Source organism: Eptesicus fuscus, chromosome 9, assembly GCF_027574615.1.
Source record: "Eptesicus fuscus isolate TK198812 chromosome 9, DD_ASM_mEF_20220401, whole genome shotgun sequence".
Lineage (NCBI taxonomy): Eukaryota > Metazoa > Chordata > Mammalia > Chiroptera > Vespertilionidae > Eptesicus > Eptesicus fuscus.
In genome coordinates this window covers 19,233,166-19,373,111 of record NC_072481.1, presented here as the reverse complement: position 1 = coordinate 19,373,111, position 139,946 = coordinate 19,233,166, and the positions used below count along the sequence as shown (strand labels likewise).

The window sequence follows — 139,946 nt, the reverse complement described above, 5'->3', positions numbered from 1 at the left end:
GACAGAAAGTAGAAGGGGGCTTTCAGGGCCTGGGGAGAACGGGGCATGGGGAGTTATTAAAAACAAACATACACACTCACAACCTGCCGGTGTGACTCAGTGGTTAGAGTGTCATTCCCCAAACTGAAGGGTCTCGGGTTCAATTCTCGGTCAACAGCACATCCCTGGGTTGCAGGTTTGATTCCTGGCCAGGTTGGGGTGGGTGCAGAAGGCAACCAATCAATGTGTCTCTCTCACATGGATATTTCTCTCTCTCTCTCTCTCTCTCTCTCTCTCTCTCTCTCTCTCTCTCTTTCTCCCTCTCTCCCCCCTCCTTCCCTCCCTTCCACTCTCTCTAAAAAATCAGTGTAAAGCCCAGCTGGTTTGCCTCAGCAGATAGAGCATCGGCCTGCAGACTGAAGGGTCCCGGGTTCAATTCTGGCCAAGGGCACATGCCCAGGTTGCATGCTCAATCCTCAGTAGGGGTGTGCAGGAGGCAGCCAATCAATGACTATCTCTCATCATAGATGTTTCAAGCTCTCTCTCCCACTCCCTTCCTTTCTGAAATTATACATATATATTTAAACCAATGTAAAAATATCCTCAGGCTTAACAACAACAAAGAAAGTTCAGATGATACATTAATAATGAAGAAAATAAAATCATTTATAATTCAATTTTGTTTATATCCTTTTAGACGTTTTTATACGCACAGTGGTAGGAGGAATTTCCAATATTAACAAAAGTTGACAGGACAGTCCAAGCAGAGAGAGCGACGTGGGCAAAGGCACCCATCTGTGCCAATTCCTTATGGGCAGAAGCAGGAGGCCCTGGGAAATGTGGCTGCACTGACCTCGGCTGAACCCCTAAGATGTGGGGGAAGCGGGGCGTAGGGGCAATGCCTGGTCTCAGGAAGGAGGAGGTGCGGGGAGTCAGGGGAAAAGCTTTATTAGTACCCTCAGAGGGGCCTCTCCCAGGTCAAGGTAGAGGTCAGAGAGGTTAGGCCAGGAAGTTAAGGGAAGCCAATGGGACAGCTTGGCTCAGGGGCCAGGCCACCGAGGTTGGTGACCTTAATGACACCAATCAAAGTGCCTTTGCCACCCCTGGGCCAGATCGCAGGGCCTCTGACTCAGGGTCAGCACTTCCGGTGCTCCCCTCCAGCCCACCATTGCCCCCACCACCACCACCACCAGGAAGCTGGATGGTCATCTCGGTGCCAGGACCAAGGAGAGGTTAGAAGAGGCCACAGCAGCGGGCGCCCCAGCTCCCGGCAGGGACAGAGAGATAATGACCTCTTGGGGTTTATGGGAATATGGCTTGGCCCTGCCCAGCTCAAGGGAAGAGGCCCAGGTGAATGCAAGCCCTCCTCGAGTTTGTTCGTTTTGTTTTGGGGATGGTTTAAAAAAGATTTTTACTTGATTTCTCTAGAGAGAAGAAGGGAGAGGGGGAGAGAAAACATCGACATGAGAATGAAACATTGATCCACCACCCCCTGCCCCCCCACCCCCACTAGGGATGAGCCCCCAAACTTGGGCATGTGCCCTGACGGCGATCAGGGGTCAAACCCGCAACCTTTCAGTGCATGGGATGGCACCCAACCAACTGAGCCACAGAGAACAAGGCCGGAGTTTGTTGTTGTTTTTTAATATATTTTATTGATTTTTAGAGAGGAAGGGAGAGGGAGAGAAAGATAGAAACATCAATGATGAGAGAGAATCATCGATTGGCCGCCTCCTGCACGCCCCCCTGCTGGGGATCGAGCCCACAACCCAGGCATGTGCCCCTGGCTGGAACTGAACCCGGGACCCCTCAGTCCGCAGGCCGACGCTCTATCCATTGAGCCAAACCAGCTAGGGCTAGGCCGGAGTTTTATATTGCCGATCTGGTGCCTCTACTCCCTCGCTCACCTCCTACCGCTCTCCCCGCTTCATTCCCACGCTCCTCCCCACAGCAGCGTTCTCTTTAGTCCTTGGTAAATCGAGTCCATTCTTGTCTCGGGGCCTTGCTGCTCTCTCTGCCTGCAGTGCTCCTCCCAGATCTAGGCATGGCCCCTTCTCCCTGGGCGTGTCTCGGCCCCACACCACCTCCTCATGCAGGAAACGCTGTGTCCTCAGCCGGACGCGGCGCCAGCGCTTCTCGACCCCATGACCCTGTTTAATTTTCAGACTCTCCGGGTCAGAATCCAGCCCCTATTATCTACTAGCTTGGGCAAGTCACTGAACCTTTCTGTGCCTCCATTTCCCCGCCTATAAAATGGGGGTAATAGCGGCATGTCATTACGTTGTTGCCAGATGTGAATGAAATGACACAGGACCTGGCACAGAGTAGAGCTCCATAAATGGCAGCCATTATGACCACCCCCACCGGCCCCCTCCAACTCCCCTTGAGAGACACAAGGGGCTGTGTCTGCCTGCTTACAGCGGCAGCCTCAGGCCTAGAACCGTGCTTGGGACACAAAAGGCATTCCAGAAATACGTGTTGATGTAACTGACCTGTGTGTGTCTCTCCTGGTATTTTGACCTTTTCCTTCTCTCCCCCCTCCCAATACAAGCAGGTGGCCTGTAGGCAGATTAAAGACCTCCCCAGGCTGGAGGGGGAAGAGGGATGGAGCAAGCGATGACGGCCCTGTGGATGGCAGCCAGAGCCCAGAGAGGGAACTTCCAGAATGACCCCAAACCACAGTGTGACCCCCAACTCAGCAGAACGATGTTGTGTCCTCCAGTATAACCCAATAGCAGAGAGAGATGGCCAATTCCGGCTGAAGAAGAATGTTCTATCTGTTACACCCGTGAGCCGTGGCCTGGAGAGCATACGGTGCTTTTGCTCACTGCGTGAACCTGGTCTGAGGTTGAGTAGCTTCCTGGAGCCCACCTCGTCTAACCCCAGTCCCACCCTCTTCTCCACACAAACAAAGCAGGTCAGCAGAGAGCACAGAAATGTCTCCTAAACCACAAAGACCTGTGCTGGTGGCAGGGGCAGCAGGGAAGGTGGCGGCCCCTGGACAGAGCAGGGGTGAGGCCAGGGTGGCTCAGCACTGGTGGGTGTCCCAGGGAGAGGTGAGATGCCATGCTGGACAGGGGTGTGGCTCAGCACAGCCTAACCCAAGAGGGCCTTCGCTGAGGGCTGTAGATCCTGAAGCGATGGAGAAGCCACGCTCTCAGGCCACATTCAGCCACCTAGGGACTGCACCTACTGACTGGTGCCTGGAGGCTTGGATCAAGTGCCAGCTCTGTCTCTGGCTCTCAGGGTGACCTGGACAGGTCCCTCTCTTCCCAGCGTCTGGGGTTTTCCCCGTCTGGCCCAAGTACAGATAAACCAAGGCTGGAGGCTCAGTGAGCTGACCACGCTCCTATGTGGGCTCTGCTGTGCCCTCTGGTGGACAAAGTGGTGCATTCCTCCATCAGCTCTGAGATGGAGGACCTACAGAATTGACCCTGACCCTGAGAGCACTGAGGAGGCACCCACAAGAATTTGATAGAGTCATTGCTTCTCATTTCCAGGCCCCAATAGGAAGGGGGAGGTCCTGAGGAGATGTGAGTTTGCCAGAATTCTCTGACCCCTCGCTCGCTGAGTCTGTGCTCATCTCCCTCTCCCCAGGCCTGTTTCCTTGTTTCTAATAAGGGCATTGATAGGATGAGTCCTGATCTTGGAGGCATAAAGCTTGGTTTCCAACCTATTCGTGAGCTGTGTGAGCTTAGGCAAGTCCCTGCCCTTCTCTCATCATCGATGTTTCTATCCCTCTCTCCCTCTCCCATCCTGTCTCTGAAATAATATGAGAGAGAATCATTGATCGGCTGTCTCCTGCACCACCCCCTCACCCCCTACTGGGGATGGAGCCCACAACCCGGGCACATGCCCTGACCGGGAATTGAACCGTGACTTCCTGGTTCGTGGGTCGATGCTCAATCACTGAGCCACACTGGCCGGGCGGCACTGCATTTTTTTAAATTTAACAATTTTTCTCCGTCACATTGACTTAGGCAAAAATATTGATATTAGTGAAAATTCTGCCTCTCTCTGGAAAAGAGGGCAAGCAAGTTGTAACGTGGATGGAAGAATCTAGCAAACAAGAAGGGCTGCTGCTCTGGGTGCCTGGGGTGAAAACAGGCAGCTACTGACCGTGGTGAGTGAGGTGAGTCTCAGACACAGAGTGAGGCCAAGGGTCAGGATGTCTCCTGAGCACTTAACAATACTAAACAACAATCTCACTGGACGAATTGATGTGGACAAATAAATATGGTCATGCCCATCAGCCATGTGGATGTGTCCTGCCCTTGAATTCGATAGAGTCATTGCTTCTGGTTTCTTCCTCTGCTCCCAGGCACAAACCAGCTCAAATGTTCCCAGAGCAAATGGCTTCCCCATAGTCTCTCTGGTCGTGGGGACTCTTGTTGACAATGTCCCATGGACGCTTTCAGGCGGGGACAAGTCCAGCAGTGCACCAAAGCTAGCTCACGCCAGCTCGCAAAAGCCAATTGCTAAAAGTTCAGATATTTTGCACACAAGTTATTGAATAATCATTATTAAATTAAATTGCATAGCCCTGGCCAGGTGGCTCAGTTGGTTGGAGTGTCATCCTATAAACCAAAAGGTGGGCAGTTTCGATTCCCAGTGAAAGCAAATACCGAGGTTGCAGGTTCAATCCCCAGTCAGGGTGTGTACAGGGGGCAACTGATTGATGTTTCTCTCTCTTTCTCTCCCTTGAATCAATAAAAATCTATCCTCGGGTGAGAATTTTTAGAAAATTAAATTGCATAAATTGACAATTAAATGAATTATATCAAAATAAAGATAATACTCAAAACTCCTCATCTCCTAGAGATTTTACTACATTTTACTATTTCCTATTCCTTTGAGTTCATCTGTACAGTGAGGCTTGGACATAGGCCGTGCTTCTGCACATATCTTCCCAACTCTGTGTTCAGAACTTGATTTGTTGTTTTGTTGACTTTCTAAACTAAAAAGAAAGCGATGGACAAAATGGTCATAGTGCAGACTAAACTCAAATGCTGAAGCTCAAAGAGCTTTTAGTTTAATGAATGTATTTATAGGAGAGTGAGAAATTGTGTAACAGTACATTATGGATCAGATTTAATGACAATAAATGTTTTGGGAAAGAGTTAGTAGACTGGAATGTGACTCCATTTCAAAGTTTGGTTGAATTACAACTACAAGTTAACTTCAGATACAAGAATTTGGCAAAAATTGCTGAAACTGGTTTGGCTCAGTGGATAGAGCGTCGGCCTGCAGACTGAAAGGTCCCAGGTTCAATTCCAGTCAAGGGCATGTACCTTGGTTGTGGGCACATCCCCAGGAGGGGGTGTGCAGGAGGCAGCTGGTCGATGTTTCTCTCTCATCAATGTTTCTAACTCTCTATCCCCTCTCTCTTCCTCTCTGTAAAAAATCAATAAAATATTTTAATCAAAACAGAATTTGGCAAAAATTAACAAAAGTGATCTGTGATCTGTGAGAACCAATTGGTTATATGGGATTTACAATCAAGAAGTCATACATTGTGCTGTTACTTGTAAATTGTGTGCTACACATCCTCTCGTCAGTAAAATTTATAATAAACATATGCACATATACATTTGGATCTCTGAAGAATCAGTTACCAAACATCTGTCAGCCCACCACCGGACAAATCCAAGTTTAATTAAGTCCTCTTCAAAGCAAATTTTTTCTTTGCGAAGCCCTCTCCACTACGCGAAGTATGCTCCGGCAGAGTGACCGATGGCCGTATACGTCCACGGGGGACACTCCCAGGACGCAGCTCTGTGCTTTGGGATATGTCACTTTCAACAATGACAATAAAACCAAAACACTCTGGGGCTTTGCAGCTCTTTCCTTTGACGTTTTTCAACGTAAGTGCCTTAAATAAGGCCATCGGGCCGTGAGAAGCAGCAATTTCTCAGGCCAATGGAAACAAATTCAGGACTCGTCCTAAGGATGAATGTTTGGGAGAAGAGCCATCATGGCCCTCACCGGGAGCACGCACGGCTCCCCTGTCCCTCCCCACATGTCATTTTGTTGCTATTTCATTCTTCTCTCCGCTCCCTGCTTCTTCCTTTGCACAAACAGCGGCGACAGTGAAGGCAGCTGCTTTCCAGTCATCAAGTTCACCTCGCCTTAGCGCCGGTCCCCAGACAAGGGTCTGATTGGCCCGCTTGGGTCAGGTAGGCATTCCTGGACCAATCAGTCACCGCCGGGGGCTGGAGGGGCGGGGCCACAGAATACAGACAGAATCTCCGGGGCCACATCCAGTGCGAAGGGGCAACGCTGGGAGCACCGCGGGCAGGAGCTGGGCAGGCGACCCCCAGGTCTATGACGTTCAAGGCCAGCAGGAGGCCAGCTGGACGCCCGGGACTCATTGTCGGGCAGGTTTCCTGCATTCCCGCCGATGAAAACGTCCTCGGTGCAGGACGCGCAGAGGGGGGAGAGGAGGGGGACCCCCCGCCGGCTGGGCTCCCGCCGTGCACCACCATCTGCACAGGCGTCCTCCCCTGGCCCCAGGGATTAGGGCTGGTCAGTCTCCTCCTTCCCGGACCAGGCTATTCCCTGCACCTCCCATCGCGACTTTCTCTGAGGAAAAGCTGAAACAGGGGGTCAGGAGTCCTGGTTCTGATCCCGGCTCTGTCCTCAACCCATTCTGGGATATTGGACAGCCAATTGCTCCTCTTTCTCCCCCCTCCACACCCCACCCCCAACCCCCGAGGTCGTGAAAATTTTAAAATTCAGTAAAATGGGTTTTTTAGGTAATTAATTTCATGAGAAAAACGTTGTTTCCGCCCGGTTTCGAACCGGGGACCTTTCGCGTGTGAGGCGAACGTGATAACCACTACACTACGGAAACGCGGCGGCGGGAGGCCGGGGAGATGCCACTCCTCCCCTTCCAGCCCGGCGCACTGGCGTCTGCCTGGTGGCTCCTCTCGGGTCTCGGTTTCCCCGTCCGTAAACCAAAACAGCAAAACAGTTGGATGTTATGACCCCTCAGCTCCCTTCAGGGCTTGTATCCTACCTGACAGTTTCCCCCTTGCCGGCCCTGAGCCAGCGCCAGTCCCTATTCCAGTCTCTGATTCCAAGCGCAGGCACTGACTCCTGGATCTGGGAGCATCTTGTCCCCGATGGGGAAAGTGTGGTCCCGAGAAGGGACAACACACCCCAGCGTGGCGGTAGAGCCCGGGCTCCAACAAAACCTTCCCGCCAACCCCGCCCTCCCCCAGCCCCCACCGTCACTGCCTCTGAGCGGCCAGAGCTCAGGCTCCCCTCCCCTCCCCCATCTTTCCTCCAGGACAGATGAGAGTTTGCGGATATCATTGCATTCACCCCTCACAGCACAGATGAGGAAACTGAGACTCAGATCGCATAGCCAGGTGGCGCCAGGAGCCTCCTGACTCCAAATCTCAGCGTCCCCCTCATTTCTCCTCTCCTCATCCTCCTACTCCAAGCTCTGCTAAGCACCCAGCGGCCCTGGAATCTGAGGCCCTCGGTGGGACCACTGTGTCTTCATGGGCAATGGACGGTACCAGCTCCCAGGAATAGAAGGGCAACTGCCGAGGGACTCTGCCTGCCCTTTGCCAGAGCTGCTTGGACACACATTTCCCCCCCCACCCACCCAGCCCTTTCCCTCCATCCTCCCTCGCCCACACCTCACGGCCCCCAGGCTCAGAAAGAGCAGGCAAGTGGGGGGAAAGTCTGCCAGATCTGTGGAGGCCGGAGGTCCATTCAGGCCCCAGGACCACACCCAGTAGGGTCCAGGCCCGGCTTCCACTAGTGTAGCTCCCCTCTTATTTGTTCCATCTTCTGGATGTTCACTGAAGAACTTGTTTGACGACAGGATTCTCTGGTGTAAAAATAGTTCTCAAACCACAACACCCCCTCCAGATACTTAGATGAGGAGACCGCTCTGGAGGGCAAGTGGTTCGTGCCCGGTGACGGAGCCAGGCAATGAGGGAGGCTTGCCTGGGGCCCGGTCTCCTGCGGCCCAAACGTACTGCCTTTTCCCCAAAGCTGCCTCTCGGATTCTCCCCGAAGCAGGGCCTGGGGGTTGGGGGGGCTTCATGCAGGCTCGGGCAGGGGCTCACTCTGGGTTCAACCAACAAACTCTGTCAGCCAACCTGGGGGCTATGCCATGCCCTGGGAAGGGGACAGAGCGGTGAATAAGGCACAGCCCTGCCCTGAGCCTTTTTCCGGAAGTTGCTATATCTCCCCCCACACCCCCCACACCCCCCCACACACACACTACTCCCCCCAACCCTAGTCCTCTGGGTTCTTCTCCTCTCCTTCCCACCTTAGCTCTCTCATCTCACCCCGTTCCAAAGCCAGGAGCCTGGGGAAAGGCCAGATGAAGGAAAAGATAGTGCCTGGAGCCTGGCTGGCGTGGCTCAGTGGTTGAGTGTCTGTCACGGTTTGATTCCTGGTCAGGGCACATGCCTGGGTTGTGGACTTGAGACCCAGTGTGGGACATGCAGGAGGCAGCTGATCAGTGATTCTCTCTCATCATTGATGTTTCTATCTCTCCCTCTCCCTTCCTCTCTGAAATCTATAAATATATATATATCTGAAATCAATAAAAATATATATTTAAGAGAGAGAAATGACCGGCCGGTGTTGCTCAGTGGTTGAGCATTGACCCATGAACCAGGAGATCAGGGTTCAATTCCCAGTGGGAGCACATGCTCAGGTTGCAGGCTCTGTCCCCAGTGTGGGGTGTGCAGGAGGCAGCCGATCTCTCATCATTGATGTTTCTATCTCCCTCTCCCTCTGAAATCAATAAAAATATATTTAAAAAGAGAGAGAGCCCTAGCCTTAGCCGGTTTGGCCCGGGTTCGATGCCAGTCAAGGGCACTGGTCGGAGTGCGTGCAAGAGGCAACAAATTGATGTGAGACACACGTCTCTCTCTCTCTCCTGCTCCCTTCCACTCTTTCTAAAAATCTATGGGGCCGGGCAAGTGGCTTAGCTGGACAGAACTGCGATGCTCTCTCTTCCCAGGAGGGGGCGCGCTGTCACCTGCGGTGACCCATCCCTTCCGCGCGCTCAGCCCTGCATTGCAACCCAATTCCAGAACCAGGACTAACATCTACTAGTATTCTTTGTAGTCACGTGGCAGAAGGCTGGATAAATGAACCCCAGCTTCCAAATAGGAAGACCCGTGTTCAGAGACGGGCAGTAGTGGCTGGAGACCTGCAGTCACACACCAGCCAGACTGAGCCTGGCTTCAAGTGCTCTTGACTCAAAACTAACCTCCCCCACTCTGGTCCAGGGAGACCTGCTGTCCTGTGAGAAGAAGGGGCTACAGGCTGGGCTGCCTCTGAAACTGCTAGGCCCAGGGGTGTCTTTTCTTGGGTCACTTATTCTTGAATTCCCTCCAAAACCGACCACTCTTTTCCTGGGCCCCCATATCCTGCTCCCAGCATCCTTTGCGTTGTTTTAAGGAATGAGGGCTAAATAGTCCTGGCTGTCCTAGCCATACACCAGCCCTCCTATGGGCACCTCAGCTCTGCCAGGGACTCGGGGAGCAACCATCCCCAGGACACCCCCTTCTCTCAGAAACTAAAGGCAGCCCTGGATCTCATCTGTGCCAGGCTGTACCCTAAGACTTGGTGTGTTAGCTCACTGTACCCTGAGATGAGGCCACTGAGGCCCAGAGAGGGTAAGTGATCTGCCCACACAGCAGGTAAGTTCGAGGGCAGGACTTACACTCAGGAAATCTGACTTCAGAGACAGGTTTTAACCACTGTATTCTGTTCGGGTTGCCGAAGGAGGAACCCATGAGGCCAAAAGTGGTAAGGGATTATAAAATTATTAGATCATCTGGAGACCAGAGGGGCTGAGCCCCAAAATGGCGCCAGCACCCAGGGGCGGGGAGTCAGAGATTTAAAGGACTCCAGGCAGGCTTTTTCTGGGCGGAGAATTCTCTGGGCGGGTCTGGATCCTGGGAAGGTCCAGAGGGGAAGGACAGTGGTCTGAGCAAGTGGATTGTGGTCTAAGCAAGTGGAATGTGGTCTAAGCGAAAGGGAATGTCCGTTGTGAAGTGGTCTAGAGGTCAGTTCCCAGGGGAGGGGGTATCGATTCAATTATTTGATCAAACCTGACATGTTCTTCCATTATCTCCTTCTAGAGCCTAGAATCCAGATTCACGGGCAGTCCAGAATAATGGCCATGTTTCTCAATCTCACTTGCAGCTAGACGTGGCCATGGGCCTAATTTCTGGTCAAGAGAGAGATGTGTGCAGCTGCCAGGTCACGGCTTTATTTAGGACAGGTGTGCCCCGCCCCATTCCGCTTCCTGCTGGCTGCGGGCACAGGTGAGCCGACTGGGACAGCGGTCACAGCCTCCTCACCAGTCTCCAGTCCAGCCTCCTCGCAACAGCCAGAGAACTCTTACCACAGTTCGGGTGAGACCATGTTGCCTGCCCCGAGCCCTCCGTGACTCCACACTGCCTGCAGAAGATGGGCAAGGCCTTTTCCTGTCTGATCTTAAACTATCTTCCCAGTCTCATCGCTTGCCACTCTTATCCTCTGCCCTCATCACCGACCAATCATCGGGAAAATCCCTCCTTCCTTAACCACCCTTCCTTCCTCTGCCTTCCCAATTCCTCGTCCCACACCTGGCAGACTCCTAAGTATCCTTCAAGACCCAGCCCATGGAGGTAGCTTCCATGTGAGGTCTTTCCTGGCCCTCCTGGCAGACCGAGCAGCTCCCTCTGGTCTTCCATGGTCTGTGTACAGCCCTCTGGGAGAGTGACGGCCTTTCTGTGTTGTCACGGTCCGTAGCTGCATCCGCCTCTGGGCCACCAAGTCTGGGTCATCTGTTGGTTGTCAGGTACCCTGCCAGGTACCAAGCCAGTGGCAGTCAAGCTCAGTGAGTGATAGAAGGAGAATGTGTGTGTGTGTTCATGTGCCTGTGCATGCATGTTTCCTGAGTTGGCTGGAGGTCCAGGCCAAGGAGACAGGGAGGACATCTAGAAATAGCCTCATCCCCGGGCCCTAGTCCAGGCTTGCTGCCCAGATGAACTGACCCTGAGGGAGGGAGGGAGGGAGGAGCCCAGGATGGGCGGGCAGAGACCAAGAGGTGTGGCTCAAGCAGGCTGTGACCCTGCTGCCCTCTGGGGTCTGCTAGCCAAGGCAGATGGGCCCTGCCTGACTGCTGGCGGGCGGCCCTGGCACTCACACCCCAGTGACCTCAGTGAGCAGTGAGTATTTCAGGCCGGGGCTGAACGTCACCTGCTCTGTTGGCCGCACAGCTTATAGGGCAAAGGGGAGGCTGCCCGTCTACCCACCGAGGAGGGGCAGGGGCATTGGAAAAGTTTATTCCCTTCCCATTCTGGCCCCACCTCACCCTCTTCCCCATTTGGACATTGTCTCCCTGAACCACCAAATGGCGAAGGTCTAGAGACCACCTGGCCTGACCCCCTGCCGTGGAGCTGGGAACACGGAAAGGAAGAGACTGGGTCAAGGTCGGGTCAAGGCGAAGACTGTCACAGGCAAAGGCGATGTGAAACAGTGGTAAGCCTTACAAGAGCTAGAGCCAGTCTTCCTGCTCTCAACCCTGGCTCTCATCTATAAATTGGGGGTCGGGAGGACAGTACTTACCTCACTGTTATTATCAGGGGTATAGGAGTTACAGACAGAGAGCTGGTAAGTGCCGTATCGGTGTCAGCTATCATTCTCTGTACTACACTTTGCAGCATAAAACACTTCTCAACGCCTGCAACCCCCTTTGTCCCTTCTGACAACCCTAAGAGGTGGACATCACTACCCCCTGCACACGAGGAGGAAACAGGCATACAGAGGCTGACAGGCCAAGTTCACACAGCTGGTGTCTCAACTGCCCTGCCCGGGTCTCTCCCCCTCCTCCTCGTCCTTGCCACTAACTCATCCCATGGAGAGGGGGCCGGAGAGCCAGCCCTTGGGTCCTGATGCCGCCCTGAGCTCTTCTTACCCCACAGTGATGATCCCGCTGCAGGGAGGACACCTTTACCCATCCTCCGTCATCCCCTCAGGAGGCTGATCCCGTCCTTCTTATCCTTGGTCTTCCCACCTCCCACCCCTAGAGGGGGAAATCTCTCATCAGAGGCTCCAGTCCTGGTGGCGCCCTCAGCCTGCCCCGTCCTCCCTGCAGATAGCTCCGTCCTAGTGTCTCTGCTTACTACAGAGCCCAGGGAGGCTTCTCCTCACAGCTCCCACCCCCTAAGACAGCTCAAGCCGCGCAAACAGCTTTGGCTCTGTACCTGCTTCCTGGAACACACCTGGCCCCGGACTCCTGAGGCCAAGTTCACTCCCTGCCAGGCCCCCTGCCGTGGCTTGCCAACTCTCCTCACACAGTGGTCACCGGTGCACACCAGCCAGCCTCAGCTGGCCTCCTGGAAATGCCTGAATCTTTCCAGGATCTTGAGCAGGCTGCTCCTGAATGAAGTGCACTCTGGGGAGTGACACTGAACCATTGGAGCTAATTATACTTAACCTCGTAGTATTTGTATTCTTGCACAGGCAACATTTCCCTTTGATAGAGCAGTCGTTGGGGAATGAGCCAGGGGCGGCCCCAAGTCTGGGATATGGTTTGATTACTTCCTGGAAACAGCCCTATCCCCAGAGAGAGCTACCACTGAGAACTCGTTGGGAGGGTCTAGCAGGGGGAGCACAGCTACTCCTATGCCCTTGACCACAGAGTGGTCCTCTCCTCTAGCGGGAAAGGTCATCCTCTTCGCACATGGACAGGGAGGAAGGGGACACCCAGATCACCCTCACATTCTGAGAGCTACCAGTGAGATTCAGGCTACACCAATGTGCCCAGAAAGGCAGTTCTCGCCTGGGACTGGGGTAAGATAGTAAGAAACTAGAAAAATTCCTTGGCAAGTGGAATGGGGAAACAGATACCCGACAGCCGAACAAACGAACCGAACAATTTACAGCCAGAGACAGAAGTCATGAGGGCGGAAAGCCCCGGGTGCCTAGCGAGGGCCAGACCTCGCCCCCAGGGTGGCCTTTCCTCCCCTGGCTTATCACTGATCTTGTGGTCGGGCCCTTCCCTGACCTTTCCTCCCTAGAGATAACATCTACGTCTCATTTGTCTTTCAGCTCCAGGCCCAGAAAGCAGCAAAACTAGTCAGGCAAAGCCAAGACCAGCTGCAGTAACCAGTGGCCTCCTGCCCTGGCCAAACAGTGGAGACCATGACCCTTAGAAGTCTCTTAAACTCCCAGATTTAAAAAGCCCTCAAAACGAAGAATCCAAGTACAGCTCCCCGGAAACACTGAAAGGAAGCGACTGAGTCATTTCCGTTCCCCTCTGCTCTTTTCCTCTCCCCCTCATCTTCCCCCACATGCGTGTGTCCTAAACTCTAAGGGATCCCAAGAGATTTGCAACCAGGGGGGCAATGGGCAGTGGCAGCTCGTCCTGGGTTAACCTCCAGCACCTGTCCCCAAGGCCCCTTCTTCTCTGGCTCTCAGTGAGCGGACAGCAGCCCTGCCTACCTTCTCTCCTGTTGCTGCTTCTGTCGTAAGCCCGCCCTCGTTTCACTGTCCCATCTGGAATAAACGTACTCTCCAAATCGCCCGGACTCAGGTTGTGAAATCTTTCTTGCACGATGTCGAGAACCCACGCGCTACCGGCCCGGCCTGAGGCAGACCGGTGGGGCCGGGTCCCCTTTCCGGTAACAGGACTGCTTGGGGCCTCACTACACAACGGAAATGGCCCGGTCTCGTGGCCCACGGGGATGGAGTGAAAAAGAGGACACGAGACGGGATACTTTGGCAGGAGGAAAGCTGAGAATGGCAGCAGAATTCTCAAACGGAGAGAACACTGCTTTCTTTGCTCTGGAGAGACTGCTGCTCCACAGATCCGTGCCAGGCCCTGTACCAAGCCCTGTGGACACAGCACAGGGCACGTGGACCCGGACCTGGTGTCATAGGAAAGAGACTCGGAAACAAAAGGAGCCCCAGAAAGCAGGGTCAGTGCTATGATAAGGAAGGTGGGGCTTCCCGAAGGAAGGGACAGTTACTAAGCTGAAAGCTAACAAGGGACCAGGAGTTCACGGGAGTAGAGGCTAGGGAGGAAGACTATTCTAGGCACACGGCAAGTGAGAAACACGGCGCCCCTTCGAGGTACGGAAAGGGCGGCGTGACTGCAGTGTGGAGCGTTAGAGAGGTGGGCAGGGGTCAGAGCCAGAGGGCCACGGGGCACGGGATGGCGTTGTTGTGCTGAGGGCCATGAGCAGCCAGAGAGGGAGGCTGAGAAGGGAAACAATTAATCTTTGTACATCACTCCCAGGCTTATGCTGCCTTATCTTCCCAGAGTCCTTGGGCGGCCAGCTGGGTGCCTTACAGATAAAGAAATTGAGACCCGGAGAGACTGTGACGCCCAAAGACACAGCTGGTGTGTAAGTAACAGAGGCAGGATTGGAACCCAAGTGAGTCTCACTCCAGAGGCCCTGAGCTAGAGAGGCGGCTGGATTCCCTCATTCATTCATTCATTCATTCATTCAACATTCATTCATGCCTGGTACTCTCCTTGGAGCAGGATTTCAGTAGTAAACTAGACCAATGAAATAGATCACACAAGGACAAAGAATATGGGCTTTATTCTGTAAGCAACAGGCAGGATGGCTGGTTTCCGAGGGCAGAGGTGCCAGCCCTCCCCTCTGAGCCGCACCCCCTCTTCCCGGGGTAGGCAGAGCCATTGTTTCTCTTTCAGGGAGCGCTCCGCCTCAGGCAACAGCTTCTGGGAAGCAAACAGGTGTTGAGTACACCTCCATCCTTGCCACCTTCTGTCCTCTCAGACCACAGTATCCAGAACTCCTGAGGAACAAGGAAGTGGATTCCTAGTGGCCGAAGGAACACTCCATTCCACCCGCGGTGGCTGCCGTCCCTTTGCCTTGTGAGCCCAGGGAGGTGTGACGGAAAAGCGGTTCTCTGAAAAGTAACCTCCCAAGGAGATCTGATCATAAATTCCAAACTGGGCAGGTCATGTGGGTCATCATGTCCCAAGCCTATCACTTTAGTAAGAGGCTTATCTTTGCCTTAAGCAAGCCCTGCACGTTGCTGCAATGCATTTGGTGAATGCCTCTTTGAAATGCCCCCTTTGGGCCCTCATTCTAATGCAGCGGGCCGCCAACCGGTGGCCCAAAGGGCTGGCGACCGTTGTTCTAACACATGACCACGCTCTCAGCCCCCTCCTTCTAAAGCATGACAACTCTCAAGAAAGCACACAAGCCCTGACCGGTTTGGCTCAGTGGATAGAGCGTTGGCCTGCGGACTGAAGGGTCCCAGGTTCGATTCCGGTCAAGGGCATGTACCTTGGTTGCGGGCACATCCTCAGTGGGGGGGTGTGCAGGAGGCAGCTGATTGATGTTTCTCTCTCATCAATGTTTCTGACTCTCTATCCCTCTCCCTTCCTCTCTGTAAAAAATCAATAAAATATATATTAAAAAAATAAATAAATAAAAATAAAAAATAAGAAAGAAAGCACACAATCTTAACCATTTTGTAATCCCAGCCCCACCTGGCTTTCTCCTACCTTCACGTAATCTTCCTTATGCCCCCTCCTTAATTTCAAAGGCACAAAAGAAACGGCAAACTTAGTCTTGGAAACTTTTATCCCAGTGCGTTGAAACCTTGCTTCCAGGCATATCTCCTATTTAGCTCAAATAAACTTTATACAAATTCTCTCCAGGTTTGGATGTTTAAAAAAAGAAGGGGAAAGCGACTTGCTTGGGTCTCTAGCTATAGTGCTTCTGACGACACCACGAACCGAGGGAGGTTTTGGAGGGTGTGGAGAAACCTGAGGAATCCGAGGCAGGCAGAGACAGAGCCCCGCCACCCTCACCAGCCAAAAAGAACAATTCCCAGTTTCAGGTACGTGGGGAGGGGTGCGGTGCGGGCGGTCAGCATTCACAGACGTAGGCCCTAAAGGGGCAAAGGGAGTCTCCATGTCCCTGGGTCAGTGGAGCCTCCAACTCTGCTTCTTTGGCATCTACTTCTGGCATCTCTCCCTGTGCCAACAGTAAATCCCCCAGTGGAGGGAACAGCTGAAGATGCTGAGTAGGCCTCCCTCTCCCCCCTCCCTGTGGCCCCATGGATCACCCGGTGCTGCCGGCCCATCTCATTGGCTCTCTCCTGGTAACTCATCTCCTTTTCTATCTTCCCAGCCTGTGGTTGCCAGGGAAACAGAGAACAGTGATATCACCATAGGGCAAGGGCTGGGGAGATGCTGCTCGTGGCAGCGATTGGTTCTGCTGCTTGCCAGATGTTATATCCACATTGGACCTTCCAAGGGCAAGAAAGAGGGGTGGGAAATGGGACAGGGCTCATATTTCCTCCCCTTGCCCCTCTCTGCAACATTGTAGTGAGCTTAGCAGGGCAAGGAGGATGCAGTAATCAGAGGGATGAGGAGAAAACTGTGCATACTTAGAAAGAAATATGAGAACCAGGCAGACAGGAGATAGGGTGCGGATTAGGAGTCAACTTTGGTGACTCGGGTCTGAGCATGCTGGGAGATGGGGGCAGGGCAGCGAGACTAGTGGGTCTCAGGTGTGTCGAGAGTTCCTCAAAGCACCATGCTATTCCACGTAGGCAGGGTCCAAAAGGACTTTCTGGCAGTATCCCCCTCAACCCGTCCTAAATATCTCTATCACTCCTTCCTCACAACTGCAGCAGTTTCCAATCCTGTCTCAGAAGAAAGAAAATTGAGGATTAGAGAAGCAAAGCTATTTGCCTTGGGCGGCCCAGCAGGTGAGGGGCAGTGCTGTGACCAGGTCTTAGGACTCCTGTACTGTCCATGGATATAATAATAATAATAATAATAATAACAACAACAATAACAACAACAACAACAACAGCAGCAGCAGCAGGAGTGAAGATAAGTTATTAAGTCTACCATGCTCAGCATTTTAAATGCATTCTCTCATTTGATCCCCAAACACCTCTAAGGGGTAAGTACTGTCATTACCTCCATTTTCAAGATCCAATGGAGACTACGTGAACAGCTACATAGCTGGAACCCAATGCAATCTCTCTGCCGCCCCAGATCTCCAGCACTGCCTTAAAAAGCCCTTGTAGGGAGACAGCTCTGGTCCCTGGGTCTCCAGCCACTCAGTCCTTGAGAGAGGAGGCCCTGTGTCTAAAGGCTGTGACCTTGAGTTAGAAATCCTCCCACTCCCCTCCTCCCCGGGCACCTGCTCCAGCAGTGAGGTCACCAGGGCTCCAAGCCCAGCCCTGAGGCCTGTCCCTGCAGCTTTGGCAGAAATAGGCCCCTCAGCCTTCTGGCAAGTGGATCTATCCAAAAGAACCGAGACCCTGGGGGAGAGAGGGCTCTTCCTCCCTGGCCTCCTTCCCAGACCGTCAGGGAAACGGGGGGGGGGGGGGGGGGGGGTAGGGGCAGATGTCTCCACTTCCACATGGAGAAACAGAGGCCCAGCAAGGGGCGTCGGCCACACTGGAAATGTGTGGCAGAGCTGCCAGGGGCCCAGGGCTACTGGGCCTACAGTCCTGCATGTCCCCCTGGGTGGTCCTCTGCTGGCTGTTCAGCTGGGCACCAACGTGTAACCGGACAACCAAGGGGTCTGGGCTGCCTGTCACTACTTGAGCCAATTCAGCAGAGACAGGGTTGAATCATACACATATGAGCGTTTATTCCAGTACTGCTGGCACTATGGGAGAGCAGCAGGCCATCCGCAGAAATCTGCTCTGCCTCTCCCCATAAGCCAGCTGCTTATATTGGGTAAAAGGACAAAGGTTACGTGGGAAAGTAGGAATCACAGGTATGGGAACGTAGGCACGGGATAATCATTACAGGTTACAAGTCATGTGGGCTGGAGGCGGGCGGGGGGAGGGGGTCGCACAGGGAGGGCACTAGAGACCAGATTACAGGCAATAGGGGCTGGGGGTCGCAAAGAGTGGGTGCCTCTGGGACTAGATTGTTTCAGCCAGGAGGTTGTAAATCTTTCCATAATGATAGGCAGTTCTCGGGACAGGAGGATGGACTGCATTCGATGTTAGCTCCCATGTCCCAGGGTGTGTAGCTCTCAGCAGGGTGAGAATATGCTTTCTCTAATCAGAAGAGAACAATCACAGTTACAGAGCATGATGAATATTTCTTATCATTGTAGCTGGTCCCCAATATTCTATTTCTGCGCCTAACAAATGCAGAGCTTCCTGTCAGGAACTTGCTTCTCCTCACTTCCTCTGGGAAGTCTCCCCTGAGCCACTAGATCAGGCCAGGCCTCCCGTTAAAGCCACCACGATAGTTCTGCGTCTGCCCACCCAAAGGGGAGTTATGTGAGTGTGTCTTATTCATGGTTGTCTCTCCAGAGCCTAGCCCAGGGCCTGGCACAAAGTAGATGCTTTAATAACTGAAATGAATGGCTCCTCTAAGCTTTGGTTTGCTCATCGGTAAAACAGGGATAATAATAACACCTACATCATGGACTGCTTTAAAAGTTCAATAAGACCCTCAGCATGCAGCACACATCAATACAACGCGGATCTTATTTTTTAAAGCATATTTTTATTGATTTCAGAGAGAAAGGGAAATAGAAACATCCGTGAGAGAATCATTGATGGGTTGCCTCCTGCACGCCCCCTACTGGGGATTGAGCCACAATCCAGGCAAGTTCCCCGACGGGGAACAAACCGGGACCTCCTGGTTCATAGGTAGATGCTCACCCACTGAGCTACGCCAGCCGGGCAGGTTATTATTATTATTAACAGTGCTTTATGAACTGCAAAGTGTCCACCATGCAGCAGTCTCCTTACAGGAGGTGGACAAAGATTAGAGAAAGGGCAGCACGTGAGGGACAGAATTTCCGAAGGAGGCTGAGGGGGGAGAACAGCAGCAAATGCCCAGAGCTGTGCGTAGAGGTCAGAAAGACCTGGAGCGCTGGCTGGGCGTTTGGGGAGCTGGACTGCTGGGCGGAAAGGCGCGCGCACAGCAGACATTCCTCCGGGAGGGGCGAGCACGTGTGGGGCGGGCATGGCGGCAGGGTCACGCTTTCGCCGGCGCAGTCGGCGGGCACAGGGGCGGCTTAGCCACTGAAGGTGCCCTGGTTCCTCTCCCTGCCACCAGGCAGTGGGGCGTGGTCGGAGAGGCGGACTCCGGGGCCAGCTAGACCAGGCTTGCACTTACTTAGGGTCTAATTCACCCTTCATTTCCTGCGACCTTGGCAGGTCCCCTGTCTCCGCACCTGTAAAAAGCGAGGACCGAGATGCCTGCGCCGAGAAGAGTCAGCCAGAGCTTTCCCGACGTGGGCATCAGCCCAAGGGCGAGTTTCCTTTCTCCTCTCATCTCTCATCTCTGCCCAGACTCCAAGCTAGGGAGGGATGGGGATGAAAGACGTCTGGGGCGTGCGCCCCAGCCCGCGGGCACCGCGCCCCCACTTGCTTCCGTCTCGGATTCCAAAGATGTGGGGGCCAGCGAAGAAAGCCGGTCCTGTCAGCTCGCAGCTCCGGGCAGGGATCGGAGGCCAGGCACCCGCGCTGACGCAGGCTAGCCTGGCACCGCTGGCTGCCCACTTCGCTCCGCGCGCTGGGGGATGGGCGGCCAGCCCCTGGAGGGTGAGCGCCAGCCTGGGCTTCCTATTTCGGGAGCGGGATGGGGGTGGGGGTGGGCCACGCCTCGTCACGTGACGCAGGGGTTATTTAAAGCGGCAGCGCGGGCTGGGAGCCGGGGTCCCGGAGTCCTTCCACGCCTGCCTTGTCGTTTCTTCGTTATCAGCCTAGCCCAGCCTCACCATGGCGGACGCCTTCGCAGGCACCTGGAAGCTAGTGGACAGCAAGAATTTCGATGACTACATGAAGTCAATCGGTGAGCAGGGCTCGGGATGCTGGGCTGGGGAGGGTCTGGCCGCGTGCCCAACCGGCGCAGCGCTCCCGCCCTGGCTGGTACCCTGCTAGCCTGCTGCATCCGTCCTGATCAAGGTTGGGGGGGTAAGGGGACCCGGAAAAGGTGGCAACGTGGGCTAGGGCCTGTTGGGAAGGGGCTTTCATGGTCTGAACCTGGCGGATTCCCACGTGGGGAGGCTCAAGGAAGCAGATGTGCCGGTGATGTGGGGGTTGAGGGGTGCTTTTCGGGAAGAGGGGTATATGTTCTGGAGGGTTTGGGTAAAAAGGTGGGAGGCTAGCTAGGGGAAGAAAAGAACAGGAGCACGGGTGGTTTAGGAATTGGAAACTGCGAACACAGGAAGGGAATGGTGCCGGCAGCGAGTGTACTATGGCCTACAGAAGCAGGGGATTCCCAGGAGGAGGGAGATGGAAGAGTGGGTAACCCCAGCAATGGGATATGAGGAGGTGAGCTAGGAACCCAGTTAGCAACAACCCCTAGGAGGATGCCCTTTCTCACCAGCCAGTCTCTGACCTTGCCTGCAGTGGTGTGTAACCAGGCTGATTTTGATTTAATCAGGGTCTGAGCCTAGTGGTGAGATGGGCCAAGAGGCCCCAGCATCAGTGACAACCCAAGGCCTAGCCACTCAGTGGGGAGGGGTCCAGGGGAGAAAGCCGTTGGACTTCCAGGGTGCAGCAAGGCCAAGACCTGTTAACCATGGGGCAGGAGGGGTGCATGAGGGGAGTGGTCTTTGCTCTAGGCAGGTGTGGTGTTGGGATGCAGAAGGGTAAAAATTCAAAGAATCTTACAGGTGAGGTCCTTGGAGATTCTCATACCTTGCTTAGTTCAACAGACAGGGAAACTGAGACCCAGAGAAAGTAGAAACTTGTAAAAATTCCACAGCAGAGCAGAAAACCTAGATTTATAGATCTGCAACCCCGATCAGTTCCCATACGGGCCCTGTGGGCGCGCGAGTGGTTGGAAATGCTTATCTAATGATTGACCTCAGCCCTTCCTGAAATCCCCAGCTATGAGGTTATCCTAGATCTATCTCCAGGCTGGGGCCAGGAAAACCGGAATGTTGATCATGGTCAAGCTACGTTCCATGCCTTCCTCCCAGGGAAGGCGGGCTGGATTTCGGTAGATACCCAAAGGGGAAAGATCCACTCCAGGCACCTCTCACCTCTGTTCCTAACCTTTTCCTGAAATAGGGACCACAAGTATTGGCTCTTGAGGCCTACCTGTTGCGGACTGTGCCCACTGACTCCTGAGCTGTTGGGGAAGTTGGAATGCCCAGGGTTTGTTCCGCCTCCCACAGCAGATTCCAACTGAAGACCTGGTCCCTGAAGTGGGCGGCAACATCCTTCCCACCGTTGCTCCCTTATTTTGCCCCAGCTTGGGCTAGGGGCTGAGAGTCCACCCCGTCTCCTTTTCTTGTTATACTGGTAGGAAGGCTGAGACCATTGGGGGAGAAAAGCCCCTCCTCAGCTCTCAGTAAATGCTTCAGCTTCATTTCTAAGCAGAGCCCACCTCGTCCCAAGTCTCCCAAATGGTCAGCCAGGTGTCATTCTCAGTTTCTCCTGGTTTAGTTCCTCCTTCCCTCTCCAGAGGATTCCTTCCTCAAACACTCCGCTCCTCCAGGTAGGTCTTAGGCAAACAGAGCTCCCTGTGCAGTGATAAGGCCCAGCTCTCTGCTGCCCAGTGGAACTGGCCTGACTCACTCTGACAGCAGGGGGTGAGGCCAAAGTCCCTCACCGGCCAGGCTGGGTGGGCCAGCTGCAAGAAGCTACAGAGGTAGCTGTGCCCATTGTTTTAGACCCAGGGTTCTCAGGGGGCAAAGGTAGTACCAGTGATCACAGACACACATCACAGGAGGCAGAATGGCCCAGGAATAGCAAATAGTTTTGGAGCCTAGATCAAATCTCGGTCAAGTCAAATAAGTAATAAAACACCGCTCAGGGATGTTATGAGCATTTACAGTACAATAACCCATGGAGGGCATGGGATAGGTTCCTAGCTGCCAACAAGCTCTATGTAACCAGGCACATTTGGGGACTTTAAAGGACAGATCACAGGATCACACCTTAGACTTTGCCTAAGGGCTCTTTGTTCTACTCTCTTGCAGGACATTTAGGGCTTTGCCAGCACCCAGGGAAGCTATGTTTAGGTCAGGAGGGGGTCTCCGTCGGGCCTCAGACCAGGAGCCAGAAGACCTGGATCCAAGTCCTGACTGCACTACCACTTTAGGCCTCTCCTAAATCTGTACAATGACCGACAAACCCTTCTGCCTACTTCCTAGATCTGGGATAAGAGACTTTGAAAATGTCTTGTTGCTATATATGGGGGATAAAAGCACCAGTGCGTCTCAAGGTAGAAACTTCCAAAGGTGGAACACTCTTATCCCAAAGCCTTGGGAGGAAAAGTCCCCATTTCTTCCTTATGGGCACCTGTGGCTTGAAAGCTGCTCAGGTGCCCTGCCAGGGAGCCCCGTGCTCCAGCCCGAGGCACTATAGCTGAGCAGGTAAGTGAGCTCTGCAGTCAAACAGTTCAGATTTGTGACCCTGGGCTTCTGTTTTTGCATCTGTGAAGTGGAGATAATAAATCAACCCTTCAGGAAGACTGGAAGGATTGAATGAGGTAACACATATACAGTTCTTACCACACAGAAAGCACTTAATAACTTATTCCAATCTCAGCTCTGCCACCAAATTGCTGTGTAATGCCTGTCCCTTAAGTTCTCATCTGTCTAATGGGATCAACAGTGTCTCTTCACCACATAAGAATGAATGATTTTTTTTAAAAACCATACAAAGTCTTGGAAGGTCCTCATCCTCTTCTTCCCTCTTTCCCACATCCAGCCTGAGTTGTTCATTGACTTCCTTGTACCCCGCCTCTCTCCTCCAGCTTATACTTATAACCTTCCTTCCGCCCTCAGGTGTGGGTTTTGCTACCAGGCAGGTGGCCAATATGACCAAGCCTACCACAATCATCGAAATAAATGGGGACACGATCACCATAAAAACACAAAGCACCTTCAAGAACTCAGAGATCAGCTTCAAGCTGGGGGTGGAGTTTGACGAGACAACGGCAGATGACAGGAAGGTCAAGGTGAGTCAAGGAAGGGGGCATGGCGAATGCAAGACATTGAGACCCTGAAGGAGAATGAGCTGATAGTCTTGGAGGCTATTATTGCAGTGGGGGATTGAAATAAACAACAGCCTTAAAGCCTCTGCTGGAATGTTCCAGTGCTAAATGCATTAGTCCTGTTCTGTTTTCCTCCAGTTTGGGGACGCATCCACCAGCTGCCTCTGGGAGTAGGCAGCAGAGCCAGTTCTGACCTCAGTGTCTACTGCTCCAGCTGGGTGACCTTGTGAATGACATGCAATAACTCTGGGTTTCTTTCCTCTTCCAAGATGGGGGAGTGGTGTCGCCATGGCTGTTACCTCAAGTGCTTTAGGAATGATGCCCAGAAGTTAGGGCCCTCTGAGTTAGCAGGTCATCCTGGCCTCCAGCAAGGGGGGAAGCTGGGGACAAGGAGTGAGATCCACTCAGATGCTTCCTCTTCCCAACGTCCACCTGCAGGGCTTGGCCAATGACCCTGAAGAAGTGTTTCCAATGCTGCCAGTCCACAGGCAGGACAAGCTATGATCTGGACAGGGCATTGTCCTGGATGTGTTTGTAGTATCTTCTGACCAAGCCTTAGTCCACGTCCTCAGGGCTGCCACCCTGCAGTGGCTCTTTCTTGGCAGCTTGCCTCAGGCCTCCCCTGGGCTAGGCCTGGGAGAGAGGACTAAGGGCCTTTGACCTCTACAGATTCATCACACAGCCCTCAGCCGTTTTCCCTTCCTCACAGCTGCCCCCGGGAAGGACTGGTCTCTTCCCTGTGGAGGAAGCTGGAGCTCAGCCCAGAATTGCAGGGGATGCTGACAGCAGAATTGTGATGGTGCCCAAAGATGCAGCCTATCTGGGAAGTGGCTGCCCCTACCACATGCCTGTACTTCCTTGAACTAGCCCACCTGGAGGGGCAAGAACCCCAACTAAAGACAACAGTAGTTCCCTGGGATGCCTGGCTAAAAATAATTTGCTGAGTGGGCAAAAACTAAGGGAACTGGGAATGAGGATGTATCAGCAGCACCCGCCCTCCCAGCCCCAAACATATGTACACAACCTTCTCAGATTCTTCTACTGAACTCTGCTCAGTCAGGGTCCCTTAGCCTGGCCAAATCCACCCCACCCCCGCCCCCCAATTCTAGAGGAGAATGCGAGAGCTGCCAAGCGAGAACCAGCTGATGCAGGCTGGTAGTACCCGGAAGACTAAGTGGGCATTTGGCCAGGGCTGTGGAACTCTACAAGGGCACCCGGTCCCAGGCCCTGGCAGTTGCTGCCCACTTGTCAGCTGAAGGGGTCACATGATGTGGACCAAGAAGAGGGGTGGGAATACAGAGCAGGAGCCCGGTTTTCTAATACCCCCAAGACGTTACGTGTGATCACTAGGCTGGAGTCTCCGGACTCTCCTCACCAGTCTTTCCCAGGGATGTAGGTTGGTACATGACCCCTATCTTAGGGGCACTGGGGCTGTGGCATCACCTAGAATACAAGATAAATGCCCGTCTGAACGCTGGTGGCACTTTTCAGAGCCAGGCTGTCTGGCTCCGCCACATTGCCTGCCTTTCTACTTGTCCAGCACCCAAAGGCCCCTTCCCAGCCAGGCAGTACTGGAGCAGAGGCTGGAGGTGAGCTGGATATCCTGCAGGGCTAGGCTGGAGGTGGGCTGCCTGAGCTCTGGGCCTGGCACCACCATTAGTTTGGGCCAGAGGCTGAGTCCTCTGTGGCCCAGTGAGCAGACCCCATGCTGTCCCTCAATCCTGACTCAGATTACAAATCAGGCCTCTACCCTGTTTCCACAGTCCACCGTGACGCTGGATGGAGGCAAACTTGTCCATGTGCAGAAATGGGACGGGCAAGAAACAAAACTTGTGCGGGAGCTCGTGGATGGAAAACTCATCCTGGTAAGATGGAAAACTTTGGAGCCTTTCCCAGTGGTTACCACTGCTGCCCCTTCAGCCAAGCATGTCGTAAAAAGCCAAGGTCTCCCCCTGGCAGCACTGGAAGCGGGGACGATGGAGGGTGGAGAACATGTTGGGGTGATACTGGGTGGGAATTTTCTGTGTAGTGCTTTGGACTCACATCTCAGGCCTAGGTTCAAATCTCAACTTACAGGTTCTATGACTTTGGACAAATCACCTTCAAGTCCAACTGCAACAATAGCAACACTAACCCTGGAGGGCTGCTGGGAAGTCTGAATAAGACAGTGGACACAGAGTACAAAGCGTCACTGATATGGGAGGGAGACAGCAGATGCTCCACAGCCTGTTTCCTGTGTTGCTGCCTTGCCTCACCCCAGAGAGGTAGAAAGCAGGGCCAGATCTGACCCCAAGTCGCTAAGAAAGGCTCCCACCTTCCATCATAGCATTCCCTCTCCTCCATAGGACTGTGCTGCCACATGTAAAGCCTTTGAGCAATAACAGGCTGGTGACCTGTCTGTTCAGGGACAAACCTGGGGGCCTCACTTGGAGAATGTAGACTTGAATGAACACCCTCAGACCTGGGGACAGAGATAGCAGCCAGCCTTGGTCTCCATCTCCTAATTCCATAGGGCCTCAGGTTTCACTCTGCACTTCATGGCAGATCTTCGTGGGTCAGTGCATTCCTGCACTCACAGAGCAGGGTCCTTGCAGAGTTAAGAATGAGGTGCCTACCTCTGGCAGAGATGCAATATGCAGGACCAAATATACCCTGGGCAATCAGCTACGGTGAGACCATGGGCCTGGCTCTACGATGCCAGGCTGGATGGTGGTGGTTTAGGACTCTGGCCCTGGGATTACCCAAGTTAGGGGAGGAAAGGAAGTTGGTGGCCTAGCACAGTCCTTCCCTAAGAGTCTCTGGATATTTGTATTCACCTGTTGTGTAGATACAACATGCTAGGCGCCATCTTAGGCATTAAGGATGAAGGGAGAAGAATGGTACAAGGGAAAGAGAAACACTCTAGATCTTGACCAACTTACTTCCTCTCTCAAAACTCATTTTCCCAAATCTCTAAAAGAGAGATTACATGCGTAACTTAAAAACCTGGTGTAAGTATTAGAAAAAATATGTATGTCAAGTGCTCGGCATATAGTAGGCAGTCAATAAATGATTATTAGGATGAAGGCAGAGGGCTCTCCCCATCAGAATGGAGTGCTTCCAATATGTTTATTCCCTCACCCCTGCCCCAATCGGACTCTCTCTTTCCTTCCAGACGCTCACCCACGGCAATGTAGTGTGTACGCGCACTTACGAGAAAGAGGCATGACCTGCCCACTGCTTCACTGACTGCTCCTCTGCCAACTGGCTAGCCCTGGACTCAGCACCAGATCGCCTCGTCTTTTCCTCTGGCGTTTTGTATAAATCCACCTTGGGGGGGAATTCTTCTGGGGTCAGGTGCACCATCCTGGATACAGTTCCAGCTCCCACTGTGTTTTGTTTTTTTAACTGCATCCAAAGAGTGCTCTCAGGTCAATAAAGCAGAGCCAAGGCCACCAGTTGCCTTTGCCTTTGGTGACATGACTCCCTGAGCCTGTTTCCCTGTGTCTGAGAGTGGGCAGAAACACCTGCCTGAAGGTCACTCAGGAAGAAGCACTGGATGACACTGAAATGGACAGTCTCGGGGACAGCAGTAGCTGACCGCCTTACACATACAATAATACAACAGCTGTACCTACACCTTGCCTTTACTTCCTCTCCATGGCCAAATGAGCTAGTCCAACCTGGACTAATCAGTGGCAGGGCTTCCCCAAGCTTGGCTACTGGACTATCACCTTGGGCCCACCTGCACCAAATGCCCTTGGGTCTGGACAGGTGCCCTTCTCTGTGCAATGCTGTGGTCTCTTTTTCCAGAATGCAGGCTCAGGACAACGGATCCAGGCTTGTGCCATTGTGGTGGGAAGAGATGCCCATTAGCCAAGATGACTGCTGAGCTCCCACTAATGCCCAGACCATTACTCCCAGTTGTAAATTTTCAGTGGTTCTCTGATCAGCTCAGAGGGAAGAGGTCATCTGATTACAGAAGAGAGGGCTTATTAGTGATAAGAAGGCCGTGACCTGCCAGTATATCTGGCTCTGAACCTCAGCAGACCTTTCTCCACAGTCTAAGGTTACATATTAAATGTTCTTCTGTCAACTTGTAGACTCAGTGACTTCTAAGTCTGGAAGTTACCTGGGAAGAGGTATAATGGCAATAAGAACTTTTAGTAAGTTTAAAACCAAACACACTTCCATTTAGTGCCAGGCATTTAAGCAGGAACCTGAAGTGGAATCCATTGACTCATAGTATTAAACACAAGTAAAACAATGATCTTAGCTCGAGCTGTCTGGTTTGGTGGTCTGGCAGAATGTCACACACAAGCTTAGTCACTACAATGGTTTCTGGCTGTCACTTCTAGCATAGCAGAATCATGTTAGGGGGAATGGAAAGAGTGAGCACCACTTCTTATGTTCTCCCTCAGAATGCCCGTCTCCATCCATCCGCCCCTGTGTTGGATACAGCAGAAATCACCCACCAATCAGCCCAGGGGGAACCAACAGGGAGGGGCCAGGCACTATTCTCCAACTACAGCCTGAGCAGTAACTGGCTCTAGCCTGGACTCCTCTACAGGAATCAAGCTCTGGCAGTGGCAGCTGGAGAGGGTAAAAGGACCTCCTGCTGAATGAAGGAAATTGGGTGAATGGATGGGTGAGCTGCAGGGGTCACTTGCAAATGGACCAGGAGTGACAAGGAAACAACTCATTCAGGCAGATGCTTTTGACATCTGGCTCCCTGCAGCATGAGAGGAAGCCATCTCCCAGTGGGAGAGTCATGGGGTGGGAGGCCATATCCTCACTACTGAGTCTAGGAACCAGGGCTGCAAGGGACAAGGCTCCTGGATCCCTCTTCTCTCAGCCACCCCCTCTACTCTGCACTCTCACTCCTTGTGCTTCTTCTTGTGCTTCTTCTTCTTCTTTTTCTTCTTTGACGCCTTGCTGTCCTTTGATGTGTGCCTTGCCCTCTTGCCTGTATCACTCTCAGAGTCTGAGCTGTCAGAGTCAGATGACTTTTTGTCTCTATGTTTCTTTTTCTTCTTTTCCTAAAAAGAAAATTTAAAAATTCAACATTGTGTATGTACTAGTATATTTGCTTTTAAAAATCTTGACTTGTGATTAGTAGAGGACCACTTAATATGCAAAACATTAATTAAAAAGAATAATTTATATCTTCAAGTATTAACAAGAAAAAATGCCCAAAGCAAGTAAAAGGATCAAGTCCTACTACAGTATGTATTCTAGATTCCAGTGTGTTTCACATATACCATACAATGTGTATACATATATTTACATGTACCTGTATATATTTAAAATACACAGAAAACAGTGGAAGGCACATAAAGTGGTAACAAGTATTACCTCGGGAATGTATTTTGGTCTTTCACTTTTTACTTCAAATAATTCTGTCCAATTTGATTTTTTTTAAACAAGCATTTATTACTTTCATTTGTAAAAGCACAGATATTAAAGCTGAAAGGAGTCCTTAGAGATCACCTAGTCTACCTAGAGACAATGCCTCACATGGCCAAGGTCACAGGATAAGAGAGTGATAGATTTAGGACTCCTGACTCCCAGTCTGGTTTCTATTAGCTCCTGCTGCCAGGGTAAATAACTGCCATCAATTATTAAGGCTCTACCTGCTGTCCTTGAATATTTATCATCTCTAACCTTCATAATAATCTTACAAGATTTTATTGACAAAGAAAAACATAAGGAAGAACTTCCTCAAAACTACCCACTACACCCTGCTGCTGGAGTAACAGTGCAAACTCATACAAAATATGGGAGGCAGGTTCCCAGGCTCGTGGGGTACGCTGGGCAGTTTTTAAGCTTTGCATAAACCTTCTTGAATTGTAAATGTTTATATTGCCTTAGTAAGGTTTCTAAGGAGAGATTATGGGAAAAGAAACAGTGGAAGAGCATGAAGCTCTGCTCCTATAGGCTTTCAACTAGCATCCTGAAAGCTGTGAGTTTGCCTGAGTGATGCACCACATCTTAGGAGCTGGCAGTGGGAAATGAGAGAGAGAGAGAGAGAGAGAGAGAGAGAGAGAGAGAGAGAGAGAGAGAGAACACCAAACCAGGTATTAGACACAGACTTGAGCTCTGGCTTTGCCACTTACTATTCTATTCTATAACCTTGGGCACATTATTTCACCTTTACCAAGTTTCCTCAAATGTAAACAGGTTAGAAAAAAAAAAAAAAAGCGAGAGAGAGGTCACATGGCTGTGGTTAAGATTTAATGAGATAGTATCTGTGGCTGCAGAAGTTGAAAGCCACTTGCCCCAGATCCCACAGGCAGGGTTGGGATCTGCATGTAAATCACTGGACTGGAAATCTGAATTTTCCTCTGTAGCATACAGTCCCTCTTCCTATATAGTGCTGGAGGCCTCATGGTATGATGATCACTTACTAGCTATATGACTTGAAACAAGAGATTTTTTTGAACCTTAGTTTTCTTTTTAGTAAATTGCAAGTGATAAATATTTACTTCAAAGGATGCTGTGAGTATTACACAAGACAAATTCTAACTATAGTGCCTGATACATGGTAGCCACTCATGGGGTAGCTAGAAGTATTGTATTCTCTCATTTCAGAGAACTCCCAGAATGTTCTGACAGTCTGGCTATGTATCTATGGCAGATAAGCCAAAGTTTTGAGAGATTAAACAAAAAAATTTTTTGGAGTCTCCAATAGAGTAGAGAGAGGGGAAGCTTCCTAGGCCCACATTACCAAGCTATAGGAACCATGGCTGGGAGGAGCTGAGAGTTGGCAAATCAAAGGTTTGGCTTGTGGTACTGCACTGTCCTGGGTGGCAAGATCATGGAAGCCCATCACAGACTATATGGGCTTAGGAGTCTCACCAGGCTCTGCCCCTTAGGTAAGGCAGGCTCCTGGGGAAGTAAATAAGCAAATGCAGAATCTGGCACCCATTCCCCCAAAGCCTGGCCCAACCTGGAAAAATAAATGAGGAGGAGAGTAATAATATTTCCTTACAGCCAGGAGCACTAGTTTATCAAGCTCTCTGCATCCCCTATCTTTTTTAAAAACATATTTTTATTGATTTCAGAGAAGAAGGGAGAGGGAGAGAGAGATAGAAACATAAATGATGAGAGAGAATCACTGATCGGCTATCTCCTGCACACCCCACACTGGGGATCGAGCCCGCGACCAGGGCATGTGCCCTGACCAGGAATTGAACCGTGACTTCCTGGCCACTGAGCCACACCATCCAGGCCTTTTTTTTTTTTTTAATTGCCATCTGAGGATATGTTTTCATTGATTCTGGAAAGAGAGGAAGGAAGGGAGGGAAGGAGGGTGGGAGGGTGGGGGTGGGAGGGAGAGGGAGAGGGAGAGGGAGAGGGAGAGGGAGAGGGAGAGGGAGAGGGAGAGGGAGGGGGAGGGGGAAGGAGAGGGAGAGGGAGAGGGAGAGGGAGAGGGGGAGGGAGAGGGAGAGGGAGAGGGAGAGGGAGAGGGAGAGGGAGAGAGGGAGAGAGCGAGAGAGCGAGAGAGCGAGAGAGCGAGAGAGCGAGAGAGCGAGAGAGCGAGAGAGCGAGAGAGCGAGAGAGCGAGAGAGAGAGAGGGAGGGAGGGAGGGAGGGAGGGAGGGAGGGAGGGAGGGAGGGAGAAGGAGAGAAAGATCAATGTATGAGAGATACATCCATCAGATGCGCCGACCGGGGACAGAACTCGAAACATTTCTGTTGTACAGGACAACACTCCAACCAACTGCATCCCTCACCCTTTTTTAAAAAAATATATTTTTGCTCTGGCTGGTTTGGCTCAGTAGATAGAGCGTCGGCCTGCGGACTGAAAGGTCCTGGGATCGATTTTGGTCAAGGGCACATGCCTGGGTTGCGGGCTCAATCCCCAGTAGGGGACGTGCAGGAGGCAGCCGATCAATGATTCTCACTCATCACTGATGTTTCTCTCTCTCCCTCTCTCTTCCTCTCTGAAATCAATAAAAATAAATAAATAAATATTTTTATTGATTTCAGAGAGAGGAAGGGAGAGTTAGAAACATAGATGGGCTGCTTCCTGCATGCTCATAGGGAACTGAGCCCACAACCTGGGCATATGCCCTGACCAGGAATTGAACCGGCGACCTCTTGGTGCATGGGTCAATGCACTACCATTGAGCAACACAGGTTGGGCTGCATCCCTTATCTTATAATAACAATCTGGTAAGATCAAAGTTCAGGAATTATTAGTCCCATTTTAGAAATGAGAAAACTGCAAAGCAGAGAAGTACAATGAGTTGACCCACACTATAGTGATGAGAATGTGGTACTTTCTTACTCAGAGTTTGGCATTATTTCCACTTTAATCTCTTTCAAAGATGCAGGCTCAGAAGAAACAATGAGAAAAACAAATCATTTGAGAACCCTGGCATGCTAGGACATGTACACTACTTAACAAGGAGGAATAACAGACCTCAATCTTGATGCAAAATGTCTTTTGCAACCCAAGCAAAGAAAATCTAGTACTCCAGCAGATGGCATCATTTTCATTGTGTGTCTAACCTTGAGCTAGAGAAGAAAAATCACTTCAGAAGTTGTAGTTCAAAAGGAAAGTTGGGAGTTAGGGTAGAAGATGGACAGCCACCAAAAGTGAAACTAACTTTTGGTTCCTCAACTGCATTCCTGGGGAAGTGGAGAAGACAAAGGGTAAAGAAATGACCCAGGGGTGTGAGCCCTTGACAAACAGGCCAGGAGGGACATGGGAAAGAAGCCACTGCTCAAATCTGCTCTCTAGGAAAATCACACATCCCGTGCCACATCAGCCAGCCCACCCATTTCTCTCCAGTTCTGAAACAGTATAGCAGCAACCCAGTGTAAGAGGAAAACCAAAGCAAAAACGGAAATGGGAATAACTGTGAAAGGGGAATAACAGCAGCTAACATTTACTGAATACTTACTTTTCTAGACGCTGAGCTAGGCAATTTCCACACATTCTTTATCTAAGCTTCACAGCAAATCTATTAAGTGGGCACAATTATCCCTATATTTTTAGCCAAGACTTGTAACTTCAGAGATGTTGATTGAGACAAAGTGACTTGCCCAAGGCGTAGAAACTGTATTTGACTCAGGCTGGAGGTCCCAATGAGGATGTTCTTTTGAGTCCTGTCTAGATTATAGCCAATAACTAACTTAGTACTTCCCAACTAAAAAACACTGATTTGGAAAGAAATCAAACAAGCAAGCACTTTATTATTATTATTATTTATTCTTAAGAATTATTCTTGCCCTAACCGGTTTGGCTCAGTGGATAGAGCATCAGCCTGGGGACTGAAAGGTCCCAAGTTCGATTCCAGTCAAGGGCATGTACCTTGGTTGCAGGCACATCCCCAGTAGGAGGTGTGCAGGAGGCAGCTGGTCGATGTTTCTCTCTCATTGATGTTTCTAACTCTCTATCCCTCTCCCTTCCTCTCTGTAAAAAAATCAATAAAATATATTAAATTAAAAAAAGAATTATTCTTGAGAAATGATTGACTCTGAAGAGATAATTTGATTCTCAAATTGATTCTCTGGGTAAACTTTTGGGAAATAAGATAAGAACAGCAATTTCTAACCGGTGTGCTGCAAGAATTTTTAAAACATGCAATACCTGACTACTTAGCCAGGGGCACTGACCCTTTTCCCTTAGATTTTCAAATAAAAAAATGACAACAGCCAATACAACAATAGCTGTCCAGTGTGAATGATCAAAGTTATACCTACACTTTTTGTCAGTCTGGCAAAAATAAAATACACTATATTTTTTGGTGTGCTGCAGAATTTTAGTAATTAGTTTATGTGTGCCATGAGGTGAAAAGGGCTGAAAATCGCTGGGTTAGAGGGTGATTCCTGGCTAGAAGTTGCCTCTAAGGCACCAGTTTATCATATATTGGAAAAGGTAAGACCAGAAGAAAAGTTTTATTAATCAACTCACAAATATTTACTGAACTTTACTATCTACGAAGTTCTTTAAAGACCCATAGCTACATACAGTGTTGCTGAGGTGATGAGAACACACAATTTTTTAATAGAATTCAGACAGAGAGTACTATTTGCACTAATAGTAGATGCAAAGTAAACACACTCATTGAGTGGAGCCTAGCACCATTCCTCCAAACCTAAGCCAACCTCATCAAACAAGGGAAATAACTCCTTACAATCATATAGTACATTTATTCTTCAAATATTTACTGAGTACCTTCTATGAGCCAGAAATAGCTACTGATTAGTCTTTTGTAATAGTTGAATGAGGTCAGAAATTAGGAACCAGGAACCTTCAAGGAACAAATTATCTAATTAAGGAGAAAGACTAATTAAGATACTAGGCAGTCTATAGAAGTGATGTGAAAAAAAGTACAAAAAACATGCCATGGACACGCAAGGGAGAGAAATCAATCATGCCCGACGAATTTGAGGATGGCTTCATGAAGGATATGTATGTATTGTGTTCTTGAAGGATTGGTTTTGGCAGGTGGCATGGTGGTAGTGTTGATAGAGGAAGGGAAGCAAGGGCCTCCCAGCCAAAGGGAAGACAGAATGAGGCAAATGCTTGAAGGATCTTTCAAGAGTGACAAAGTATCCTGTGTGGCTTATTAACTATGCACTGGATCCCATCCCTTCTCTCCTACTCAACATCGGTCCAAGGATTGTCCCCTCTCTTTTGCATCAATTTTTCCTCTTTACTGGCTCATTCCCAACAATAAATAAACAAAAACCCTCTGAACTACTTTAACCAGCTTGTTACCCCACCATTTTACTGAAATAGCTCTTGTCAAAGTTACCCATGACCTTCCCATAGCCAAATCCATGGTCAATTCTTGGGCCTCATTTACTTGATCAGTTGCATTCAACAGAGTCCATTTTCCTTACAACACATTCCTCATTTCATCTACCACATTCTCTTATTTTTCTGCCAACTTCCCTGGCTGTTCCTTTTCAATCTTCTTTGCTGGTTCATCCTCATCTCCATAATATCTATAAAAGTTAGAGCACTCTGGGGCTCAAGTCCTCAAACCCCTTCTCTTCCCTATATTTACTCTGCAGGTGATCTCATATATGAATTTAAATACCATCTATATGTATCCCAAATTCATGTCTCTTTTTTAAAAATAAAATATAACTGACTTACAATATTATATTAGTTTCAGATATACAATGTGGTGATTCAATATTTACATACATTACAAAGTGAAACCCACAATAAGTCCAGTTACCTTCTGTCATCATACAAAGTTGTTACACTATTTACTATATTCTCTCTAAATTTGTATCTCTTATCTGAGCCTCTCCTTTAACTCTGAACTATACATCCAACTGCCTACTCTATACATCCATGTGTATAACTGATAGGCATCCCAACTCACATGTCTTGTCTCCTTCCAAACCTACTCCCCAGCTTTCTTTTCTTTTTTAATATATTTTATTGATTTTTTACAAAGAGGAAGGGAGAGGGAGAGAGAGTCAGAAACATCAATGAGAGAGAAACATCAATCAGCTGCCTTCTGCACACCTCCTACTGGGGATGTGCCTGCAACCAAGGTACATGCCTTTGACCAGAATCGAACCCGGTACCCCTGAGTCCGCAGGCCGACGCTCTATCTACTGAGCCAAAACGGTTAGGGATACTCCCAGCTTTCTTTCCCATATTCATATATAGCAACTCAAACGAAACCCACTCCCATTCTTCTACATTCTCCTCTTAACTCAAATCTTCCAGTTAGTCATCTTTAACTGTTCTCTTTCCTAACTCATAACCAATTACTCAACAAGTTCTGTCAGCTCTACCTTCAAAATTGAGCCACACTTCAATTCCCTTCTCACCACCCCCACCCTCATTCTAGTCTAAGTCACCATCCTCTCACCTGGGTTATTAACTATGGCCATTAATTGCTCCCACTCTTGCTTTCTGACTATCTAGTTTACGCATAGCAGCCAAAAATAATTCTCTTAAAAGGTAAGTTAGAACATGTCATCCATCTAGTCAAAACCTCTAATGACATTCATCTTACTCCACATGAAAGGTGAAGTCTTCATATTCTTGTGGATAGCCGTGGGCTTCCTCTAACTTCCTCCCTTCTCATTCACTTCACTCCAGCTGCACCAGCCTCTTGACTGTTCCTGAAACATGCCAACATCCGGCTACTGTACTTACTGAAAAGCTGTCTCCACTTATGAGTAGCTTGCTTTCTCACTTTCTTCAAATATCCACTCAAAGGATGCTTTATGAAAAAGGCCTGCCCTTACCACCCTATCTAACTGTCAAGTCACCTCTCCCACCTGCCCCCATTCTAGTACTCCCTATCTCTCATACCCAAATTAATTTTCTCCATAAAACGTATCACTACTTGACATATTAGTACTATTTTGTATTTGGTTTAGCAATTTATTGTCTGTGACCCTGTGAGAATGTAGGTACATGAAAACAGGGATTTTACCTGTTTCATTCACTATTGTACTTGCAGTGACCAGAACAGAGCTTGGCACACAGTAGATGCTCTTTTAATATGCTTGTTCTTTATTGATTTTAGAGAGAGAAGAAGGGAGAAGGAGAGAGAGAAACATCGATGTGAAAGAGAAACATCATTGGGGATCAAGTCCGCAACCCAGGCATGTGCCCCAACCGGGAGTCGAACCAATGACCTTTTCGGTGCATGGGACGATGCTCAACCACCTGGGCCACACCAGCCAGGGCAGCAGATGCTCTTTTAATGAATCAGCTTGGAATACAGTGAATGGGAAGAGACTGTGAGAGATGATACTGGGAAATTGGACAGATTGTGAAGAGTCTTAAAGGAACTCAGGCTGTACTGGATGACTCGGTGCTTAAGCAAAATGGACCCAGGACTGGCAATCTCTCTCTCAGATGGGCACCAGAAGTTCTCTGGACAACAGGACAGAGCCAGTATTGCAGTCAAGGGATGACATTCCTCTTTCTGTTCTTCCATATATAATTCAGCAGAAAGTAATTATAGTGGCCACATCAAAAGAATAAAATTATATTCTGGATCAACATAGCTATACTTCACTATAATCAGTGGACAGCCTGAGACTTGAGGCACATGCTTGCTCAAAATATAGCACTGATTCAGAAAGACTCATGATGGCATATGACAAGTAAAAGAGGCCAGCAAAGCCCAGACCACAGGTTCCTGGAAAATTTTTCAGGGCTTCATTACAAAAACCTCTATTTGAATTTTGCCAACCACTTCATATCCCATTTCCATTTGAAAAAGTTTCCTCTTGTCCTAATTATGTCCAACAAAAATCACTTACAGTTTTCAGACACTGGAATAAAAATTGTCATGGTACCAAATCAGTATGTAGAACTAAACCAATGCATACTAGATTTTTGGACAAGGTTATACATTCAATACATGCATACTTGATAAAAAGAGTTGGGGGGTGGGCGTTTAATCTGGTTTCTCTTCAGATCCCCCACATCTTTCCCCTTTTTAAAAAGAGCTGGGGCAGCACTGTTTGTGACCTGTGGCCGTGCTGTGGCTGACGGGTTCCATTCCAGTGTGACAGCAGCCCCACGGCCACGACATTGACTGACTTAGGGTGGCTGTCAGTTTCAGGTCTTAGAGACAGGCACGGGAGAGGGGAGGGCAGAATTAAAAAAAAATGTGGTTCAGTGGTCAGAGCATCGGCCTGTGAACCAGGAGGTCCCAGTTCCTTTCCTGGTCAGGGCACATGCCCGGGTTGCGGGCTCCATCTCCTTCCTGTAGGAGGCAGCCGATCCATGATTTTCATCATTGATGTTTCTCTTCCTCTCCGAAATCAATAAATACGTCATGGTATTTTAACTGAAGTTTTAAAAAAGAAAAAGAGTTGGGGGGCTCAGGACTAGAAGATTTTCTTACTCCTGCCCCCGCCCCTTTCATTACTACCTACCAGCAGGAGTAGGAGTCAGTCCCCATTACTCTCCAAACTGAGGGCAGGTTTCACTGAGCAATGGAACCGGAGGAGCTATACAGATAGCAGAGATCATGGAGGCTATTCAAAGGTGGCTAGTGCATGCCTATTATGTGCCAGCCATTATATTTGGAACAGGTGACATCCTTTCTTTATCCTGGGCCATTTCCTGGTTCCCCAACATGCCTAGCACCTTCTCCTGCCTTAGAGGTTTTACTTAAGTGGGACAATAAAGCAGTCATGTGAAGAAGCAGAGATGAGAGCCCAATAGCCTGTTCCTTTCTGATTCCAGTTCTGGGTGGCCCAGCCATACTTCACTGCCTATCATTGGATTTCTGTGAGATCCAATAATCCCCTTGTAGTGAGTGTCTGTCCTTTGCCACCAGATATACTTTGGCTGCTTATCGTTCTCCTTATGCGATTAGCTGCTTGAATGTAGGTGCTATGTATGACCTTCATTTCATTTTAAGTGAGATGTCCACCATATATGCCTTCCACACACTAGGCATTCCTGCCTGCTACCCACAATTTTATCCGGCAACATGGACTGCAGAAGGCATTCCCCTTCAGATGAACCTACTCAGTTCCACATTTGGCTCCCAGAGTCAACTCGTGTTAGAACAGGTATCCGAATCTAACATTCTTACACACTCCAAAACATCCAGCTGAGTTAGAAGATTTTACTGATAAGGAAACCAACCTCCTGTTGGAATCAAAGACTTAGAGGGTAAAAGAAAACAGACAGGAGGCCTAGAATCGTGATTTACGGTTGTGAACAAAAGGTAACATCAAATGGTTGCTAAGAGTAGTTGGTGACAGGGCAAAAACTAGCAAAGAAAGTGCCCTCTGAGTCCCGATATCTCGAGCACCTAACACAATACAAAACAGATCCATGTGAGACACTCAATACATATTTGTTGAGTAGATAAATAATTGAAGAGCTAAATTAATTAATGGTTGAAGTATGGTGTACAAAAAAAGAATATTGGGTTAGTAATCTGAAGATCTGGGTTCATATTTCAGCACTATCTTTTATAGTTGTGTGACTTCAGGTCAAACAGACACTTTTCTTAATCTCCGTTTTCCTAATAGCTAAAACTGTGGCATAATAATACAATTATAGAAGTCTATAATAGAATTTTATAGGCATATAACAAAATAAAAATATAAAAGCATTTTATGTAAGGCATAAAAGATAATGAAGGGATTAACAATGGGGTGAAAAGATGATGCTAGATGATATCTTGGGGAAAACAGTGGCCATCAAGTGGGAGATTTTAATGATTTCAAATCCCTAGAACACTTTTTAAACAAAGCGGACTCATGAGTTAGAAGTTCATATACACAAAGATATTTTAACTTACGTTATGACGATTATTACTGCCATTGTTCATAGACCATTCCTCTAATAAGTGAACAGCGATGGAGGGTAGGATAATCACTAAGCAGATCATAAAGAGCTTCGTATCTAGCACATGCTAGGTAATTGTTTTAGAAAACTGAAATATGTATCTCAAAGCAGCCTTAGAAGCAAAGCAATAACTAATTGTACCAAGTGTATTAAGCAATGCAAAAACAACTTAACCAAAGATCCACAGAAATGAGATATTCACAGAACCACTTTAGGATTCTGGCAAATACCATTTAGATCTGAAAGGTTAAAAGAGAAAGAAAAATTCCTGGAACATATAAATAAAAGCAGAGTTAAAAAAACCTAGCTCTACTAAAGAAAATTACCTCTTTGCAGACATGATCTCATATGCAAAAAATCATAAAGATCACACACCAAAAAAACAAACAAAAAACACCTGTTAGAACTAATAAATGAATTCAACAAAGTTGCAGAACACAAAAATCAACACTCCCAAATCAGTTGCATTTCTAGACATTAACAATGAGCAATACAAAAACAAAATTAAGAAAACAATTCCATTTACAATAACATCAAAAAGAATAACATATTTAGGAATAAACTTAACTAAGGAGGCAAAAAGACTTGTACTCTGAAAACTACAAAACACTGCTGAAAGAAATCAAAAGACAATACATGGATTAAGATGTCAATAATGCACAAAGCAATTTGATAGGTCTATCAAAATCTCATTGACAGTTTTGTAGAAACAGAAAATACATACTAAAATTCATATGGAATCTCAAGGAACCACAAAAACCCAAAATAATCTTGAAAAAGAAGAACAAAGTTGGAGAACTCACATTTCCTGATTTCAAAACTTACAACGAATAGTCTAAACAGTGTTGCACTAGCATAAAGACAGACATATAGACCAATGGAATAGATCAGAGAGTAAGAAATAAACCCTCAGGTATATAGTCAAATGATTTTTCAACAAGAATGCCAAGATCATTCAATAGGGAAAGAACAGTCTTTTCAACAAAGGGTGATAGGAAAACTGGATATCCTCATGTAAAAAAAATGAAGTTGGACCCTTACTTTACACTATATACAAAAAAAAAACAACTTCAAAATGGATAAAAAACTATAGAGTTAAAACTATAGTCAAAGTCAGGCTCAACTGGTTAGAGTGTTGTCCTGATGTGCCAAGGTTATAGGTTTGATCTCCAGACAGGGTACATACAAGAAGCAACCAATGAATGCATAAATAAGTAGAGCAACATATATCAATGTCTCTTTATTTCTCTCTCTCTCTCTCTCTCTCTCTCTCTCTCTCTCAAATCAGCCAATAAGAAAAAAATTATAAAAAAGAGTTAAAACTATAAAATTCTTAAGCTTCATGACACAATTTGGCAATTTTTTTTTTTTTTTGAGAGAAACATCCATCGAGTTGTTGTTCCACTTACTTATGCATTCATTGGTGGTTTCTTGTATGTGCCCTGACTAGAAATCGAACCCCCAACCTTGGTGTATGGGGACAACACTCTAGCAACAGAGTAAAAAGGCAATCCACAGAATGGGAGAAAATATTTGCAAGTCATATAACTGATAAGGGATTGATATCTAGAATATATAAAGAGCACCCTGAACCCAAGATCTGTACTTAAACCCAGTCTCTGACCACAAAGTCTCTGCCTTTAAGCAACAGCTACTAGTAGCTGACTTACATCGAGCTTTGCTGTATCCCTGGCACTGTACTCAAGAGTTTTACATGCATCCTAATAACCTTATGAAGTTGATGCTTATTATTTCCATTTCACATATAGGGAAACAGATTCAGAGAAATTCAGTAATTAACCTAACTTCCACAATGAGGAGAGGACAGAGCTGTGATGAAACCTGGGCAGTCTGTTTTCCTCTGCCCAGGTTCTTAAGTACCACCCTCTACTGCCTCCAAAAATGCAATTCCCAAGCACCTGCCTGATATAATATGGTACAACCATTTCAAATAAGTGGAATTGAGACTATGTGATAAAAACGGAAAGATGCTTATGACAAAGTAAAAAAGCAGAAAACAAAACTGTACATACATTTTTATTACACCTAGATAAAACATTTGGAAAACAGCTGGTAGAAAATATGTGCCACAATAATATAAATTCTGGTAAAATAGTCAGGTTATGGACTGCCTTTCTCTTTTTTTATATTTCAACTAGAGGCCCGGTGCATGAGATTCGTGCACTCAGGGGGTCCCTTAGCCCAGGCCTGCGCCCTCTCGCAGTCTGGGACCCCTCAAGGGATGTCCGACTACCCGTTTAGGCCCGATCCCAGGACATCCCTCTCACAATCCAGGACTACTGGCTCCCAACTGCTCGCCTGCCTGCCTTCCTGATTGCCCCTAACCGCTTCTGCCTGCCAGCCTGATCACCCCCTAAGCACTCCCCTGCCAGCCTGATTAATGCCTAACTGCTCCCCTGCCAACATGTTTGCCCCTAACTGCCCTCCCCTTTAGGCCTGTTCACCCCTAACTGTCCTCCCCTGCAGGCCTGGGTCCCACCCAACTGCCCTTTCCTGCAGCCCGGTCACCCCCAACTTCCCTCCTCTGCTGGCCTGGTCACCCCTAACTGCCCTCCCCTGCAAGCTTGATTGCCCACAACTGCCCTCCCCTGCTGGCCATCTTGTGTCCACATGGGGGCAGGATCTTTGACCACATGGGGGCAGCCATCTTGTGTGTTGCAGTGATGGTCAATCTGCATATTACTCTTTTATTAGATAGGATAGAGGCCTGGTGCATGGGTGGGGGCCAGCTGGTTTGTCCTAAAGGGTATCCCAGATCAGGGTGCAGGTTCCCTTGGGGTGTGGGGCGGCCTGGGTGAAGGGCCTGTGGTGGTTTGCAGGCTGGCCACGCCCCTGGCGACCCAAGCAGAGGCCCTGGTATCTGGGATTTATGTATCTTCTACAATTGAAACTTTGTTTTTTTGTGTGTTTTTTTAAGTATATTTTATTGATTTTTTACAGAGAGGAAGGGAGAGAGATAGTCAGAAACATCAATCAGCTGCCTCCTGCACAGATGTGCCTGCAACCAAGGTACATGCCCCCAACCAGAATCGAACCCAGGACCCCTCAGTCTGCAGGCCGACGCTCCATCCACTGAGCCAAACCAGTTTCGGCTACAATTGAAACTTTGTAGCCTGGAGCGAAGCCAGCCTCCTGCTCACTCTGTGGCCGGCAGCCATTTCTGTTGGGGTTTGTGTTCTTCTATAATTGAAACTTTGTAGCCTAGAGCAGAGGCCTAGGCCAGCCAGGGCTGCAGAAGCTTTGCTTCCTCCATTGCCGGGGGCAACCCTTGCCTCCTGCTCTTTCCAGCTCAGTGGCTGCTGCCATTTCTGTTTGGATTTGTTTACCTTCTATAATTGAAACTTTGTAGCTTTGAGTGGAGGCTTAGGCCGGCAACAGCAGGCGGAAAGCTTGGCTTCCTTTGTTACCGGGGAAACCCAAGCCTCCCTCCTGCTCTCTGTGGCTGTAGCCATCTTGGTTGGGTTTATTTGCATATTTGCTCCTGATTGGCTGGTGGGCGTGGCTGGTGGGTGTAGCGGAATTAGGGTAAATTTGCATATTACTATTTTATTAGGTAGGATAATAAAAGAGTAACATGCTAATTGACCGTACCTTCGTGACACCCACCAGCCAATCAGGAGTGAGTATGCAAATTAACCCAACAAAGCTGCCATGTTAATTTGCATACACAGGCACTGAGCTGGGGGCGGGAAGTAGGTGTTCCACACCACCCCAGCCACTTCTGGCCTCTGGGCAGCGTGGGAAGGCAGAAAGGGGGCTCTGGGCCGGAGCAGAAAGGCTGCTTCGGCAAGAGCGAAGGTGGTGCCGGCAGCCAGGGGAACGAAGGTCCATTCTTGCACGAATCTTCATTTGTGCATTGGGCCACTAGTGTACAATAATAAAAGCATAATATGCTAATTAGACCAGATGACCTTCTGGACAAAGCCGGGGCTGCGAGGGAAGCCAGGGTTCCGGGTGCTGGAGGGAAGCCGGTGCCATCAGCTGGGGGAAGGAAGGCTTACTCTTGCATGAATTTCGTGTATCAGGCCTCTAGTATAAGATAATAAAATTATGTAGTGGAAACTTCCCTTTTCCCTCTTTAAATCAAGTCCTCAGATCTCTACAAGGAAGCTTCAGAAACTTCAAGAAATGAAGGTATGTAAAGCCAAATCCTATGTTTAAACTAAAGCAATACTGCAGGCTGAGTGGATCCAGAGTTGCCTCTGTGAAGGAACTAGGCTAAATCTGGCAATGCTAAAGGTTTGCAAAAGGCTTCTGGAAGGCACTAGAAGCAGGACTTTTGCTAATTTCTATTTCTTTGATTCACAGAATATTACCAAACTAAAATAATACCGCCACTGCTCTAAATCAATGTTTTCCAAGTGTTAGTTATTGCTATAATTTTGCCACAATTTTTCTTCCATGTGTTTAGAACTTGCTATTTGTTTACTTAAAATTTTATTATTTTTCTTTTTACTTTAAAAAGTTTTTCTTGAAAGGGAAACTTTATAACATAACTGTAAATATAAATCTTACATCCCTTGCCAACATAGAAGATAACTATAAAAATAAACACATAGCCCTACTGGTTTGGCTCAATAGATAGAGCATCGGCCTGTAGACTGAAGGGTCCCAGGTTTGATTCTGGTCAAGGGCATATGCCTGGGTTGCGGGCTCAATCCCTTTTTGGGACATGCAGGAGGCAGCTGATCAATGATTCTCATCATTAATGTTCCTATCTCTCTCTCCCTCTCCCTTCTCTGAAATCAATAAAAGATATTTAATAAAAAATAATAAACACATAAAAAAGACAAAACAATGTTTTAGCTAGATATAAGTTACTACCAGCTAAAGGTTGTAGCTGAAAAGGAACAGGGTTAGACAATCTGTTTTCACAGGAGGCATTCTGGATTTTAAGTATAATGGAAAAATCACTAAAGATTATTTGTTGCTGTTGTTGATCCTCACCAGAGGATATTTTTCCATTGACTTTTAGGGAGAGTGGAAGAGAGAGGGAAAGACAGAGAGAAACATCAATGTGAGAGAAACACATCAATTAGTTGCCTCTTGCACAAGCTCTGACCAGGGCCACAGGCCGATGCTCTATCCACTGAGCCAAACTGGCTAGGGCATCGTTGAAGAATTTTAAACAGGAAGATATATGGTCTGATTGGATATTTTAACAACCCTCTTTGGGGAATTAAAAAATTAAATGAGAAAAGACATAAAAGAACTGAACACCACCAACAACTACTTTTACCTAAGTGACAATTATAAAACACTACACTCTATTGTAATCCTCTGCACTGTTGGTAGGAATGTGAAATGGTGCAGTCACTGTGGAAAAACAGTACAGTGATTCCTTAAAAAGAATAATTTTTTCAAAATAGGATCACCATATATGATCCAGCAACTCTACTTCTGGGTATATCCCCAAAGGAATGGAAAACAGGGTCTGGAAGAAATATTTGTACAACTATATTTATAGCAGCATTATTCACAACAGCCAAAAGGTAGAAGCAACCCAAGTGTCAACAATGAATGAATGAATAAGTAAAATATGGTATATACTTACATGAAATATTAAGGAGATTCTGACACATGCTACACCCTGAGGACATTATACTATGTCAAACAAGACAGTCACAAAAAGACAAAGACTGTATGGTTCCACTTAATGAGGTTTCTAGGGAAGTCTAAATCATAGAGACAGAAGCAGAATAGTGGTTACCAGGGGTTGGGGCAGGCGAAAATGAGGAATTATTATTTAATGTGTATAGACTTTCAGTTTTGCAAGATGAAAAGAGTTCTGGAAATAAATGGCAGTACTGATTGCACAGCAGTCTGAATTTACTTCATGTCAAAGAATGTACACTTTCAAAATGATTAAGATGATAAAATTTATGTTATCTGTATTTTACCACAATTAAAAAACAAACATACACAAAGGCTGCAGATTTTGGCTTAAGCAACTGGGTGAATGGTGATCTATTCACTGAGATAGAGCAGAATGTAGAAGGAGCAGCTTTGGGTAGGAAATTTTAAAATTTGGGGTGTGTTAAGTTTGGTCAAAGATGTCAAGTGGGCAGTCAAATATCTAAACCTAAGGTTCCAGAGAAAAAGTGAGGGATAGAATTACAGATTTGAATTTTTTAAAAAGGATACAAACACTTAACTTGGGGATTATTCGCATAAAATTGTACGCAAAACCACAGAACAGGAAGAGATTACCTAGGGAGAAGGTAGCCAGAAAAGAGAAGGGAGTAATGAGACAGCCTTGGTGCACTCCAACATTCAGAGTTAAAGCAGAGGGTGAAAAATCATAATAAAGAGAATCAATCAATGAGATAAAGAAGGTGCTTTTAAAACAAAGTCAGAGGCCAGGGTCTGTGAACTTGATACTAAGAGGTTGGCAACAAAATATACATTTTAAAAATCTCCCTAAGCTAGTTCAACAGTCTAAATGTGAGTTGTGAGAGGATGAAATGTACAGTAGCAGTGGGAGTGGAAAAAATATAATTGAGGTATCATTAAAACAAGCAATGCAAGATAGAAGGGTAGAAACCAGAGTTTGGGTTGTTGTTTTTATGGTGAGGGGGTGAGTATGTGTGTGTATGTGTAGGAAGGAGGGCTAAAGAAGAGATAATGGTAGTTATGATGGCCAACATTAATTAAGCATTTATTTGTCAGTACTTTATATCTATTTTTGGGAGCTGGGTATCCCTCTGCAAGGAACACTCTCATCAAAGACCAGAACAATCCCACTTTGAAAATTAAATGAAGTTAGAGAGCCCAAATTTACATAGCTGGTATGGGCCTCAAATTTACATCTGATGGACTCGTAGCCAAAGTTTGAGATACTAGTTAGGTATGTGGATGCCATCGAGACAAAGTCTTAGAAAGGATGTTATCACCCAGGGAGAGAAAATACAGGTCAATAAATTATTATTCATATATTTAGCTAATTCTTATAATGTTAAAATACACCCATTTTCTCACCTATAGAATGAAGACTTTTTTTGTTGTTAATCCTCAATGGAAGATACTTTATTTACTTACTTACTTACTTATTTATTTTTTGTTAATCCTCACACGAGGGTATTTTTTCCATTGATTTTGAGAGAAAGTGGAAAGGGGGGGCAGAGAGAGGAGAGAAACATTGATTTGAGAGAACCATATCAATTGATTGCCTCTCGCACACAACCCAACCCCGGCAGGGAACTGCAACCCAGGTATGTACCTTTGGTGGTACTGAAACTGAGACCCTTCGGTTGGCAGACTGATACTCTAACCTCTGAGCCATGCCAGTCAGGGTGAAGATAACACTTGTTTAAAATTAAAACATCTTAATTTGTAAGATAATGCACACTGAGAGCAAGGACTTGATCACAGTTTTTGTATTCCTCAGTTTGCAATGTCTGAAACAAGTTGACCGCAACAAAAGTCTGCTAAAGCTTTAAACAAAACAAATCAAAACCCCCAAACTTAATAACTGGCCACAATTAGAAAAACACTGCACAGCATGAGAACCACTATCTCCTGACCAAACCGTTGCATAGTTTTTCATTTCCTCTGTGTATCATGCGACAAATTACAAATGCAGTTTTTGTGCACCACAATGTCTGTTTTATGAATTCTTCTGCTGTAAGTACTACGTAGATAAGAGACAGAACACACTGAGACAGGCACGCTCATCCACCACTTTCTGGAATAATAATTTGACAAAATGTATCAAGAGCCTTAAAGTCCTAATTCAGTAATCTTTTTAAGAATGCAACCAAAGAAAACAATAAGATATGTGGCCAAAAATTTAGGTTGGAAATAATAAAAAAATATCCAACAATAGAAAAATCCTTTATAATAAAGAGCTAATAAGCTAATTAGACTGAACAGCAGAACAACCGTCTGGACGACCTTCCGGACGAAGCTGGGGCTGCAAGGGCCTACCCTTGCACAAATTTCATGCATCAGGCCTCTAGTTGTTAAATAAAACATCACACAGTGGCTCTTAAATCAAGTTTTTGAAGAACACATAAGGACACCAGAAAATGCTTTTAGTAAGTATAATAAAAGAAGTAGGGTATAAATTGTCTAGGATGACTATAATTTTGTGCATATATATATACACACACATATACACACACACACACATATGTGTGTGTGTGTGTCTGTGAGTGTGTGTATTAATTATTACCTATAAAAACATTAGAACATACCAAAAATACTATAAGAGTTTCCCTGGGTAGAAAGATTACAGGAGATCCTAATATTCTTTATGTTTTTCAGCATTTCTTACATTTCTGTGCAAAGTACATTTTCATTCTAAAACAAAAAACATGATAAATAAAATAAAAGCAAGATAGCACTCACCTTCTTTCTTTTCCTAGAATTCTTTGTAGGGTCAGCCTTATCAAAATCTGCTGCCTTTGCCTCTACCTTTTCCTCATCCTCATCAGGTATCAGAGAGTATTTGGTCCCACCTGGTTGCATGAAACAATCCTTTGCAAAGTGGCCTGCAGAAGAGAAGTAGAAGAGTTGGGAGGAAAAAGCAGTCGTTGCTCTCAGCAGGTGAATCTTCCCCAGAGTCTCCTGGAAGGGCTAGCTGGTTCAGGAGGTATTACCAAGTTCATTCAGAGCAGCTATTGGATTTGGAACAGATTTTCTGTCACCTCAAAATGACATTGCTCACTCAACCAGAGCCTGACTTGCAGCTGGTCCTGAAGCTGTGGGAAACACTAGCGCTGCTTTGGAAATGGCAGAAGATACAGACGAGGATGCAGGCTGGTACTGCCCTCTATTAGCAATGAAGCTTAGTAATTTTTAAAGATCTATTTGGAACTTATTCCTGACAACAAAAGGTTGTTTCATAGAGCAGAATGTTTAGCAGAGTGAGCCAAGTGGCAGACCAAGGTCCTGAAGAAAGATAGCTCTCAGACAGCTGGCAGGAAGGCAGCATCCAAGCTAACACACAGAGAGACAGGCACAGTCACCTAGGGCATTTGACATGCACAGACTGTCAGGTCTGGCAAGGGCCTTAGAGATAATCAAATTCAACACTGCATTTGCAGAGGACATGAAGGCCCAGAGTAGAGAAGTAGTGCAAGGTCACACAGATAGCAGCAGAAGTAAAACTTACCTAGGGGCTTGTGCCCCCTGCCTTGTACTCTTTCTGCTGCACCAAAACCAACCACCTTTGGCCCAGCCTTTGCTGACTAGCTAAATTCCATCTCTCATTTTTCTTCTCTGCCTCATGTTATACCTGGTGGACACAAGTTGAAGGTACACCTTCCCTGAGCCTACAGTGCTATCAAGGGCCCCTTTAACAGTTCCTACAGAGCTGGTTTTGCTGAGCTTACTGTAGACCCTATCTCAGGGGCACACATAATTGGATAAAACCATCAAAAGCAACATGTAAACTACTTTGTAACTCTGAATCCAGAAGCTGGATGGTGCCTGAAAGAAGAATACAGAATAGTTTTCCAAATATTTGGAATGCTCCCACAATTCCCCTGAGGAGGTATTCTTTCTCTCCAGTTCATTTTTCCTTCCTCCCTGTACATTAATGATAAATAGGGGCTTAAACCCCACAACCTCAACCAGGGCACAAATATGCTATCAGTCACTGTAGAAAAATCAACAAGGCTAGGTAGATGGAAAGCTCGGGAGAAGTGGTGACAAATTGAGGCCACTCTGAAATGAGAAGTTGGCAATCCCTCTCATTACAGCTCCAACAAGGAAGTCAGGCTGAAAGAGCTCTTTAATATTTGAGTAAGACTAGAGGAAACCTGAGGAAGCAGAGCTAAAAGGAAATGACTAGAGAGTGTTCTTTATTACTAAAAGGATACTGCATTCAGAACTCTGAAGTTAAAGAGATGAGCAAGAAAGGGTTTAACTTTAATCCTTAAAGAATATATTTCTAAGTTGCTTAATTATTGCAGCAGAACAATAATGATCCTTTGGAGATAAAATGTATTACAGTGTTAATCATATTCCAACACTCTTACCTTCCTGGCAGAGTACCTGGGGCCTTGCCCAAGTAGGGCATTAGCTGCAGAGAGGTGAGAAGAGGTGGTGATAGTATAATAGTGTCACCACCAGAGCCAGCAGCAGGGCTAGCATTCAGAAAAGGAAACAGAAAAAGTAGCAAGCCATGAACTCTGATGTAAGTCTGGTAGGAATAACAGCATGAACAGGTCAAGCCATCACTTGGCTTAAAAACAGGGTGAACTAAACTCACTAGGCTACTTACTCATCCAGTACAGGGTCCGCCCACAAGGAGAGACAGACTGAAATGGCAGAGGCTTCACCTTACCTTTACAGCCACACTTCTTACAGGTAGTGTTCAGGACAGCCTCAAGGGTGATTTTCTGCCCAGTGTAATCCTGGAAGGACCGCCTCCGCCTCTCTTCTTGCCTGTAATGAAAAGGATACTGTGACAGTGGGCCCGCTTAAGAGATGTGGCCAGAGATACTACAAGGTAATGCTGTATGTTGGGTTTTTGTTTTGCTTTTGGCAGGTAGAAGGGAGAAAGAAGGAAAAGTGTTGGGCATAAGGAGATGGGCACTAAAAGCAATGGCGTGAAGTAGACTTTTTTCATTCAGGACAAGGATCTGAATTAATAATTATGAATGAAACTAGACTTCATCTCATTGATGCACAGAGGATAAAGAGATAATTATGCACCTTGCTAAGTCCCCTACAACCCTTACAAGGTCACGCCTGGATATAAAAGACCTTTAAAGACTTCCTGAAAAAACAAGTCCAAATTCCTTACTTTGGCATTCAAGTCCTTTTACCGGCTAACCTATTTTTCCAGCCACATCTTTACTTGTACAATATGCTCTAGCCACCCAGACTACTCTACTGTCTCCAGATGGACACCTCTTGATTCATGGGTTGATGCTCAACCACTGAACCACAATGGCCAGGCTCCTCAAACCACTTCTACTGCCTCGAATGCCATTCCTTCCACTGCTGCCTGACAAAATCTTATCCATTCCTCAAGAACTAGCTCAAATGCCACCTCTTCTCTGATCACCAGGGCCTTAAATCAACTCTTTCTCTTCAAGCTAATTCCTAGAAACCTTTCTTTCTTTCTTTTTTTAATCCTCACCTGAGGGCATGCTCATTGATATTTTAGAGAGAGGGGAAGAAAGGGAATGAGGGAGGGAGAGGGAGAGAGAAACACTGGTTGCCTTCCATGCCCAAACCAGGGATTGAACTCACAACCTAGATATGTGCCCTGACTGGGAATAGAACCCATGACCTTTAGGTGTATGGGACGATGCTCCAACCTACTGAGCGACACTGGGCCAGGACTAGAATCCTTTCTTTCAACCACTCCTTTAGCACTTATTACTTGTTGCCTTATATTAAAGTTACTTGCATAATTATTTCATTACACTAGGCAGTAAGGTTCTTGGGCAGAAATCTTGGTATTGCCATTGTACCTCAAACAGAATATGAACCCAATAAACACTTGTTGAATAAAGGAATAAATGAATGCACTAACTAAATGACTGCTATACATCAGGTACTATGGGAGATAAGAAAGTTAAGATGTAGCGCATTTTCTCATGGGTCTTATCTATTCTTTCAAAAGAAAAGATATGATAATTTCAGATATTAGAAGAAAAACAAAGAGACATTTTAAAACAGTAACCACAATTAGCTATTATAAATTAAGTTTCTATGATAGACTAAACAATAAGCTAGGCTCTTTACAAACAAGATTTTATTTAAATCATTCTATCATTTCTGAGAGGTAGGTGTCATTTTATAGTGAAGATGTTATAGTTCAGGGAGGCTAGATAATCTGCTCAAAGTCATACTACTCTGGGGAAGAACTAGAACTTTTTCTGATTCAGGTCTACTCTAAAACCTGTCATCATTTCACCATGCCATGCTTCTTTTCTGGATGCAGCTCTACAAACAGTTTACAACAAAGTACTTGGTTATTACTAGAAACAGTCTATACAAGGAAACACATCCAGTGTAAACATCCAGGGAGCCCTTTCCCTTCCCTATTCTTGTTTTGAGAAAGAGAGGTAGCTCTTTTATCTTACTTATTTTCATATTTTACCCTTACAAAGGTGGCTTTGGGAAATTTCACTGGTTTTTAATGAGGCTGCACAGCGTAAAATTATTTGGAGCGGAAACAATTTATTATAATGCAATTGATAAATGCCAGAATTAGATAACATTTCTGAGCAGAGTTATAAAAGATTCCTACTATAAATGGAAAGTGTTTTGTCAATAATCAGCCCTACAAACATGTCAATATTTAGAGACTAAATTACAGATATATGAAAAACTCTGTAAATTACATGCAACTGCTAGAGGCATCATGTAGTATAAAGGGGATTAGCTTTAATGTCAGGGAGACAGATTAAAAATCCTAACTCACTATTATTTGCTATAAAACCCTAGGCAAGTTATTACCAAGCATCACGTTAGAGACTAGAGATATAAAGTAAAATGGAGAAAATATCTACTTTGCAGGTTGTTATGAGAATCAGATGCACTAATGCACATAAATTGCCTTGCACAATACCTGGCACATAGTATGTATTCAATAAATATCACTTCCCTTCCTTTTAGGTAAAATACCTTCATGTCCAAAGTGATTTCACTGAGTACAATAAACGTAGGGTTTCCAAACTTTTCACCATCAAGATATCACTCATGCAACATTTTTTAATTATTTTCTAAAAATTGATATCATAACTATCATAGAGAGCACCTGATTAGTATGAGGTAAATATGATACTTTATCATCAAAAGCAACAACATAATGTCATGGTTAATGTGAGGATAAATGTATGATTTTGGTTGGCTTTCTGAAACACTGGAAATAGTTAATAAATCCCCAAGACTCCTTTTGAAGAGGTTTTAAGGATCTAGGGGGGAAAATAGAAAATAAAAAGAACAATAACAACAAAAAAGGACCTAGGAGCCCCTGGTTAGAAATCACTGGCATATATTCAAGAAATACAGATGGTAAATTCCCTGTATCACCAGACATTATCCTACATAAATAGAAAATCTTCCACTGCCAAATTAAAAGTCAGAAGAGCCAATGAGCCCTAGCTGGTTTGGCTCAGTGTATAGAGCATCAGCCTGTGGACTGAAGGGTCCCGGGTTCAATTCCGGTCAACAACACATGCACGGGTTGCGGGCTCGATCCCCAGTGGGGGACGTGAAGGAGGCAGCTGATTAATGATTCTCTCTCATCATTGATGTTTTTATCTCCCTCTCTCTCTCTCTGAAATCAATAAAAATATATTAAAAAAAAAAAAGAAGAGCCAGTGAAAGTAAGATGTAGTGTTCAGAATACAGTGCATCCCAAGACACAGGCATCTAAACACCATTGGAATTGCTCCTAGATTACCCTCCCCTCCCACTGGGTCTCTTCCTTTTTTAGTCCCAATGCTAGGAGAGTAGCAAATAACATGTACTTCATGAATACTTGCTTGTTGACTGGCTAAAGGGCAGAAGCAGAAAAAGAGTAAGGGAAAAAAACCAAAACCCACAACGGAGCACTTCGGTGCTGGGAGCTTTGCATGTTACAAGTATATATAACACTATACCAGTACCTCTAAAAACCAAGGACAGAGAGGTTATAGAACTCAATACACAGTCTATAAATGGCAGGGTTTCCCGTCAGCCTGATTCACTATAGCACTCCATGGTTTGAGAGGTAGAAGAATGTTAGCCTTTCCAAACCTTTTACCTACTCAATGATAACGTTGTTGGGGTCGAGGTCCTTCCCAGTCCCTTGGTTGACAACTTTCATGGAGAGAGATACTTTTATCCTATCATTTTTCATCTGAAAAAGATGAAAACAAAGTCACCAAAAGGTCAAAGTACATCATTTAGACCACTGATCTAGAATTATCTAAGAATAGAAATTTTTGTCGTCATAACAAACAGTACTCCTCTAATAGCCAAGGTCCTGTGCTAGGAGCACTGGTGGTGCTAACAAGCATAATAGGCAGGCTCTGTGGTAGAAGAATTTTAGGAAATGGTTTTCATCTCTTTTTGCCCCTCTTGTGGGGAAAGACAAAAATGGTTGTCCCCAAATCCAAGGTCTGTCAAAGTAACCCAGCAGAAAATAAAAGCTGTTTCTTCCAGGTAAATTCAGCATAATGATCGAGAGATCCAAAAGCGCAGAATGGGTTTCAGAACATTCCAATAGGCTATATCAGTGGTCGGCAAACTCATTAGTCAACAGAGCCAAATAACAACAGTACAACAATTGAAATTTCTTTTGAGAGCCAAATTTTTTAAACTTAAACTATATAGGTAGGTACATTATTATTAACTTAACTAGAGGCCCGGTGCATGAATTTGTGCACGGGGGAGGGTGTGTCCCTCAGCCCAGCCTGTACCCTCTCCAATCTGGGACCCCTTGAGGGATGTCCGACTGCCTGTTTAGGCCCGATCCCACCGGGCAGTTGGACATCCCTCTCACAATCCAGGGCTGCTGGCTCCCAACTGCTCGCCTGCCTGCCTGATTGCCCCTAACCGCTTCTGCTTGCCAGCCTGATCACTCCTTAACCACTCCTCTGCCAGCCTGATAGACGCCTAACTGCTCCCCTGCTGGCCCGATTGCCCCCAACTGTCCTCCCCTGCAGGCCTGGTTCCCCCCCCAACTGCGCTCCTCTGCCGTCCCGGTCACTCCTAACTGCCCTCCCCTGCAGGCCTGGTCCCCTCAACTGCCCTCCCCTGCAGGCCTGGGTCCCCCCAACTACCCTCCCCTGCAGGCCTGGTCCCCCCCAACTGCGCTCCTCTGCCATCCCGGTCACCCCTAACTGCCCTCCCCTGCAGGCCTGGTCCCCCCAACTACCCTCCCTTGCAGGCCTGGGTCCCCCCCAACTGCCCTCCCCTGCAGGCCTGGTCCCCCCCAACTGCCTTCCCCTGCAGGCCTGGGTCCCCCCACAACTACCCTCCTCTGCAGGCCTGGTCCCCGACAACTGCCCTCCCCTGCAGGCCTGGTCACCCCCAACTGCGCTCCTCTGCCAGCCCGATCACCCGTAACTGTCCTCCCCTGCTGGCCTGATTGTCCACAACTGCCCCTCCTGGTCACCCCCAACTGCGCTCCTCTGCCGGCCTGGTCCCCTGCAACTGCCCTCCCCTGCAGGCCTGGTCCCCTGCAACTGTCCTCCCCTGCAGGCCTTGTCCCCCCCACAACTGTCCTCCCCAGCAGGCCTTGTCCCCCCCCAACTGCCCTACTCTGCCAGCCTGGTACCCCCCAACTGCCCTCCTCGGCAGGCCTGGGTCGCCCCCACAACTGTCCTCCCTTGCAGGCCTGCTCCCTCACAACTGCCCTCCCCTGCTGGCCTGGTCACCCCCAACTGCCCTCCTCTGCTGGCCCAATCACCCCTAACTGCCCTCCACTGCTGGCCCATCTTGTGTCCACATGGGGGCGGCCATCTTATTGTTAGAATGATGGTCAATTTGCATATCACTCTTTTATTAGATAGGACTAGAGGCCCGGTGCACGAATTCGTGCACAGCGGGGAGGGGGGGTTGCGGGGGGTGTTGTCCCTCAGCCCAGCCTGCAGTCTCTCCAATCTGGGACCCCTCAAGGGACCTTCATTTTTTCCTTCAAGAGTGTGGTGGAAAAACCCTAGATTACCTTCTTGGATTCTTATAACCCAAATTACCAAGAACACTGCAATTGGTGGCCTACAGGGAGCTTAGCCAATGAGTTGTCAGAAAAGGTATTTACTCTCAAAATGGTTTGGCTCAGTGGATAGACCATGGGCCTGCAGACTGAAGGGTCCCAGGTTTGATTCCTGTTAACGGCATGTACCTTGGTTGGAGGCATATCCCTAGTGGGGAGTGTGCAGGAGGCAGCTAATGGATGTTTCTCTCTCATTGATATTTCTGACTGTCTATCCCTCTCCCCTCTTCTCTGTAAAAAAAAAATAAATAAATCAATAAAAATTTTTTTTAAAAAGGTGTATCCTCTGCAGCTCATGCAGCCCCTGGGTTGTGTCTACTGGGCTAGGGGCGTGTCCCTGCCACCCAGTGGTGGCTGCCGGGATCTCCGCACACCCCAGAGGCCAGCAGCCATCCTCCTGTGGAGGGCGCTAGGCTTGGGGCATGGACACAATCTGCCACTTGGTGCTGGAGCTTGGAAAGCCTCTGGGGCGGGGTGGGAACATCCCCGTCTCCAAATGCCCCAAGGCCAGCAGCCAGCCCCACCATGGGCCCCAGGCTCGAGGCTTGCAGGGACCCTGGGCAGCACGAAGCGGTGGCTGCCAGGGTCTCGGCAAACCCAGGAGGCCAGCAGCAGCCCCTGGTCCTGGCCGCCTGGCTGGGGGCGTGGCCCCAAACCGCCGCTTTGTGCAGGAGCCTTTGCAAGTGGCTTGGGGAGGCCAGCAGCCAACCTTGACCATGGGCCTCAGGCTTGGGGCTTGCAGGGACCCCGGGCAGCACTCAGCAGTGGCTGCCAGGGTCTCGGCACACCCCAGAGGCCAGCGGCAGCCCCCGGTCCCAGGCGCCTGGCTGGGGGCGTGGCCCCAAACCGCTTGCAAAGGCTCCTGCACAAAGCAGCAGTTTGGGGCCACGCCCCCAGCCAGGCGCTCAGGCTGGGGGCTTGCAGGGACCCCGGGCAGCACACAGCAGTGGCCGCCAGGGTCTCGGAACACCCCAGAGGCCAGCGGCAGCCCCCGGTCCTGGGCACCTGGCTGGGGGGCGTGGCCCCAAACCGCCGCTTTGTGCAGGAGCCTTTGCAAGCCGCTGGGGCGGGGCGGAACATCCCCGTGTTGCTATAGCGACGCGGGGATATTCTGCCCGCCAGGTTGCTTGGCGCCTACACCCATAGGCTCTGAGTAGCCAGGGGGCGTTCCGGGACCCCTGCCGCTCAGGACCTAAGCACAGGCCTACAGGCTAGGAGTGTCCTGGGTCCGGAGGATGTTTCCTGGACCCAGGCCACTCAGCGCCCGCATATGCAAATTAACCGCCATCTTGTTCACTCTGATTGGCTGTGGGCATAGCAGAGGTGCGGTCAATTTGCATGTTTCTCTATTATAAGGTAGGATTAGGGTACTCCTAAGCCGGCCTTTGCTAAAAACTCAAGGGGCCAAAGAGCCGCATATGGCTCTCGAGCTGCAGTTTGCCGACCACTGAGCTAGATCTCCTTTGGATTTGGTCTAGATCCTCTATATATATGAGGACAATTATTAATCACATTGGTTTTCTTTTGCTTCCTCCAGCATCTGAAGCCCTTCTTTACTTCAGGGTCTTTGACCAGCTATTCTCTACCTAGAGTATACTTATCCCAGCTTTTCATGACTACTTCCTTCCCAGCTCATACGCCATCTCCTCAGAAAGCCCATTCCTGACAACTTTATCTAAACCAGGGGTCCTCAAACTTTTTAAACAGGGGCCAGTTCACTGTCCCTCAGACCGGTGGAGGGCCAGACTATAGTTTAAAAAAAACTATGAACAAATTCCTATGCACACTGCACATATCTTATTTTGAAGTAAAAAAACAAAAAGGCAAAAACACCCGCATGTGGCCCGTGGGCCGTAGTTTGAGGACGCCTGAATTCTAAACCTACCTCTGATATTGTTTGAACCCATTATAGCACTTACAATATTCTTTAATTATTTGTTTTTCTTTCTCTTCTCCAGTTATATTCTATATAAGCTCTATAACAGCTGGGGTCATCTATGTCTAGTTCACTCTTGTATCCCTCAGACCTAACGTATATTAAGCACTCGAATATTGTTGAATAGTATCTCTTTCAGGCTGTCTCCCCTGGTAGCAGAGCAGACCTCAGTATATGCTCATATTTCTTTTGTGGTCTTCCCATAAACCGATGGGCATATAACAATACTTGCAGTATTATTATCTACAAAGGTTAAAAATAAAAATTATAAAATTACATATGAATGAATGACCCGTAGCCCACATACCCTCAAGTGAGCTGTATCAGGGTCCTTCAGAGCTTTCTCACTTTCCTCATGTTGCATGGTGCCAGGTATTAGGAAAAGGGACTGTAAACTCTACGTCCTTTTGTACTACACTTATTGTACTTCACACCATTCCTTCTCAGTTTGAGAGGAGAACCAGCCAGAATGTTTATATTCAGGACAGATTATGGAACAGGATTCAAAATAAGATTCTTAGCCACAATTAACATATACACACTCACCACATTAAAATACCAAGAAAATCCTGGCTTTTCCTAATCCTTTCTAACCAAATGCAATTAGCACAGAACTTTACCTCTCGGCCAATAAGCTTCACCCATACTTTGTCTCCAACATCTACTATCTCAGAAGGCTTATCCACACGACAGGATGACATGTGAGTTCGATGGACCAGACCTGGGCAGAAGAAAAAGAAATAAAATTAAGCACAAGGTATGTCTGGTGTGATGCTCTACATCTGGTGTTTATACTCTAAATAACAAGGTAACAGGAAGATGGAAGTTGGGAATTCACTAAAAAAGATTCATTAATTTAAAATTACAAATTAAAACTATTTGAGATCACTTTTTATATCTAATCAACTAACAAATATTCTTTAAAATAGTGTTCAATGTTAGTAAGATATGATACAATAACTATACAATAAAAATACAAGTTGGTAAAATTCTTTAAAGCAAAGGGCATAAAGATGTTTATACCTTTGATGCAAAAATATCATCATTGAAATTTTTCCAAAAGAAAAATCTCATAGAGGCAAAAACCTATGGGCATATAAAAATACTTGCAGGGGAAAAAAAATACTTGCAGTATTATTACCTACAAAGGTTAAAAATAAATTTTTTTTAAAAATATTTTATTGATTTTTTTACAGAGAGGAAGAGAGAGGGACAGAGAGCTAGAAACATCGATGAGAGAGAAACATCGATCAGCTGCCTCCTGCACACCCCCCACCGGGGATGTGCCCGCAACCAAGGTACATGCCCCTGACCAGAATCGAACCTGGGACCCTTGAGTCCACAGGCCGACGCTCTATCCACTGAGCCAAACCGGTTTCGGCAAAAATAAAAATTTTTAAATAACCTAAATGTCCAATAATTGAGAAATAGCGTGGTAAGGTATGGTAAATCTATCAAAAGCAAGAGTAAGCAGCTATTTAAATTACAGTTATAAAAGATAATTGTCATAAATGTTAAGTGAAAAAAGGAAATATAAATAAAGTACAATTTTTAATCTATTAAATTAGCAAAATATTTAGAAAATAACAGTACCCAAAGTTGATGAGAATATATTAAAATAAAAATATTGCTAGAATTAGTATAAATTTTTAGAAATCACTTAGCAATGCTATCAAGAATGATAAAACATTTAATAAAATTAATTTTAAAATAATTAAATTCTGCAATAATCCTATATAATAAAAGGCTAATATGCAAATTATCTCCTCAGGAGTTTGACCTACTGAGAGTTTGACCACTTGCTATGACGTGTGCTGACCACTAGGGGGCAGCGTGAAACGAAGGAAGGCCCTGATTGGCCCTGATCACCAGCCAGGCCTAGGGACCCTACCTGTGCACGAATTTCGTGCACTGGGCCTCTAGTTATTAAATAACTTACTGATACTTAATAAAACATTTACAACAGATATCCTTTTCCTGTCTGCCAAGGTTCTTTACTGAGAAAACATCTTTATTACATTCTAAAGTAGTCTGGTCAATCCATGTAATTTGATTGGAGCTGACCTAACCTCCAATTGTGGGCACATTAAAACAGGCTTAGTCAATCAAGGTAGTTTATGCCCCAGCCGAGTAGCTCAGTTGGTTACAGCATCGTCCCAATATGCCAAGGTTGCAGGTTCGATGCCCGGTCAGGGCACATACAAGAATCAACCAATGAATGCATAAATAAGTAGAATAACAAATTAATGTTTCCCTCTCTCCCTTCCTCTCTCTCTAACATTAAAAAAAAAAAAAAAAAGGTACTTCACATCCTCGGCCATTGCAATTCATTGGTTCAGGGTCAGACACAAGACAATAGTTAAATCATCCAAATCAAATAATCATTCTTAAGACGCTTATCAGGATTATGAACTACAAAAAGTTATCAATGCCCATTTTTACCACCAGGTGGCAAGAGTCAGCCAGAGGAAATCAAAGAGACAAAGCCCTGCAGGTGTAAACGGAGCAACTTGATAAAGCCCTGGTGGAAGCCAGATTAATCCTGTACTCCCCAGCAAAATTAACAAAATGTTTCTCAATTGTATTCTGTTCCTTGCATAATTATTAGTCTGTCCCAGACTAATAATTAATTTGGCACATAATCACTTTGGGACTCTATCCTAAGAAAATAATCTTATACACAGAAAAGGCTATATGCATCTGGGAAAGCAATCTACATCAAAATGTGCAATGTATTTTTAAAACAGAGAAAAATGAGAAATAACTTAATATCCAACAGTAGAGTAATGGAAAATGAACTTTAGTATAGATAGCCACTTGATGGCCCACTAAAAATGATGTTCAAGCCCGGTCAGCATGACTCAGTGGTTGAGCATCAACCTATGGACCAGGAAGTCATGGTTCGACTCCCTGTCGGTCAGGGCACATGCCCGGGTTGCAGGCTCAATCTCCAACAGAGGGCATGCAGAAGGCAGCCGATCAATAATTCTCTCTTATCATTGATGTTTCTATCTCTCTCCCTCCCTCTCCGAAATCAATAAAAATATATATTTTAAATGATGTTCAAAGATTACATAAAAATATGTCAATAATTCATTTTTAGTGAATATTTATTAAGTGCCTACTATGTGCCAAGCATTATAACTAATTAATATATTTGAGATGTATTGGAGATAGCATTTTCCATGTAAACAACGAAATACAATATAAAATTGTATAATGTGATTATGAATGCTTAAACTAGATTTTAAAAATGACAAAGAACTGCTATAAAAATGCTATCACAATGGTTAAAATAGGGTATAGAATTACAGGGTTTTTTTGTTTTCAAATGTTTTAATCATAGAGGAAACTATTTCTATTCTGAGGAAAATATATAAACAATATCTTGAATGAATATAAACCAGGAATCAAACTAAAGAAAAAAAACTGATAGATAAAACAAAAATTTATATCTAAAATAACTGCCCTTCCGCCATGGCTGGTTTGGCTCAGTGGATAGAGCATTGGCTTGTGGACTGAAGGGTCCCAGGTTTGATTCCAGACAAGGGCACATGCCTGGGTTGTGGGCTCGATCCCTAGTAGGGGGCGTGCAGGAGGCAGCCAATCAATGATTCTCTCTCATATTGATGTTTCTATCTCTCTCTCCCTCGCCCTTCCTCTCAGAAATCAGTAAAAATATATATGTAAAATAAATAAATAAAATAGCTGCCCTCCCTAAAGTTTTTTGGGAAAATCATTAACCTTTATTCTCTTTCTCTCCATCTCTCTCTCACACACGAGCATTCACACAGATGTGGGCACGCACCTATAACTCAAAGTATCGGCCCTCTCTGTTTGGAGCTCCTATTGAAGCCTCTGCTTTCTCTGACCATGGTCACTGGGCCTCACCAACCTACTTCAGCTGACCTTAGAGGTGATAGCCTATCTCTGAATAACTCTGGGTCCTCCAAGTGTTTTATATACCCCACACTTTTAATTTTAGACCATTACATAATCTCTAAATTGGATATATTTCAAGGAGTTGGGGTTCTTTTCCCCTACAATGATGTAATGAGCAGAGCAATCTAACTGGAAAATCAGGAGAGAAAACTCAGATGCCCTAGCCTAGAGGAAAGGAAAATTAATGTTGAACCTCTAATTAATGTATTTGAGATGTATTTTTCTTTACTGGAACATTCTTTTTCTTTACAGAAAGTCTATTTATTGGAGTACCAAAAACCGAAGAAATAATGGCTGTAAGGACAGGGGGGGAAAAAAGTCTTTCTTTTTCTTTGTTATAGTCTTCCACAATTTATGAGAAACACCAGGTAATTAAACCACAAGACTGTTAGCTCCTCTGACTCCAACAGCCCCTCTCTTCAAACTATAAGACAAAACAAGCTACTTTCAAGGCTATATTCTTGCATACCCATCCCTGGGGTTCTAATGACCCTGGGAGTTTCTAGTTAATAGAGGGGGCCAGAATGTTTCTCGTTAATAGAAAGGCTCTACTCTCTTCCTTGCAAACCCAATCTGCCCACCTTTTAAACTCTGTAACTTTTGCTCTAAGAATGTTTTACAGACTTGTACAAATACTAATAAAGATACCTCCCTAGGATATCTGCCCTGACTAAAACAAACTTTTCAAAGACAACCTCTCTGACGTCTACTCAATTTCAGCCCAAAAATCCTCCTCCCTTCTAGCTACAGCAGCCATTACCCTTTAAAAGAGCAGGCAAGCCCTAGCCGGTTTGGCTCAGTGGGTAGAACGTCAGCTTGCGGACCAAAGGGTCCCAGGTTTGATTCTGGTCAAGGGCACGTACCTTGGTTGCAGGCTCCTTCCCCAGTCCAGGCCCTGGTCGGGTGCATGCAAGAGGCAACCAATAGATCGATATTTTTCTCTGCCTTTCCCTCTCTCTAAAAATCAATGAAAAAATATCCTCAGGTAAGGGGAGAGGTCAACTAGGGAAAAAGGAGACATATGTAATACTTTCAATAATAAAGAATTTAAAATAAATAAATAAATAAATAAGCAGGCCACGGTTTATTTCTTGCCTTTGTATTAATTAACAATACACCAGCCCTTTACCTTTGTGGAAAATAAAATAAACTCTCTCTCTGTATCTCTCTTCTTTTAGTTGTGAATTCTTTCACAGCCCCCATCACCAGCCAAAAACCCTAACAATGGCATTGACCATTTGTCCTTTCCCCACCTGATCTCAAAGGTTATTTTCGGTCTGGTGATCACGAGCCATGTAACTGTACAGATGTGATATAACACAAATATATTTGATTTTTGTCCCCAGTCCCTGCATAAAACTCCTAAACTCTTGAAATTTCCCCAGTGACAGGCGTGTCTTTTGTTATTTATAATAAACCCCTTCAGATCACACCAGAGTTTATACTAATGGATGTTTCTGGGTGGGGCTCCTAGACAGTCTCTGGATGGGACTAGGCCCCAGAATGACCAAGTGATTACAGAGTTGGAACTTTCAGCCCCATAGGTCTCCAGAAAAAAAGGGGGAGAGGTTGGAGATGGCACTCTACAAAAATTCTTGAACAATGACAGTCAGAGAGCTTCAGGTTAGTGAACACGTCCGATTGCTGGGAGGATGGTATGCCAGAAAGGACATGGTAGCTCAGTGTGCTCCTCTGCCATAACCTGCCCTATGCATCTCTTCCATTGAGCTGTTCCTGATTGTATACTTTATTATAAACCTCAAACATAACAAAAGTGTTTTTCTGAATTCTGTGAGCTGTTGTAGCAAATTATCAAACTTGTGGAGAGTGTCGTGGGACCCTCTGATTCATAACCAGTCAGTCAGAAGTACAGATGCCTTAGAACTTGCAACTGGCGTCTTCTGGGAATGACCCCCTTTAACGTGGGGGATCTGACACTAACTCTAGGTAGACAGTGTCAGAATTTAATTGTATTGTTAAGATACCCAGCTGGTGTCTGGAGAATTGATTGGTTGCGTCAGGATACACATCAGAACAGAAACAGAACACTCCCATTATCACAGAAAGTTCTACTGGACAATATCATGAGAGGGGAAAAGAAAATCTAATTTAGAGCTGAATACTGGGAAAGGACCTTCAACGGAGTAGTAAAGAATTCTGAGAATAGAAGTCTTGAGAAAAATAATTCAAATTAGAGTCTATCTTCCTGAACCAAAAATGTTAAAATCTGGAGATGTTACTTCATGCTCAGTCCTTTCAGGGTGGGATTTAATAATCTTCCCCTTTAAGGGAGGGGAATCTAAAATACCTACATTGTAGGAAAGTCAACTGCTCAAGTTATCCAATACACCTATAGAAGAGCCCAGGATTAGAACTCACAGTTTCCACCTAATTTTTTGGCTCCCTGAACTCTCCCTCCCAGGCTGGTCTCACTCAGCACAGCAGTCAAACTGACAGATTCACTCGTAAGCTGGCAACCACAATCAGAGCCATCATCTGACAGGGCATGTACACAAGTGAGTTGAAGACTGACTGCTGGAAGGCGGCAGGCCTTTAATACTCACAGAGTCCCCAAAGTGTCACATAAATGCTCCAGTAGGGATGGGACTCTTAGATACTGGCAGCTATGGCAAGTACACTAAATAAGAAAATCTGTCTTCAGACCAAAAGAGGCGCATGCTCTATAGGCATGGGGATGAGTTTCCATTTCATTAAATCCCAATCAACATAAAATGAGAAACTTTATTACAGATTGCTTACTGCTAGCTTGGAAACTACTGGTAAGCCATTTATAATGCCAAAATGCAATTTGCAGCATAGTAGTCTCCAAGGCTAGAGTGTGGCTTTAATATCCAAAGACCAGCTGTTGGACTTTATTAAAATAATTTTGTTTTAAAAACTGCAAAAGATGTAAATCCCTCTTCCATTTACATCTCTTCTTTAGCAAAGTGAACTGCCCAGAGGTAATTATTATTAACAATTTGTTGGATATTCTTCTAGACACTGCGGGAAGCCAACCATTGTCTTCACTAGCAGAGAGGTGTGAACAAGGAACCTGGAAGGCTGGTGACCCTTGAGTTTTGGCAAAGGTCAAGGCTGTAAACTCACTGTTTAGTCCAGACAATGGTAGCTGAAGCAACTTCCCCACCAGACAGTCATGTAAATCCTTACTGATAAGACAGTCAGCCTGTTACTGGAAATTGCCTGCCTAAGGGCTATAGGTATATCCCAAATTGAATAAAAGGATGGCAAGGCGGAGTCCTCCCTCTTGAGCTGGGCTCCCGCCTAGTCCCCCAATATTTCCAAATTATTGTTTCTTGTCTTGTCTCTTTCATTTGCGTGCAGCCCCTCTTCCAGAGCACGAACCCTGAACCACACGGGACGTGGGAATTCACATCTGGCGCCCAACATGGGGCACCATAAATTAACTTCCCTTAACCAGTTATCTATAGTTGACACAGGTACAATGATCAAATGAGATAGAGATATGCCAGGAATGCAATGGCTTGAATAGTTTTTCCTAGGCCCATTTCATCGGCCAACATGCCATTGAGTCCATGTTTTATGTACCAATGCCAACCAATTCAAACCAACCTTCTGCTAGGGCTTGAGTGATAAACTTTGATTCAAAATAGAGGGTCGTGCCGAAACCGGTTTGGCTCAGTGGATAGAGCATCGGCCTGCGGACTGAAAGGTCCCGGGTTCAATTCCGGTCAAGGGCATGTACATTGGTTGCGGGCACATCCCCGGTAGGGGGTGTGCAGGAGGCAGCTGGTCGATGTTTCTCTCTCATCGATGTTTCTAGCTCTCTATCCCTCTCCCTTGCTCTCTGTAAAAAAATCAATAAAATATATTAAAAAACAAACAAACAACAAAATAAAATAAAATAGAGGGTTGTGCTATGTTTCATCCACCTCCATTTCCAGTGAGCATGGTAACTTGTTTCGTCAATTTATTTGAAATGTCTTCACATATGTTCATAAGTCTTATAACTACATCTCTTTCTTGGATCAATGTTTTACAGTGCCATATCAAATTTTCTGATAAGCCATTAGTTTTGGACATCTTTGTGAAGAGAGCTTCTCAACTATTAAAGGGCCAGAGTTCTGTTACCTTCTGAGCCTTTTTCTGAGAACACTGAGGAATCAAAGTAAGTTCAGCAACTGAAGCATCTTGAATGAAGTGAAGAATTTTACCTTTATAGCCATCCTCCATCACTTCTTCACCACTACTATAGTCCTCATCTAGTGAACTACCTGCATCAGAACCTGAATCATATTCAGTCTTCAGTAACTCTCTTCGGATTAAATACTTTTTTTTTTACGTTTCTTGTTAAACCCATTTTGTGCTTTCATGGCATATTTCTGTTTTAGTTTTGCTTTAGCTATACTTTTAGGATAATTGTGACTTCTTGAAGAAACTTCTTTTCCATTTGGAAACTCACTTTGTGAAGCATATTCTTGATCTTCTGCAAACACTTTTAAAGATTCTAAGGCTTCTGTGCATATTCATGTTCCTTGAGTACGTCCCTTAGTTCCTTTCTACCCAAATGGGGAAATTCCTTTTGCAATTACAATACAATACTTTCCTGCTTTTTCCAATTACTGCTAGATTCTGAGATTCATTTGATTCCTCTCCATGATCTAGTCTCTTCTTTTTTATGGGTTGATTATCATTAAATTCATCTTCCTCTTTTGTGTCTGAAGAAGATAACTTTCTTTTCCTGGGTCCACCACCTGCATCACCAAACATCAGCAAGGCAGCAGCAATTGCTCCATACATTGTGCTGGTTGACTTAATCAACTTAAGTAAATCATTGTCACTTCTTTTTGGGAACAGTTCCTTCAAGGTCTGAAGTTTAGCATCTTTAAGGTCTTCCAACTCCGAAAGGTCTTATAGTTCTGAAATATCATTATTTCTACCTGTCATGGCAGGAAGGCCTTGGGACTCATCTTCAGATGGCTCAGAAACTATAATCTCTGTGTCTTTGTTGAATTTTTTCTCTTGAACTGTATTGGAGCAGTTTGGAGAAACAATATCTTCACTATCAGAAGACAAATCAATATAGTATATTCCTCCTTGATTCTTTAAATATGATATACTTCGTTTTCTTTCATTTACTGTAGTTTCTGGAACACTAGAATCTTCTGTTTTTTCAGTTATATCTGAATCAGGGCTGCCTGCCCTGCTAACATACCCTTCAGCATTCTCCTCTTCGGCAAAAAGAGAAATTGGTGAAGAAGGGCCAGGCTGGGAGGGTTGAGGTGTTGCTTCGGGCGGGCGCTTCCTCAATCTTATTCCTTTTTTCAAAACGAAAACGGTCCAGGTTGAAAAGATTCATATTGGTAGCAACCACCACCTTGTGGGATTGGGAGTTTGAAATGAACTATCCCAGCACGCGCGGGCACGTCCCCCTCTAACCCCCCTGCGAGCCGCATGCCCGCCCACAGCAAGCGGCGCCTGCAGGACAGCGCTGCCTGCCTGGAGAACGCACATGCCAGGGCCCCGTGCCTCGGCACCCGCGGGGACACAAAGGGGCCAAAGACTGGAGCGGCGCAGACCACGCTGGCGGGCACCCGCCGGGAAGTTGATGCGGCGCAAGCCCTGGCACGCGGGACCTGGGAATTCACAAGACACTACTAAACATATAGGGGTTGGCAAAAGCAGGCTTACAGTTATATGAGAAACAGTTTATTTTTATATTATTTATTAAATATTGTATTATTTTTTTGTATTAAAACTGTAGGCCTACTTTTGTCCACCCCTGTATGCAATAATTTTTAAAATACACAAGCATATGCACATATGCTTTAAAAAGGGGGTGGAAAGGGGCCATGCCATACAAACTCTTCTGCAATATGCTTTCATTTTATTATCTTGGATATCTTTCCATTTCAGTACATTGAGATCCACCCTGTTTCATCGATTCTAAGAAGCACTTCCCAAAAACACACACACTTTTAACATTTCTGAAATCAGAATGTTTCTTATAATCAATGGTGTCTTACAACTGCCATCAGCCAGGTAGCAGTGTGGTAGAATTGTGTGAAAACTTTCCATTTTATCTCTTCTGGTAAAATGAGGAAGACACCAGCATCCAAGTATCTAAGAATAGTACAGTTAACATTCATCTGCATTGTCCACTCATAGATGTATATAATTTATCTACTGCTATATCACAAACTAAATTCTCTGCAGAATTGCTAAATTAAAGGTTAAGCACATTAAAAATGTAAAACTATTACTAGAAATACCCATTTCCAATATTGAGTATTAATAACATAACAATCTTTAAAAATATTAATTAATCTCAAAAAGCTTGAATGTTTTAAATCACTTTTTAAAAATATTTTAAGATAATTTTAGATTCACCTGTTGTTGAAAGAAATATTAGAGCAATCCTGTGTTCCCTTTACCCAGTTTCCTCTAATGATAAACATTTTTTAAAATATTTTTTTAATGATTTCAGAGAGGAAGGGGAGGAGAGAGAGATAGAAACATCAATGATGAGAAAGAATCGTTGACCAGCTGCTTCCTGCACGTCCCCTACTGGGGATCGAGCCCGCAACCCTGGGCATGTGCCCTTGACCAGAATCAAACACGGGACCTTCTAGTCTGCAGGCCAACGCTCTATCCACTAAGCCAAACCAGCTAGGGTTAATGATAAACATTTTGCAAAACTACAGTACACTATCACAACCAAAATATCCACATTTGATCTTTGTCCCTGGGTCCTGGCACAATTCTTAGAATTTCCTGAGTGATAGGAATGCCTTATTTATAACAAGCCCCTTAACCTTATCCAAGTTTATGCTATAAAGTGACTATTGGTGGGCCCCTAGAAAACTTCAAAATGGAGGCTGGTGATCTCACGAGGAACTAATCATGTGATTAGAAGGTTAGAATGCTCAGCCCCATTCTTTGACTTCCAGGGAGAAAAGAGGGGCTGGAGATTGAACTAAATCACCAAGTCAATGATCTAATCACTTGTGCCTACATGGTGGAGCCTCCATAAAAACCCCTAAACAATAAAGTCTGGAGAGCTTCCGAGTTGGCGAATACTTTCACGTGCTGAAAGGATGATGCACCTCACCTCCACAGAAACGGAGGTTCTTGCACATAGGACTCCTTTAGACCTCACCCTTTATACATCCCATTTGGCTATTTGTGTCCTTTATAATAAACTGATAGTAGGCATAGCATTTTCTTGAGTTCTTTGAGTTGTTCTAGCAAGTTACTTCAAATTTATAGCCAAGTTAGTCAGATGGTGTGGGTAATGTTGGGGACTCAATACTTGCAACTAGCGTCTGATTGAGTCTTGTAGGACTAAGCCCTTAAACCTGTGGAGCCCAATGCCACCTTCAGGTAGTTAGTGTCAGAATTGAATTGTAGGATACCTCATTGGTATCAAAGAATCAGAGAATCAGAGAACTGGTTGTTGATTCCATACCACATTCTGGAATGACAAAAGAAAGAAATGAAGTACTGATGCAAGCTATAAAATGGATAAACCCTGAAAACACACTAAGTTAAAGAAGACAATCACAAAAGATCACATTTGCAATCATATAAACACAGAAAGTAGATTACTGGTTGCCTAAGGCTAAGGAGGAAATTTAGAGTGACTGTTAATAGGTAAAGAATTTCTTTTGGGGGTGACAAAAATGTTCTCGAATTAGACAGTGGAGATTGTTGCAAACTCTGTGAACATACTAAAAACTACTGTATTGTACACTTTGGGTAAAATGTATGGTATGTGAATTCTATCTCAATAAAACTGTTTGTTTTTTAAATATACTTTTATTGATTTCACAGAGGAAGGGAAAGGAAGAGAGAGATAGAAACATCAATGATGAGAGAGACTCAATGATCGGCTGCCTCCTACATAGCCTTACTGGGGATCAAGCCAGCAAACTGGGAATGTGCCCTGACCAGGAATCGAACTGTGATCTCCTGGTTCATAGGTTGACGCTCAACCAATGAGTAACATCTGCCGGGCTCAATAAAACTGTTTTTAAAAAGAATGTTATGGCCCTAGCTGGTTTGGCTCAGTGGATAGTGTCGGCCTGCAGACTGAAGGGTCCAGGGCTCGATTCCAGTCAAGGGCAGATGCCAGGGTTGCGGGCTTGATCCCAGAGGGCATGCAGGAGGCAGCCAATCAATGATATTCTATCATCATTGATGTTTCTATCTCTCTCTCCCTTTCCCCTCCTCTACGAAATCAATTAAAAAATATTTTAAAATTAAAAAAATTTTATATAAATGGAATAGCAAAGTGTATAATCTTTTGGGATTAACTTTTTTCATTCACACTAATTCTCTGGAGATTGATCCAGATTGTTGCACATATCAATACTTCATTTTCATTGCTGAGTAGTATTCCATTATATGGATGTACCACTGTTTAAGTTATTTTTTAAATCAATATTGAATGAAAATGAGCATCTTTTAAGATATTAATAACTGCTATTTTTTTCCCTGTGAATTCTTTTCATATCCTTGGCTCCTTTTCCTACTTCACCCTTTTTTATGACTCCTTTGTCATAGTACAACAAATTCTTTGTCTCAACTTCGCTTATGATAATTTTTGCAATGCAGCTTTTTACTTTTATGCAATCAAACATTATTCTATATTTTCTTCTAATAATATCTTATGGTTGCATTTTTCCATTACAATCTTTAATTTATTTTAGCACAAGAAATTAACAAGTTGAGTCTTTGGATCCACTAGCAGTGTGATGCAGTAGAGATTCCATGAGGCTAGAAATCAGACTTGGGTTCTAGTACTTCCTGTGCCATTACCTAGCTAAATCACTCTGAGCAGGTTACCAGTCTATAAAACTTGCCTTTTCTACTTACAAGTATTTTGAGAAACAAATAAGATTATACATGTAAAACAGATTCTCCAAAAATGTTCAACAAACATTTGAACCTATCAATATGTAAAAAAAAATTTAAAGCATTTTATATATATATTTGTATTGATTATAATACTATTTCCTTTCCATGTGCATAAGTGGAAAACTCAAAATGTTAGCCTTAGGGAGTAAGTATCTTGCCCTCCTCCAAATCCTAAGACCAAAGAGGTCAAGTGACTTGCCTGGGGTCACAGGTGAAATTTGGGGAAGAGGTGGTTCCAGAAGTGAACCAAAGTAGCTGTACCCCAACCCTCCCTCCAAGTCAGAGAGCACCATTCTTCTGAGTTATGATGTGCTAAAAATTAACTGTCATCACTTGTCTGTATTCATATCTCTACACAAAAACAAAACTATCTAAAAATGTAGAGCCTATAATTAGGATGTGGTGGGGGTGACAGCAAAGGCAATGCGGTGGGAAGGCTAAATTTCAAGTTATAGGCTCCCACCTTGCTTCCGACAGCCTGGGATTTTGATAAAGGCTCCATAGTCTGTCACCATAGCAACCTATAAAGACAAAAAAGAAAAGAATCAATGTCTCACAAATGAGTCTCTCTTCTGTAGCATTTAACCTAGTCTTCCTAAATTTCTACTTGATATTGACTGCCTGCCTGTCTGCTGCAAAACTGCCTAACAGTGATGTTCTGTCAAACATTCTCTTTATTCTGTAAAAAATTCAGATTGACAAATATGTGTGAACTCATTAAAAACATTGGACTATTGTCAGATGCTATGACAGTACCCAGGAATGTCCGAATCCCACACCAATTAAAATCTCCAAAGTATTTGAACAAAAGGAATAAACAGCAGAAAATCAGATAATAAAGTTACACTTTATACTATCTGGAACTGACACCTCCAATCCCAATACAGAGAACTCTAACAATATGGGATAGATCATGTTGGACATCCCTTTTTCCTACTTCAAATCCTACATCCCTTTTTCCTACTTCAAATCAAACCAGACCAAACAGCCTATGGTTGTATGGTTAGTTCACTTCAAACCAGAGTCTGAGTTTTATCAAGATAATTAGAGAAAAAGCCAATATACAGATAACTGAAACAGAAAAGATATAATCAGAGAGAGAAAGAGTTGTCCTCAATTCTTATACAGAGTTGGCCTAAAATAGATGGAGGGGTTAGAGGTTTGATCAGTCTATGTACTACTGTACAGTATGTAATAGAATGAACGACCCAGATCCCTTGCCAGGTAATTCATTCTTCTAGCCCACCCTTTCTCCTCTCTCTCCTCCCCTCTTTCTTCTAGCCCACCCTTCTCACCTGTGGATTGGGATTAAAGTTGTCACTATCTATATATATAAAAGGCTAATATGCAAAGTGTCGCCTCAGGAGTTCAACCAGGAGACCAGGAGTTTGATCACTCACTATGATGTGTGCTGACCACCAAGGGGCGGAGCAGAATGAAGAAAGGCCCCGGCTGGCAGCTGGCAAAGAGAGGCCCCGGTTGGCAGCCAGCAGCCGGGGAAGGGAGGCCCAGGTCGGCAGCCGGAAGGACCCGATCAGCCCTGATTGCCAGCCAAGCCTAGGGACCCTATCTATGCACGAATTTCGTGCACTGGGCCTCTAGTATACTATATTTATCTTAAATTCATTATTACTTTTGTAAAATATCCAATACAATCTTATACATATAAACTTTACTTTTTTTCAGTGACTTTAATTAGTTGTTCACTGTTTCAGCTTCACAACTATAAGGGGATGGAATAAGACAACATCTGCTGTACTGCTATTCACTAATATATAATTAACTAGAGGCCTGGTACACTCAGGAGGCATCCCTCAGCCCAGCCAGCGCCCCCTCGCAGTCTGGGGCCCCTGGGGGGATGTCCACCTGCCAGCTTAGGCCCGCTTCCCAGAAGATTGGGCCTAAGCTGGCAGTCAGATATCCCTCTGGCAGCCCAGGAGCCCTCAGGAGATGTCCGACTACGGCTTAGGCAGTCGGACATCCTTAGTGCTGCCAAGGAGGTGGGAGAGGCTCCCGCCACTGCCCCTGAGCTAGCAGCCGTCAGCCCACCTTGTGGCTAAGCAGAGCTCCCAGTGTGGGAGTGCACTGACCACCAGGGGCAGCTCCTGCATTGAGTGTCTTCCCCCTGGTGATCAATGTGCGTCACAGCGACCAGTCGTTCGCTGTTAGGGTCAATTTGCATATTACCCTTTTATTATATAGGATACACTACAAGTAAAATACTATCTAAACTGCTTTACAGAATCCTCATGACAGCAGATGATGTTGATACTGTTATAATGCTCATCTGATAGATGACAAAACTGATGTGTGGAGAGACCAAGTTACCTGACCAATGTTCTAATCCTATCTAATAATAGAGTAACATGTAAATTACCATCACTCCGCTACGCCCACGATTGGGCGGCGGGAGGCTGGGGGGCAGGACTCGGGGTGGCCTATCCAGCCATTGAGAGGCACGAATCCGCTGCCACTGAGGGGGGCTACCCTGCTGTTGAGAGGGTACTGTTGAGGGGGCTACTCCCGCCCCCTGTGCCTCTCAACGGCCAGATCCGCGGCCGCTGAGGGGGCCTGCCGCGGACGCCCAGCTGCGCCTCTCAACGGCAGGGTAGCCAGGTGTCTGCGGCAGCCCCCCTCAGCGGCCGCGGACCATCAAAAGCGTGGGAGCTGGGTGCCTGTCTGCTCCGGCACCAGCGGACAGGCACCCAGCTCCACCGTGAAAAGCGAAAGCGTGTAGGGGACCCTACACGTGCATGATTCAATCATGCACTGGGCCTCTAGTCTAGTAAATAACAGTACTGGGATCTGAACCCAGGGAGTCTTAACTACACTAAAACTGCTTCTGCGTTCTCTTTAACTATAAAATCCTAGCAGCCAAAACAATGTGACAGGTGATATCTTATCTGCTCCTGGCAACAATCTTAGGAAGCATAAAGGGTAGATTCCTATGTTGCAGATAAGGTGAAAGAGCACAGGCTTTGGAGTGAAAGATGTGGCCTTTAATCCCAGCTCTCCCACTTCTTACCTGTGGGATCTGAGCACAACTTGCCTTTCAGGGTCTAAGTTCCCCTTGTACTCACTTGGCTCCTGCAGGCAACAACTGATGTACATAAAGCACCGAGCACTGGTATCTGGCACCCAATGTACATTCAATAAATTTTAGCTTTTTAAGAATTTACATTCCAAGACACTGAAGCACAGAAAGGCATAAAACTAATTTAGATACAAGATAGGCACAGATCCTAGGTCCCTTGATTCCTGGTCCAGTGCCTCCTACTTTACCAAATAGCATTAGTACCCACTTCAATGTTAGGATAAAAATAGATTAAAATTTCCATTCTCCTCATTTGTTAATGGGGATATTGGGACAAAGCACTTGAACCAACTCTCTAAGATAGAGCATGAAGAATGAGGTAAGCCCTGGCTGGTGTGGCTCAGTTGGTTGAGCATTGTCCCATGCACCGAGAGGTCACTGGTTCAATCTCCAGTCAGGATGCATGCCTAGGTTGTGGATTCGATTTCTAGTAGGGGTTGTGCAGGAGGCAGTCAATCAATGTTTCTCTTCCATCTATGTTTCTCTCTCTCTAAAATCAGCAAAAACATTTTTTAAAAATAAAAGAATGGGTTAAGAACCAAAAGTTTGAAACTCCTGTTTTACACTGATGAACATGCTATGCTGGGGTAGGGACCAAACAGTCCCGCAAAAACAAAACAAAAAACAGTATAATCAGGCAGGTACTAGCATTTAAAATCAAAACAAGGTGGAACTGGAGGAAGGATCTTAGAGATTAGCTAGTTCAATCCCTTCATTTTTCAAATGAGAAAAGTGAAGATTAGAGACATGAAGTGCTTACCTAAGTTCACATGGTCCTCTATAAAACAGGACCATGTGGATAAAAAAGGTGACTTGAAATTTTATTTTAAAATATATTTCATTAATTTTTTACAAGGAGGAAGGGAGAGGGATAGAGAGTTAGAAACATCGATCAGCTGCCTCCTGCACACTCCCCATGGGTATGTGCCCGCAACCAAGGTACATGCCCTTGACCAGAATCGAACCTGGGACCCTTGAGTCCACAGGCTGACGCTCTATCCACTGAGCCAAACTGGTCAGGGCTAAAATTTTAATTACAATACAAGCAACCCCCTTCTCTCTGAACCAACCAAAGGCACTTGTTCCAAGGTTCTAGAAAAAGAGCTAAGATGTCTCATATCGGGTAACATTATTAAAGGGCACAACACTCCAACAAACTTAAAAGTAGCAGCTGGAAGTTGGAACCCAAATCACCTTGCTGTTGTTAATTAAGACAATCTCACTTTTCAGTCCTGAAGCTCCAGTGCCACATTATGATCTTCTGAAGAAATATTATAATAGACCTTAATTTGGCCTCTCCCAAAAGGAAAGGTTAATGTACTCCAGAATTGATGCACTCAACTGTTCAGTTAGGAAAAGGCCTATTTCCAGCACCAGGTGTTTCCATCACTGTGTCTCCTAGGATGCAGAGTTGAAATTAACAGAATGGCACCTGCTGTAAATGATCAGAGTCTGCTATGGTGTCCCCAGAATAATTAGTCAAATAGCGTGTGTGTGAGTGTGTGTGTGTGTGTGTGTGTGTGTGCGTGTGTGTGTGTGTGTGTGTCGGGGTGGGGGAGGGGGACGGGGGGGCGGAGATGTTCGGTAATTATCTCAACTAAACTCAGGACTTGGGTAAAATGAATTTACCATCTTCAGATTAGAGGTTGCATTGGCCTTGAAACTAGTTATCTCTATAATGTAAATGAGGAATTTGAAGCTCAGAGACATTAAGTTACTTGTGCAAACTCACAAAATTAGAAAGTAGTATGACCAGGTAGAGAACAGAATTATTTTAATTTCTAGTCCACCTTACCAACACCAATCTCCCTCAGCATTTTTGTTTTTCAAATACAAGGAAAATTTATTTACAAAGTCACAGAGGTAGAAAAGGTGAGCCAGCTGGGCTGTGTGGGCTCAGGAACAAGTTAGAGGCAAAAGAAGAGCCTTGGAGCTTAGGAGAGAGAGCGAGCAGTGTGGGTCTTGAGGGAAGAGGAGGAGGTACAGTGTGTGCGTACGAGCTCCAGAGGGAGCCCCACTCAGTATTTCTTTAACTATGGCTAGGGCTAAGCCAAACCCCAATTCCCACTGCTATGCTTGTATCCCCTACCATACTTTATGGACAAGAAAAAGATGAATGCTGGCTTCTCAGCTATTTGGTCACTGGGCCCTTAAGTCCTGTTCAGCCCCCTGAAAAGAACTTCTGGGAAATGGGCTGCACCACCAGTTTCTTCAACTATAGGACCTAAGAGACTTGGGATCAATTTAAAAATCAAACATTTACTGAGCACCTATATGAAGGAGGCCATGTAGGTTACTTTAAAATAAAAACAACTTTAAAAAAAAGGAATGCCTAGCCTATTTTAAAATGAATTTGAAGTAGTTGCCAAGATACATGAGACAGCCATGGCCTTTGCTCTCCACTAATTCACAATCCGGTGAAGGAGACACACATGTAGAAGTAAAAATAATACAAGACAGATAATATTTAATACCATAATAAAGGTACAAACAAATGACTATGGAACAACCAGATTTACCATTTACCTTCCTCTTATACCTCAATTCAGTCAAGAGTTCTCTTGTGGGTCTTTCAGTTCCTCCATGTACTTATGAACAGTAGAACTATCTCAACTGCAGAGTAGCAGAAAGCAGACTGAGAGAGAGAACTTTAGAATCCCAGCTTTGCCATTTAGTAACCATTTGAACACTACTTAACTTCTGAGAACAGTTTCCTTACCCATAAAATGGGGTCAACAATTTCTTGGGAGAAAGTGAATGACAGAATGTGTGAAGTGCTGATTTATATTAAGCTTACAAAAATGTTTCTGAATTTTAATGTAACCAGGTCTTCTTTGTAAATATTAGGCACTCATTAAATATTTATTGGATGAATATTCTGAAAAAGTTTCTTATTTCCAATTTATCATGAAATTTCTCTATCCTTAATTCCAGTTACTTCTAAACCATTACTTTTCAAAATGTGCTCCTGAAATTCTAAGCTAGAACTGTAAAATTCTCTCTGAACATTACTCTAGCCCAGCGGTCACCAACCGGTGGTCCGCGGACCACTGGTGGTAGGTGAGGTTCGAAAGGTTGGTGACCGCTGCTCTAGCCCATCCACCCTGATAGGAAAATATAAAACCTACACTAATACAAGCCCCAGCTCATATAAGAAAAAGCTGTAGGTCAGGAGCCACTTTACTAAAAATCTGAGTCAGTCTGTGGAGGGCAGAGAACTCTTCCCTTTCTTTTGTGCAACACCTGACAAGTCAAGGCTTGTCAGAAAAATCAATTTCATCTCCAATGCTACCACTTCCTTTTCCTGAGTCCTGGTACCTTGACCTTTAGGTGTACAATGGGGTTTATTTTATTTTATTTTTTTAATATATCTTCATTGTTGAAAGTATTACATATGTCCCTTTTTTCCCCCATTGCCCTCTCCAACCCCCTGGTACTATGGTTCTTAGAGGTCAAAGGCTCTAACAGCGAAGTTGTTTGCTATTTTTTTAAATTTATCATCCTTTATATCTTGACTGTTATATTACAGGTTGGGATAAACTTAACAAAAATCAAGAGCCTCCCACTCCTGGGAATATATCCGAAGAAACTAGAAACACCAATCAGAAAGGATATATGCACCCCTATGTTCATAGCAGCACAATTCACCATAGCTAAGATTTGGAAACAGCCTAGGTGCCCGTCAGCAGATGACTGGATCAGAAAACTGTGGTACATCTACACAATGGAATACTATGCTGCCATAAAAAAGAAGGAATTCTCATCATTTGCAGCAACCTGGATGGAATTGGAGAACATTATGTTAAGTGAAATAAGCCAGTCAATGAAAGAAAAATACCACATGATCTCACTCATTTATGGATAATAAAGAACATTATAAACTTGAACAAAAAGACAGATACAGAGACAGTAAAGCATCAAACAGACTGTCAAATTTCAGGGGGAAAGTTAGGGAGAGGTGGGGGAGATAAGAGATCAATCAAAGGACTTGTATGCATGCATATAAGCATAACCAACGGATGCAAAACTCTGGGGGGTGAGGGCATATATGGGAGTGGGGTGGGGGGTGGCAATGGTAAGATATGTACACATATAATACCTTAATAAAAAAAATTGGAAAAAAAATAAAAAATAAAAATCAAGAGCCACAATTATCTATAATTAACTGAAAGTCATAAAGTGTGTCTTCAAAGGCCTAACATTATGAGGAGGTAAAAACTTTTATCAACCCACAAAGCAAGTCTAAATGTCATAAAAATTATATAGTTAAAATACTATAGGCACTCATAAGACACTGAAAACAATTTTTCCCCTTTACTTTTGCTTCAAAAGCAGAGAGATAATGTTAATGAATTCCTGCCATGTCTTAGGCATTGTGTTTTAGATGACAGCTTATTTAACCATCATGGCAATTCCATGGAAGTTGTTCTCTCAATTTAATAAATAAGAAAGCTGAGATTCAAGTGATCAAGTGATGGTCTCAAGGGTGACATCTTATCCTATCCTATGTAATAAAAGGCTAATATGCAAATCGACCAAACAGCGGCACGACCGGTCGCTATGACGCACACAGACCACCAGGGGGGCAGATGCTCAATGCAGGAGCTGCCCCAAGTGCTCAGTGGGCCAGAAGCCGGATTCATGGCTGGCGAGCAAAGCCACAGTGGTGGAAGCCTCTCCCGCCTCCGTGGCAGCGCTAAGGATGTCCAACTGCCTGCTTAGGGCACAGGCCAGCCTGAGGGACACCCCCCCCCCCCCCGAGTGCACAAATTTTGTGCACGGGGCCTCTAGTAGTAAATAAGAGAACTAGGACTGGAATCCAGGCTTTGTCCTGTTCAAAAGCCTCTCCTCTGAAAACAAATACAATCTGGGATTAAGATAGACAACACTGAACAAAACAGACAGGGCTCTGCCCTCATAGAGCTTAGTATTATATGAGGAAGACTAACATTAAACAAGTACACAAATAAATGCAGGATGAGTCTGTGTACTCATAGTGGAAAAAGATCTCTAAGGAAATTACATTAAGTCTAAGACCTAAAAAATAAAGAGAAGTTGGTGGGGAAAGTGGAGATAGAAGCAACGGTATATGCAAAAGTCCTGAGAAAGAAGCAAGCTTATAATATTCAGAGCTGTAAGAGCAACAGAGTGGCTAGGGGACAAGTAGATAAAACAACACTGTCAGATTAGATAGAAGTTAAGTCATATTAAGGGTCACGAAAACAAGTTTGAATGTATTCAGTGTAATGAGAAACCTAGAAAAGCTGTAGAAAGCAGCATGGTCCAATCTGTTTTTAAAATGCTATTCTGGCTATGATGTAAAGAACAGATTGGAAAGAGGCTACAATAGAAGTAAAGATCCCAGTAAGGGCCAGGGAAGAGATGGAGAGCTTGAACTAATGGGTTGCCACAATAAAGAAGTACAAAGACCAGAGATATATCTGAGAGGAAGAAATTATAGGACTAATGGACTAGAGCGGGAGGGAACATCAAAATCAAATTAAGAGGAAAAATCAAAGATAATGCCCAGATTTCTAGTGTGAGTACATGAATAGGCAGTGGTTCCATCTGCTGATATGGGAAAGACTAGAATAGATTTTGTGAGGAAATTAAAAATTCTATTTAAAACATAAATCAGCCCAGCTGATGTGGCTCAGTGGTTGAGCACTGACCCAGGAAACAAGAGGTTACTAGTTCAATTCCAGGTCAGGGCACATGCCCGGGTTGCAGGCTTGATCTCCAGTCGGGGGCATGAGGAGACAGCAGATCAATGATGTTTCTCTCTCAACTCATCGATGTTTCTATCACTCTCCCACCTCTCTCTCAAAAATCAGTAAAACATATTAAAATAAATAAAACATAAGTCAGAGATGCTATGAGATATCCAAATGAAGATGCCAAGTATGCAGCTAGAAGTCTGGAGCTTAGAAGGGATACAAGTGATGGCCAGATGCTCCACTAGCCCTTCCCTGTAATGCTCAAGATATTCTCAAATGACAGGAGTTCCAAACCCAGGTACTTTTCACCCTCAATCTATGCTTAACATAAATGGTACGTTTTCAAAGCCCAAATAATATACCTCTCCTTGGAAAATAGTGTAGAGAGCAGGCAAGTTCTCCATGGTCTCGGGTCTTCCTGAATTCATCCTTAATGTTCTATGGCTCCTCCATATCTCTTCTGCTAAAGCTAATTCAAGTGTACTGTCACAAAGAAATAAGACAGACAACAATTTGAGACATCTGCATTAAAGAAGAAAAGTACTCTACAGAGTAATAACATAGATTTAACACCATGTACTTTTATCCAAATCTCTTTTGTCTACTCTAATTGTGGGGAGTTTTAGAAACCCTGATCTTATTTCTTTTCATTGTGATACTTACCCAAGGCCATCAGTCTGCTATTTTTTTTCTTGTTTTTTAATTGCTATTGTTGGTATTCTTTTGCCAAAGAAAGGTTCTGGGGGATGGGGGGGTAAATGGATCTTTAAAATAAAGGAAAGAGTAATAGTAATAAGAGCTAACATTTATCAAGCACTTACTATGTCCAGGCACCATGCTCAACACTGAACATCCAATATTTCATTTAACCCTCAAAAGTCTCAAGATATAGGTTCTATTATTATCATAGTATATAGATGAGAAAACCAAGGCTTCTGGAGGTCCAATCACTATGCCTATGCCAAGAAATGGTAGAGACAAACTCTGGCTGACACCAGAGTCCACACTTTTAACCACTATGCTTACTTTTCTCCTGATAAATTTAAAACACACAAGCTCATTTTAAAAGTTCACACAATACGCCCAGCCAGTGTGGCTCAGTGGTTGAGCTTCGACCTATGAACCAGGAGGTCAGGGTTCCATTCCTAGCTAAGACACATGCCCAGGTTGCCAGTTAATTCCCAAATAGGGGACGTGTAGGAGGCAGCCAATCAATTATTCTATCTCATTATTGATTTTTCTGTCTCTCCCTCTTCCTTCCTCTCTGAAACCAATAAAAATATATTTTAAAAATATTAATTAAAGTTCAGACAATACATTAATAATGAAGAAAAGAAAATCATTTATAATTCAATGTGTTTTTATCATCTTAGACAGGGGTCCTCAAACTACGACCCGCGAGCCACATGCGGCCCGCCGAGGACATTTATCTGGCCCGCCGGGTGTTTTTGCCTTTGCCGCCGCTGCCTGTCCTGCTTAGCAGCCGACTCGTCCCGGGCTGCAGTGCGTATGTGTGGAATGTGCGCCGTACTCTCCGACTCCCCTCCAAAGGTCTGAGGGACAGTGAACTGGCCCCCTGTTTAAAAAGTTTGAGAACCCCTGCTCTTAGACTTTTGTATATGTACAGTGTTTTTTTTTAATGGAATCATGAAATCATTCATTAGTAACAGCATATATATATATATATGTGTGTATATATATATATATATATATATATATATATATATAGTAGTAGATATATAGATATCCTATATAATAAAACGCTAATATGCAAATCGACCAAATGGCAGAACGACCAGTCGCTATGACACATACTGACCACCAGGGGGCAGGTGCTAATGCAGGAACTGCCCCCTGGTGGTCAGTGTGCTTCCACAAGGGGTGCGCTGCTCAGCCAGAAGCTGGGTTCATGGCTGGCGAGCACAGCGGCGGCAGCGCTAGGGACCCCTCAGAGGATGTCCGACTGCTGGCTTAGGCAAACTGAGAGGGCGCAGGCCAGGCTGAGGGACCCGCCCCCCAGTGCACCGGGCCTCTAGTATAGATATAAAAGCCTAGGAGACCAAACAACTGGTCACTATGATGCACACTGACCACCAGGGGGCAGACACTCAGTGCAGGAGCTGGCCCCTGGTGGTCAGTGCGCTCCCACAGCCAACCTCCTGCGGTCTCCCCCGACTCCAACTGGCCCGATCGCTGGCCAGGTTGAGTGACCCCACCTGTGCACAAATTCATACACCGGGCCTCTTATTTTAATATATTTTAGCAATTCTTATATACATATACACATATCTTATTTATTTATTTATTTATTTATTTATTTATTTATTTATTTCTAATCCTCACTTGATATTTTTTCCATTGATCTTTAGTTAGAGAGAAAGTGAAAGGGAGGGGAGAGGGGAGAAGGGAGAAAGAAAGAGAGAGAGAGAAACATCAACACAAGAGAAACATAATGATTGGTTGCCTCCCACACACGCCCTGACTCGGGTTGGGAATCAAACCCACAACCCTTTAGTGCACAGGACAATGCTCTAACCACTGAGAAACACAGGCCAGGGCTATTACTTTACTAATAGCACATAGAGAGAATGCAGGCAGGTTTGTCAGTTCTTAAGAAGTGGCTAATAAACAGGTTAAATCCAAGTATCATAACCTAGTTGGATCCTTCCTTTCACTTCCTAGCTATGTAGTCTCAACTCTAGTCCTTCCCTTCCCTCTGCCCAGTATCCCTCATATCACATCCTAGAACAGAAATTATTAACCTCAGGTCAATGGTTCTATCAAAAAAACCTTAATTATCCCTCCAACTCCTATAGCATTAGTGAGGTAAAGAATCCATAGAGGCATCAGTAGGTAGGACATCTAAATTAGGCTCAAATATCTTAGTCTGACCTGTTCCTCCCTACAGAAAGGTTGTGGAAAGAGCAATAGAAGTGGAAACAATCTTAAGTTGTTTCTTGCTGATTTCTGCTGTGATAAGAATATGAACAGCCGAGTTTAAAGCTCTCCTGTTTGCTCCTTCGGTAGAACAATAGCTTGAGAAATCCTATGCAATTCTTTTAGAAAACTAGCAGCATTTTTTAGGGAAAGTCTGAAATGTAAAAATATAGGTTTACAATTCAGAAGAGTAGAAGGTTGCCATTTTTTTAAATGGTATTTAAAAATTTTTTCATATTATGTTCTGTAGATATGTAGGGTTCTTATGGTGGTTTATTCAGAAGCTCCTTAGGTATTTCAAGTTTATTTTAGAGAGGAGGGGAGAAGGATAGAGAGAGAAACATCATTGGTTGGCTACCTCCTGCATGCCCCCTACTGGGGATCGAGCCTTCAACCTGGACATGGGCCCTGACTGGGAATCGAATTAGCGACCTCTATGGTTCATAGGTCAATGCTCAACCACTGAGCACACCAGCTGGGTCAAGTTTAATTTTAAAAAGTCAACTCTGAAATATCTAGGGACCATACGTGTCAAGAAGGCCAAAGAAGTGACTCTAGGCCAACCAAATGGAAGATAGCCTCTATATCAAAGATGTAAGGAGCAGAACCCCCCAAAAAAACAGAATTGAGGGAAGTCCCACTCAGAGCATTTGGAAAGCTAGAGGCCCCTCCTCAAAAATTACTGCTGATTCCCACTTGCCCTCCCAGCCTTGAGTGGATCATGGTAGGAAGGAGAAGTGGAAGTTACAGAAGGAGGAACTATTTGTTTAAAATATACTTTTATCAATTTCATAGAGGAAGGGAGAGGGAGAGATAGAAACATCCATGATGAAAGAGAATCATTGATGGGCTGCCTCCTGCACACTCCCCACTGGGGATCGAGTCCACAACCCAGGCATGTGCCCTTGGCTGGAGTCAAACCTGGGACCCTTCAGTCTGCAGGCTGATGCTCTATCCACTGAGCAAAACCTGCTAGGGCAGGAGGAACTAATTTAACAGTGCATTCTGCTTTGATCCAGCTTACCTATTAAGCTTCTATGTAAGATTTCAATTGGGGGGGGGGGGGGTTTCTTCTTTTTAAAAAAAAGGTTTATAAAACATTGAAATAAATATAGTCCAGTCAAATAGGACCACATCTGTAGACTTAAAAGAGCAAGTAAATTGACAAGGATTGAGATACACCATTTGGAGTTACTTTGCAATAGTTCTGGAAATAGTTCTAGAAAATCTTCCTTAGGTACTTCATTTTACTTGAATATTTTAAACAACAATAATATGTAGGGAAGCAATAGGGAGCTGACTGCTGGGCACTCTCTTCCCAAAGCAAAGAAAGAATAATGTGTGAATGGGTGGTATAGCAGGGGAATGGTGGCCCAGAGTGAGGTCAAAGCCTATGTTGGGTGAGGAAGAAATCTGCAAAGAAGAATGACTCATCTTTAAGCTATGTATATGAATTGAGAAGAGATAAGTTAAAATACTGAGATATGAGCAGAGACAGAATAATGACTACAGAGCCTGCATTCTCAACCACTAGTCTACACTGCCCTGTAGAATTCACAGCCCTGGCCCATGTAGTTCAATTGTTTGGGCGCCATCCCATGCCCAGAAAGGTTGCCTATCTCCTAGGGTGGTTAAAAAGGAAATAAAATTGGTTTAGACAAGTAAATCTTTTAGGTTAATACAGGGGTCCTCAAACTTTTTAAACAGGGGGCCAGTTCACTGTCCCTCAGACCGTTGGAGGGCCGGACTATAGTTTAAAAAAAACTATGAACAAATTCCTATGCACACTGCACATATCTTATTTTGAAGTAAAAAAACAAAACGGCAAAAACAGCGGGCCGTAATGTGAGGACGCCTGGGTTAATACATGGCAAATAGGAAGTACTCAAATATTAGCAATTATTATTAGAGGAGGTGGAAGGGACCTTCAGGATTACTGACTGAAATAACAGTGTAGGTAGTAGAGTAAGTACTGGCCTTGAGGTCTAGTACCAGCTATCAAATCACTTAATCTCTGTTAGTTTGTTTTCAGTTAAATAGGAGTAATGGACTAAATGCTCTCCATAATATCTTTCAGCTTTCATATTTTGAGTTCACTTTTTGTGCTTTTCTTTGCTTTTTACTATTTTTTTCTCTTTCCTGCTTTTGACCTGTTTTCTCAACAGATTCATGACTATTATTCAAAAAAAGAAGTAGCATCTTTCTAAGACAGTTATTCTAGAAATTGGATGGGAAGGAGGGAGGTTGGACCACTAGTCGGCATTTGAAAGTCTCCCATCTTCTGATCTGTCCAGCACATAGTAAGGCTCTGTTCACGCACTCAAAAAAACTTCATTTTACAGATGAAGACACTAAGACACACAGAGGCTAAGTAACTTGCTCAAAATCACAAACCTATGAATGATGCTGATGAGATTCAAATCCTATTTACATTTTTTCCTTCCCCTTTTAAATTATAAAATGCTTCTGAGTATTCTTGCACATTAGCATACCCTTCAAATTTCTAGTGCCTGGCAGTGTAAACTCGACTACTAAAGGTTCTGACGTAGGTGATCTTACTCACCTCTATGAGTAAGATCACCTACCAAATTACCACCAAATACAAATTACTCTCAGATTTATATTTCCAACAAAAAATCTCTTTTCTGAGTTCCAAACCCATATTTTTAAACTGCCTTCTGGATGTCAAGAATGATTTCTCCCTTCTCCTGTCCAAAAAAAAAAAACCAACAAACAAACAAAAAAACACCTACCCAGTTGCCATAAGCCAGAAAACTAGGAGTTACATTGAAGTCCTCTTTTTTCACTCCCTGAATCCAATCCATCAGCGAGGCCTACGGATTTTACCTCCTGTACACGCCTTTAGAATCTGTCCAACTCTGCATTTCCACCAACACCTCAGTCCTCATTCCCAACAGCGTTATCTATCTGTCCTCCATCTATTCACACTATCCAGCCTCTGACTGATCCAGCCCTCTCCCCCACCGCACTCCCCACTCCCCATCAAAAATAAACCACCACCAGCAAAAACCTCATCAGTCTTTCGGTAAAAGCTACAAAGTCCTGCAAGGTCTGACCTCTCTACCCGCCTCCAGCCTCATCCTGTCCCACACTCCCCCTCACCTCCCCTCCATTCCCTTCCTACTGGCCGCACCGGCCTCGGTGCTTTTTAGTCCTCCTCCTCCCATTGTCACCAGGCCTCCGTACACGTAGTTCTCTCCAGGGAATAGTCTGCCTTCCTCTCTTCACCCACCTCATTCGAATTCTCCCCTCGGGCATCTTTCCCTCAGAGAAGCTCCCCTGCTTGGTTCAGGCACTCAGAACCTCAGGTGCCTCTCCTAGGTCGCAGGCAGTTCACCTTTCTTAGTGAGGTCCGTTAACATTTGTTTTCCCCACCAGCCTCAAACCCCTGCGAGGTCAGGGACCACGTCTGGTTCACAAGGTAACCTCAATGCTTTGCACAACAAATATCAGTGGGACCGGCAGGAGCCGGGCATTCTCTTCACCTCCGTCCCTCACAGGAGCACAGAGCAGGCCCTAGGAAAAGGCTGGCAGACACAAGCCGGCCTCCTCAGTCAGGACCCTCGTGGAGGCTGGGAGACAGGCCTTTTTTCCCTGGGGGCGCCTGGCACGGGGATGGACACGGTAGGCGCTCGCTGAAGGCAGCCGTCGAGGGCCTCAGGCAGCCGCAGAGACCCCAAAGCTCCGCTCCAGCCTAGAAAGGGAACCCAGGCTACCGCACACCCGAGCTGGGACGTGTGGGCCCGCCTCTGCCGCTGGCGATCAAAACTTCGGCAGAGAAGGGCCAGGCTCACACCACACCACCGAGGCACCGCCTCCAGCTTCCGCAGCCGCCCGCCCCCGACCTCCCTCAGACTCACTCGGCGTCCGCTCCGGTCTCCGCGCCGCTGCAATGAGCGAAACGCCAAAACCCAGTCGGCGCGCTCCCACCCACAAGACACAGCGTGCCGAGGCGGGGCGCCAGCTCCACCCACCAATCCTGGAATCGTGCTCTCGTGACGTCAGAGAGATCTGACCAATAAGAGGAGCCCATCCGTGGGCGCTGAGGGTATTGGAAGCCGATTGGCCTCTCCAAGCCGGATGTTCCAGGAAAGGACTAAGTCGGAACCAGTCGCGCGGGGGCTGATGGTGTCGAGCAGTCCGTGGTGGTGTTGAGGAGAGCGGCTACCGCCATGATTGAACAACAGAAGCGCAAGGGTCCAGAGTTGCCGCTGGTCCCAGTCAAGAGGCAGCGGCATGAGTTGCTGTTGGGAGCGGCGGGGTCGGGCCCCGGAGCGGGACAGCAGCAGGCGGCGCCGGGAGCTTTGCTGCAAGCGGTGAGTGAAGGAGCAGGCGGCCTTCGGCCCTCAGCTCATCGTCCTCTGAGAGCCACACCGGGTGGTCCCGCATCGGTCCTTCCCGCCTACTGTGGGGCGGTACGAAAATCTCTACCTGGAGTTAAGGCAGAAAAACACTGTAAAAGCGGCCGACACCCTCCGGATACTCCATACGTTTCCCTGTTTGACACCCGTTTTCAGCGTCTCGATCTCCCTGTGAGATGGGTTAGAATTAAAGTTAAAGGTCCTTATTTTGACCTCAAAATCAAGATCAAAGTTTTCGTATCCTAAATCTTCCAGGGATTCAGCATAGAGTAAACATTCAGAAAAGTTGCAAGAGAGGGAGGATGGAGAATGAATGAATGAATGAATGAATGAGGGAAGGAATGAAATTAATGATCTGGCTCACTTTGGGCAAGTTGTTTTTCCCTGTATTTACACTATTAACAACAACCCAAGAATAGTTAATATTCATTGAGCCCTTTGTATTAAGTTGTTTTATTTTAAATGAAGACTCCATTAATCTTGGTAACAGCCTAAGAGTTAGGAACTGTTATTCCATTCTGTAGATGGGAAGACAAACTCTTACCTAGTAGTGATGGAAACACCTTAAACCCAGACCCAATTTTTTTTTTTTTTTTTTTACATTTCTTGTAAGATAGAGGTAGTGATCATACCTCCTTCTATTAGCCTCATAAAGAAGCATGTGTCCTCAAATCCGGCTGGCACCATTTCAAAATAGATCTACAAACGGCTACCACTTGTGCCACCTCCATCACTAGTTCCTGATCTAAGCTATTACCATCTCACCTGGCATTATTGCAGCCGAGTCCTAACTGGTATTCCTGTTTCTGCTCCTGGGTCATCCGTCTATTCTCAAACCAGCAGACAGAGGAAACCTTCTGAATGTCAGATTCTGTTACCCTTTGCTGAAAACTTTTGGTGGCTTTCCACTTCACTCACTGTAAAACCAAAATCCTTACAACCTTTTGCCCTTTTTGCCTCTTTACCTCTCTGATCTACCAATTTTCCATGGCTCACACTTGCTCCAGTCACACTGGTTTCCGTGCTCCTGCCTAAAAGTGTTTGCATTTGCTGCTTCCTCTACTGGCGTACTCTGCCAAATGTGCATCTGGTTTATATACTCAGATCCTCCAAATCTTTCCTCAAATATCACTTTTTTAGTGAGGGCTTTCCTGGTCCCCTTTAAATTGCAATGCCCAGTACTTACTAACCCACATTGCTGTGTTTTTCCTTAAAGCACCTACAACCATCTATATATTTTACTTGTGTTCTCTCTATTCCTCCTTCTCTTCCTGCTTCTCGCTCGAAAGTAAACTCCATTTATTTTCCCAGTGCCTACAACAGTGCCTGGCACATAGTACTTCTTAAAATAAATGAATAAGCTGGAAACTACTGAAGAGATTTGGGGATTATTAATAATGTACTTGTTCATCTACCTAACAGATATGAATATCAGCCCAGGTTCCAGCATATTGTGCAAGCCTAGACTTAATGTCAAGATCATAATCAAAAAGCCTTTCCCCAATAATCTGTACCCTGAACTGTTGCTCAGTTCAGTCATTCACTCATTCATTAAATGAGCTAGAGATTGGGAAGAGTGTTGAATGACACAGGCAGGATCCGTGCATTCACAGAGCTTCTTTTCTAGTGAGGAAAAAGGCAAAATATGTAAACCAATACACAAGGAGGGAATTTCAGATAATAATAAGTGCAGTGAGGGGATACAGTAGAGTTAGTGAAACACAGAGGGGTGTTGGGTGCTGCTTGAGTTCGATTGATCAAGGAAAGACTTTCTAAACAGGAAACATTTGAAAAGAGCCAAACAGGAAAATCTAGGGGAAGGGGATTCCTGTCAGGGGCAATAAGTGTAAAGATCCCGAGGTAGAAATGAGTTTAACGTGTTTGAGCAATTAGAAGTTGGCTATGAGACAGGAGCAGGATGAGGGGTAGGAAAGTTGGTAAAGCAGGCAGACACTGGTAATTTCTGCAGGAAAGTATCAAATTGGAGGCATAAGTTGTGAGAAGAGTTGCAGTTCTCTAGATCAGGAGAAATCCACCCAGTCATTGTTTCCCTTGTCTTTTCCCTACATCCACTCCCTAGTTTTAAGCTTCCTTTGCAAGAATGCAATGACTATCCTGTATTTCTCTTCTTTGTTTAGGGGCCTCCAAGATGTTCCTCCCTTCAAGCCCCAATCATGCTTCTCTCAGGACATGAAGGGGAAGTGTACTGCTGCAAGTTTCACCCCAATGGATCCACCTTGGCATCTGCAGGATTCGACCGACTGATATGTAAGCATAGTGTTTGAATATGGAATAATTACTATCTGCCAAATAGTGATTATTTTTTAAAACCTTTGGTGCCACAGAAGGTATCAGTCTGATTTGGTCACATAACAAACTACATGGTCGTGAAAATGCTGAGTGATCTTGATTGATTATAACTTGATTGATTATAACTCAGAGTCCATTTGGTAAATACGGAAGGAATTATGTTACTGGTTGGAAAGTGAGTTGCTCTAGTTTGAGAATATCTTCCTCATGGAGGCAAATCTTAAGCTGATTTAGCAAGATAAGAATTCTAGGCTTAATGACTACTCCTATCTACACTAATAAAAGAGAAACATGCAAATTGACCCTCATGCCCTCGCACAAAGTGGCCGCCCCCATGTGGTCTAAGATGGCTGGCAGGGGAAGGTAGTTGTGGGCGATCAGGCCAGCAGGGGAGGTGAGTTGGGGGTGACCAGGCCAGCAGGGAGGGAGGGCAGCTGGGGGGGACCAGGCCTACGGGGGAGGGCAGTTGGGGGCGACCAGGCCTGCAGGGGAGGGCAGTTAGTTAGGAGCGACCAGGCCTGCAGGGGAGGGCAGTTAGGGGCGACCAGGCCTGCAGGGGAGGGCAGTTAGGCGTCAATCAGGCTGGCAGGGGAGTGGTTAGGGGGTGATCTGGCTGGCAGTCAGGCAAGTGATTGGGAGCCAGCAGTCCCGGATTGTGAGAGGGTTGTCCAACTGCCAGTTTAGGCCTGATCCCAACCGGCAGTTGGACATCCCCCAAGGGGTCCCAGATTGGAGAGGGTGCAGGCTGGGCTGAGGTTTCTCTCTCTCTCTCTCTCTCTCTCTCTCTCTCTCTCTCTCTCTCTCTCTCGGCTGAGGTTTCTCTCTCTTTCTCTCTCTCTCTCTCTGGGCTGAGGTTTCTCTCTCTCTCTCTCTCTCTCTCTCTCTCTCTGCTGAGGTTTCTCTCTCTCTCTCTCTTTCTCTCTCTCTCTCTCTCTCACACACACACACACACACACACACACACACACACACAGTGCACGAATTTCGTGCACCGGGCCTCTAGTAGGAGTAATAAAGAGAAAGAGACCATTTCTTTTCCCCAAAGGCGAGAGACCCTCCTCTTGGTTCACTCTCAGAGTCTTAGCATATGGGAAGGAAGGGGGACTCTTAAAGTGGCAACTCACTTGGATAATCTATCTGTACATCATTAGGATCTGCTACCAGATTCTCAACTCCTAGTCAGGAAAACCCATTTTTTGAGAAATAGGTAGAGAAAATCACTTTGGGGGAGTCATGAGAAAAAGTGAAAAAGAAGGTAACAGAAGCCTCTGACTATCTCTTCTGCCATTTGCTGCATTGTGAGATGAAATTAACTCTTTGCTTATAACGCCATACCTCAGGATGGATAATTGTCTGTTTTGATTTAGGTGTTCTAGTTTTAGGATCCTTAAACTTTCGGCTTAGGCATCTTTGTAAACATCCATAACTACCTATATGTACCTTATTATGTATAGAGGTGTTCCTTAATAATTCTCATTAAATTTTACTCCTCGCGAGAGCAAGCTCACTGAGGATAGCAACTGTGTCTATCATTTACCTCTTTTTATCCCAGTACCTGACATGTTATAGGTACTTACTACATGTGGATGAAGTAAATGTCAGATAAAATCATTGCCATGCGACCTTCAAGTCATTTGCGGCTTCCTCGGTTTTCCATAAGTGCTGCCATTTTACAGTCTATTTATATTAATAGGAGATGAGCAATAGTGAGTGTCAGCTCTTTTAATGTTATAGGAAATTTAAGATTTAAAAAATTGTACCCATTAATTTTTTTACCTTATAAAATGTGAAAATATTGCATTATTTTTGTTACAGTGTCAGGAAAATTGGCCCAGCTGGTAGAACCAATAGTGTTCTAAGCACTATTGTTCTGAGAAATTCATAGGTACCCTTTCCATGGTCAGTAATAAATTTCCTTTTGCCTAGCAATGCTCACAGAACTCCTGTCTCCCTAACAGTGTTGTGGAATGTCTATGGTGACTGTGATAACTATGCAACATTGAAGGGACACAGTGGAGCAGTGATGGAACTGCATTACAACACAGATGGCAGGTGAGTATTCTGCATAGTGGAATGACGGCTGCTACTTACACTAATTCTTCTTGGCATCCTTTCACTTTGATCCTTGAGTTTTCTCTCTCAGGAGACCATGCTATCAAAAACTGCTGCATTTGGGCAATTGCTTTATTCTATCACTGTCACGCCAAGTAGGGTGTTTATTGTTCCTTGTAGGCATTTAAAAATACATCATCTCTATCATCTAATATATCAACATCTCAGACAAATTTGTTTTCTCTCTTAAGACATAAAACAAAATAATTTTTATATGTATAAATTAGCTATTTTTCTTATGAAAGTAATAAAATACTATTTTGAGAAACTAGGAAAAAAAGCAGAACACGGAAAAAATAGCCCATATTCCTGCCAGTCCAAAGAGAATAACTTAATATTATGATATATTTTTCTCAAGCCTTTTTCCTACTCAGAACTGTTTGGTTTTTACTTCTATGTTAGAGCTACGTTTACGATCTTGTCTGCTGCTTTTTTCCCTTAACATTATTCACCTAAGATACTATTTATCATAAACATTTTAATGATTGCATAATTTTAGAATCATTTAAAGTAATATGGAAATGTGTTTATATTAATCCTATTGGATATTTCAGTAAATATTCATTGTTTTAAACCTCTGATCTGTAAAACCTAGGGTTCCTTGAATCAACTGGTACATAGCCTTGTATACATTTTCTTATTAATATTTGAGTAAAGAAAGCCTTATAAAATAATTATAAACTTAAAAATTGTCCTCAGAGACAAAATAAAAACATTGATTTTTAGAGAAAAGTTAGGAGTTGCTGAGCCATTGGGTTAAGAATTGCTAGTCTCTCTTCTGCAGCAAGGAGTGATTAAATATTTACAAGTGGGAGGATGTCTTATGTATAAAGTCTTACCTATCACAAAGAAGGAAAGGATTGAGAAAACTGCTGTATTAAATGTTTACTTTATCATGGGGAATGATAGAAGGAAATTTTTTTACTAGGGTAGACCTTGTAATGGGTCTAAAGCACCAATAGGATTTTGGTAGATAGGGCAAGGCAGGCATTCCAGCATCATGTGCCAGACTGTCAGAGGACATGTCAATGATCTTAAAGGGTTGGGCACATTTTGGTAAGTGGGGAAGATAGCTTGCTGGTGTTTGTATTCACTTATTTTTTTTGTTGTTGTTTTTCCTCTTACCTTCTAGTATGCTCTTCTCAGCATCCACAGATAAAACTGTGGCAGTGTGGGATAGTGAAACAGGTGAGAGAGTTAAAAGGCTGAAGGGACATACTTCCTTTGTGAATTCCTGTTATCCGGCCAGGAGGGGCCCCCAGCTTGTCTGCACTGGCAGTGATGATGGTACAGTTAAGGTGGGTGATGTGGTCTCTCTGAGTGTTACAATTTCTGAGGTGACATAATGTGAACCTTACCATGCCTTCCCCGCTGTGTTGTACCCTCCTCGCCACAACTTTGTTTTAGCAGTCATTTCCCAAAACAGACGCTTTAACTATCTAACAGAACCAAATCAAACCACTGTGACTTAGATTAAAATGGACCGCCTGAATTGGATTCTTGGCTCAGCTGTTTACTTAATTGTGTGGTCTTAGGCAGTTTTGCTTATCCTCCGTTTCTCAATCTTTACAATGGTGATAGTAGTATACATGTCTTACAAGGCTATTGTGAAATTAGTCAGTATATAGAAAGGTCAGTACATGGTTTAGTAACACAGGATGGGATCTTAAAGGCCATTTAGTCCAATGATTTCCAACCTTTGTGCCTATCAGAATCACCCAAAGAATCTGTTAAAAACAAAAAACAACCAGATTCTGGTTCAGTAGGTCTGAAGTGAGATTTTTTAAAACATTAAGACTATTTTTTAATACTTTAAACAATAAAAAAAAAAAAGACTATTTTTAAAGCAGTTGTAGGTTCACAGCAAAATTGAGGGCAAGATATAGAGATTTCCTATATATCCACTGTCCCACATATGCACAGCCTCCCCCACCAGAGTGGCACATTTGTTACAATTGATGAACCTACATTGACACGTCATAATTACCCAAAGTCCATAGTTTACATTAGGGTTCACTTTTAGTGTTGTACATTCATTGGGTTTGGACAAATGTATAATGACATGTATTCATCACTATGGTATTATACAGAGTATTTTCACTGCCCTAAAAATCCTCTTTGCTCTGCCTATTCATCCCTTCCAAGCCCAGGCAACCATTGATCATTTTACTATTCCCATAATTTTGCCTTTCCCAGAATATCATATAGTTAGAATTATACAATATATAGCTTTTTTCAGATTAACTTCTTTCTCTTAGTAATATACATTTTAAGATTCCTCTATGTCTTTTTATGGCTTGATAACTCATTTCTTTTTAGTGCTGAATAATATTCCATTATTTATGTATTTACCTACTGAAGGACATCTTGGTGGCTTCTAAGAGTTGGCAATTATGAATAAAACTGCTGTAAACATTCATGTGCAGGTTGTATGAACCTACATTTTTAGCTCCTGTGGATAACTGTCAAGGAGTGCAATTCCTGGAACATATCATAAGAGTATGTTTAGCTCTGGTTGGGGTGGCTCAGTTGGAGCATCGTCCCATACACCCAAAGGTCGCAGGTTCAATTCCTAGCCAGGTCACATACCCAGGTTGTGGGTTCAATCCCCAGTGTGGAAGGCAAACCGATCAATGTTCTCACTCTCATATTGATGTCTCTCTTCCTCTCCCTTCCTCTCTCTCTAAAATCAATAAAGGTGTGTCCTCAGGTAAGGGCTTAAAAAAAAAGAGTATGTTTAGTGGGCCAGAGTGGTCCAGAGTAGCATGTCAGAGCCCAAGTGAGGTGTGGAGGGCATCCACACAGGACAGGGTAGGCAGCCTGGAGAATTGAAGGGTGAGGAAGGAGGCACTGCCCAGCATGGAGAGGCACTGCCCTCGTGGGGTAAAAGGATCATCTACATGTTGGTGGCGGAGACAATATAGTGTCAGTGAGGGTGCCCACACAGGGCAGGTGTCTGAGCAGGATGAAGATGGCATCCCTAGGGAAGGGCAGCCTAGAGAGGGGTATTAAAGCCCAAGCAGAATGAAGAGGGTGTTCATTCACACAGGGATGACCCAAAAGGGGTCCACATAGAGTTAGCCGAGAATGGGAATCACAGTTGAGGAAAAAGGGTATCTATTCAAGGGAAGGGTGGAAGAGGATGTGGGAGGTTGGTTATACAGGAAATTTGATCAAATAAGTATAATGGAAGACAGACTACTCACCGTCAGAGAGAGGAGTTACCAATACTGAAGTAGAGAAAACTAAAATGCATTGTGTGTGTTTGGTATCAAATTGGAAGTATCAGTGTGAATTCATGACATTCAATATACAAACATATAGAAAAAAATGAATGTAGATGTGTGTGTGTGTATACCTATGTATACATATATTTTCTAACTGACCACTGAGATGGTTTAGGAATAATAACACCCCAACAGCAATGAGCACATCTACTGCTCAGGTCTTGGCCTTTAAGGTACCATTTTCCACTAAAAGGAACCAGGCCTCCTTTTAGGACTGGGCAGGGAACATACTAGATGATCCTTGAACATCTTATGCAAGAAAGCTTGTCAAAGAACATCTTAATCAAATTATCAAATTGAACTTTATTAGTAACTAGAGGCCTGGTGCATGAAATTATCCATCTTTTTAAAAAAATTTTATGAATAATGCTGCTACAAACATTCATGGGCAAGTGTTTGAACACCTATTTTCATTTCCCTTGGCCATATATCTAGGAGTCCGATTGCTGGGACATAATGGTAATTCTATGTTTAACTTTTTGAGGGACATCCAAAGTTTTCCATAGCAGCCACATGATTTTACATTCTCATCAGCAATGTATGAGATTTTTTCAATGTAAGAACCCACAATTTTTTACATCCTCACCAACACTTGTTATTTTCTATGTGGGTTTGTTACTGTTATTAATATTGTTACATCTTAATGAGTGTGAACTGGTACCCAGTTATTGTTTTTTTATTTATGATGTTGAGATCTTTTCATGTGGTTATTTGCCCTTGTTATATTTTCTCTGAAGAGAAATTTTTAAAAATATTTTTATATATTTTAGAGAGGAAGGTAGAGGGAGAGTTAGAAATATCACTGATGAGAGAGAATCATTGATTGGCTGCCTCCTGCACTCCCTCTGAGGATCGAGCCTGCAACCTGGGCATATGCCCTGACTGGGAGTTGAATCGTGACCTCCTGGTTCATAGGTTGGTGTTCAACCACTGAGCCACACCAGCTGGACCTGAAGAGAAATATTTATTCAAGTCCTTCCCCATTTATTAATTGGGCTTGTTATATTTTTATTGTTTAGTTATAATAGTTCTTTGTCTCTAGATACTAGACCTTTCTCAGATATGTGATTTGCAAGTATTTTCTCCCATTGGCCGTTATTTCGTTTTCATGACACTCTCCTTTGATGTACAACAGTTTTCTGTTTTTATGAAGTCTAATTTATCTATTTCTTCTTTTGTCACTTGTGCTTTTGGTGTCCTATCTAATAATTCATTGCCATATCCATGGTCATGAAGATTTACCCTTTTCTTCTCTTTTAAGAATTTTATAGTTGTAGCTTTTACATTTAGGTCTTTGATTCATGTCAAGTTAAATTTTACATGTGGTGTGAGGTAAGGGTCTAGCTTCAACTGGTTATCCAGTTGTCCCAGCACCACTTGTGAAAAAACTATTAATTTCTTTCATCTGTGTGGGCTATACTTTTTACTGCTTCTTTGCCTCATAATTTCTTTGTTGAAAACTAGACATTTGAATATTATAATACTAGAGGCCCACCGCACGAAATCCCATGAGACCGGGCATGCTGCGGGACCCAGCATCAAGTCCCCACACACCCGCGTGTGCCTTGCGCACACGCAGCCCCATCCACCTTGAAGACAGTTGTGGACGGGGATAAGAATAGTTTCCTGCCCTAACCTTTCCTTCTCAGGAGCACTTAAATGCACCTTCGTTGGAAGATGAGAACTGAACAGAGCAACACTTACTTGTTCCCATGAAGACATCATATGACGTTCAGCAGGTGCCTTTTGGCATTTGGTCGTGACACCGTGACGGCTATTGGTGTCAAGACCACGGGGTTTTTATAATAGAGATGGCAACTCTGGAAATTAGATTCTCCTCAGAGTTTGTTGTTGTTGCTGCTTGTTGTAGCTATTATTTATTTAGTGAATTTTCTGGTGTAATTTTATAAAGTTGTGTGTAGCCACTGAGGTCTCTATTTCATTAGCTTAGTGGTTTGCTAATGGTTAGGCAAAGATTTCCTTAATTGAGGGGAGACGGGGGGCTCTCCTAGTCTTTGCAGATTGACTCTGTGTATGTGTTGGGGCCTGCCTTCACCTCTCAGCCAGGCAGTTCCAACTCTGCATTAGCCTTCATTTCCTGCTTGTACAGAGCCTGCAGGTGGGGCCTTCTCGGTTATTTTCTGAGCATGTGCGCAGCCATGGGCATGCAAATGACCTTTAGAGTCCCAGGAATGCGTTAGTGCTTTTCAAAGCCTCTCCTGTGTTCCAGGTTGTCTCATTCTCCCACTTTCAGTCCCCAGTGTTTGGCTGTCTTTTGTTTGCCCCAACTGTTAGTCCTTGCTTCAGCAAGCAGAGCCTAGTGCATTATTTGCCTGTAAATGTTTTGGATAAATACCTCTGCCTTGGGAGAGTTCCAAGTTAGGCAAAATAAAGGAAAACCCTTTGAGCTCATGCTTCAGGGTGCCACCAGACAGGTAAAAACAACCACGTTTTTTAAGAATAAGGTCCATTTTCTTCCTTCCTGTCCTGGGAACCTGTACTGGGAATATGGGCTGTTGTCTTCAAAGGTATTGTTGAGTTGGGGGATGGAACCAGGGTAAGTTAAAACACCACAAAACTCTTCCTAAGACCCAGGGTTTATTTTTCCTTCATTAAATGTTTGCCTGGTTGCTAAAAATTTTTTATTAGTTTCTAGAATTCTGATAAAGTTGATTCTGCTAGTATTTTTTTTTAATATAGTTTATTGATTTTTTACAGAGAGGAAGAGAGAGGGATAGAGAGTTAGATAGTTAGAAACATCGATGAGAGAGAAACATCGATCAGCTGCCTCTTGCACACCCCCTGCTGGGGACGTGCCAGCAACCAAGGTACATGCCCTTGACCGGAATCGAACCTGGGACCCTTGAGTCCGCAGGCCGACGCTCTACCCACTGAGCCAAACCGGTTTCGGCGTTTCTGCTAGTATTTTTGCTAGATAATTCTCTGCTTTTGTGAAGGGACAGTCTTTTAAAATTCCCTACTCTGCAGTTTTTACTGTCTATGTACATATTTTTTTTTTAAATATATTTTATTGATTTTTTTACAGAGAAGAAGGGAGAGAGATAGAGAGTTAGAAACATCGATGAGAGAGAAACATCGATCATCTGCCTCCTGCACACCCCCTACTGGGGCTGTGCCCGCTGCACACCTCCTACTGGGAATGTGCCCACAACCAAAGGTACATGCTCTTGGCCGGAATCGAACCTAGGACCCTTCAGTCCACAGGCTGACGCTCTATCCACTGAGCCAAACCGGTCAGGGCAATGTACATATTTTTTAATGTGAGTTGTAGCCTACTAATAAGGTAGGACCTCCCATTTGAACACACTGGTCTAATTAGTATCCTTGCTGTGCTAAGGACATATGAACTAAGCAGGTAGAGGTTTTCTACTCTAAGGGCATATTGATTAACTATGTTTATTTAAATTTTAACAAAGGACTCTGAAAATATAACCAAAGTGATTTGTTTCACCAACCTTCAGATATGCTGGCAAAATTGTGGTCACTTCTCACCATGTTCCTAGGATACCCAAAGAAGTTTCTGAACCGGCCCCTATTAGAGATGGATTCACCTCTACAAAGTCCTTGGGCTAAAGGGTGTATTATGCAGTTACTTCTTGAAGTGCTGTTACTGTAGACTCTTCTGTTTTCTGCTTCAGCTTTGGGACATCCGGAAGAAAGCAGCCATCCAGACATTTCAGAATACCTACCAGGTGTTAGCTGTGACCTTCAATGACACAAGCGATCAGATTATTTCTGGTGGAATAGACAATGATATCAAGGTATGTTTGGTGTTTGTGTTACATTTCCCTTTCACTGTCTTTACAGAGGAGAATCTTTTCAAACTTTTTTTTTAATAAATCTTTATTGTTCAGATTACAATTGTTTCTCCGTTTTTCACCCCATATCTCCCCACCACCCGGTTTCCACTCCCCCTCTGCCCTTACCTCCCCCCCCCCCCCCCCCACTGTCCTTATCCATAGGTGTATGATTTTTGTCCAGTCTCTTCCCGTACTCCCCACACAGACACCCCTTTCCCCCTGAGAATTATCAGTCCACTCCCATTCTATGCCTCTGATTCTATTATGTTCACCAGTTTATTCTGTTCCTCAGATTTTTAATTCTCTTGACTTTTAGATTGACTTGTTGATAGATATGTATTTGTTGTTCATAATTTTTATCTTTCTTCTTCTTTTTCCTCTTTTTAAAGAATACCTTTCAGCATTTCATATAATACTGGTTTGGTGGTGATGAACTCCTTTAGCTTTTTCTTATCCGTGAAGCTCTTTATCTGCCCTTCAATTCTGAATGATAACTTTGCTGGGTAGAGTAGTCTTGGTTGTAGGTTCCTGCTATTCATCACTTTGAATATTTCTTGCCACTCCCGTCTGGCCTGCATAGTTTCTGTTGAGAAATTAGCTGATAATCGTATGGGTGCTCCCGTGTAGGTAACTAACTGTTTTTGTCTTGCTGCTTGTAAGATCCTCTCTTTGTCTTTTGCCCTTGGCATTTTAATTATGATGTGTCTTGGTGTGGTCTCTTTGGATTCCTTTTGTTTGGGGTTCTGTGTGCTTCCTGGACTTGTAAGTCTATTTCTTTCATCAGGAGGGGGAAGTTTTCATTCATTATTTCTTCAAATAGGTTTTCAGCATCTTGCTCTCTCTCTTCTTCTGGTACCCCCATAATTCTGATGTTGGTATGCTTGAAGTTGTCCCAGAGGCTTCTTACACTATCTTCAACTTTCTGAATTCTCTTCTCTTCTTGCTTCTCTGGAGGAGTGTCCTTGGCCTCTTTGTATTCCAAATCTTTGAGTTGATTCTTGCAATCCTCTAGTCTGCTGTTGGGTCTCTGTATAATATTTTTTATTTCAGTCAGTGTATGTTTAATTTCTAGTTGGTCCTTTTTCATATCCTCAAGGGTCTCATTAAATTTATTGGCCTTTTCCATGAAATTCTTGAAAAACCTTATAACCGTGGTTTTGAACTCTATGTCCAGTCGCTTGTTCTCCTCCATTTCTTTGGTTTGTGATCTGTTTCCTTGCCTCCTCATTTTTGCTGCTTCCCTGAGTTGGTAGGGTAGCTTTGTGTACTAGGTGTCCTATTGGTTCAACAGGTCAGCCTCCCAGTTACCTGAGGTGGACACTCTTGGTGTACCCTTGTGTACTGTGTGTCCCCCAGCAGGAGCTACAGCAAGGACTAGTTTTCTCCTCCTTTGCTTGGGCGGTTTTGGAACAGTCTGACTGGAGCTGCAGTTTATTTGGTTAAGCTGCCACAGAACAGGCCATTTATATGCAAAAGCCGCTGTGTGGTGCCTGGGCGGGTTTGTAGAATGTGCGGGGCTTGTAGAATGTGCGGGGCGGGGTCTCAGGGCAGCACTAGGCTGGGGCGTGGCCAACGGCGATGGCTGCCGTCAGCCGTCTCTGCCTTTCCACGTTTCCAAGTCCCTGCGCCCCGCGCTCCAGCGCAGTAAACAATGATTGCTGGGCGCACCTCTGCAAAAAAGTCACTCTCACTCTCCGACCCTATGGCCGAGAGTCCAGCTTCTCCCCGTGGTATCTGGGTCCCCCGCGTGTCCCCAAAAACTGGATTTCAGAGTGATCGGGAGCTTGTCTCCCTTTGGGTTGAAGAAAAGCCGCACGCCCAGTCGCCTGCCTCCAGCCCGATTCGCACCTCCGTACCTCACTCAGCTTTTCAGCGTTTGTGCTCCTTTCTCCTCTTAGTTGTAAATCTACCACTCAGCCAGCTTTCCCGTGGTTCTGGGTGGTAGACGTTTTGTCTTTTAGTTGTATTTTTGAAATTGTTGTGTGAGGCAGCAGATTAGTTGTTTAACTTTGCTGCCATCTTGGTTCCTCTCCCTTTTCAAACTTCTGAGATTGTGGTAGCTTACACTTAATAACAATGAGAAGGAACATAGTAATTTAGATCTTTTCTTCTGTCCTATCTTTATTCATTTCCTAAGTCAAGGGTTGCTCGTATAAATGCATCTAACACTTATGTAGTGCTTACTTTGTGTCAGGCATTGTTCTTAGAGCTTTATCTTATTAATTCATTTGTCTCTGTTTTCACACATTAGTTGTGCCTAGGAATACTCCTCTCCTTTGTTGAAGTAAAAAAGTACCTCATCTTTCATACCTTGCCCAAGTGCTTCATTGAGGGCAGAGATTGTGACTTTTTTTTTTTAATCAAGTACCTTCCACTAATGAGATACAAAATAATTTGCTTAAGCCTGGTCGGTGTGGCTCAGTGATTGAGTGTCAACCCATGAACCAGGAGGTCACAGTTTGGTTCCTGATAAGGGCACATGCCCAGGTTGTGGGCTCGATCCCCAATAGTGGGGAGTGTGCAGAAGGCAGCTGATTCTCTCTCATCATTGATGTTTCTACCTCTCTCTCTCCCTCTCCCTTCTCTCTCTAAAATCAATAAAAATATAATTTTTTTTCTTAAATTAGTGCCCTACTCGCTCTTTCTGTGGCAAATCCCAGTACATTTTGGCCTATATAAATACCATGTGCAGGCCCTAAGGGGGAAAGTCTGGAAATAGCACTCAAGTGCTGTGAGGGATGGTGAATTGCATTCTCTCTTGCTTGTTAATAACGCTAAAGATTTCAGCAGTGCCTTCTCTGAAGAAGAGGAACATTAGCTTGAATTAAAAGGTGCCAGCCATTTCAAGTTTTCTTGATTATTGAGCCAACACACATCTTGACAAAAAAATGATTGTATAGTGTGTTGGATTCCACACATGAATGAACTATTGGTGGGGAAGTGGAATTGTCTGCCTTGTGTATTGCTTTGACAAACAACACCAAACTCATTTCTAGATGAGGCACGTGCCTTAGCTGCTAAAAGGGACAGCAGAATTTTTTTTTTAACTTAGAAAAACTACATGGCAATATTAAATCAAATTTGGAGGAAATTTTGTACAATACCAACAACATTAACAAAATTGCTATTCCTTTTGTGTATGACATTCTAGACCATTTCTATTTTATATGTTTTCACATCATTACAGTCTATGTAAATATAAATATTGTTTTGTATTCTTTATATTTGCTTAATTGCTCACATTTTTACATTTGGTCTTCAGAGTGATTTTTAGGAGTAGCTTGATATACCTACCAGTTAATGAGGGCCTTCTGTATGCTAGGCATATATATGCTAAGCATTTTTTTGTTTTATATTGTTTTGTTTTTCTTAATCCTCACCTGGAGATATTTTTCCATTGATTTTTAGAGACAGTGGAAGGGAAGGGAAAGACAGAGAAAAACATCGATGTGAGAGAGACACATCCATTGGTTGCCTTCAGCACGCACCAAGGCCAGGGCTAGGGATCGAACCTGCATCCGGGGTACATGCCCTTGACCGGAATGTGTTGACGAGCCATAACTTAATATACCATATATTTTTTTCTGTTTGACATTAACAGCTGAAATGTTTCTCGTACATTTCCTACATAGACATATTTATTCTTTTAATAAATATGCTTTTTTATAATGTATATGTGTGTGCATATATGTAATACATGACATTAAATGAAAAATTTTAAGTGTATCTTTGCATATTACCTTATATGTTTTATATGCAATCATGTCTTTTTTATATAACATGTTTACTTGTTTTTATATAGTTATAGTTTATTTTTAGTTGCTAAGAATCATAGTTCAAGCATTTTTAAAAATATGTTTTATTGATTTCAGAGAAGAAAGGAGAGGGAGGGAGAGAAACATTGATGAAGAGAGAATCATTGATCGGCTGCCTCCTGCATGCCCTACACTGGGGATTGAGCCTGTAATCCAGGCATGTGCCTTGACTGGAATTGAACTGTGACCTCCTGGTTCATAGGTTGTTAGTTTACCTTAATATTTTGACATTTATTTGTTGGTATCTATCTAGTCAAATATAGTAACTTGGCTCCCTTTTTAGAAAGAGGAGTTTTTTCTCTTTGATAGAAATCCTATATTTTGTGATAAAGTAATTCTTGCTCTAGAGCCAATTTAGGAAGGAATACTAGTTTCTCTAGGCAGTTGACTCTTTAGTAATTCTACGTATTTCTTTGCTGTTGACAATTTGATTTCTGAGAGCACCTTCTTGTTTTGTAGGTCTGGGACCTGCGTCAAAACAAGCTGACCTACACCATGAGAGGCCATGCAGATTCAGTGACTGGCCTGAGTTTAAGTTCTGAAGGCTCTTACCTTCTGTCCAATGCAATGGACAATACAGGTAACTTTGGAAAGGAAAGCACTCCAAATGCCCAAAGAAAGTGGGCATTGGGTGTTAGAAATGTGTGCTAGACCCAGCTGGCGTGATTCAGTGGTTGAACACTGACTATGAACCAGGTTCAGTTCCTGGTCAGAGCACATGCCGGGGTTGTGGCTCCATCCCCAGTGTGGGGCATGCAAGAGGCAGCAAATCCATGATTCTCTCTCATCATTAATGTTTTTATCTCTCCCTCTTCCTCTCTGAAATCAATAAAGACTTTTTTTTTTTAAAGTGTGCTAGGATAAATAAGGGTCCAAGGATAGAGTCAGGATGGCTCACAGACTTTCACCAGAGCAATTAGGAGAACACATAATAGAAAAAGGATTCTAGTCCCAGGTCTGCCACCTATTCCCTGAGCAACTTTGCACATAACACTTCTCTTGGCATCAGTTTCTACACTGATAAAGAAGAGGACTGGACTTTACTTCTAAGGCCCATTTAAGCTCTGCTATGCTGTGAACTCAAGGCTATATGGGTTCAAGCAAGATACAAGAAACTCTTGATTTGTTTTTATAAAAAGATTAGAGTCTGGAGATTCATCCAAGGCAGTTCTCAGGCATTTTCAGAGAGCTCCAACTTGGATGATTGAAAGACCTATTGAATCTCAGTTGTGCTCTTTCTGCCATTAGGTCTTCCTTCCCCACTCCAACGCATTGTTGTGACAAGAGACCCTCATTAAAACATCTCAACATCCTGAATTTACACACACTCTTATCTTTGCTTGTTTTTGAGTTGTTGAGTAGGAGAATGGATGTAGCAGAAAAGGAGGATGGCTTGTTGGATTATATGCTTAATATTTTTGGAAATACCCCTTAGGTACACAAGTTCATAGGCTTGTTGGGAGGTGGTGTTTTCACTGACATTTTGTAATGAAAACAGTGCCTAGCATTCAATGCGTGCTCAATAAATATTTGTTGAATGCATGAACATTCTTTACCTTCTGACTGTATTGTCAGCTCTGTAGCAAATTTTTTGCATAGCTTTGCCTTTTTATGCCTCTCTGACTTGAAGGATTATTTTTTTCACACTGCTCACTGTGGGTATTTATACATACATTCTGATTTCAATGGATTTACCATTGACTGAATCTAACATTGTTTACAGTAAGGAAAGATGAGATGCCCTAAATGGTTATTAAATTAAGAAGAAGAGGAATTTCTTGTTATGACTATATAATAAAATTACAAATTCTTTATTTTTGTTTATTGCCTCCAATCTTTTAGAACCCTTTCACATATATCATCATATTTGATCTTTATTTTTTTTTAATGAATCTTTATTGTTCAGATTACAATTGTTTCTCCTTTTTCCCCACATATCTCCCCACCACCCAGTTCCTACCCCCCCCTCTTCCCTTACCTCCCCCCCCTGCTGTCCTTATCCATAGGTGTATGATTTTTGTCCAGTCTCTTCCCATACTCCCCACACAGACACCCCTTTCCCCCTGAGAATTATCAATCCACTCCCATTCTATGCCTGATTCTATTAAGTTCACCAGTTTATTCTGTTCCTCAGATTTTTAATTCACTTGACTTTTAGATTCACTTGTTGATAGATATGTATTTGTTGTTCATAATTTTTATCTTTCTTCTTCTTTTTCCTCTTTTTAAAGAATACCTTTCAGCATTTCATATAATGCTGGTTTGGTGGTGATGAACTCCTTTAGCTTTTTCTTATCTGTGAAGCTCTTTATCTGCCCTTCAATTCTGAATGATAACTTTGCTGGGTAGAGTAGTCTTGGTTGTAGGTTCCTGCTATTCATCACTTTGAATATTTCTTGCCACTCCCGTCTGGCCTGCATGGTTTCTGTTGAGAAATTAGCTGATAATCGTATGGGAGCTCCCTTGTAGGTAACTAACTGTTTTTGTCTTGCTGCTTGTAAGATTCTCTCTTTGTCTTTTGCTCTTGGCATTTTAATTATGATGTGTCTTGGTGTGGTCCTCTTTGGATTCCTTTTGTTTGGGGTTCTGTGTGCTTCCTGGACTTGTAAGTCTATTTCTTTCATCAGGTGGGGGAAGTTTTTGTTCATTATTTCTTCAAATAGGTTTTCAGCATCTTGCTCTCTCTCTTCTTCTGGTACCCCCATAATTCTGATGTTGGTACGCTTGAAGTTGTCCCAGAGGCTTCTTACACTATCTTCAACTTTCTGAATTCTCTTCTCTTCATGCTTCTCTGGAGGAGTGTCCTTGGCCTCTTTGTATTCCAAATCTTTGAGTTGATTCTTGCAATCCTCTAGTCTGCTGTTGGGTCTCTGTATAATATTTTTTATCTCAGTCAGTGTATGTTTAATTTCTAGTTGGTCCTCATGGAATTTATCAGCCTTTTCCATGAAATTCTTGAAAAACCTTATAACCGTGGTTTTGAACTCTATGTCCAGTCGCTTGTTCTCCTCCATTTCTTTGGTTTGTGATCTGTTTCCTTGCCTTCTCATATTCTCTGCTTCCCTAAGTTGGTAGGGTAGTTTTGTGTACTAGGTGTCCTATTGGTTCAACGGGTCAGCCTCCCAGTTACTTGAGGTGGACACTCTTGGTGTACCCTTGTGTACTGTGTGTCCCCCAGCAGGAGCTACAGCAAGGGCTAGTTTTCTCCTCCTTTGCTTGGGCGGTTTTGGAGCAGTCTGACTGGAGCTGCAGTTGGTTAAGCTGCTCCAGAACAGGCCATTTATATGCAAAAGCCGCTGTGTGGAGCCGGGGCGGGTTTGTAGAATGTGCGGGGCGGGCCTCAGGGCTGGGTGGGGTCTCAGGGCGTCACTAGGCTGGGGCGTGGCCAACGGCGATGGCTGCCGTCAGCCGTCTCTGCCTTTCCACGTTTCCAAGTCCCTGCGCCCCGCGCTCCAGCGCAGTAAACAATGATTGCTGGGCGCACCACTGCAAAAAAGTCACTCTCACTTTCCGACCCGATGGCCGAGAGTCCAGCTTCTCCCCGTAGGTGCCTGGGTCCCCCAAGTGTCCCCAGAAACTGGATTTCAGAGTGATCGGGAGCTTGTCTCCCTTCGGGTTGAAGAAAAGCCGCGCACCCAGCCGCCCGCCGCCGGCCCGATTCGCGTGCCTCCGTACCTCAGCTTTTCAGCGATTGTGCTTCTTTCTCTTCTTAGTTGTAAATCTTCCACTCAGCCAGCTTTCCCGTGGTTCTGGGTGGTAGACGTTTTTGTGTTTTAGTTGTATTTTTGAAATTGTTGTGTGAGGCAGCAGATTAGTTGTTTAACTATGCCGCCATCTTGGTTCCTCTTCATATTTGATCTTTAAAATACCCTTGCTAATGCCTTTTTACAGAGGAGACCAAAACACAACCTCACTATTTATCTGATACCACCCATACATATAGTATAGCTAAAATTAGAATCAGAGTTCGCTTTCTGAGTCTTGGTGCAGTGCTCTTTTGATATATATTTGGCCTTGTTCAAGTTTAGACTGCCAGGTGCCTCTCTGAGCAAATTTATGAAAGGTTAGTCCTGAGTTTGATTTTTATAGATTGAATGTCACAATAGTCAATGGTGGTTAGATTGTCATATCAAAGCTTTGCTAACTGTGACTCTTTGGGTTGGCAGAGGAATCATTTGCAAAATGTTCTGTTGAAATCAGTGTCACACCCAAGTATCCTCTGTTGCAAATCTCCAGCAGTGTGTTTGACATTTCTCCTTCCTGCCCCCTCAGCTTTCCTCTGTGCCCATAGACCCAGTTAATGGGACGTGCATGCATTTTATTCCTCTCAGCAAAAGGAAAGAGCCTTACCAGGTAGCATTGTACCATATTGACCTCCTCCCCCCAGGAAATAGCATCTGTCGATTTCAGCTGGGTTCTCAGGGGGCCTCTGGCTGATAACTGTTTTGCTTGGTTTATTTGAATTTGCAGTGCGGGTCTGGGATGTCCGGCCATTTGCTCCCAAAGAGAGATGTGTAAAGATATTTCAAGGAAATGTCCACAACTTTGAAAAGGTGAGTTCTGCATAGCAAAGGAGTTCTGTCCTTTTGATTCAAAGAAACATTGAAGATTGTGCTAAGGTGCAGTATCTACATATATCAAATCATTATGTTGTACACCTAATACAATGTTATGTCAGTTTTATCTCAATTTAAATTTTAAAAGAGAGAGATGATGCTGAGGCTAGACATCAATAGCTCTACTAATGGGCTGCATTCCAGTAACACTGTTCTCCATCGAAACTGTCCTTGCTAGAAATAAAATTAGTAGAAGGGTGGGGTAGAAGGCAATCACATAGATAAATGGTGATGGCGCCAACCCTCCAATTTAGGATTTCCAACTTCAATAAGACTCTCACATCCTTTTAATTCCTTGGTAACTTTAACCCTCTTAGGTTTGTGTTCCAAATGGGATCCAGGCTCCCATGGCTGTTACCCAAACAACCTCCGTCACCTCCCAGTGACCAGCTGTTTAGAGTCCTGAGCATACATCTCTCTCTGCAGTAAGCGCTGTGGCCCAAGTTCTGAGAGACAGAAATGTTTTCTAAACTCACAACGCCCAGGTCAGCTCTTAAAAGCAGCTTTTCCCCAAGATAATTTGATAATAGAGACTAATGGTTTTCTTTGGAGATCCCATTAAGATTGTTTAACTTTGTAAATGAAATTTTATTTTTTTGTTGGATTTGGTTTTCTTTTCCTTCAAGATAAAGTTTTTAATAAGGATCAAGGTAAATGGAGCAAAGGGATCCTCCATTTGTAGGTAGAACAAAATTTTTGTTGCCAGGTCCATTCTGATTTACTATAAATTAAGCATTTTCTAAAGTTGGTTTTTTGCCCTGACCGGTTTGGCTCAGTGGATAGAGCATCGGCCTGCGGACTGAAGGGTCCCGGGTTCGATTCCGGTCAAGGGCATGTACCTGGGCTGCGGGCACATCCCCAGTAGGGGTTATGCAGGAGGCAGCTGATCGATGTTCCTCTCTCATCGATGTTTCTGATTCTCTATCCCTCTCCCTTCCTCTCTGTAAAATATCAATAAAAAAAATAAATAAATAAAAATAAATTAAAAAATAAAATAAAGTTGGTTTTTATATGGTATGAAATGATAAAGTATACTATCTTGGGCCACAGAATCTATATATATAAACAGGGAATGTGCTAATTAGATAGGCGTCATGACCGCTTTGGAGGAGGCTGCATCACAACCGCTCGGGAGGGGACTGCATGCTGGCCCCAGCCCCAGTGGCCGCGGGTCAGGCACGGGTCCCAGCCCCCAGCGGGGCGCCTCCTCGCACAATTTCAATCACGCGTTGGGCCTCTAGTATAAAATAATTGCTGATCACCTTTCTGGGGAGAATAATTAAAACTCAAGAAATTTTAAAGTCTCTTGGTTATTCTGTAGTCTAACAGAGGGGTTTGGTACATTACTATATTCATTGAATTCCTGCTTATTCATTATTTCAGAATCTTCTGAGATGTTCTTGGTCACCTGATGGAAGCAAGATAGCAGCTGGCTCAGCCGACAGGTAAGGATTACCGGGGGTGTGGCAAAGAATGATAGAGCTGCCTGGCCAATGTGGCTCAGTGGTTGAGCGTCAATCCGTGCACCAAGAGGTGGCTGATTCCTGGTCAGGGCACGTGCCCAGGTTGTAGGATCAATCCCCAGTGTGGGGTGTACAGGAGGCAGCCAATCCATGTTGATGTTTCTCTCTCTTTCTTTCCCTCTTCCTTCCTCTCTCTCTAAAATCATTAAAAACATATAAAAGGCCGAAACCGGTTTGGCTCAGTGGATAGAGCGTCGGCCTGCGGACTCAAGGGTCCCAGGTTCGATTCCGGTCGGGGGCATGTGCCTTGGTTGCGGGCACATCCCCAGTGGGGGGTGTGCAGGGGGCAGCTGGTCGATGTTTCTCTCTCATCGATGTTTCTAACTCTCTATTCCCTCTCTCTTCCTCTCTGTAAAAAATCGGTGAAATGTATTTAAAAAAATAAAATAAAAAAAAGAAATAAAACAACATTATTTAAAAAAAAAAAAACATATAAAAGAATGATGCTGGTATCTTCTGATGTTTAATACATTAAGTGTGGATACTGAGCTAGAGTAGATATAGGAGTATAGCTGTACTCTGAGATGAAGCCTTGTGCACTACGTAGAGTTTAAAGATCATGTCGGACAAGCACGTCATTTCTACCCTCTTTGGATACATTTTAGACCTGGAGGATAAACAATTTCTTTGATTCTGTTGCATTTCCTATCCTATATAATAAAAAGGTAATATGCAAATTGACCCTAATGGTGGAACTACTGTTCGCTATATGTGCACTGACCACCAGGGGGCAGATACTCAATGCAGGAGCTGCCCCCTGGTGGTCAGTGCACTTCCACAGGGGTAGCTCTGCTCAGCCACAAGCCAGGCTGACTGGCAATGGTTCATCAGACTCTTCTGCCATGCTTCAGTTTATTTAAATACATACTGTGTATTCTCTTCACCCACCATCACCACAGTACTTCACTCACATGGAGCTTTCCCTGTTCTACATCCCTTGTGCCTCCAGTTTGCTCTCTCATATCACCTCTTCTCCATTATTCAAACTCCTATATCTAGTAATCACCTCTGTCTGTTATGCCTATAAACTTTTCATGGTCCTCTCTCTCCCTTACCTCTTGGGCATAACGAATTCCTCTTTGTTTTGTGCTGTTGTCACACTTTGTACACCTAACCTTTATTAGCATTTATTACATCTTATAGTAAGTAGGGCACCCCCAGAACATTATTTGCTCCTAGAGGTCAGAGAATGAATCTTAGTCATCTCTGAACCCAGGGCAGTGTTTGACCTATTCTAAGCACTTGGTAATATTATATGAATGAATTCCTAGCCTAAGGTTGGCAGTCAAATTTTACCCTGCATATGGTGACCTATACTTGGAAGGGAGTCAGAGGTTGAATAGGGATGTCCAGGGGCCCAGGCTGTTGGGCCACAGATGTAGAATGGTAAAGATTGAGGAAGCCCTCTGGTGACAAACTCTGGGTTTAGCTCCCATCTTTCTCTCCTTTAGAGATTTCCCTGCCACCCTGCTGAAACAGGCACCATCCTATAAACATGAAGCCTTTCCTGGGCTAGATTGGGCTTTCAGCATGTTCCACATGTTCCAGGGTCTTCTGTTTGTGGCCCGAGCACAGCCATAGAGAAACCTTATTTTGGTCTGTCCCACGCCTTTATATTTGTGAACATACCTGAAGATTCCAGAGTTTGCTTCTTTTTTTTTCTGGCCAGTTTAATGCCAAGAAAAATGAACAAAAAAGTATTTGGCTATTTCTGGGGAGGAAGGGGCTCCTGGTGGTTTAGAGAACCGCCTTGAAAGAATCTAGGAGATTTTCAGTTGTCGGGTTACTAAAGAAGATCTTAAACAGGTCTACAACATAAGGTATCTTGCATTCTGACAGTAAGAACCATCCTAAGTATTTTTACATTATTTTCAGCAGAGAATTTTGTGTCTTTCCTCTGTACTTAACACTTTTAAATGACATTTGCCTAAGCTTTTCTTCCGAGCAGTTTGTTTCTGACATTCATTGGCCCTGACTTTCAATGTCCTCTCTCCCCACTGTTCCTTTAAACCTTCCATGTGGAAGCATGGCTCTGGTCGGGGAAAGTCTGCTTGTCTACCTGCTGGGGTTGGCCAGGTTTCACAGGCCTCCGCCAATTAGCCCCAAGTCAGCAAGCAGCTCTGTTACATAAAGAGCCCGGTTCCTGCCGAACATTGCATGCCAAAGTAACGATAGGACATGGAACCCCTCTAAATTTAGCATCTAATTGGAAGCCATGGGGAGTGAGGCCTTGAAGTAGACCTTTGGAGATCTGGGGTTCTGCTGGCCTTTAAGTACCTGGGAAATGTAACTTTCCTCAGAAAACTGCTTTTCAGCTTGGCCTGGATTTGGCAAATTTCCCCTCTCCTCTCTACTTGCAAATCACCTCCCTCCTCATGTTCAGACTTGAATCCCTTCAAAAGTCCCATCACAGACTATGGGAAGACTAGCCAGTCTTTCCACTATGAGCGATTTATTTAACCTCTTGATTGCATATTATTGTATTTTGATAATTGATAACAATAGTGGTTGTCGTAGCAATAGCTATCATTAACTTTATGTGCCAGGCATTTCGCATACATTATCTTACTCTCTCAACCAAGCTGTGAGACCAATATTATCTCCATACAACTAAGGGAAGAGAAGCTCAGAGAAGTTAAATAAATAATTGTCCAAAGTTACTTAGCTATTAAATAGTTGCACTGAGACTTGAACCCAGGTCTTTCTGACTCCAGAGCACATACACTTTTTCACCATGGCACATCGTCCTCAGCTGGATTCATGAGCACAGTGACTTGTGCTTGGCAGGAAAAGAGACAGTAGGGAGAGCATGAGCATCAGAGCCAAGGAGTCTGTAGGCAGATAGGGCTCCTGCTTCTTTTCCATCTTGCTTGGAACTTTGGTTCAGTTCCCGTGGAGCCTAGCTCTTGAGAACTAAACAGTCTAATTCCAAAGCTCTCCTTGTTTGTTTGCATATTAGACTAAAAGTGTTTAGTACTGTCACATCAGAACTAGGCATTTTATAATCCAGTACTGGTGAGTGTTCCCTTTTAAGTGCTGACCGAACAAAACAAATGTGTAACTTTGTATAACCTGTTTGAAAACCACGAGCCCTTTGAGCTTCTTTTTGCATGGTAATATGAAGATAATATCTCTTTATTTTACCTTCAGTTTAAAATGACCCAAGCAAGGTTGAGGGTCAAAGGAACTTCTTTACTGGGGGATGTGGGAGACAAAGTGTTTGAGGGGGTTAAGCAAAAGAAGAGTACTGGAATATATTAAGAGTTCTGATTTTAGTTCTGACACTGATGAACAGTGTCAACTTGAAAGAGTCACTGTACCGTAGTTTTCTTACCTGTTAAATAAGGTCATACTAGCTGATTTCCGTTGGCCCCTTCCCATGCTAGTATTCTTTCTGCTCATGAATTCAGTGCAAGATTTGGGTCAAGTGTATATTTGGGTTATGTTTATGTAGCACAAATTTCCTGTTCCTTCTCTGGCTATGTGACTTGAATACTAGAAGTTCAGGTGCCTCTACAACTTAGGCTCTCAACCTACCATGCATTGGGTTACCTTTAAGACATTTCTGGATGCATGTGATGTTAATGACAGCCTAATTATATGGGTGCTTTTTGAGGAAGATTTCTTTATGGGGTCTGTAGGAAAACCTGTCTTTCTCCTCCATGTTTTTTCCAATTTCCTAAGCTCATGTTTAAAAATACCAGTAATGCCTGTATTTTTGGCTCTTCCTGTTTCTCCAGTCAGTTGCTCAAGGACAGGTCCATGCCTAATTCACAATCTGTATTCCTAGTTTCTAAAAGTCAGAGTACAATTCAATAAACATGGGGTTAATAAATAAATAGTTGCTTCCATTTTCCTTAAAAGCCATGCTTCTACCTACCCTCAGCCCTGAACGGCCTTAGCTTTGTTCTCTGTGATGCCTTGCAGGTTTGTGTATGTGTGGGATACCACGAGCAGGAGGATTTTGTATAAGCTGCCGGGCCATGCTGGCTCCATCAATGAAGTGGCTTTCCACCCCGACGAGCCCATCAGTAAGTCTGTCCTGACTCTGGGGAAAAGGAAACTATGGGAATCTCCCAAAAGGAGCCCTGAGATTACAGAGGCAAAGTTGGATGTCTGTTTTCTGTGAATGTCCATGCAAACATGGGTATCAGGGGTGAGGGTAAGAGCAGTGTTTCATTTTATAACTTAACTCACGTTTTATTGGCCGGCCAATCATTTTGTAAATAATGGGCCTTGAATTTAAGGAGAAAATGTAACTTTCTCTAGAGCTAAGCTCATTTACACAATGGAAGCACCAACATTGATTTTTCTTTTCTAGAATAACTGAAGTCTTTTTCTTAGGGTTTTACTGAAAAAAGACATTGAGATTTAGAGCCTGGTAATGTATTTCCCATAGCACAGTCCACCCTCGTGATTTCTAGAGGATGTGGATGGAAAAGCCAGGCTGCAGTTTCCTGTGAATGGTGTTTAGGAGGAGGGGGGTTTAAGCTAAATCCAGTTGCTCTTTTATACCAAAATTGGCTCTTGAAATAAGAGCCCTTGAGCACCAAGTCTCCTTGAGCCTTCATTATTTCCAGTTATTCTCTATTCTCTCACCTCAGTTCTCTCAGCATCCAGTGACAAGAGACTGTATATGGGGGAGATCCAGTGAAGATCAGGAATGGAAGACTCCAAGGCTGCTTGACCTCAGACTGCATCAGTGGCATCAAGAGGTGCCCAAGCCAGCATCCTCCCTTCAGATGAAGATCAAGAAACCAGTAGGAGGTGGCTGTATTCCAGCAACCACATGCATCTCATTTCTCCAGGATGGATGATTAAAGCAAGCTTACAGAGGCCTCTAAAAACCACCTGCCAGATTTCAGGGACTGTTTGGTTTTTTCTTCTTTACTTTTTTTTTTCTTCTTCTTCAAAGGGACAGACATTGGGTTGGTTTGTAGCTTCCTGTTTTCTCATCCAGATTGAAGACAGGGAATGTGACTGAAATTTGTTTATTGTGGATTTATTTTAATAATTGGCTTGTAGATTTTATTTCTGTTTCTCTGAGTCATTTTGTATTAAAGCCAAATAGATGCCTTTTTACAAGAGCCATGTAGATTGGATTTATTGCTATCTTTTCTTTGATACTTGACCACTGTAAATCTGAGCAGGACATGATGTGGACAGGTGACACATTCCCGTTAAACTTCCAAGAAGCTGTTTACTGGGATGTTTTGGGCTTTTCCCTCTTTTATGTGTTTTTTGGTTTACTGTACTCATTCCCATGTAAATGACAGAATATCAGTAACAAATACTGCTCTCCTATTAGGAACATGGCATCAAACTCAACTCAAAGGAATATGAGAAAGTTTTAGTGTAACTGGGTCATGACATTGAGACTTGTTTATTATTCTACCTATTGTCTCTTCTTCCTAAATTGACAGTGGTATTAAGAACTGCTAGGTTTGGCTCTGTGGATAGAACGTCGGCCTGCGGACTCAAGGGTCCCAGGTTCGATTCCGGTCAAGGGCATGTACCTTGGTTGCGGGCACATACCCGGTGGGGAGTGCAGGAGGCAGCTGATCGATGTTTCTCTCTCATCGATGTTTCTAACTCTCTCTCTGCCTTCCTCTCTGTAAAAAAATCAACAAAATATATTTAAAAAGAAAGAAAAAAGAACTGCTAGGTCCGGCCCTAACTGGTTTGGCTCAGTGACTAGAGCATCGGCCTGTAGACGAAAGGGTCCCAGGTTTTATTTCGGTCAAGGACATGTACCTTGGTTGCAGGCTCCTCCCGGGCCTGGTCGGGGCTTGTGCAGGAGGCAACAAGTCAATGTGTTTCTCTCTGTCTTTCCCTCTCTTCTACTGTCCCTAAAAATCAGTGGAAAAATATCCTCGAGTGAGGATTAACAACAACAATAACAAAAAAATGCTAGATTCAGTTGGCGTAGCCCAGTGGTTGACGTCACAATTCGATTCCTGGTCACGGCACATGCCCATGTTGCAGGCTTGATCTTCAATGTAGAGCATGCAGGAGGCAGCTGATCAATGATTCTCTCTCATTAATGTTTCTGTCTCTCTCTGGAATCAATAAAAAAAAATTTTAAAGAAATGCCAGTAGTTGTCTCCTACCCCCAAGACAGGTTACTGTCTTCCTAGATCATTTATGATTGCTGAGCACACAAACTGAGCACTCATGGATTCCATCTAGCACGGGAAAGTGAAGTGTATCTTTTCTGAATCTCATATTTCACAGAGGTCTTCACGCCTCCAACCTGTTCTAACATGTTTGGTTTTATACTTTAGCTCACAAACCTGAATCATCTGTGTATCTTAACTTATAACAGAGAGGGGATGGTTTTAAGTGAACACACGTCCAATATTTAACTCATTAATGAAGGAACCAGCAGGATGGTAAAGCTGTCAAGTCAATTACTTTTAATACAGTGAATAAAATTTTAATAAATACCACTGGGAACAGCAATTTATTGGACCTGGGAGAGTTAAGGAAGTTTCACACATTATGTGATTATGCTTAGATTGGGACTTAAAAATGAGTGCAGCTTTTGCCAGGTGGACAAAGAACATATGTGTTGAAGTCCAGCATTGTTATAGGCCAGTGGTCAGCAAACTCAGTCAACAGAGCCAAATATCAACAGTACAACGATTGAAATTTCTTTTGAGAGCCAAATGTTTTAAACTTAAACTTCTTCAAAATAGACTCGCCCAGGCCGTGGTATTTTGTGCAAGAGCCACACTCAAGGGGCCAAAGAGCCTCATGTGGCTCGCGAGCTGCAGTTTGCCGACCACGGTTATAGGGGGAGAGCAGCAGGTAATAACCAAATCCTGGAAAGCTTATGCTTCATGAACCTGATCCTGTAGGTTGAGGTTTCCTAAAGTAGATTCCACAGAACACTGTTTCCCAGGTACGTTAGGAACATTGGGCATGAAGATTTAAGTGCCGGACTGCTTGGAGCCTTTAGTGTACAAGTTACAGTGGGATCTTCAAAGGGAATGGTGACTCGTTTCAGGCCTGAGCAATAATTATATATATGGTTATGCCTTTAACCAGGAGAGGTTTGGCCGAAGATGTTTTGCAAGCTGCTCTTCACAGCTCTCCCACTGTCACAGGTTACTCCCTAATCCCTTTTAAAGTCCACATACCTCATAATTAGTTCAGTGCCCTCCGCTCACCCATCTTTCTTGGCTTGGGGTAAACCAACGCTTGAACCTTGACATTGCACTTTTAAAAGCCTAATAATCCCTTGAGAAGTTGGCAGTGATTGGGTAGAACGAGGGCCCTGGAGACTGCAGGGGCTTTCCTCTAACCTTAGCCTCTTCACTCCTGTCAAGTGCCTTCAAAGGCTGGGGAGAGGCTATTAGTAGGAAATAGCAGCACCACTTAGAATTTGAAGAAAATAGAGGCCCTCGCCTGGGGAATAAAGATTTGAGTATAAAACATCCCCAGAGGGTGCAAATTGTATTCTCACTTTGGGAGAGAGATTGCTCCCGAATGAGTAATGGCATCTCTGGTTTTCAGTTAATTTCCCTTTATGACTTCCACCGTCTCTAACACTTAATACTGTTGGCACTTGAAAGAGCCAGATTTTCCCCCGCCCCATTGAGTGGTTGAGTTTTGTAGACTGAACTGTCAGGGAGGTGGATTTGGACAGGTCAGGGCTCTTGTCAGAGTTGCTTCTTCACAGTGAAACTGTAAAGTTATTTGTTCTCACAGGTAGACCTGGAGTCTGCTGCTTGTTAATATCTCAAGGTGTGTGGATGGGAACCTGCGGTGTGAGAGAGCTCTGGGCAATTTGGGGCTGCAGGCAGTTAGGCCTGAGGGAAAAGCTGTCAAGCCATCTGAGTTAGGACAGGATTGCTCCTTCCAAGGGATTTTAGGGCTTGACAGCTGTGTCCCAGGACAGAAGGAGGGGCCAGACTTACAGCCTCTGTTTCTGTGGGACCAAATGAAGCCACATTTGGGTTTTGAGCCTGCACGCTTGGTCAACTGTCTCCGTACTCCAGACCCATAAAGATCTTTCTCCAAAAAAGCTCTGAGTGGGCGCCCACCCTCTGCATGAATCCCTGAGCTATCCCAAACTCTCCTCCTTTCTTCTAGGCTTCAACTTCTTTTTCTCACCTGCCTCTGAAACCCACCTACATTCTTAGATTCTTCTTTAACCTGTGTCCTCTAGAGCAGTAGGTCTGAACTGGGCAATTTTGCCTTCCAAGGGACATTTGTCAGCACCTGGAGACATGTTTGATTGCCACCACTGGAGAGGTGCTATGCACATCTATGGGTAGAGGCCAAAGGTGCTCAAAGAATTGGGTGCTCCAAAATGCCGTTATTGGTGCTGAGAAACCCTGTTCAAGAGCAGTGATCTTCAGGGTGTGGTCTCTGGAACAGCAGCATCAGCATCACCTGGGAACTTGCTAGAAATGCAAATTTCAGAGCCCCACCTGAGACCTGCTGAATCAGAAATTTTGGAGAGCCGAAACCGGTTTGGTTCAGTGGATAGAGCATCGGCCTGCGGACTCAAGGGTCCCAGGTTCGATTCCAGTAAAGAGCATGTGCCTTGGTTGTGGGCACATCCCAGTAGGGGGTGTGCAAGAGGCAGCTGATCGATGTTTCTAACTCTCTATCCCTCTCTCTTCCTCTCTGTAAAAAATCAATAAAATATTTTTTTTTTTAAAAAAGAAACTTTGGAGAAAGGAAGTATTCAGCCATCTTTTAACAAGTCCTCCAGCTGATTTTTTTTTTTTAAATATATTTTATTGATTTTTCACAGAGAGGAAGGAAGAGGGATAGAGAGCTAGAAACATCGATGAGAGAGAGACATCAACCAGCTGCCTCCTGCACACCCCCCACCGGGGGATGTGCCCGCAACCAATGTACATGCCCTTGACCGGAACCGAACCTGGGACCCTCCAGTCCGCAGACCGATGCTCCATCCACTGAGCCAAACCGGCTTCGGCTCCAGCTGATTTTGATGCAAGTTTGAGAACCACTGCTCTTCAAACTCAAAAAATTTTCATCTTTCCTAGGAGAGCCACAGAGGCTTCTCATGTTTACTCATTAATAGTTGTCCTTGCCCAGCCAGCATGGGTCAGGGGTTGAGTGTCGACCTATGAACCAGGAGGTCACTGTTCGATTCCCGGTCAGGACACATGCCCAAGTTGTGAGCTCGATCCCCAGTGGGAGCGTGCAAGAGGCAGCTGATCAATGATTCTCTCCCACCATTGATGTTTCTATCTCTCTCTCGCTCTCCCTTCCTCTCTGAAATCAATAAAAATATATTTTTTAAATAGTTGTCCTTAACTATTTAGCTGTTCTTTCTGGCTCCATATTTTATGCATGATCTCACTTGATTGTCACATACGGGTCAACAGGTTCAAAGAGAAGCAACACCCCAGCCAACTTGGAAATGGCAAAGCCAGGATGTAAATCCAACTAGAGCTCTTACCACATCATCATGATGTTGGCCTTAGAATGCACATAGAACCACCTAGGTAGCCTTTAAAAATCCAGATGCTTAGATCATTCCCCAGGCCAATTAAATCAGAGTCCCTGGGGTGAAAATCAGTATGTTTTAAAGCTTCCTTAAGTGATTGCAATGTGCAATCAAGGTTGAAGACACTGGTGTTAGCCAATGCTGTGACTACAGCCAAGAGGGCAGTATAAAGCTCAGTTGACTTCCCCTGCCACCCTCTGGCTCTCAGGAAAAACACTGCTCTATCACATGTCCTGTGGATTTTAAGAACACTTCTCCCAAAGCCCATAGCTCAGCTGAAAGGTAGGAGCTTGACCAGCGAGCAGAGGCCGATTCACTGTGATCATCTCTGCTTGGTGAGACTAGGGTTTTGTGTAGAAAAGGCCGCTGACCTGCCTTTACCGCCCCGAGTATAGCACCCAAGGAGCTAGGGCTGGAAAGGACCTACCTCCTTTTACAGAAGGGGAGCCTGCGCGTACATACAGTTCCCCAAGGTCACATGCATATAAGTTAGTGGTTTTGCCTATTCAGGGAGCATTTATTCAGCACCCCTCGGTGGCAGGCCATGCCTAGCTCTGGGAATACAGAAATGACAGTCCTAGCCTCTTTGGGAGCTCATGGGGCAGAATGGTGGGAGAAAAACAAAAATTAGGGCTTCTCAATCTTCTCCATGAAGTGTTCTTAATGGCCAGAGAGAATGAGCTGGAGCAGAAAGAGGGACTCCTGAAATTTATTTTGAGATTTTAGCATGAATTTGTAAAATGTATTATTTAACGCCCCCCCCCCCCCCCCCCCGCCGCCGACTTTTTATTTTGAAATTTTTCAAATGTAACCATACAGCCGAAACCGGTTTGGCTCAGTGGATAGAGCATCGGCCTGCAGACTAAAAGGTCCCAGGTTCCATTCCGGTCAAGGGCATGTACCTTGGTTGCGTGCACATCCCCAGTAGGGGGTGTGCAAGAGGCAGCTGATCGATGTTTCTCTCTCATCAATGTTTCTAACTCTCTATCCCTCTCTCTTCCTCTCTGTAAAAAAAAAATCAATAAAATATATATATATTTTTAAAATGTAACCATACAGACAGTCCCTGACATATAATGGTTCGACCTATCGTTTTCCACTTTACAATGGTTCAAAAGCAATACGCATTCAGTAGAAACTATGCTTCGAATTTTGAATTCTGATCTTCTCCTGGGCTAGCGATATGCAGCATGATACTGCCTTATGATGCTGGGCAGTGGCAGCGAGCCGCAGCCCCCAGACAGCCCCAGGATCACGAGGGTTAACGACTGATGTTCCACAGTGTAGTTATTAAATGCGTTTTTTACTTATGATATTTTCCACTTACAACGGGCTATTATCACCCTATCGAAAGTCGGGGAGCATCTGTACGTTCCACCTAGATTCAACAATCTCTTGTCTCACATGCATACATATATATCATTTTCAATGACTGTTGAAGGTAAGATGATGACAATTCTTTATTCCCAAATATTCCTAAATACTCACTCCAGCAGGTATCTCCTAAGGACATTCTCTTTTATAACCACAATACCATTACCACACCGAGCAAATTAACAGCGACTCCATTGTACCATCTAACAATCATATTAAAATTTCCTCAGTATCAAAAATGTCCTCGTAGCTTTCAATCTGGAATCAACCAAGTCATGCATTTGACTATTCTATCTCTCCAGTGTCTCTTAATCTGAAGCAGTCCCCCTGCCTTTTTTCCCCATGAAATAGACTATTTAAACGTATGTGGTTTTGTGTGCTGCTTCATAAAAATAGCTGCGCTTGTTTTACATTAATACATGCTTTAAATCACTGAGCACCAAGTAGAATGACACTCCAGAAAAATGTTGCCACATTTATTTGTGCTTTGTGTCTTGTCATGTACATGTTTCAGTAACAAATAAATAAGCAATCCAAATACAATCTAATACAAACTGTCAGAGATCCCGACAAAGTAGGAGGCAGTGCCTAAGGAGCAATTAAAGAAATTTTTACTAAGGAAATGACACTTAAAGTGAATCCCACAGGAAGGTTGGATATTGGGGAGGAATGGGGGGACTGAGAGAGGGATACGTACAGTCTCAGAGTGGAAAAAACATGGATGAGAAGCATGGATGCGCACAGATCAAATCTGGTGTATTCAAAACTGACACAGCACGCAGTGGTGATAGCACTATGTTGGAAGCGACAGGTGAGTAGGAACCCTGAAAAGTTAGAAGGAGCCTGAGTACAAAGTGTCTTGAAGCCAGGCTGGCAGCCGTGGGTTTTGTCTTATGGAAAGGGAGCCAGCAGTTTCTTGGTTGTGGTCGGAGGACCACACCTGAGGACACTTTGGTTCCGGGTACTCACTGAGAAGGTCATTGTGGGGAACAGTTGTGGGGAACAGTTGTGGGAACTAGGGAAGATCAATGAGATCACTGTCTTTTTTTTTTTTTTTTTTTTTTTTTTTTTACAGAGAGGAAGAGAGAGGGATAGAGAGTTAGAAACATCGATGAGAGAGAAACATCGATCAGCTGCCTCTTGCACATCCCCCTACTGGGGATGTGCCCGCAACCAAGGTACATGCCCTTGACCGGAATCGAACCTGGGACCCTTGAGTCCGCAGGCTGACGCTCTATCCACTGAGCCAAACCGGTTTCGGCATTGTCTTTAAACATCAAAAGGCTACATTGGGCCCTAGCTGGTTTGGCTCAATGGATAGAGCATTGGCCTGTGGACTGAAAGGTCCCAGGTTCGATTCCGGCCAAGTGCACATGCCTGGGTTGTGGGCTCGATGCCCAGTAGGGGGCGTGCAGGAGGCAGCTGATCAATGATTCTCTCTCATCATTGATGTTTCTATCTCCCTCTCCCTTTCTCTCTAAAATCAATAAAATATATATATTTTTTAAAAGGCTACATTGGAAAAGAGAAAGCACTCGTTCTGGGAGGCCTCAAAGTGCAGAACCGAGACAAAGTGGAAGAAGGCAGATTTACACTCAGCAGACAAAGCCACCGAATCAGAGCCGTCCACACAGAACGGCCCCGCGTTCCTCCGCTCCGGTGTGCAGGCAGAGCTGGGTGACCACTGACAGGAATGCCTCTGCTGTATTGAATGAGGGCTGGAGCTGCTCATCAGAATCCCTGAGGAGTATATTTTTTAAATCCCCACGATCAGGTCCCACCTCTAGAGATTTTGCTTGAGTTGGGCTGGTGTGAGGCCCTGATGCAGATGCAGGTCTGTACACTAACATTTGGGAGCCATGCAATTAGGGGGCCTCTGTGGCCTTTTCCAGACTCTCAGATGGTAATTTTAGGATTCGATGAATTGTTTGGCTGTGAGAGGACGCCTGGGTGAGGACTTACGGAAAATGATAAGGGACGAGGAGCCAGCAGGGAGTTGAGAATCCTGTGAGGGCGTTTGAAACCTGCTGGAGGGACCAGGCCTGAGCTGTCTTCCTATTCCCAGCTGGCCCCTGGCCCAGCCCAGTGCTGCCTAATAAAGGCCCAGCGGACTGTGGGGCCAATCGGAGAGGACCGCTTGCCATCTCTCAATGTCCCCAGCTCAGCTGGCCTGAGGGCAGACTTTATCTGAAAGCCCATGCGGCCTCCAAGAACTAGTGCAAAGGGAGATTTGTCTTGGTGTCAGAAGGTTCTGTGCTAGGGATTCTGGACCCCACAGGCCCAGAGAGGGGGAGTCAACGTTCTATAGGCTTTACTGCCATCAAAGCTGTTCTGATCTGCCCGGCTGGTGTGGCTCAGAGGTTGAGCATTGACCTACGAACCAGGAGGTCATAGTTCGATTCCCGGTCGAGGCACATGCCTGGGTTGCCGGCTCGATCCCCAGTAGGGGGTGGGCAGAAGGTGGCTGATCAATGATTTTCTTTCATCATTGATGTTTCTGTCTCTCTCTCCCTCTCCCTTCCTCTCTGAAAACAATAATAATAATTTTTAAAAAAGCTGTTCTGATCTGGACTCTGCCCATTCATATACACCCTGTTCTGTCTTCCTTTATTTCTCCACCATCTGTTCTTATCAGAGATTTGTTTTTCCTTTTAAGATCTGCTCTGGAACTGAGATTTTAAAGAAAGTTGATTGGAGAGGGGCGTTGGCGATAAGGAGGCAAGAGGAAGGACAAAATATGTACAGAAGTTACACTAAAGGGGTCCTAGTCCCTGAAATGCACCTTGCGGTTAGGTGTTTTTTGTGTCTGCACTTCTTTTGCTGTCTGGCAACTGTGTTTCAGGCATCATCTTTTCCCTAAAGTTTTCCGTCACTACCTACTCCCAAGCAAAGCTATCCATTCTGGTTCTGTGCCTCATAGATGCGATGCCATTCTCTTGTATTGCTTGTAACTGTCTGTTCATCTAGTCTTCCTCTCCCACAGACTCAAGAGTCACAAACTCAGATGCCATCAGGGGTGAGAGGAAAGGCAAATGCGTGAACCTGCTGTGTTTCAGAATATAAGCAGGGGGCAATGTCACACTGGTGGCCAGTGTGCTAGCCCCCAGGCCTTTATCCCAAGGATTCTCAGGGGAGCTTATTCGATTCATCTTTGCTTGCAAAGCTCCTAGCTCAGTGCCAGGCACAGTCCTGGAACTGCCCTGGGGAACTTGGGATCCAGCTCTGCCCTCAACGTGCTGTGTGACTTTACAGAACCCAACGAACCTCTCTGCCCTCCGCCTTCCCTCTCTTTGTCTCTCCCCTCTCCAAAACAGGGGGCATGAAGATCATGGAGGCCAGTGGTTTTTCCACTTTGTTCCTGAGAGACCTTGGATTGCAGTGCTGACGTGGGGGCCTTCACAGGTGAGTGCAGACTGAGAGCGGGGTGCCAGTCCCTCCCCACACATCCTGAGCATTCTGCTATTTTCAGTTTTAGGAATTATTATTTCTTTTGAAGAAAGGGGTCTGATTCTAAGAAAGAAAAGTTTGAAATCTGTAAAGAATGGAATAGGAGTTGTAAAGAAATGTCGTTTTGCCTGGGTTCAAATCCTGATCCTGCCACTTCCTTGTGGTGTGACCGTGGACAAGTGAGCTAACCTCTCTGAGCCTCAGTTTCCTCATCTAGAAAATGGGGACAATATCTTCCTCAAAGGGTTGCTGTGAGGTTTAATGAATTAATGTGCTGAAATTGCTCAGAACAGTGCCTGGTACAGAATGCTTAATAGGTGTTTGTGATTGTGATATAATACAAAAAGCAAAAGATTTATACCATCTGGGAAGAAACCAGAATATGTGTGATATAATACAAAAATATGTTTGGTCTTTATCTCCATTCCTGGCCCAGAGTTCCTAAAACTCTTGGAGTGTCTGGAGTGTCCTCAGTGATAGGAGTGTCTCTTGTCACTCAGGGGTCCCTTTTGATAATACCTTCCTCAAAGGGTTGCTGTGAGGGGACCCCTAAGACAGACTCAGGATGCTGCTGATCACAGAGAAGACCAAGTGATTAGAGAGTGGAAACTGTCAGCCTGGAGACTGAGCTCTGTGAAAACTCCTGAGCAGTGAGAGCAGAGCAGCTTCTGGGTTGGTGAGCCTGCTAGGAGGGTGACGCACCCAACTCCACAGGGACAGAAGCACCCAGGGCCCTTCCAGACATTGCCCTGGGTACCTCTTCATCTGGCTGTTCATTTGTAGCTTTTTAAAAATATATATAGCCGAAACTGGTTTGGCTCAGTGGATAGAGCGTCGGCCTGCGGACTCAAGGGTCCCAGGTTCGATTCCGGTCAAGGGCATGTACCTTGGTTGCAGGCACATCCCCAATGGGGGGTGTGCAGGAGGCAGCTGATCGATGTTTCTAACTCTCTGTCCCTCTCTCTTCCTCTCTGTAAAAAAATCAATAAAATATATTAAAATATATATACTAGAGGCCTGGTGCATGAAATTCGTGCATAGGCGGGTGGGGGGGCGGTCCCTCAGCCCGGCCTGCACTGTCTCCAATCCGGGACCCCTCGGGGGATGTCCAACTGCCAATTTAGGCATGATCCCTGCAGGACCACTGGCTCCTAACCGCTTGCCTGCCTGCCTCATCGCCCCTAACTGCCTCTGCTTGCCTGCCTCATCGCCCCCTAACTGCCCCCCTGCCAGCCTGGCCACTCTCTTACTGCCAGCCTGATACCCCCTAACCGCCCCCCTGCTGGCCTGGCTGCCTCCTAACTGCCCCCCTGCCGGCCTGGTCACACCCTATCTGCCCCCCCTGCTGTCTTAATCGCACCCTAACTGCTTCCCTGCTGACCCGGTTGCCCCCTAACTGCTCCCCTGCTGGCCTGATCACCCCTAACTGCCTCTGCCTCGGCCCCCACCACCATGGCTTTGTCTGGAAGGATGTCCGGTCTAATTAGCATATTACCCTTTTATTAGCATAGATATTTTTATTGATTTCAGAGAGGAAGGGAGAGGGAGAGAGAAACACCAATGCTGAGAGAGATCGTTGATCAGCTATCTCCTGCACACCCCACACTAGGGATGGAGCCTGCAACTAGGGCGTATGGCCTGACCAGGAATTGAACGTGACCTCCTGGTTCATAGATCAATGCTCAGCCACTCAGCCACACCAGCTGGCCCATTTGTAGCTTTGATAATAAACAGTGAAGGTAAGTAAATTAACTTCCTGAGTTCTGTGAACTATTTACAAGCAAATTATGGAACCTGAGGAGGTGGTGGAGGGAAGCCTCGGTTTCTGGCTGGCTGATCAGAAGTAGGGGTGGCCGGAGACCAGCATGTGAAGCGGAGGCAGTCTGTGGCACTGAACCCTGACGCTGCGGCCCTGCGCTAACTCCAGGCAGTTAGTGCCAGAACTGAATTAAATTGTTGGACGACGTGCTGGTGTTGGAGAATTCGCTGGTATCAGAAAACACCCCCCAAACTACACTTAGTGAGCACGTTCAGTCCTCTTACTTGGAAGAAGGAGATACAGGTTTGACATTTTGGCTATCTGATGAGTGAACTTTCTCAGAAGCTTTCAGCGTTTTAACCCCCGGAGGGACTAAGATTCAACCACTGCCTCACCCTGGTTTAAGCCAAGGACGGCACTTTTACCTCCCGGGGAATCTCAGCACCTCAGCAGCTCCTACTGGGCCTCTTCGGGCTGATTTGTGTTCCGACTCATCTCTGTCCTGTATTACTAAATTCTTCATTTTCCCCACAAACCTTCCCTAGTTGAGGGGTTAGTCGTCCTCTGTGTTGACTACTCCAAGCCCCTCCTGACGTCATCCCCAGCTCCGAACCCCCTCCAACTTCTTGCCTAAGACAATTCCAACTATTCCTATAATTACGGTAGATCGCCCGCCCCCTTAGAGCCCTGGACTCTCCGGTGGAGAAGAGGGCACAAGTTACACTAGGGCCTGAGGCTGGGAAGTCCATCCATTCTCCACATATTTGCTGACTGCTGATATCATCAGAGCCCTATGGGATATAGAGATAATTTATAACAGTCACTGTCCTCGTATAGCTCAGTCTATTGGGGGAAAGAAACAAAATCAGGCAAGTAGAGGAAATCTCAGCAAAAGCTGGAATAAAGGTGTCACAGACCACCTATGGGCCCAAAGGAAGGGCCCTGCCCCCAGATCGCAGTGTTAAGGAAGGCCTCCAGGAGGAAGCTGAGATTGGAAATTTAAATAGAAATTCTTCAGGCAAGAATTTGGATGGGAGATGCAGTCTAGACAGAAAGAACATAATGCAAAGCACGGAAGTGAGAGAGGGCATGGTGTGTGCGTGGTTCATCAGGGTAAGACTTGTAATAGGTGGGAATGACCCAGAGGCAGAGGCTAGTTCTGCTGAATCACTCAGGCCATCCCTGTTCCCACAGGACAGGCTTACGAGTGAGTCAGCTAGCCTAGCTGATGTGGCTCAGCCGTTGAGCATTGACCTATGAACCAGGAGGTCACGGTTCGATTCCCGGTTAGGGCACATGCCCAGGTTGTGGGCTCTGTCCCCAGTAGGGGCTGTACAGGAGGCAGCGGATCAATGATTCTCTCTCATCATTGATGTTTCTACCTCTCTCCCTTCCTCTCTGAAATCAATAAAAATTAAAAAAAAAAAAAAAAAGACTGAGTTAGCCAGGCCTTGGAACAGATGTCACAGGCAGGATAGAGTCAAAAACTTTGCAAGGGCTGGTCACAGCCCAGGTGGAGTCTATAAGGATTCAATGAGATAATCTATGTCAAGTGCCTGGCTTAGAGAGACCACCCGATAAATGGTAGCTATTATTGTTGTTATTACTATTGAACTGCATTGATAGCACAGAAGCTACTGGCAGAGGCTCTCTCTGGAAGAGACCTGTTACATCTCGGCTGATCCTTTGTGGGCTGATTTGTTATTCTTTTGTGGGAAATGAACTCTTTGGAGAATCTGATGAAAGCTGTGGACCCTGTTCCCAGAAAAAAAAAGCACATCTGCTCATGTGGGGCTTTGCATATTATTTCAGGGACTTCACAGACTCCTGGAAGGCTGTCTAGTCATGGAGCCTGGCTGGACCCAGCTGTTACTCCCCAGAGCATGGCTGAGAAAAGTTCCCACTATTATCTCAGCTTGTTATACCAAGTGAAAACCTCAGCACACGTTGTTGCAATCCTGTGAGTATCCGGTGTACTTTAAAATGCCAGGTGGCACGCTAAGGAATGAGCGGCGGAGGGAGACTAGCGAAGAGACCATTCCAATAGTCCAGGGAGAAGAGGGCTGGCTTTAGTCACGCCAGGCCCTCCCTGTGCTTGGTTTCATGCTCTGCTGTGTCATCATTCTTAATTCTCTAACAAGGAGCCTTGCATTGGCATTTTGCCCTGGACCCCACAAGTCATGTAGCCAGTCCCAGGAGTAGATAAGCATGCATCTGAGTGCTCACTGTGTAAGCAGCTTACAAGTGGCAGTGCTGGGCCTGGGGCCCAGGCTGTTTGGGTCCAAACCGTGGTCTTAATCTATATCATACCGCCTTCTGAGTCAAGAGGGCTGGAGAGGAAGGGCAAGAATCAGAAACGTTCTGCCAGGGCTTCTTGTTTTAATGACATTTCCTCACTAGCCTGTTCTCTCCGTGAGAGCAGAGGCTGGTGCGCCCCTTCTCCCCAGTGGAGAGCCTGGCACAGAGTAGGCATTTCATAGATACTGGCTGGAAGGTACAGGTCACAGGCCAGGCGGGATAGAGAAGCCTGGAGGGAGGATGAGTTAGCTTTCCTAAGGTGATGCTAATCATCAAGTAGACTACGAGAAGTCAGGTGTGGCCCTGGCCACGTGGAATGTCCGTCAGTTGGAGTGCCCTTCCATACTCCAAAAGGTCATGGGTTCAATTCCTGGTCAGGGGACATACCTAGGTTGCAGGTGGATCGGGGTGTGTAAATAGGCAACGGATCGATGTCTCTCTCTCCCTCTTTCTCTAAAATTAAAAATATAAATATATCCGCAGGTGAGGATTTCTTTTGAATTTTTTTCTTTATTGATTAAGGTACTACATATGTGTCCTTATTCCCCCATTGCCGCCCCCCCCCCACCAGCCCAATCATGCCCTCACCCTCACCCTCTGTTGTCTGCGTCCATTGGTTATGCTTATGTGCATGCATACAAGTCCTTTGGTTGATCTCTCCCCCTTACCCCCACTCTCCCCTACCTTTCCTCTGAGGTTTGAGCATCTGATCAATGCTTCTCCTGGATTTTTTTTTTTTAACTTAGCTGTGGGGCAGGGATGGTTAAATGGACTTAGGATGTGTTTAAGAGTTGAGAGCTTTTGGGGGGTGTTTTGGAGAAGGCAGTCTTCTAGGGCAAGGCCTTCCCCACTCCCTTCCCCACTGCAGCCTGGGTCAAGGGCTGGCCACAGCCCACTAGGCCTGCCCCTGGGAGCCTGACTGGGATGCTCGATCAGGGGGTTCTGGAACAGCAGGGCTCATTTCTGGATCCCAGGGCTCCCGGGGATGTGTGTGCAGTCAGGGCCCAATAAATGCCAGTAGGAGAAAAGAGGGAAGGGAGAAACTGTGACCAGGCATTCAGGAGGAAAGCTGGGATGAGGAGATCTGGGAACCGGAGGGGGAAATGGAGGGCCAAAGTTTGAACCCCAAGACCCTAAAGACAGGCTGGACAGAGGGGTGTCCAGCGCCCTCAGGAGGCCAGGCACAGGGCTAAGTGCTTTGTTCACATAAATACATTTCATCTTCATGGCAACACTGAAGCGACATTATTATTCCTACTTTGTTTAAGAAAACTGAGACCAGAGAGGTGACGTGATTTGCCCAAGGTCACACAGAGAGAGAGCAAGCCGTGAAGTCCGGGTTTGACCCAGGGCTGTCAGCCCCCAAGCCTGCGCTTTCCCCACTTCGCTCGCCGCCTCTCTCCCTCAACTCTCCACTTCCCTACCCCTTCCCACCTCCTCTCGCCTCCCGCGGCCGCCCCGCCCCACCTCTCTCCTCCCTCCCCCCGCTCCCTCTCCGTGGTGGCGGCGGCAACGGCGGAGCCACGTGGTGGGGCCGGGAAGCCGTGGCCGCGGAGCGCCCGGGCGGCTGCCCCAGCTGGGCAGTGCTGCTCTGCGCCGCGCCGCGCCCCGTGTCTGCGCTCCCCGCTCCGCGCCCCGCGCCCCGCGCCAGCCGCCCCGGGGCAGGAGGTGCGCCGGGCGCCCGGCCGGTCAGACAAAGAAGGCGCGGCGCGGCGGAGCCAGCGCGCGGGTGGACGGACCATGGACTCAGAGCGCAGGCGGCCCGCCCCAGCCCTGAGGACCCGGCGCTCCTGGCCCCGGCCCTAAGCGCCCGGCCCCGCCGCCCGGGGCGCCCAGCGGGAAGAACGCGGAGACCGCCCGGTGCGGAGGAAGCGACGGCCGCCGAGCTAGAGGGGCGCCGCGGCGGACGGCCTGCGCGGCCCCCGGAGCCATGGGCAAGTGCAGCGGGCGCTGCACGCTCGTCGCCTTCTGCTGCCTGCAGCTGGTGAGCGCCTCGCTCCCGGGCGGCCGGAGCAGGGTGGGGCGCGGCGGGGCGGGGTCCCTGGGCGCGCGGGTGGGTGCTGTGTCTCTGTGTGTGTGTCTGGTGAGAGTGCCCGGGTGGGGGGTGGTCTGGAGTCGCGGGGCGGACGGGCGGAGCCAGCTCCCGCTGGCCGTGCTGTCTCTTTGTGTGCGCTTCTCGCCGGCGCTCCCCACTCCGGGAGTGCGCCCTGTGCGCCAGTCCCCGGCCCGCCCCGCGCCCGGGGCTCCACGCGTCCGGCCTCCTGTTGCGAGGAGCGCTGTGGGACTGTAGCCGGCTGGGGCTGGGGATGTGACCGGGGCTGGTTTGTGGGTCCGTTGTTATCCCTGCCGTGTGTTTTCCTAGATCACTCGTTTGTTTGCGTGGCTCTCCCTTCCTCTGGGCTTCTGCCTCTGGTCTCCGCCCCGTGAGTGTTTCTCACAAAGTCTCAGCTCCTGTGCGTGTCTCTCTGGGTTTCTCTTGGGCATATCTCTAGATCTCTGGATGCTGGTCCCTGTTCATCTGTGCGTGTTAGGATCCTGTTGGGATCTTAGACTCCGAGAACCGTTCACTCCTTTGTGCTGTTTCTGCCTCCCGTCACCCCCCCTAACTGAGCAGGCCTGGGAATGGAGAGCCGCCTCCCTGGAAAGGGTCACACGGAGGTGCCAGGTACTAGCCAGTCTGACTGACCCGGTGCTGAGCCGCCCTCCCTGCTTTGCCTGTGGCCCCTGTGGCATGGGTGTTCCATCAGTCAACCGCTCCACCCGAGCTTCAGGGGTGAGGACAGGCAGAGCAGTCCTCTCTCAGGGCTGGCACCGACGGAGTTGGGCATTCAGGGGTGCTCTGGGAGGATGGGAGCATCTGAGGACACTGTGCCTGACCCCAGCTTAGGGAACTCGGGTTCTTGTCTCGGGGAGGCTAGTGGAGTGAATTCAGGAGCTGAAGGGGACCGACTGCCCTTCAGTTCCGGCTCTGGCAGGTGGATTTGGGAAGGGGCTTAAGGAGAGGCCAGCCTCCTCTGCCTACCCTAGAGCTGAGGCCCCACAACAAGGGGTTTCTGAAGCTGTGCTGCTCCTCTGGGTGGAGACGCCTGGGGACCTCCATGGACAAAACTCAAGTCTGGGAGTGAGCTGTGCCTGCCTCGGTGACCTGGTCTCCACTTGCCTGCTCCACAGCCCCTTCTTCACCATAGGTGTGTGCCTGGATGGGCAGACCTCACCTCTTGGGGACACCAGCCCCAGACTTGCCATCCACGGCCCTGCCCTCTTGGGCAGGGGTAGGAACAGCCTGGACTAGAAGACTGTAGCCCTGCTCCCAGCGGTGGCACGCAGGCAAGTGACCTCCCCTCACTGGCCGCCTTGGTCTGCCGATCTGTAAATTGCTCATCCTTGAGGGTTGCAGAGGAGATTAATTAAGATCAGGTAGAATGGAAACTCCAGAAGGGCAGTCGTGATCCGTTTTGTTCCCTGCTAAATCCCCAGCAGCTGGAACAGTGCGTGGCACTCCATTAATATTCGTAAAACAAATGAATGCATCCGTTATTTTGGCGACTCCTGGCGCACAGTAGAAACACCCTCCTTTATCTGCTCTGAGGAACATAAAATGCCAACAAGTGCTAAAACTTTTCAGAAGATTCCTTTTTCTGTACTTGTTCGTGTTTAAATTTTAAACTAGAGCTTTTTTTATATGCAAAGAAGTGCACACATATTGTAAAAATGAATAAATCAATAAACAGAGCAGAAGAGAAAGGTAAGTTTCCTTGTATGTCCAGTTCCACACCCCAAAGATAAGTACTAATTAATAGTTTGTCCCAGGCTCATTCTGTTGATGATAGTAACAATAGTCAGCTTTGGCCTGGCCAGTTTGGCTCAGCGGATAGAGTGTCGGCCAGCGGACCAAAGGGTCCCAGGTTCGATTCCAGTCAAGGGCACACACCTTGGTTGCAGCCTCCTCCCAGGCCCGTGCCCCAGTTGGGGCACGTGCAGGAGATAACCAATAGATCAATGTTTCTCTCTGTCTTTCCCTCTCTCTTCCACTCTCTCCAAAAGATCAATGGAAAAGTATCCTCAGGTGAGGTTTAACAAAAATAAGTAAATAAATACAAAATAAAAGATGAGGGATGCAATGATAAATTATTTTTTAAAAATAACAATAGTTAGCCCTCACCAGTTTGGCTCAGTGGATAGAGCATCGGCCTGTGGACTGAAGGGTCCCAGGTTCGATTCCGGTCAAGGGCACATGCCCAGGTTGTGGGCTCAATCCCCAGTAAGGGGTGTGCAGGAGGCAGCCGATCAATGATTCTCATCATTGATGTTTCTATCTCTCTCTCCCTCTCCCTTCCTCTCTGAAATCAATAAAAACATATTAAAAAAAATAACAATAGTTAGCTTTAGGGAGCACTTACGAGGTGATTGTAAGCACTTTTCCATCTATTAACTCATTAAATCCTCATAATGACCCTATAAAGTAACTTGCCCAAAGTTCTGTAGGTAGGAGCCAGGCTTTGCAGCCAGGCAGCTGACCAGCATCCTCTGTTGCCTTCTTACTTACAAAAATACTAGTAAGTAGTTCTGGCCCTGATTAAGTCAGGGGTCCCTTGGGAAGTGCTTACTACTCTCTCTAGAGCAGGGGTCCTCAAACTTTTTAAACAGGGGGCCAGTTCACTGTCCCTCAGACCGTTGGAGGGCCGGACTATAGTTTAAAAAAAAAAACTATGAACAAATTCCTATGCACACTGCACATACATTATTTTGAAGTAAAAAAACAAAACGGCAAAAACACTCGCATGTGGCCCGCGGGCCGTAGTTTGAGGACGCCTGCTCTAGAGAGATGAGGTGGGGAATGAAGGTAATCGCCCTGCCTCCCACTCACCTGCCTCCATAGCTCTCACGAGCTAAGTCTAAGTCCCGATCTTCCACACAGAGGGTTCACCAGCTCCAGGGGACCTGGAGTTAGACATGACCTGGCTGGGATTCTGAATCGCCTGTGTCTTGGCTGGGCGGCTTTGGCAGCTTGTGAGGGTTACATGAGATGGTTTGGGGAGGTGCTCAGAAGAGGGACTTGAAAATTGGTCTCTTGCCTCTGTTGCTCTGTCTGAGCTGATTACAGAATGGGTCCCTTCAGTTGTCACCCCCAGGAGCCTCTGCTCCCTGGCGGCTTCCGTAAAGTGCTCCCAGATGCTGGAATTCACCAGCCTGACATTATCCTAGGGAGAAGGGAGTCGGTTTTCTCATCCAATGGAAAGGGCCAGAGAAGGAAGAGGCTGTTCGTTTCTCAGCTGAAAACTTTACAAGATGAGCTGTAGGAGAAGCAGATAGGGGCTATACCATTCAGGTGGACACTAAAGAGACAAGGCCTTGGAGTTTGATAGGTCAGACCTGGGTTTGAGTCCCGACCATCTCTTTCTAGCTGTGACCTTAGGCAAGTTGCTTCCCCTTACTGAGCCACAGTTTTGTCTTCCATTAAGTAGGGTTGTTGCAAGGATTACGTGCTCATAATGAATTTAGCACTGTGCCAAGCACAGAATGAACTTAGCTTTTCATTGTTATTATCTTAATGATGTCTATACCATGGAATGTTCTCCTGGAGTTGTGGCCCAACCATCCAGGTGCCCCCTGCACTCTTCCTTTGTGGGAAGCAACAGGTATTGGGCCTTGAGCTGAGAGGCAGGAGGCCTGGATTCAAGCCCAGCTCTGTCACTGATGTCCTGTGAACTTGGCCAAGTCTTCAAGTCTTTTCCCCACTGCAAGCCTTGGTTTTTCCATTTGTAAAATGGGAAGAACCATTAGTCTCTGTCTCTAGGGTCCTGCCAGTTCTGCCCATCAGGGACTCTGGGGTGAGGTCTGGGCTGGCCTGGAGGGGTTTTTTGTTTTGTTTTGTTTTTTAATATTTTATTGATTTTTACAGACAGGCAGGGAGAGGGATAGAAAGTTAGAAACATCGATGAGAGAGAAATATCGATCAGCTGCCTCCTGCACACCCCCTACTGGGGATGTGCCCGCAACCAAGGTACATGCCCTTGACTGGAATTGAACCTGGGACCCCTCAGTCTGCAGGCCGACGCTATATCCACTGAGCCAAACCAGCTAGAGCTGGCCTGGAGGTTTTGATGCATCACAATCTGGTTCCATTCTGTAGAATATCTATTTTTTAAACATATGTTTATTGATTTCAGAGAGGAAGGGAGAGAGAGAGACAGAAACATCAATGATGAGAGAGAATCATTGATTGGCTGCCTCCTGCACGACCCCTACTAGGGATCGAGCCCGCAACCTGGGCATGTGCCCTGACCAGGAATCGAACCATGACCTCCTGGTTCATAGTTCAATGCTCAACCACTGAGCCACGCCAGCCGGGCATCTGTAGAATATCTTGGGTCCCTTGGCTTCCTAGCTCCTACTTGGTGTATCATCTTGACATTATTAATGCTATTCACTCCCTAATTTTTATGTATCTCCCTTTCCTTCCCCCATCCAGACCCAGCCTTTCTTTCCACCTCCTTCCTGAAACCTTACAGGCCTCTATTCTTCCCGTAAGAGGATGAACCGAGGGGATTTGCCCAAGGGAGTCATCATCAATTTCTTCATCATCGCCATTATTACTCCCATTTCTGGAATCCTGTGCTAAGCACTTTATACGCATTACCTCATTTAACCAAATGAGCTTACATATGTAAGTGCTTGGCAAAATGCCTGGTACATGTTAAACGACTGATAAAAGTTAGCTATTTTACTGTTTTTATCCTTCTTACTGTTATTCCGCATGATGGGAGAGATGTTCGTATCCTCTTTTTCAGAGGAGGAGATTGAGGCTCAGAGAGGCGATGAGGTGTGCCCGCCATCACGAAGCTAGTCAGTGACGGAACCAGGATCGAGCACTCTTCTGCCTGAGCAGAGAGCCACCCTCTCCCTCGTGCCTCTCTGCGGTTCACATTTGAGCAGTGTGCGCCCTCAGACAGGTCTGTCCCTTGCTTCAAGCCTCCGTTTCCTCACCTGCAAAGTGGAAACGATAGTATTTCAGTAGGATCGTGCGCATGCCTGGCAGCGTGAGTGCTCGGTAATCCGTCACTGCTGTGGTTGCTCTTGTCCCAGCCCGTGTGACCTTGGACACATGCATTCACTCCTCTGGAGCCGTTTTCTTCCTGTCAGAGAGAGTTGTCCCTACCTCTCAGAGTCGTAAAAAGGGCTTAGCCAATGCCATCTACATAATAGGTACTCAGAAAAAAAACCCCCGGCAGCTTCATTCTCTTCCCTTCTGGAACGCACTCTGCTTTCTGGAAGGTGGTGGGTGACGGGGAAATGTGTAGCTTCCTGCTGAGCCACAAGTAATGGTGTGAAACGTGGTCAACCTGATTGATGTGGTTATTAGGAGAGGGATGGGGAAGACGGGAGGGAGATGGCTCCTGCGGGGCCTGCGCCCTGAAGCAGCTGCCACGGCAAGCTCCTGGCTTCCTGGGGAGTGTCTGGCTCTGCTCTGGGTGCTTCAGCTCCTTGAGCCACGCCTGGGCGTCAGGAGCATGGAACTGCAGGCCACGGACCCCTTCAGGCAGCTCGGGGCGGGGGACCAGTCCCTTTTGCAGGCGAACTGACTGAGGACTAACAGTTCCCAAGACCCTTATGATGTTGGCAGGGCAGGGTAGAATGGAGAAGGGGGGCCCTCTGTGGGACTGGGGGTGGCTCTGGTTCTGCTCCTTTGCAGGGGTGTGTGGGTGATTATTTCAGACTAGAGGTCCAATACATGATTGAATCATGCACGTGTAGGGTCCCCTACACGCTTTCGCTTTTCGCGGTGGAGCTGGGTGCCTGTCCGCTGGTGCCGGAGCAGACAGGCACCCAGCTCCCCCACTTTTGATGGTCCGTGGCCGCTGAGGGGGGCTACCCTGCTGTTGAGAGGCGCAGCTGGGTGTCCACGGCAGGCCCCCTCAGCGGGCCGCGGATCTGGCCGTTGAGAGGCACAGGGGGCGGGAGTCCCGCCCCCTGCGCCTCTCAACAGCAGGGTAGCCCCCCTCAGTGGCAGCGGATCCGTGCCTCTCAATGGCCGGATAGGCCACCCCGAATCCCGCCCCCCAGCCTCCCGCCACCCAATCATGGGTGTAGCGGAGTGATGGTAATTTACATGTTACTCTATTATTAGGTAGGATAAGCCCCCCATAAATGGCAGCCACCCTAAAGTCTGGCACAGAGCCCAGCTGGCGTGGCTCAGTGGTTGAGCATCGACCTATGAACCAGGAGGTCACAATTCAATTCCCAGTCATGTGCCCAGTTGTGGGCTTGACCCCCAATGGGGTGCGTGCAGGAGACAACAACTGATCCATGATTCTCTCTCATCATTGATGTTTCTACCTCTCTCTCCCACTCCCTTCCTCTCTGAAATCAATAAAAATGAAATGAAATCTGGCCCAGAGCTTAGGAGCGATATCTCCCGGTTCAGTCAGTCATTGCTGCCTTGCTTTGTGACTTCCAGAAAGCCCCTCTTACCCTCTCTGAGCCTCGGCCTCTCTCCTATAAAGTAGTCAGAACAACAGCGCCTACCCCGTGGCAGTTTGGGGCATTCCATGAGACAGTGCCTGAATAGCACAGTGCTGGCCGAGGGGCCGTGCTCCCGGCGGCTAGCTCTTATTTGCCTTGAGGCTTGGACAACTCACTTCTGCCCCCCTCTCTGCCTGGATTAGAGATGTAGTGGTCAGAGTCATGCCCATAAACTCTTCAAGTCTTCATTTCTTTATATGGAAAGTGTATGGTTCAGCAGAAATAACAGTAACAATAATAACCACCTTTTTGTTTGGTGTCTGCTAGGAGCCAGGCACTGGCTCCTTGTATACCTGTCCCTTGTTACTCTCTAGCTTATTCATGGCCACATATACAGTAGGGACAGAAGGAGGATTCAAACCCAGACCTGGGACTCCTAGCTTCTACCTTGCATGCCCATTGCTCCCCCTGTAAGCTTGTGGGATGCTGGATGTGGAAGACGATGGGGAAATCTAAATCCTTCCTCGATACATGTATTATAGATACACGATATTCTGAGCTGCTTATTCAAATGCTCCACAAACCCTCATCCCCGTCCCTATTTCTATTCATCCTGATGCTAGGGTTGGGTTTCAGGATACTATGATGCAGGTTGAGGAAAAGTTAACCAGGGAAGAAATTGACCGGTATTGAAAACTTATCAGCCTTCATAACAACTCTATAAGGAAGATATTATTTTTATCTATTTTTATTTATATTTTATTGACTTTTTACAGAGTGGAAGGGAGAGGAATAGAGAGTTAGAAACATCAATGAGAGAGAAACATCGATCAGCTGCCTCCTGCACACCCCCTACCAGGGATGTGCCCGCAACCAAGGTACATGCCCTTGACTGGAATCGAACCTGGGACCCTTCAGTCCGCAGGCCGATGCTCTATCCACTGAGCCAAACCGGTTAGGGCTAGATATTATTTTTATACCCGTTTACTGATGGGCATACTGAGGCTCAAAAGAAAGAAGTGACTCGTTGCCAAGGAAACAAGATACAGTCTGGGCTTCAGATGAGTGATCAAGGGGAAAGGATGTGACGATAGTTGTAAAATCTGAACCAAGCTCTGATCATTGACGTCTCCTTTCGGGAGGGGTGGGTGCAAGCAGAGCAGGCTTAGACCAGAGATGTGTCTTTTCAAAGCTAGTTCCAGACAACAGGGAGCGATATCTCCTGGTTCAGTCAGTCATTGCTGAATCCCAGTCCCAGTGCCCTTGGCCTCCCTCCTTGATCAGGAAAGGGAGAGGGATGATGGTTCGGAGACAGGGAGAGTCTCAGGTAGCAAAGCAAGTCTCCCTGAGACATATTCCGGCCAGCAAACACCGGGGTGTTAGAAGAGCTGCACCTGCAGCTGCAGGTTTAATGGGTTTTCCTGGCCGCCTGAGCCCTGCCTCTCAAAGCAGCTGGAGAGCCCTGGGGCAGGGAGGTGGGGAAGAGCTTGGGCTTTGGGGTCAGGCTGGGGTTTGAGTTTTACCTCTGCTTCTTTGTAGCTGGGTGACCTTGGGTAAGACACTTACCCTCTCTGAGCTTCCTCCTGCATTTCTCTAAATCAGGATAGTAATCATCTTTTTTTTTTTTAGTTGTTATTGATTTGAAAAAGAGAGAGAGAGACATTGATTTGTTGTTCCACTTGTTTATGCATTCATTGGTTGCTTCTTGTATGTGTCCTGACCGGAGATCAAACCCGCAACCTTGACATATCGGGACAACGCTCTAACCAGCTGAGCCACCTGCCAGGCAGGATAGTCATAGTCTGCCCCAAAGAGTTGACAGAGGCTCCTTGGGGGTAAGATATGCTGAGTAGGAGCTCACAAAGGGTTCACACTGTTGAATGCCCTGGAAATGAGGAAGCAGACTCTCTGAATCAATACCGTGGGGAAGGAGATGGGACATATCCCCTCTTCAACCAGTAGAAGGCCCACGTTGGAGCAGAGGTTCTGCTAAATCTTGTGGCCGTGGCCTTGACTGTCCCTTGGTTTTCTCTTCTGTAATGTGGGGACTGTAGAAAGGGTGGCCTGAGATACTGCAGGGAGAGAGCTGGGCACAGAGTCCGGCACTCACTCAGAGGGAGTCAGAAAGGTTGGACCCTCTGTGTCCCCTTCTGTAAAGGGAGAAGGTTGGACTCCAGCTCTGAGTCTTCAGTGAGTTCCTCCTTTCCCAGGTGGAGATCAGAGCTGCTGCCACAGCGGCCCACCTTGCTGCAGGCAGCAGTGACTGACAGGAGTGGGGGAGGGTAGGAGGGTGGGTATCAGGCCCTGGAGACAGGAGGAGACGCCTGCCTTTGATGGCCTGCTCCAGGCTTTACACCTGGTGTCAGATTGTCAGGGACTCAGGTGACATCTTCTTTCCTCTTTCTGTTGGAATGAGTGTTTATACTGTCCCCATCCCCAATGCCCACATGGTATGTTTGGTTGTAAAATGAAGTCTCAGACCACAGAGGTTCAGAGCAAGAGGTTCTGACCCATCACCAACCCCTGGTCACCACCGGTGAGCTTCCTGAACTCCAGAAAAACTAAATAGCTGTTGGGGCAGAGAATAAGAATTGCCACTCCCTAACCCTACCCGGAGTCACATTCAGCAAATATTTCTGAAGACCCCACAAAGTGCTGGGCACAATCCTATCACCTTAGGGTACATACAAAGTATGCCCTCAGCCCAGCTGGTGTTGCTCAGTGGTTGAACATCAACCCACGAACCAGGAGGTCACAGTTCTATTCCCAGAAGGGGCACATGCCTGGGTTTCAAGCTCCATCTCCAATAAGGGGCGTGCAGGAGGCAGCTGATCGATGATTCTCTCTCATCATTAATGTTTCTATCTCTCTCTCCCTATCCCTTCCTCTCTCTGAAATCAGTAAAAACGTATCTTTTTTAAAAAAATGCCCTCAGCTACAAGCCAGAATTCCACAGTTCTCGTACTCACTTGCTGTGCATCTTTGAGCTGGCCCTGCCTCTCTCTGAATCTCATTTTCTCCGCTCTGTGACACTGGGGATGGGGGAAAGAGTATTGTAGACTGACAATCAGGTGTCGAGTTCCCTGCCCCCGGCAGTGATTAAGAATGTATATGTAAGTTGGATGACCACTTGGATGCATAATGGAGCTAGTGATGACCCAGGTCCCTTGGAGCCACCAGATGTGGTCTGGGTCCTGAGAGGACACTGGCATTAGTACAGAATGGTAGCTAGTACGAATAATTAAAATTGTGAGCATTTTTTTTTTCTCTTTCCATGTGCCTTTGCCTTCCTTAAGCATGCTCCACCCGCCTCCCACCCCAAATCTCAGAACCTGGCACAGGCAATAGGGGACATGGGAGTCTATATGCACTTTTCTCCTGAGACTATTCTGGGTACCACTTTCCCTACAAGGGGAGGACGCCATAGGGTTTTCAGGGTAGGGATGGTTCCTAAGCCTCTTCTTTTTGGAGGGGGGGTAAGTTCTGCAGCCCCAGCCTGGACCAGAGATGTGGGTTTTCAATTACACAATTAAATGAACAATTAGGCATAATTACCAGTGCTCAGAGCCCGAGACTGCTCATAATAGGCGTGTAATCTACTGCAGCCTCTGTTTATACTACTCAGTGCGCTCCCTAATGATGCCAGGATGCCTTCACACTGTACTGTTGCCATGGAGATGAGCCCGTCACCACCATGCAGGGCTGACAAATGGTGTTCCAGTCCGGGTCCCTGGATTGTTTCTGAGGCCTCTGCAGCCAGCCCAGGAATGGAGGGGCCGGCCAGGTGGGCCAGGAAGGTGGGTCAGTCCTCCCTGCCCTCGGACACACCCTGCTGGTTTAAACCAGCCTTGGAGCCACCAGGGAGGACAGGAGAGGAGAGCTTCCGCCTCCCCCCTCCCCCCCAAATCTCCCTCCCGCCCCGCCTCCTAGAGTCTTCAAGCCTTGAGTAGGATGGCCCCGGTCTGTGAAAGGTCTGTGGTCACCTGTGCAAGCTGAGGTCTGGACGGGGCCCTGCATACAGCAGGTTCCCACATAAGCCTGGGTCTGCCGGGGACTGGCTCTGGGACCTTGGACAAGTCCTCACACCTCTTTGGGCTCTGTTTCCCCAGATGTGAAATGAACTCGGGCTCTCTGCACGTAGCGTAGCCTAATAGAGATTGATTGAGCACTTACGCACACTGCCTACTGTTGTAACGGTTTCACCTGTAGTGGCTCACTCACCCTCGCTACACCCGTATTTAGTGACAGTTTTACAGAAGCAGAACCTGAGGCTGCAGGCAGTGCCAGTGCTGGGGTGCAAACCCGGGCAATCTGACTCCAGGCCCCGCTCCTAACCCAACATATAGCCTTGCACACGTCATCTCACATCTCCTCCGCAGCAGCCCCAGAGGTGGGCCGTTGTTATCCCCATTTCCTAGGTGAGGGCTCTGAGGCGCAGAGAACCGAAGTCATTTGCCAAAAGTCACACAGCAAGGCAGTGGCAGAGCAGGTTCTGGTGAATGCCAAAGCCGGGATTTCTGACTTTGGCTTCTTAGCGGAAGTCAGGAAGGGGTAAAAAGATTTCCTTCTAGCCCTAGCCAGTTTTGCTCAGTGGATAGAGCGTTGGCCTGCAGACTGAAGGGTGCCAGGTTCGATTCCGGCCAAGGGCACATGCCCGGGTTGTGGACTCGATCCAATAGGGGGTGTACAGGAGGCAACCGATCAATGATTCTCTCTCATTATTAATGTTTCTATCTCTCTATCCCTCTCCCTTCCTCTCTGACATCAATAAAATATATATTTTTTTAAAAAAAGATTTTCTTCTACAAGCACATAGCAAGGATCCCCATATCCCACCTGGCCGGGCCCCAGCCACTGAGGAAGCAGACCCAGCACTTTGCTTTGACCTTGAAGGAAATTTTGGCCTCATTCTAACTCCATAAACCCACCCTTACCTTGGTCATTAGAAATAGAGCCAGTTATACTAATTTTTTTCTACATTTCTCTGTCACTCGGCATGTTGTTATGGACACCTGCTATGTGCCAGCTCCTAGGGTTGGGTTAGACACAGTGGAGAAATAAGACTGGGCTACAGAGGGTTCAGGGTCAGATGGGCTTGAGTTCAAATCCTACCACTTCATAATGATTTGGGTAAGCTGCTTGACCCATCCTTTGTTTCTTCATCTGTAACGAAGTCACCACTCTGAACCTGGCAGGGTTGTTGACAAAATTAGCAATCATATCTACCTACCACTTGCCAAATGCTTCCTATATGCCAGGCACTCGGCTAAGGCCATTATATGCCCTGGGTGAACCTTCATAACATAGTCTGTCATCCCCATTTAACAGATGAAGCAACTGAGGCTCAAGAAGCTTAAGGGCCTTGCCCAGGGCCTCACAGCGGGTGGGCAGGCATCAGCATCCAGAGCCCCTGCTCTTCCCCACCAGGCGTCCTGCCTGCACGGAGGTGTGGGTATTCCTCCCGCCGCTTCCCTGGAGCCCCCAGCTACCTGGCCAGTTCTTAGAGAAGGGGGCATCTGGGCGAAAGGGCAACCTGAGGGCGAGGGTGACAGTGCCTACCTGGCCCGGCTCAGGGTTCTGTCTAGCTGGATGATTCCCAGGGACATCCTGAAATCTGGGTTTTCTGAGAGGGGCTGTCAGACATTACCTTCGGCCCCACTCTCTACAGCCCAGAAAACTAGGATTTGCCCGAGACCACAGTGCAAGTCAGTGGCAGAGTTGGAACTGGGACCCAAAGCCAGTTTAGGACACTTCTTGTAACCTTCGTTTTAACTCCCAGCAATCCTTCCGAGAGAGGGCTTGTGGGCTGTGGTGTGTATGTTGTTTCATATATATATATATATTTTTTTTTTTTTAAATTGATTTTAGAGAGGAAGGGAGAGGGAGAGAGAGATAGAAACATCAATGATGTGAGAGAATCATTGATCGGCTGCCTCCTGCACACCCCCCACTGGGGATCGAGCCCGCAACCCAGGCACGTGCCCTTGGCCGGAATCGAACCTGGGACCCTTCAGTCCCCAGGCCAATGCTCTATCCATTGAGCCAATCCAGCTAGGGCTGTGTTGTTTCAATGTATGTATTCAGAACCGCACACAGCTCCCTGCCTAAGCATTTGTGGGGCAGACACTGGCAGTCGAGATTTGTGGATCAATAAACATCCCTCCCCGCTTCCTCCCTCTTCATTTATTCATGAACTCTGAACTCCTTGGCTCCAGAGAAACTGCCTGGAAGAAAGCAATTAGAGCATAATTAGAACCACTCCTATTATCAGCTTTCAGCGGGAGGGCAGGGGAGGCTGCTCGGGCTTGGGGGTGGCCCCGGGAGTTCCCTCCAGCCCCAACTCCAGCAGCTGCCTGCTCAGCTTCCGCTCACTCCGTGGAGCTCAGCCTCCCCGGAGTCCTGGGCACCGTCCACCTTCCGCGGGGACTGAGGACCTCATCCCCGGAGGCATTCGGGCGCTTGAGGAGGCCAGGCAGGAGGGTTTCTCCTTGCAGACCGAGTGAGAGAAGATGATTTCCAAGTCCTTCCCATGCTGAGCTGCCTGGGTGCCCCTTGGCAGGAAGCCTGGGCTGGGCATTGCAGGAAAACGAAGAAGCTCATGGCTCCTGCTTTCTAGAAAACATCCCTGTCTCAGGTTGTAGTGAATGAAGACTGCGCTAGGAAATGGAAATTACCTCGGGGTCGGGGCAGAAGAAATTAGACAGGGCTCCATTCATGGCCCGGTGATTAGTAGTAATAATGACAGTACCAGCCGTCAGTGTTCCTGGGATGTTTCTGACCCCACAGCCACTGCTCTCCCCGCCA

At 45.8% G+C, this 139,946-nt stretch overlaps 3 protein-coding genes, 1 non-coding gene and 1 pseudogene across 15 annotated transcripts; 2 read left to right on the top strand and 3 right to left on the bottom strand.

Annotated features, from left to right (window-relative positions):
* Nucleotides 1-6,759: 6,759 nt before the first annotated feature.
* Nucleotides 6,760-6,832, bottom strand: TRNAV-CAC (transfer RNA valine (anticodon CAC)). Its single transcript has one exon. It is a non-coding gene; the product is annotated as a tRNA-Val (tRNA).
* A 12,617-nt stretch (nucleotides 6,833-19,449) lies between these two features.
* Nucleotides 19,450-26,398, top strand: FABP3 (fatty acid binding protein 3). 2 transcript variants are annotated; one of them, XM_054720594.1, is made up of 5 exons: nucleotides 19,450-19,527; nucleotides 19,688-19,777; nucleotides 22,728-22,900; nucleotides 24,700-24,801; nucleotides 26,091-26,398. In XM_054720594.1, exons 2-5 carry the CDS (start codon nucleotides 19,705-19,707, stop codon nucleotides 26,142-26,144), a joined length of 402 nt encoding a protein of 133 aa, XP_054576569.1. In that variant the 5' UTR covers nucleotides 19,450-19,527; nucleotides 19,688-19,704; the 3' UTR covers nucleotides 26,145-26,398. The 2 variants fall into 2 exon arrangements, with proteins under 2 accessions (XP_054576569.1, XP_008146180.1); XM_008147958.3 differs by lacking the exon at nucleotides 19,450-19,527 and having other exon boundaries at nucleotides 19,621-19,777.
* A 743-nt stretch (nucleotides 26,399-27,141) lies between these two features.
* On the bottom strand, nucleotides 27,142-84,394 carry ZCCHC17 (zinc finger CCHC-type containing 17). Of its 10 annotated transcripts, none has more exons than XM_054720586.1 (8): nucleotides 84,327-84,387; nucleotides 69,161-69,218; nucleotides 65,805-65,901; nucleotides 56,475-56,575; nucleotides 51,967-52,058; nucleotides 48,543-48,643; nucleotides 46,601-46,743; nucleotides 27,142-27,954 (listed from the first exon to the last, which is right to left on the bottom strand). In XM_054720586.1, the coding sequence occupies exons 2-8, from the start codon at nucleotides 69,197-69,199 to the stop codon at nucleotides 27,793-27,795; spliced, it is 735 nt and encodes a 244-aa protein (XP_054576561.1). In that variant the 5' UTR covers nucleotides 69,200-69,218; nucleotides 84,327-84,387; the 3' UTR covers nucleotides 27,142-27,792. The 10 variants fall into 10 exon arrangements, with proteins under 10 accessions (XP_054576561.1, XP_008146181.1, XP_054576560.1 ...); XM_008147959.3 differs by lacking the exon at nucleotides 65,805-65,901 and adding an exon at nucleotides 77,871-77,991 and having other exon boundaries at nucleotides 84,327-84,385; XM_054720585.1 differs by lacking the exon at nucleotides 84,327-84,387 and adding an exon at nucleotides 77,871-77,951.
* LOC129150177 (SWI/SNF-related matrix-associated actin-dependent regulator of chromatin subfamily A containing DEAD/H box 1-like) lies at nucleotides 62,256-65,137 on the bottom strand (annotated as a pseudogene).
* A 173-nt stretch (nucleotides 84,395-84,567) lies between the features above and the next one.
* SNRNP40 (small nuclear ribonucleoprotein U5 subunit 40) lies at nucleotides 84,568-111,398 on the top strand. Of its 2 annotated transcripts, XM_054721230.1 has the most exons (10): nucleotides 84,568-84,782; nucleotides 86,966-87,095; nucleotides 89,096-89,189; nucleotides 90,382-90,547; nucleotides 96,196-96,318; nucleotides 100,632-100,752; nucleotides 104,643-104,725; nucleotides 106,172-106,233; nucleotides 110,239-110,342; nucleotides 110,916-111,398. In XM_054721230.1, exons 1-10 carry the CDS (start codon nucleotides 84,639-84,641, stop codon nucleotides 110,963-110,965), a joined length of 1,077 nt encoding a protein of 358 aa, XP_054577205.1. In that variant the 5' UTR covers nucleotides 84,568-84,638; the 3' UTR covers nucleotides 110,966-111,398. The 2 variants fall into 2 exon arrangements, with proteins under 2 accessions (XP_054577205.1, XP_054577206.1); XM_054721231.1 differs by lacking the exon at nucleotides 110,239-110,342.
* The last annotated feature ends 28,548 nt before the right edge of the window (nucleotides 111,399-139,946 follow it).

Excerpts from the sequence above, each read along its gene's own strand:
- FABP3 (XM_054720594.1), top strand. The coding sequence starts at position 19,705 with ATGGCGGACGCCTTCGCAGGCACCTGGAAGCTAGTGGACAGCAAGAAT. Across the intron at positions 19,778-22,727 it reads TGACTACATGAAGTCAATCG|GTGTGGGTTTTGCTACCAGG; the intron begins GTGAGCAGGGCT and ends TTCCGCCCTCAG. Across the intron at positions 24,802-26,090 it reads TGGATGGAAAACTCATCCTG|ACGCTCACCCACGGCAATGT; the intron begins GTAAGATGGAAA and ends CTTTCCTTCCAG.
- ZCCHC17 (XM_054720586.1), bottom strand. The coding sequence starts at position 69,199 with ATGGAGCCTTTATCAAAATCCCAGGCTGTCGGAAGCAAG. Across the intron at positions 56,576-65,804 it reads CTACCTGGCTGATGGCAGTT|GTCTGGTCCATCGAACTCAC; the intron begins GTAAGACACCAT and ends TCTTCTGCCCAG. Across the intron at positions 52,059-56,474 it reads TGAAGCTTATTGGCCGAGAG|ATGAAAAATGATAGGATAAA; the intron begins GTAAAGTTCTGT and ends CATCTTTTTCAG.
- SNRNP40 (XM_054721230.1), top strand. The coding sequence starts at position 84,639 with ATGATTGAACAACAGAAGCGCAAGGGTCCAGAGTTGCCGCTGGTCCCA. Across the intron at positions 90,548-96,195 it reads GTGATGATGGTACAGTTAAG|CTTTGGGACATCCGGAAGAA; the intron begins GTGGGTGATGTG and ends TTTCTGCTTCAG. Across the intron at positions 100,753-104,642 it reads CAATGCAATGGACAATACAG|TGCGGGTCTGGGATGTCCGG; the intron begins GTAACTTTGGAA and ends TTGAATTTGCAG.